At 45.8% G+C, this 139,677-nt stretch overlaps 8 protein-coding genes across 32 annotated transcripts in view; 5 read left to right on the top strand and 3 right to left on the bottom strand.

The window, feature by feature from the left end:
- Nucleotides 1-579: 579 nt before the first annotated feature.
- Nucleotides 580-3,040, bottom strand: IL25 (interleukin 25). The gene is made up of 3 exons (XM_029237127.1): nt 3,032-3,040; nt 2,597-2,916; nt 580-607 (listed from the first exon to the last, which is right to left on the bottom strand). The coding sequence occupies exons 1-3, from the start codon at nt 3,038-3,040 to the stop codon at nt 580-582; spliced, it is 357 nt and encodes a 118-aa protein (XP_029092960.1).
- Nucleotides 3,041-11,156: 8,116 nt separating this feature from the next.
- On the top strand, nt 11,157-24,853 carry EFS (embryonal Fyn-associated substrate). Of its 7 annotated transcripts, XR_003796051.1 has the most exons (8): nt 11,157-11,955; nt 16,734-17,411; nt 17,530-18,252; nt 18,633-18,722; nt 20,141-20,932; nt 21,309-21,349; nt 22,236-22,312; nt 24,825-24,853. XR_003796051.1 is itself a non-coding variant. In XM_029239191.1 (6 exons), the coding sequence occupies exons 1-6, from the start codon at nt 11,938-11,940 to the stop codon at nt 20,573-20,575; spliced, it is 1,686 nt and encodes a 561-aa protein (XP_029095024.1). In that variant the 5' UTR covers nt 11,157-11,937; the 3' UTR covers nt 20,576-21,168. The 7 variants fall into 7 exon arrangements, 2 of the variants coding, with proteins under 2 accessions (XP_029095024.1, XP_029095023.1); XR_003796050.1 differs by having other exon boundaries at nt 20,141-21,349; XR_003796049.1 differs by having other exon boundaries at nt 21,309-22,312; nt 24,825-24,846.
- SLC22A17 (solute carrier family 22 member 17) lies at nt 23,433-35,934 on the top strand. Of its 8 annotated transcripts, none has more exons than XR_003796052.1 (11): nt 23,433-25,205; nt 25,407-25,916; nt 26,009-26,112; nt 28,240-28,394; nt 28,989-29,154; nt 29,357-29,502; nt 29,667-29,772; nt 29,933-30,204; nt 30,438-30,549; nt 31,916-32,084; nt 35,553-35,934. XR_003796052.1 is itself a non-coding variant. In XM_029239196.1 (10 exons), the coding sequence occupies exons 2-10, from the start codon at nt 25,509-25,511 to the stop codon at nt 31,917-31,919; spliced, it is 1,473 nt and encodes a 490-aa protein (XP_029095029.1). In that variant the 5' UTR covers nt 23,433-25,205; nt 25,407-25,508; the 3' UTR covers nt 31,920-32,372. The 8 variants fall into 8 exon arrangements, 5 of the variants coding, with proteins under 5 accessions (XP_029095029.1, XP_029095026.1, XP_029095025.1 ...); XR_003796053.1 differs by lacking the exon at nt 35,553-35,934 and adding an exon at nt 32,406-32,973; XR_003796054.1 differs by having other exon boundaries at nt 23,444-25,205; nt 29,933-30,150.
- A 6,096-nt stretch (nt 35,935-42,030) lies between these two features.
- On the bottom strand, nt 42,031-57,653 carry LOC114904117 (bcl-2-like protein 2). Of its 5 annotated transcripts, none has more exons than XM_029237588.1 (7): nt 45,575-46,106; nt 45,107-45,221; nt 44,336-44,403; nt 43,926-44,032; nt 43,339-43,426; nt 43,101-43,252; nt 42,031-42,165 (listed from the first exon to the last, which is right to left on the bottom strand). In XM_029237588.1, exons 1-7 carry the CDS (start codon nt 45,923-45,925, stop codon nt 42,126-42,128), a joined length of 921 nt encoding a protein of 306 aa, XP_029093421.1. In that variant the 5' UTR covers nt 45,926-46,106; the 3' UTR covers nt 42,031-42,125. The 5 variants fall into 5 exon arrangements, with proteins under 5 accessions (XP_029093421.1, XP_029093425.1, XP_029093422.1 ...); XM_029237592.1 differs by lacking the exon at nt 45,575-46,106 and adding an exon at nt 45,371-45,466 and having other exon boundaries at nt 42,033-42,165; XM_029237589.1 differs by lacking the exons at nt 42,031-42,165; nt 43,101-43,252; nt 43,339-43,426; ... (2 more) ...; nt 45,107-45,221; nt 45,575-46,106 and adding exons at nt 52,497-55,591; nt 56,219-56,658; nt 57,136-57,223; nt 57,522-57,653.
- Nucleotides 57,654-57,691: 38 nt separating this feature from the next.
- On the top strand, nt 57,692-67,045 carry PPP1R3E (protein phosphatase 1 regulatory subunit 3E). 8 transcript variants are annotated; one of them, XM_029238197.1, is made up of 7 exons: nt 57,692-57,867; nt 58,034-58,120; nt 58,401-58,534; nt 60,895-62,021; nt 62,338-64,611; nt 65,491-65,650; nt 66,688-67,045. In XM_029238197.1, exons 4-5 carry the CDS (start codon nt 61,605-61,607, stop codon nt 62,758-62,760), a joined length of 840 nt encoding a protein of 279 aa, XP_029094030.1. In that variant the 5' UTR covers nt 57,692-57,867; nt 58,034-58,120; nt 58,401-58,534; nt 60,895-61,604; the 3' UTR covers nt 62,761-64,611; nt 65,491-65,650; nt 66,688-67,045. The 8 variants fall into 8 exon arrangements, with proteins under 8 accessions (XP_029094030.1, XP_029094029.1, XP_029094031.1 ...); XM_029238196.1 differs by having other exon boundaries at nt 66,665-67,045; XM_029238198.1 differs by having other exon boundaries at nt 65,427-65,650; nt 66,688-66,782.
- Nucleotides 67,046-71,528: 4,483 nt separating this feature from the next.
- Nucleotides 71,529-80,644, top strand: HOMEZ (homeobox and leucine zipper encoding). Its single transcript, XM_029238188.1, has 2 exons — nt 71,529-71,674; nt 77,354-80,644. Exons 1-2 carry the CDS (start codon nt 71,635-71,637, stop codon nt 78,949-78,951), a joined length of 1,638 nt encoding a protein of 545 aa, XP_029094021.1. The 5' UTR covers nt 71,529-71,634; the 3' UTR covers nt 78,952-80,644.
- Nucleotides 79,583-101,213, bottom strand: RNF212B (ring finger protein 212B). The gene is made up of 14 exons (XM_029238189.1): nt 101,111-101,213; nt 99,201-99,253; nt 98,620-98,694; nt 93,907-94,022; nt 92,810-92,870; nt 92,061-92,089; nt 90,900-90,946; nt 90,636-90,678; nt 90,417-90,477; nt 89,760-89,808; nt 84,146-84,185; nt 83,749-83,849; nt 82,987-83,048; nt 79,583-81,239 (listed from the first exon to the last, which is right to left on the bottom strand). Exons 1-14 carry the CDS (start codon nt 101,208-101,210, stop codon nt 81,174-81,176), a joined length of 903 nt encoding a protein of 300 aa, XP_029094022.1. The 5' UTR covers nt 101,211-101,213; the 3' UTR covers nt 79,583-81,173.
- Nucleotides 101,214-135,432: 34,219 nt separating this feature from the next.
- SLC7A8 (solute carrier family 7 member 8) overlaps nt 135,433-139,677 on the top strand; it is a 56,128-nt gene continuing 51,883 nt past the window's right edge. The window contains exon 1 of the mRNA XM_029239211.1: nt 135,433-136,350. Coding sequence (XP_029095044.1) covers nt 136,200-136,350 — 151 coding nt within the window. The 5' untranslated portion in view covers nt 135,433-136,199. The remainder of the gene's footprint in view (nt 136,351-139,677) is intronic.

Genomic DNA, 139,677 nt, shown 5'->3' with positions numbered 1-139,677 from the left:
TGCCAGGAGGGCGGCCTGACCCCCACCCCAGTGTTTAGGGCTGAGCCAGGGAGCCAGGGAAGGGGAGGGATGGGGGGCCACAGCGGAAACTCTGGACGGCAGAGGGAGAAGGCAGTAGGTGAGGGCTGACAGTGGGGAGGAAGAGGGACCAGGCTGGGGACCACAAGATGCTCAGGCACCAGGGATGCCAAAGACAAATTAGGCCATTTTATTTTTTTATTTATTTATTTATCTATCTTTTAACATCTTTATTGGCATATAATTGCTTTACAATGGTGTGTTAGTTTCTGCTTTATAACAAAGTGAATCAGCTATACATATACATATATATCCCACATTTCTTCCCTCTTGCTTCTCCCTCCCACCCTCCCTAACCCACCCCTCTAGATGGTCACAAACCACCGAGCTGATATCCCTGTGCTATGCGGCTGCTTCCCACTAGCTATCTATTTTACGTTTGGTAGTGTATATATGTCCATGCCACTCTCTCACTTTGTCACAGCTTACCCTCCCCCCTCCCCATATCCTCAAGTCCATGCTCTAGTAGGTCTGTGTCTTTATTCCCATCTTGCAGGCCACTTACAGCCAGTTCAAGTCTCTGTCCAACCTGCAGGGGCGGCAAGCGTCAGGTCCTGGGGGTAAGGCTGGCTGGCAAACAGGGGACCGGTCAGGAGCAGCGAGGGCCCAGGGTGGAAATGCCAGGACTGTCGGGGGCTTGGCTTCTTATTCCAGCTCTGGTACCCGCGTGTCAGGTGGCTTTGAACAAGTCACCCCCTCTTCCCTGGGATTTATTTCCCCCAACTGTCAGTGAGGGTCGGGCATAGAAGAATGACTTTCCAACTGGTCCCAGAGCCCTAAGGGAGGCGGGGCAGGTGAGCAGCTCCACCAGAGCCTCCACCAGACCAGCCCTGGTTCCATCTGATACATACACTGGGCTCTAGCCTGAGGTTCCTTTTTGTAATTGTTATCATTTTTTAGGGTTTTTTAAAAGCTTAAAGTAAAAACTGCTCTTATATCCAAGTATAAGAAAATATCAAGTGAAGGCTGACAGTCTGTCTCCCCGTCCCCCTCCCCAGAGGAAGCCACCATCTGCCATATCCTGCCCGTCCTCCAGACACAGGCTGGGCATGTATTATAAGCACACATAAGAGTGTGTGGTAAGGCTTAGTGACTTATTCTAAAAGGATTTCATGGTCCCTAAAAGGCATGAAAAGTAGGTGCTCCAAAGGTCTGGGACCCCAGAAGCCCAGAGGGAAACAGCCCCTAGGTTGTAAAACCATCCTCCAAACAGACAGGACTTCGCAAACTGGGGCTCAGCAAGTGTGGCATTTCCCAGAGTGGCATTCCCCAATAAACACGCTGCAGCAGAAGGGGTCTGTGGCCAAATGAGTCTGGGAAGCGCTGAGTTTAATGATTTCTTCTCTGTGGACTTCTTGCCATGAAGGTGCTGGGCACACTGGGAACCTCCAAGGAGTGGGGCCCGCAGCAGCTTTTCCCCCACTTACTTGACGTCATCATTTCTTTTTCTTTCTGAGGAACAGCTTGTGGGACAAGAGTTGCAAAGAACACGCTTTTGGGGGAGGACAGCAGAGTGGTTATCAGGGGTTCACGGCCTCCCAACCAGGGGTCTAGATCCCAGCCGAGTCAGCCATCTGGTACCCGGCCTCCCCAAAGGGGCTCCCACCTCTTTAGATTTAGCCCAGAACCCAGCCAGCCTTCTGAGACCACTTCAAAGCAAAGTGACCTACAGTCTCCACCCTGGACCTAGTCTCAATCAGAGCTGACCCTTCCCTACCCACTGACCTACTCCATCCATCCTCAAAGCCAAGGCTAAGCCAGAACTAGACTTACAGAGAGTAGAAACACAGACACCCCGTGAGGACTCAAGACTGCAAGAGAAATATGTTCGGGATCCCTAAGGCACTAATTTTTAATATTTTTATTAATTGTCCCAATTTCAGGGCTTCCTAATATTTTATTTTACACCATGACACAAATAGAGGATTATGTGTGTGGCACACAGCAAAAGAATAAGACTGCTCATGATCACAGGTAACCAGCCTGGGGCTCCAACCACCCAGCTGCGCCCCCCAGAGCAGAGGGAGGGTATAATTATAACCCATTCATGGCTCAGGGCAGTAGCATTTGGTATTGGGCTTCTTCGTGCCTGTATTGTACATTATTCTCTGATATTTTAGTTAGAAAAACACAGCCATTGTAGGGGAAGAAGAAGGAGAAGAAGGAAGAGGAGGCAGGGAAGAAGTAGAGGAAGAAGAAGAAAGGAAGAAACCAACATTTTCTGTACTAAGTACAGATTTTTCATATCTTATTTCCTATGATCTGCACCATTAGCCTATGGACTATTATTTCATTTTACAGATGAAAAAAACTAAGCTTTGAACACTTGAGTGATTGGCCCAAGGTCACCCAATAAGAGTCAGAGCTAGGCCTTGTCTAACACCCAAACTTGATAACCTCCCTGAGGTAAAAGGGGGCAGGCAGGCTGGAATTGTCTGGAACTCCCCTGGTCCCTCGCACACACACTGACCAGCACGTGAGCAGGTGTTCGGGAGGGGACAGGGGCCAGCAGACTCACTTGTATCTCCAGGGGGCGATGGACCGGCTGTTGAGGGGTCTGTCTTCACTGGCCTTGCAGGATTCCGGGTGGTGGGCAAGGCTGGTGGTCTCTGGGGGAGGCATGAGCACAGTGTTGCACTTCAGCCACTCCTCAGTGGGGTTCTGTCCTTTGCTGGGGCAGCAGCTGGGCCAGTGGGTACAGCCCTTCTGGGGCCGCAAATGGAGGGTGTGGGCTCCCAAGACCATTGCCAAAAATGCAACCATCTGTAGGAAAAGGCCAGTGAGAAAACTGCTCCCACTTAGTCCGGGTGCCCCCTCCCCCAGCTGTTCCCTGAGCTCCTGGATTCATGCCGCATCTGGTCCCCAGCCCCAAACCTGAGAGCTTCCTCCACCCTAGCCACATCTCTGCTCCTGCCCTGCTCAGCATGTCCCAGCCAGGCCCCTGCGCACTCACTTGGTACATGCCGGATGCTGCTCCCCCAGCCTGGGTGCCGCGCTGGCTGACAGCAGGGCCTTGTGGAAGCAGGTTGACTGGAGCAGTTTAGGAGTCCTGGTTTTATCTGCAGCAAACCTGTTTTGTTTATTCAAATTTTTTCCCACTACCTTTTGGAGTGTGTGACCTGAGATTAAAAAACAAAACAAGGGCTTCCCTGGTGGCGCAGTGGTTGGGAGTCCGCCTGCCGATGCAGGGGACACGGGTTCGTGCCCCGGTCCGGGAGGATCCCACATGCCGCGGAGCGGCTGGGCCCGTGAGCCATGGCCGCTGAGCCTGCGCGTCCAGAGCCTGTGCTCCGCAACGGGAGAGGCCACAACAGTGAGAGGCCCGCGTACCACAAAAAAAAAACAAAAAAAATAAAACCGAAAACCCCAAAAAACTTGCAAGTGTTTTCAAAAGCTGATTTAAATGCTAGACTCACGGAAGTTGTGATTAACATCATTGTAAGCCCGATAACCTATTGGGTAAACTTTGTTCTTTATGCTTTTCCAGGCATGGGTCAAAGCAATAGTATCCTGCTATTCTATGCCTTTGAGAACAGGCATTATTGGAATTTCCCTGGTTCGCTTGGTACCCAAAATTAGGGAACACCATCCTGGTCTCTCTCCAAGAGGCCTCGTTTCTACGATCCCTGATGCTCCCACCCATGGTCTTGTCTCTTCTCTTCCCTTTCTTCTCAGGTGTCCTCCTGATCACCGACCTTAGTGAACATTTCCCTCTATCTCCTTGTTCTCTGACCCCTTCTGTTCTCTGGCCGCTTCCTCATCTTCGATGACTCCAACTTCTATGACCACAATCATCTATGACTTCTCCTCATTTTCCGTTACCCTCTCCCTAACTTCTACCCACCCTCCCCGGGGGCCACCCCGCCCCCCATCCCTGCGCGTTCCTTGACCTGCTTCGGGCTAGGGATACAGGCCTAACCCCACAGGCTGCCGGGAAGGCCTGCAGCCATCAGTTTGCCGGCTGGATGTGCAGGGCCTGTCGGAAGAAGCGGTGGGTGACTGTTCCCATCGCATGAATGAGAAGGCAGAGCCAGGAAGAGGAGGGGAAAGGTGACAGCCTCATCTAAGAGGCAACAGGAACACCCAGCTCCCAGATCAGCCGGCCCCCACCCCTACTCACTGGGCCTCGGGCATGAGGACCACGGCAGGGGGAGCTGCCACTCTCAGGCCAGGGGGTGAGCCCATTCAGTCTCAGCTCCATGGACCACTGTTGGCCAGGAGGGGGTATGTGTGCCCTGGAAAGGCTCCAACTGGGCCTGGCCCCAAAGACTCAGGTCAGCCAGGGGCCACCCCATCTGGGGGCTCTTTGCCTCCTTCCCTCCCACCTTTTTCTCTTCATCCTTGTCCATCAACCCCCTTCATTCCACACACCCACAACGCCACCCCGCCCCACGCCAACACACTCATACACAGACATTGTCTCTAGAATGATGTTTCCTGATTTGCATGTGTTTTCCCTTAGAAAATACCCCACTGGTAACCAAGGACTCAGGAAATAAACAAAGGGAACCAGGAATAACTTAAACGGCAGAGTGAGAAGGAATCCTTCGAATGCTTTAGGGCAAAGCAGAGGAGTGCTGAGGTCGGGGGCATTCTGAAGTGGGAGAAGCTGCTCTGGTGAGTTTTCAGGGGTCTGGAAGTAGAGGTGGGGTGAGGGCTTAGGGGAAACAGGTGGTGGCCGAGACAGCAGGGGCACTTAGGAAGAGCACTGAGGCCAGGAATACATCATCCCACTCGCACTGGCCCACTTTCTGCCCCCGTGCTCCCAGGCACGCTCTCACTTCCATCCGCCCCTCAGCTCCTGAGCATCGTGTGCCAGGACGGTGCCAAGCCCTGCACAGGCATCAGCTCATTTCACCCTTATAATAAATCTATGAGATGGAAACTATTGTCTCCATATTAAGATGAAGAACTGAGACCCAAAGAAATTGAGTAACCTTATCTAGGTCACACAGTTAGGAAGAAGCAGGGCTCGCTTCCCACCCCAGCCCCGATCAACTCCAAATCTAAGCTCCTGGCATGGAGATGCCACACTGTACTGACCCCTGGTTGGCTGCAGATGGAAGGGAAGCCCCCCTGTAAGGGTCTCACCTGACCCTGCCCCAGGCCACAGGGCATTCCTTCCCGCTCAGGCATTCAGCCCTGCTGGCTGGGATCCGCGCCTCCGGCTTCCTCTTCCCCAGCCTTAGGTCTGGCACGTGGACCCCAGGGTGGCTTTTGGTGTTCCCGAGCAACCCCCAACCGCAGAAAAGGTTTTGAGGGGGCCTTCCAGAAGAGCTGGATCCCTTGGGTCTCTCCCAGACCAATCAGAACCTCAGAGGCTGACACGGGCCCGGACCTCTTGATCTTGGCCCCTATCCAGGACAGCGTGCTTGAAAGAGCCAGAAGTGATCCAAGCTACTTGTTTCACTTGTTGATGCCGCGAAGGACCCACGTTGGTTACGTGGGACATTTCCTCCAGGAGAGGCCTTTGGGGTGTCCCCTGCCTCTGTACCAGGACCTCCTCTAAGGAAACCCCTGAAGGGCAGTCTCCCCTGCCTGACCAGGCCTGATGTAGAACTTGCGCTCTGAGCCACATGTCCCCACTCACCTCTTCCCATTTGCTCAGTCTCCACCCTTATCTCAGGAGCAGCTGTGGGTCTCCTCAGGATGACTCCCTGCCATGAGAAACATGTTCCAGAGGGTTCTCCTGTTGGGGTGACTAAGAATCCCTGAGTCATTTCAGCTTCCAGGGAATCACTAGGGGTGTGGAGAGATGGGGGTGGCAATGGGGAGAATGTAGAGGCAGAAGCAAAGGAAAGTTCACCCAGTACCCAATATCATGGGTGCTTCCCCATGTGTCCTCACCTGCCTGGGCCTGACCTGGCAGCCACGGGGGACCAGCTGAGAGTCCCACCCCCGAGCCTCTGGGAAGAGATCAGCCCCTATCAGGAAAGAGCAGGGAGGATGTGACAGGAAGTACCCCACCTCGGCCAAGAAAGCTTGCAAAACGCTGCGATGGCTGTCCTGCCCTTCCTCAGAAAGTCACCCGAGTTCTCACCCTTCCCCTGCCTCTGATCAGCTCTTCGCCTAGGGACCTCTCTTCTCTTGTAGAAATGTGCGTGTTTGGTGCGGCTTGGGCGGTGGGCTGGGGGTAACCTGGGTGACCACAAAAGTGCCAACCAGCCTAGCAGCCCCTGCAACAGTGCTGAAACCAGCGCTCCGCAGGGCCTACTGAAGCTCATCTGCACTCACCTGAGGTGAGGCAGGGGCACTGGTGGTTAAAATGCTGAAATATTACTTCTGTCCCGGCTGGTAAATAGATACTGTCCTCAGGGCTGGAGCACGTCCACACTACAACCTCCCTGTGATCCTGCAACTAAAGGGAGACCGCCTGGCCCAGACGGAGGCCTCCAGAACAGGCTCCCGTGTCCTGATGGGGATGCCACGATGGTACCGGTTGCTAATTATTTGTAGTATCACCTTTACTTACATGGTGCCTGGAGCCTGCCTTCAAAGAGAACCCAGTCTGGTCTGGGAGACACGCAGAGAATCAGAGTGAACAGGACAAAAAGCCTAGCAACTCCCTCCCCCAGCCCAGACCTGGTGCCTCCCCCATGGTGGGCCTTTGGCTTACTTAACTCTGTCCTACAGTCATGGCTGGCCTGTTCATTCGCCCATTTGCCAAATATTTATTGAGCACTTATTATATGCCAGGCACCATTCTAAATGCTAGGAATGCAGAGGAGGACAAGCCAGATAAGGTCCCTGCCTCAAGAAGCTTACGTTTTAGAAGGAGACAGATGGTAAATAAAGAAACAAGATAATCTCTGATAATAATAAGTGCTATGAAGAAAATGAAACAGTGTTAAGAAATAGAGAATTACTGGGAGGTGGGGGGTGGGTGGAGGGAGGGGCAACTTAACTTTAAAAAGCCAGGGAAGGCAACTTCCCTGGTGGTCCAGCAGTTAAGACTTCGCCTTCCAATGCAGGAGGTGCAGGTTTGATCCCTGGTCAGAGCTAAGATCCCACATGCCTCGCAGCCAAAAAACCAAAACATAAAACAGAAGCAATATTGTAACAAATTCAATAAAGACTTTAAAAGTGGTCCACATCAAAAAAAATCTTAAAAAAAAAAAAAGCCAGGGAAGGCCTTTCTGAAGATGTGGAATTTGACAAGATGATGGAAAGAGTTTGGGAAAGAGTGGTCCAGGCAGAGGGAACAGGACATGCAGAGTCCTAGAGGTGAAAGAGCTTGACATGTTTCAGAAACAGAACGGACAGTGTGGGTAGAAAACAAAGGTTAAGGGAAAGGGTGGGATGAAATGAGGTGAAGAGGTGGGCAGGGACCAGCTCACATAGGATCTTAAAGCCTGTGGTGGAACGTTTGTTTTTTAATTTATATATATATTTTATTTTTGGCTGCATTGGGTCTTCGTTGGCTGTGTGCGGGCTTTCTCTGGTTGCGGCGAGCAGGGGCTACTTTTTGTTGGGGTGCATGGGCTTCTCATTGCAGTGGCTTCTCTTGTTGCGGAGCACAGGCTCCAGGCGTACGAGCTTCAGTAATTGTGGCGCATGGGCTCAGTAGTTGTGGCTCGTGGGCTCTAGAGCGCAGGTTCAGTAGCTGTGGCACACGGGCTTAGTTGCTCTGCGGCATGTGAGATCTTCCCGGACCAGGGCTCGAACCCACTGGCAGGCAGATTCTTAACCACTGCACCACCAGGGAAGTCCGGAGCATTTGGATTTTATGCCAGGTTCAGTGGGAAGGTATCAACTGTATTCAAGCATGATCTACATGATGTGCGTTTCTTGAAGGCAAGTTCCGTGTCCTTGACATTCTGCTGCCCCACAGAACTGGCATCAGATAACAATAGTAACAGTTGCTTTGAGCCAACATTTACACATCATGGACCAGGCACTGTTCTCAGGCTTCTTCTTTTTTTTTTTTTTTAATGAATGAATCTTTTTTTAAAAAATTAATTAATTTATTTATTTTTGGCTGCATTGGGTCTTCGTTGCTGCACGTGGGCTTCTACTCTTTGTTGCTGTGTGCTGGCTTCCCACTGCGGTGGCTTCTCTTGTGGTGCACAGGCTCTAAGCGCACGGGCTTCAGTAGTTGTGGCGCACAGGCTTAGTTGCTCCGTGGCATGTGGGATCTTCTCCGACCAGGGCTCGAACCCGTGTCCCCTGCACTGGCAGGCCGATTCTTAACCACTGCGCCACCAGGGAATTCCAGTTCTCAGGATTCTCTCAATCCTCAGTTCCATTATTATCCCATTTGACAGACGAGGAACCAGAGGCTCCCAGAGGTCACATAGCTTGCCAAGGTTGGAGTCGGCTAGTGTCGGAGCCAGGATTAGAATGCAGCCAACCTGGATGCTGTGGGGTCCAAAGAGAGGAGAACTGGAAGAATCCACGAGCACCCGAGAAGTTCTGAGTAGAATAGGTCACGGGGTGGGATGAGGAGGAGATCAGCCGATCGGCCCTGCTGGGAAAGGACAAGAGTGGGAGAGAAGACTGGGACCCAGAAAGCCTGATGGAGGGGTTCCTGCCTTTCTACCCCCTGAGTAGTGGCAAACGCAGGCCCCGAAGCTGAGGGGCCCCCTGCCTGAGGCTGCCGCCCACCCAGGGTCTTAGCCTACCATCCAGCCTGGGCTTTCTCCAACCTAACCTGGAGCCCAGAACTCTCCCTGACCAAGTTAGAATCACCTGAAACCTCAGTTTGCGAAGGAGAGGGCAGAGATGAGGCATAAGGACGGGAAGAAGGCTCCTCCTGCCCTCAACAAAGAAGCACTTTGAACTTTCATGAAGGTACAAGCTGGGGGTGCAGGGGGAGTTGTGGGGAGCCAAGGTGAAGAGGAAAGGTCATTGTGCTACGCACTTTACATATATTTACTCCTCACCAAAGCCACTGTTCCAGATGAGGAACTGAACTTCAGAGATGTTCCAGAACTTGACCAAGGTCACAGAGCTGACAAACCAGGATTCACTCCCGAGTCTGACCGGCTCCATTTCCTGCCTGGGCGATCCAGAAGCACAGACTCGTGTTCCTGCAGGTGTGCGCTCTAACCCCCTCACCTAGCTCCAGGCACTAGCTAGGCACTGCTCAGCTACAATGAGGGCAGTGAGGCTCACTGCCCTCCTCCCAAACCACCATTTTGCCGGGTCCCAGCACTTCCTTCCTGCTTAGTCTTTTCCGGCCTCCATCTGTTTCCCCTGTGCCAATCAGGGCACTCATCTCTGGAACAGCGTTTCCTGCCCACCTCCATCTTGAGCCCCAATTTGTCTTGGCAGTCCCCTGGGCAGAGATCATATACCAAGTCACTCCCCAGAAGCTGAATATCTGTGTTCCAGGCAGCCAGCCCCCCCCCCCCCCAGGGCTGGGGTCTGGGAGAAGTTGGACCAGGCTGGAACTGGAATGGGGGAGCTCTCCCTTGAGATGCATCTGGAAATGTTAAAGTTCCTCTCCCATCCTAAAGGAGTCTGAGTTTGTTCACAGGTGCCCAAGCAACAGGGAGAGGAAGGAGCTGGGTCAGGTGCTTCCCCCTCCCCTGCTGGCAAATGCCTGGAAGAGTGGGCCTGTGGAATGCGAAGGTGGAGGGGGATGGGAGGGGAGGGGGGAGCCTCTCTGTATCCCCGGCCTCAGGTTCACAAAGGGCCTTAAATTAGACTTCTGATGTTATCTCCAAATGACGCTATACATACATAGAGCCATTGTCTATGTGTTTGAAGTGTTAATGTGTTAAATGTAAATATTGAAAACATGCTACAGTTTTTCAATCCAGTTTGGCATCTAACTTTTTAAATTCCAGGAACCTCAAAAACGGAAGAAGGAAGGCTTCTCTGGAGCCTCTGAGAGGCCTCGATGTGTTCTTTCCCAAAGGAAGAACGCGGGGTGGGCGGGGAGGGGGCGGGCAACTGGAGGGAGGCAGCGCACGGGAAGGAGCAGTAACAGGGCAGGAGAGGTGCGGGGCACCCGAGCCGCGTCCTTCCAGCCGAAGCTTGGGGGCAATCCCAGCTCCTCTGAAAGAGTCCTGCCCTTTTGTGCCCGAAGTCCCCACTTTTGCTCCTCAGGAGCGAGCCAGAGTGAGGCAGCGGACAGGTCTAGACTGGCAGAGAAGCATTAAGAGGCGGCACAACCGGCCTGCCCGCGGCTCCGGGACCAGATGCTCAGGCATCACGTTTTCTCGCCAGGGCTAGAATCCGTGTACAGCCCCAGACCCCTGCGGAGGCCCTGCCAAGGGAGTAGACAGGCTCCGCGGAGGACCCCAGAAAGGCGGAAGGAGCGTGCTGCCTCCCAAGGGAAAGACAGATGTGGGGCTAATGAAAGGGATGCAGAGAGGCGCGGGGTTGGCGGGGGAGATCGGGGGCGTGACGGGGAGAGGAAATCTCCCGGGAGGGAGCGAACCAGACCACCTGGAGGTTCGCCGCGACGCCGGGCTGCAGCCGACGGGGAAGAGGAGCCGGGAGGGGGCGTGCAATTTGGCCCGAGGGTCCTGAGCTGAAACTCAACACCCGCCTTTGGAGGGATCGTCCTTCTTTCTCCTCCGCCCCTTCCCTTCCCCTCCCTTTTCCCCTCCCTCCTTTCTCTTAATCCCCGGGACTGAGCCCCGCGCCGGAGCGGAGAGGGCCCGAGGGGAGGAGAAAGGAGCCGCACAGAAAGGGCGCCGGGAGCCCGGGAAGGGGAGGGGAGGGGAGCCGCGAGCCGCGAGCGGGGGGTGAGCCTGAAGGCCGCGCGCGACCCCCGGAGCCTTCCCAGCGCTCTCAGTGTCCCCCCCCCCAGCCCCACCTCCAGGCGAGTCCGCAGGACCCTGGCCTCTGCTCCGCCTTCGCCTTCTCTTTGCTCCTTCTTTTGCTTTGTGGCCTTTCTCTCGGTTGCCAGGGACACCCGGGCTGCCCCGAGCCCTGGGGCGCGCGGAGAGGGCCCGCCAAGGGTGCGTGTAAGCGGGACGGCGGGGCCAGCGCCGAGGGCCGGGGGCCGAGGGTGGGAGCGGGAGCGCCGGCGTCGAGGGCTGGAGGGGGGCGTGTGGGGAACGCCGTCCCGCCCCTTCGAGCCGGGCCCGCGTGCGGGTAGCGAGGCGTCGTCGCGGCGCCCCCAGACCCCCAGGCGCGCTGCGAGCTAGTGTGCGTGTTTGGGAACTCGCTTCCTCGCCGGGGCTGCGAGAGTCTGGGCAGAAGGCAACCACTCGGGCCGCCCAGCCCAGCCGCCGCGCTCTCCGAGACATTCGGCGCCAGCCTGGCCTCGGTTCGCCAAGTCGGGCGAGTTTGAAGAGGGACGAACGTCTCAGTTTTCACTGCCCCCCCACCCCTCCCTCGCAGCGGGGCTACCGCAGAGCCCCCGACGCCCCTCAGCCTCGGGAGCACCGCTCTCCGGCGCGGCAGCCGGGTGGGGAGGCTTGGCCCCTAAACTCGCTCGTCCAGCCCGACCGCCCCGGCGGCTTCTCCCTGCCCTCGGGGCCGTCCTGATCGGCCCGGAGAGGCGTCGAGCGCAGCCCCAGCTCCCGCCTCCTCGCCCGCCCTGGCACTGGAAGGGAGCTTTGGGCCCGTGCGGATCCGGGGTGCCCCCTCGGCCTAGGACAGGCAGCTCCGGGGGCCTGGTCCACCCGGCAGCCCCCGGGAGGCCGCGGGGACGGGGCAGAGCGCGCGCCCTTGGATGAGGTCCCGCAGCGACGCCCCGGCCCGCCCCGCTCCTCCTCCTGCCCGGCCAAGCTGCCTCCCATTTGGGGAGTTTCGTGGCTTTTCTTTCTCCTCCTCCAACCTCTGCGGAGGCCACGACTCAGGCGCCGCAGCAGGGGGCCGCCTCCATGGTGCGGGGCAGCCGCTGCTGAAGTCAGCGAAACCGAGCCTGGCCTGGAGCTGGCCGCGCGGAAGGCCAAGGCCATGGCCATAGCCACGTCGGTGAGTCCACCAGAGAGAGGAGGCTGCCGGGCAGAGACGTCCACAGCCTGTCCTGCACTGCTGTCACTTTTATTTCTGCCTTCTCTTTGTCTCGCTCCTTGGTCCCTTGCTTCTTTGGGAGACTGTGTCCCCCTTCTGGCACTTTTGTTTCCCTTTCCCCCTCTCACTCCTCATCCCTAGCTCCTACTGGATCTGGCCTCCCCCTTCTCTCCTCCCGCTCCCCATTCTCCCCTTTTTCTTTCCAGAGGCTGCTCCTGGAAGGAGGGGAGGGGGCAAGCCTGAGTCCTATCTGCTCCTTTATGGGCGGGAACAGATGGCCACTGGATGTTGGCAGGGGCTTGTGACTGGGAGGCTAGTAAAAGGTTGGGAGGGGGCTGAAAGAACGGAGGTGGCTTCAGGGAAATAGGAGAGGGCAAAGGGCCCAAGGGGGCCCTTCTCTAGGGGAGGGATGGCAGAAAGGTGGGAAATAAAGTAAAAGAGGGAGATCGGGCAGGGAGCAAGAGAAAATAGAGGGAGGAGGGGAGGTGATGTCAGCCAGCCTCTGGCCACTTTCCTAGGACTGGGGACAAAGGGAGGAGACAGCTGGCGTGATGGGCCAGTGGGAGGAGGCCTCCCAGTGAGTGTGTAGCCCACGGCCACCCCCCTTTAAGACAGCCACTCCCTCACAAGTCAGCTGGGCCCCTGAGGAGGGGGTAGAGCTGGGGTGGCCACACCCATCATCAATCAGTCTATCGGGGACTCTGGCCTGGGTTCCCGCAATTGCAAGGCCCAGAGGTTTGGTCCCATTGGACAGAATTCAAACCTGACACAGGGAGGAACTCTTCACAGCCCCGCCCCTGCTTTCTGTCCTCTACTGCCTGTAGTCTGAATCCAAGCAACTCTGTCCCCTTTCCACCCTTCCCTAGGCCTTAGGATTCCCAGGGAAAGCGAGGCTGCCACCTGCTTTCTGGCCCCTTCTGAAGGGGCATCCTGCGAAGGAGGATTGTGAGGCTGGGAAGAGAAGCATGGCTTCTGACATCCTCCCACACCCCCCCCCCGAGGATGAGTTAGATTTTCATTCCTTCTCAGACCAAACTCCTCTTAGCTCCTCAATCTGTATGATGGTGAGCAGACCCTAGTTCGGAGCCAGAAGAGGGGGAGGTCCTGAACCTAGTGGGGTACTCTGACATAAAGATGCCTTCTCAGGAGCCAACTGGTCAGCTGGTCAACTTTGTAGTCCCAGGAGGTAGATCTTTCTTTTGCCTGGGGGAGCGAGGGGTGTTGGTATTTATGCTTATGAAACTCACAGGATCCTAATAACAGCTAATATTTATTGAGTATTTACTGGCCCTAAGCTGGCCCTGAGCTTTGTCTGGGTTTGTCCTGGCTCTTTGATGCATTATCTCGCCCACTCCTCACAACAGCCCTGTGAGGCTAGTACTGTTATTATCTGAAAGTGGATATTCAGCTATGGATATGGAATTCTATAAAGGAGGAAACTGAAGCTTGGAGAGGTTAAACAAACTGCCCAAAGTCACCCAGCTCGAAAGTGGCAGGGCCAGGACTCAAACTCAGGTCTGTCTGCCTCAGAAACCGTGCTTTTAACCCCCTGGCTAGATCCAAAAGGCCAATTTCTAATTTACAGTTAGAAAGAAAAAGGCCAGGCTAACCAGGAATTTGTGTCATCTGGCTAGCGTATTGGCTTACTGTGGGACAACATCCTTTAGAAGCCAAAATATAATCAGAAGAGGGTTTGATCATTTGGAATCAGGCAAGAGAAGTCAGCTTATTGTTAAAATCACCCAGCCATAAAGGGCTGGACAACCTCTCCACCTGAGGGAAACACCGGCCACGGGGAACATGCACTCATGCTGGCTGAGCCAGACACCCTTCCCCCAGGGCCTGGTGGCCAATTGCAGCCTGCCAGAGATTTGGAGCTTGAGATGTTTCACTGAGTTAGCCAGCCCACGTGGATTACCTGTTCAGTAATGCCTAACTACCTGCTTTCTACCACTGCCTGGGGTCCTGCCAGCAGGCTCGGGTCACTTAGGAAACATAACTGAAGTGGAATATATTTTGACATTGTGAGTGGCTTAAGCTTGATTCTACCAAATAACTTGGTGGAACCAGAGCCCAGTGAAGAGAGACTAGCAAAGGGAACTTGGGCATCATGAAGACTTCCTATGAACTTGAGTCATGTTTGAGCCATGGGTCCTCTTTTTGTTTTGTTTTTTAGGTCTTTTTGTTATCTTTTTATTTTATTTTTTGATTTTTATTATTTAATTCTGTTTTGTTTTGTTTTTTTTGCGGTACGCGGTCCTCTCACTGCTGTGGCCTCTCCCGTTGCGGAGCACAGGCTCCGGACACGCAGGCTCAGCGGCCATGGCTCACGGGCCCAGCCGCTCCGCGGCATGTGGGATCTTCCCGGACCGGGGCACGAACCCGCGTCCCCTGCATCGGCAGGCGGACTCTCAACCACTGTGCCACCAGGGAAGCCCTATTTAATTCTGTTTTATTTTTGGCCGTCTTGGGTCTTCGTTGCTGCGCACAGGCTTTCTCTGGTTGCGGCGAGCAGGGACTACTTTTGGTTGTGGTAAGCGGGCTTCTTATTACAGTGGCTTCTCTTGTTGCGGAGCGTGGGCTCTAGGCGTGTGGGCTTCAGTAGTTGCACGCAGTAGTTGTGGCCCACGGGCTTAGTTGCTCCGCGTCATGTGGGATCTTCGTGGACCAGGGCTCACACCCGTGCCCCCTGCATTAGCAGGTGGATTCTTAACTACTGCGCCACCAGGGAAGTCCCTTTTTTTTTTTTTTTAATTGAAGTATAGTTGATTTACAATGTTGTGTTACTGCTGTACGGCAGAGTGATTCAGTTATACATATATATGTACATCCTTTTTTATATTCTTTTCCACTATGGTTTATCATAGGATATTGAATATAGTTCTCTGTGCTATACCGTAGGACCCTGTTGTTTATCCCTTCTATATATAATAGCTCACATCTGCTAACCCCAACCTCCCACTCCATCCCTCCCCCAGTCCCCTCCCCCTTGGCAACCACCAGTATGTTCTCTATGTCCATGATTCTGTTTCTGTTTCATAGATAGGTTCATTTGTGCCATACTTTAGATTCCACATATAAGTGATATCATATGGCGTTTGTCTTTCTCTTTCTGACTTACTTCACTTAGTATGATAATCTCTAGTTGCATCCATGTTGGTGTAAATGGCATTATTTCATTCTTTTTTATGGGTGAGTCATATTCCATTGTATATATGTACCACATCTTCTTTATCTATTCATCTGTCAACGGACATTTATGTTGTTTCCATGTCTTGGCTGTCGTGAATAGTGCTGCTGTGAACGTAGGGGTGTGTGTTTCTTTCTGAATTATAGTTTTGTCTGGATATATGTCATGGGCCCTCTTGACTTAACTACTGTTACTTATATAAGAAGAAAAAAGTGGATCCTTTTTTGCGGGGGGGGGTGGTGGTGGTGCGCTGCACGGCTTGTGGGATCTCAGTTCTGTGACCAGGGATTGAACCTGGGCCACGGCAGTGAAAGCCTGGAATCCTAACCACTAGGCCACCAGGGAACTCCCAAAAAGTAGATCCTTATGCTTATGGTTGTGAAGAGGCAGCAGAGAGGAGTGAGTGAGAGGCTCTGGAATCCCACAGCCTGGAGTTCAAATCATGCTGCACCAGCTGTATGTCGTTGGGCAAAGTACCAACCTCTCTGTTCCAATTTCCTTTCCAAGTGGGGATAATGATGGCTCCTCCCTCATCAGGTTGTTGTGAGGATTAAATGAGATGAGGTGATTAGTGCAAACACTCGCTCAGTGTCTGGCTATATAATTTGCACTTGATGTCTGTGGCTTACCTGAGCCTGTAGCTCTCAAAGGAAAAAGCTTAGATGTCCCCACCAGACAGGACTGGAAACAGGCTGATAAATGTTTGCTCTTGGTTGGTCCACCGGCCCCCTTGCATACACACACACACACACACACACACACACAAAAACACACACACACACACACAAACACACACGAGCGTATACACTTTTCTCCATGATAACCTCAGCTTCTGCTGGTAGAGCCTTACTTGCTCAGACTGAGAACAAAACAATTGCTTTGGTTTCTGTTTTCTTCCTTATTATGTCGAGGCTGTGTCTGGGCTGGGCTTCTCCCACCCCTTCTCGGAATACGGGGTCTCTGCAGCTGCTTCATCTAACCTGCTTGTAGGGGATGCTGACTGGGAAACAGGGAAGGTAAAGGAGATCCTATGGGAGACCTTTTCAGGACTTCCTCATGTAATTCATCCAACATATGTTCCTGGAGGACTGATTCCAGGTTAGGCCTATTGCAGAGGCTAGGAATATAGAAATCCCTTTTCTCACAGGGCTGACGGTACAAGGGAAGAAATTGATTTTTTAAAGTAAATAGACAAATAGTATAAAGTACTGTGAAGGAAACAATGGGTGGAGACAGACACAGAATGGGGTGGGGAGAAGAGTGAGAAGAAGACATTTAAGAAGAACTGAAGGATGAAAAATGGCCAGTCAAATGAATAGTCAGGGGACAGGTAAAGGGACTGCAAAGGCCCTGAGGTGGGAAAGAGCTTGTCTAGATCAAGGAATAGAGAGGGAGAATGCAAGGGATGAAGCTGGAGACAGGCAGGGCTGAGTCAGGAGGTCAGATTTTTAGCTTGAGGGAAGTGGGGAGCTCTATGTTTTGAGCAGGGGGTGACATGACCTGATATGTGTGTGAAGAGCCCTCTCCCTACTCCCACCTCACCCATCAGGCCCAGCTGGCCCGGGCACTGTACGACAACACCGCCGAGTCCCCCCAGGAACTGTCCTTCCGCCGAGGGGACGTTCTACGGGTGCTGCAGAGGGAAGGCGCTGGTGGGCTGGACGGCTGGTGCCTCTGCTCCCTGCACGGCCAGCAGGGCATTGTGCCTGCCAACAGAGTGAAGCTCCTTCCCAATGGCCCGGCACCCAAGCCTGGCCTCTCCCAGGTGCCGCCAGCCCAGCCTGGCTCACCACATCCAGCCCCAGAGCACAGCAATGAGGACCAGGAGGTGAGAGCTGGAGCCCCCCAAAACCCCAAGCCAGGACATTCCCATCCGCCGGTGCCTGCACGTGGAGGAGGGAGAGCCCTGAGACGGCAGCTCTGCACCGACTCTGCTGTACTAATCGTGGTGGCCAACCCTTTCCGGGCTCTTTCCCCACTGGTACAGGGAGGGGGTTGGAAGATGTCTAAGCTCCTCCCGGGCACACATTATCTGATCCCCTGGTCCCCACACCACCTGACCCACCCGCCTGTGTTGATCCCCCAGGTGTATGTGGTGCCACCCCCAGCTCGGCCCTGTCCTACCTCGGGACCTCTGGCTGCACCCTGTCCGCCCTCCCCTGATCCCATCTACAAGGTCCCCAGAGGCAGTGGGACCCAACAGGCTGCCCCTGGAGATGCCCTGGAGGTGAGGGCTAGAGGTTTGTGTGTATGTTGGGCAGGGAACAGACGGCTCTCGGGGGTAGGGGTTAGCAGAGTGGGGGCCCACTGCTGAGACTAAGAGTAACCAACTGCTTCCTCTCCAGGTCTATGACGTACCCCCCACTGCCCTCCGAGTTCCCTCCAATGGCCCCTATGACTCCCCGGCCTCCTTCTCCCGCCCTCTGGCCTGGGTTGTCCCCCAGTCCCTTGGAGAAGATGAAGCTCCCTATGACGTGCCTCTGGCCCCGAAGCCACAGTCAGACCTGGAGCCAGATCTGGACTGGGAGGGGGGCCGAGAGCCAGGGCCCCCCCTCTACGCTGCCCCCTCCAACCTGAAACGAGCATCCGCCCTGCTCAATCTGTATGAAGCACCGGAGGAACTGCTGGCAGACGGGGAAAGCGGGGGCACTGACGAGGGCATCTACGACGTCCCCCTGCTGGGGCCGGAGACATCGCCTTCTCCAGAGCCCCTGGCAGCCTCGGCTTCCAATGACCTGGACGCCATGGCCCTGCTTCTGGCCAGAAGCCCCCCACCCGCACACAGGCCCCGCTTGCCCTCAGCTGAGAGCCTGTCCCGCCGCCCTCTGCCGGCCCTGCCTGTCCCGGAGGCCCCCAGCCCTTCCCCGGCTCCCTCTCCTGCTCCAGGCCGGAAGGGCAGCATCCAGGACCGGCCTCTGCCCCCACCCCCACCCCGCCTGCCGGGCTACGGGGGCCCCAAGGTCGAGGGGGATCCAGAGATCGGGGAGGTGGAGGGCCATCAAGAAGGACACCACAATGAGTATGAGGGCATCCCGATGGCCGAGGAGTATGACTACGTCCACCTGAAGGTGAGCTCGCCTCCAGCCAGCCCCACCAGAAATGGCTCCAGGAGAGCCAGCAAGGAGGGCTAAGGCCCCAGATGCAGACCCCCGCTTCCTCCCTTCCCTTCTTCCGCATCCATGGCCCTGTACCCTATGGCCTGGGCCCCAGTACTTGGCCACATCACTTGTATCGGTGCCACATTCCTCCCCCTAAACCCAGCCTGGGGTCTCTGAGACCTCTGACCTGCCACCAGAGCTCTCGCGGACCTAGAGTCAAGGGGTTGCAGATCTGATGGCAGGAGAGACCTTCGGGAGGACGTGGGAGTGGGGAGGTGCAGGAAGACCACGGAGGCTAGACCCCAGCCTGCTCCCCCACCCCTGCACTGAGACCCTCTCCCCCACTGCAGGGCATGGATAAAGCTCAGGGAGCCAGGCCCCGGGATAAGGCCTCCCCAGGGGATCCTGAACTGCTGGAGAGGGGGCCACCAGAGCAGCAGGTAACCCCATGGGGGTGGTGCTAGAGAAGGGGCACTAGGGGCGGGGAGGAGCAGGAACTTGGAGGAAGGGCTGTTCTCAACTCGAGCATCTAGGGAAATCGATTTAGGATGGGGGTAAGAGTTCAGTGAAACGGGACAGTTAGAGTAGAGAGGAGTTAGAATTCAGGAAGGAGCTGGAACTTAGAAAAGGATATCAGGGGGCTTCCCTGGTGGCGCAGTGGTTGAGAGTCCGCCTGCCGATGCAGGGGACACGGGTTCGTGCCCCGGTCCAGGAGGATCCCACATGCCGCGGAGCGGCTGGGCCCGTGAGCCATGGCCGCTGAGCCTGCGTGTCCGGAGCCTGTGCTCCGCAACAGGAGAGGCCACAACAGTGAGAGGCCCGCGTACCACAAAAAAAAAAAAAGGATATCAGGGATTCGGAAAGAATGTGTTGGAGAAGAGTCAGAGAAGCGAGCAGTCAGGGGAGCAGAAGAGTTGCTGGGCCGGGTGACTTCTGAGGCCCCTTCCAACTGTGAATTCCTGGGTTCCTAAGAGACCTGGCTCCTAATCCCAGCTCCACCACTAAGAAGCCGGGGGCTCTGAAGCCGCCAGTTAATCTCTCTGGGCCTCGGGAAAGTGAGATGGTCTCCTCGACCTGATCTAGAATGGTCCCAATCACAATAGCTACCATTTGTCAGGTTTGTACCAAGTGCCACACCCTGTGCTCAGCACGTCGCGTGCGTCAGCACTGATCGCAGCCATAGTTAGGACTCACATAGTGCTTACAGTGTGCAATGCTCTGTTCTCAGCCCTTTCTGTACATCGTATCAGCTAATCTTCACTGCAGCCTTAGGAGGCAGAGACGAGAGCTGCACTCTCCAGTCTGGTAGCCACCAGCCACATGTGGCTACCGATCCCTCCAAATGTGACCGGTCCAAACTGAAATGTACTGTAAATGAAAAGTGCACACCAGATTTTGCAGACTTAGTATGAAAAACAATCTCAATAATTTTCCTATTGATTACAGTGTTGAAATTACAACATTTTTAATATATGGAGTTAGAAAATATGTACCAATTTCTTTGGACTTTTCTTAATGTGGCTACTAGAAAATTTGAAATTACATGGGTGGTTCGCCTTACGTTTACACTGGACAGTGCAGTCCTAGGCTCCCAATTTTAGAGACAAGGAAACAATGAAGCTCAGAGACTTGTTTTTGAGGTTGTTTGTATCCAGATTTATCTGACATCAATTCTGGGTACCTTCCTGCCACTCGCTATGAGAATCTAAATTGTCTGATGGGCAGAGGTATGATCTAAAGGAATTGAGCTCAGGGAGAAAGGAAGGAATGAGGAACAAAGGGAGGGAAGGAGAAAGGAAATGAAAACAAAAGCGGCAGTAGTGAGAGCAATCCCACTGACCACTCTTGTCGCCCGCAGGAGGCCCCGTCCCCAGGGGAGCCACTGGTTCTTCCCGCCGGAGATCTACAGCTCCTGCACTTCTACGCCGGGCAGTGCCAGGGCCACTACTCAACACTGCAGGCAGCCGTGGCGGCCCTGATGTCCAGCACCCGGGCCAACCAGCCCCCGCGCCTCTTCGTGCCCCACGGCAAGCAGGTGCTGGTGGCTGCTCACCGCCTGGTGTTTGTTGGGGACACCCTGGGCCGCCTGGCAGCCTCCACCCCTCTGCGAGCACAGGTCGGAGCTGCAGGCACAGCGCTGGGCCAGGCATTGCGGGCCACGGTGCTGGCCGTCAAGGGGGCCGCCCTGGGCTACCCATCCGGCCCTGCGGCCCAAGAGATGGTGCAGTGTGTGGCGGAGCTGGCAGGGCGGGCCCTGCAATTTACCACCCTGCTCACCAGCCTGGCCCGCTGAGCCCCTTGGCCCTGCTCTGCCCTCGCCTGCCTGCCAGAGCCCCCTCAAGGCCTTGGGCAGCTGGAGGGCTCTGTTTTAGGGACTAGGAGAGGTGGAGGCATCTCTCCCCCTCCCCGCCTCTTCCAGTCATCTCAGCCTCTCACGGAGGCACCTCCTTCCCTACCCCGCAGCTTTTTGTACGAGCCATTTTGTATAAGTTATTTATATTTAATATTATTCCCTGCTTTGTCAGGGGCAGGCGCCAGGCCCTCCAGGGCAAGGAGGAACTGGACCTTCCTCCTCCCTCAGCCGGACGCAGAGGTTCTTGGGCACCGCGTGGCCGCCCGCCTCTGGGATTTCGGCCCCACGGAGGTTCAGGTAGCTGAAATCTGAATCATTTTCAGATTCTGGGGGAAGGGGCCACCCGGAGCCCCTTTCCTGTCCTGTGTCTTGGCTCTAGAACATCAGTGCCTCGCTGTTGGCTGAGCGTGAGGGCAGGACGTTGGCCACCCAGAATGGGAAGGCCTGGGAGAGGCCAGAGGGCTCCTCCCCACAGGAGGCAGGAGAGCTGGGCCTTGGGCGCTGGTGCATCTCAATAAACCAGGCTGTCTGGTTCCCTGACTCTGCTTCTTGGGAGCCTGGGGAGCGGGCCTGGCACCCTTGGCCAAGACGATGAGACGCACGCTGTGGGCAGGCTGCCTTTAGGGTTTGGGGGAAAATTTTGCTGCTTCTTCAACAACTATTCATCTGGCAGGTTCTCCGCTCCCATGTGATGTGCCAGGCGCTGTTCTGAAGGTACATCATGGGGGTGGGCTGGATATAAACGAGTCAGCTAAAAGAAGTAAGTAAAGAAAGAAACCTGCCACAAAGTTGACAGTTGCTGGTAATGGAAATAAACAGGGTGATATGCCAGACCACCTAGATGAGGAGAGAGGCCACTGGAGACTTTAGACAGAATTGTTGGGGAGGTGAGGTGGTATCTGTGCTGAGACTCGGAGGATGAGAGAACCAAGAAGAGTCTGCGACGCGGCATACCAGGAAGGCAGGCCCTGATTTGTGACCAAGGCCTCTCCTCCAAGACCTCCAAGACCAATGTCAAGTGATGTCATTAGAGAGGTGCACATGTGGAGAGGGTGGCCACAAGAGAGCCTTCATGGTGCCATGCTGGAGAGGTCACCCCAGCTGTCGTGCTGCTGGCCTGGGCGCCCTCTCCCTTCAGTTAACTCAAGAAGGTCTAGCCCCTTAAACTCTCCTTTCCAGGAGGCTTCCTGACTGTCCTTCTGGACACACCATCTTTTAGAGGAGCTGAGGGGCCAGTGAATTTAATGCGTTGGAAGTTCATAGTCCACGGGGCTTTGGTGAAATTAATGGGCCATGGCTTAGATAGGGGATCACTCCAGCCGTTTACCACAAGGGAAGTAGTCCAAGCCACAGATCCATTGCTTCAGTTCTGCTTTCCCAAGATGCTACTCTGGCACAGTGACTGGGTTGGAGGCACCCCAAAATTCAATCACACTCTTAGTCCCTTGGCCCCTTTCCCCATGCGTTTGCCTCCTCCATTTTGGGTTCTTTGTTCTCATTTCACTCTCAAAAGGAAACTCATTTTCAGATTCTGAGGCCACCAAAATTTACCCCAGGTGTTGAAGACTTGTAACAGGGGCCATCCTCCATCACCTTCCAGAAAGAATTTCAAGAGATCAGCCTGGAATTAGAGTCAGAGGTCTCTGTGCAAGTTTCCATGTACCTATATGTCTGCAGGTAAATCCCGTCAGTCCCTCCAAGTCCTGGTTTCATCTTTAATATGAGGATGAACATAATGGTCTCGCAGGCTTATTGTGAGGCCCTAACAAGACAATGCATGTAAACAGCCCAGCACCACAGAAAGTTAAAGGGATTATAATTCCAGGACAGACACAAGGACACAAACAAACCCCCAAGGAATGTTGGCTGTGACAGCACCAAAAGTAAATCCCGAAGAGATGCTCAAATGAGTTGGGGGAGGGAAAGTGGTGTGAGGCTGCTTATTGCATTAGAATAGTTTCCCATATTTAGAAAATTTCTGAACAGAGGAGGCAAATTATAAGTGTGGTTCAGTGGAGACAAGAGGGAATGGATTTCCCGGCTGAGACTGATAGGACATGCCTTTTCAGCCCTTCCCTGGAATTAGAGAATAAAGTACCTATTAGATATCAAGTTTCTTAGAGGAGTGTATCTCAAACTTTAATGTACATACACCTAGGGATCTGGTTAAAATGCAGATTATGACTCAAAGGGCTGCGATTCTGCATTTCTAACAAGCTCCCAGGTTACACAGCTGCTGGTAGTCTGTAAATCACACTCTGAGTAGGGGGAGGAGAAGCCTTCTAGGTGTAAAGACCAGCTTAATGCAAGGGACCCGTGGCACTGGAAAACCTGAAAGAACGTCAGTGTGACTGGAGCGCAGAGAGTTTGGGGAGAGATGTGAGGTGGAGCTGCAGAGAGCACAGGGTCACGTTTGACATATCTAGAAAATTAGTATTTACCTTGACAGTGAGAAGACATTGAAGGCTGTTAAGTAGGAAAGGGACATGAACAGATACACTTTTTTTTTTGGCTACGTGGGGTCTTTGTTGCTGCGCGCAGGCTTTCTCTAGTTGCAGCAAGGGGGGGGGTACTCTTCTTTGTGGTGCGCAGGCTTCTTGCAGTGGCTTCTCTTGTTGCGGAGCACGGGCTCTAGGCGCACAGGCTTCAGTAGTTGTGGCACGGGGGCTCAGTAGTTGTGGCTCACGGGCTCTAGAGCACAGGCTCAGTAGTTGTGGCACACGGGCTTAGTTGCTCCGGCATGTGGGATCTTCCTGGACCAGGGATCGAACCCATGTCCCCTGCACTGGGTGGCAGATTCTTAACCACTGTGCCACCAGGGAAGTCCCAGATCTGCATTTTGAAAAGATCACTCTGTCTGCACTATGAACAACAGATGGGGAAAAGGGATGGAAACAAAGCAGATGCAGAACACTGGTTAAGAATTGAGGCTAGGGGCTTCCCTGGTGGCACAGTGGTTGAGAGTCCGCCTGCCGATGCAGGGGACGCGGGTTCTCGCCCTGGTCCGGGAAGATCCCACATGCCGCGGAGCGGCTGGGCCCGTGAGCCATGGCCGCTGAGCCTGCGCGTCCGGAGCCTGTGCTCCGCAATGGGAGAAGCCCAGGTACAGAAAAAAAAAAAAAAGAATTGAGGCTAAAGCAGTCTGTACAACAGGTAGCTTGACTAGTGGTGGTAGAGTTGGAGAGAAGCAGAATATCTGAGAACTATGTAGGAAGTAAAACGGACAGGATTTTGTAAAGGATCTGACATGGGGGTAAGGAAGAGGGCGCTCCAAGGGCTGTCAACTGAGCATCTGGCCACAATTGGATGATGAGGGTGCCATTCAGTGAGGAAAGAAGCACTAGAAGACAACCAGGGTGGTGGGGGGTTGGGGGGAAACATGAGTTTGGTCTTGGATGTATTGAGTTTGAGATTCCTGTGAGTCATCCAAGGTAAGAAGTCAAATAAGAGGTGGCTTCATGGGTCTGGGGCTCAGAAGAGAGGTGGGAACTGGAAATGTAGATCTGGGGATCAAGTTTGTATTGGCTCGGATTGTTTATACTGGGGGTGATCGAAGCCGTGGGCACAGGTGAGATTCCCGAGGTGGAAAGAACAGTGTGAGATGAGAGAAGGACCTAGAACCAAGCCTCTGAAGATCACAGACACTGAATGATGGCAAGGAGGAGGAGGAGAAGCCTGCAGTAGAGAAAAGAGGAGCAAGAGAAAGAAAACCAGGAGAGTGTGGGACTTAGCAGCCAAGGAAAAAAGTGGTTAGAGGAAGGGGTGGCCAACAGTGCCAAATGCTGTTGAGAAAGGATGGAGACTCAGCCAGGGAGGGGGTGGTGAAACCAGAGAGGTGGTCTTGTAGAGGACTAAGGCCAAGGCTGAGCACAGTGCCCAGCCCAGTCCACCATATGCGTGCCCCGTATCATCATTTCCAGTATAGCCGTCTGTCTCAGTAAGCTACTCCAAGGTCGGTCTTGTCCATCCTGTTATCCCCAAAGCCCAGCACAAGGCCAGAACATAGCAGACACTTAATAAATTTTACTGATGAATGAGTGGATGGATGGATGGATGGGTGGGTAGGTGGATGGATGGGTAGAAGGAAGAACTGGAAGCAAAGGAGGAATTGCTGGCATCTGCCTGGGATCTACTATCCTTCAGGGTCTTTTTTTTTTCCCCCCCCCCTTTATACCGCAATGGTCCGCAGACCCAGGGAACGGAGACAGAGCCCCATCCTCTCCCTCTGCTGGGCCCTGGCCCCCCTTCCTCTCTCTGACGAAGAGTCTGGACCGAAGGTTCTGCTGACGTGGGAAGGGGAGGAGAGTCTGGAGGAAGGGGAGGGGAAAGCAGCGCAGAGATCGCAGAGACGAAGGAGGCGCCCGCGGCTGCAGAGCTGCAGAGCAGGGTCTCTCCGGCTTCTGTGTCCGGGCACCGGGCGCGCCACTGGGCCAGAGGGCAGTGCATCCTTTCGGTGCGGGCCGCCAGGGCCCCTGCGGTCGGCAAGCTGGCTCCCCGGGTGGCCACCGGCACCCCCGAGCCCAATGGCGGGGGCGGCAGCAAAATCGACAGCACCCCCAGCCCCAATGGAGTAAGTGCCCGCGCCCTGGGGGCTACGCCATCATCTCCCAGCACCCCCGCCAAGCGCCCGGCCTTTTCCTCCTGCGCCCCCTCCTCCGCCGCCCGCCTTCCTCCCGCTGGTCCCGGCCTCTTCCCTTACTCCGCGGTTTTCTCCGCTTCACCCTTCTCCTGCCATCACCCCACACACCCCTTACCTCACCCCCCCACACAGCAGGTCGGGACCCTCGGAGATGCGGTGCCCACGGAGCAGCTGCAGGGTGAGCGGGAGCGCGAACGCGAGCGGGATGGGGAGGGCGACGCGGGTGGCGACGGGATGGGCAGCAGCCTGTCGCTGGCCGTGCCCCCCGGCCCCCTCAGCTTCGAGGCGCTGCTCGCCCAGGTGGGGGCGCTGGGCGGCGGCCAGCAGCTGCAGCTCGGCCTCTGCTGCCTGCCCGTGCTCTTTGTGGCGCTGGGCATGGCCTCGGACCCCATCTTCACGCTGGCGCCCCCGCTGCATTGCCACTACGGGGCCTTTGCCCCCAACGCCTCTGGCTGGGAGCAGCCCCCCAACGCCAGCGGCGTCAGCGTCGCCAGCGCCGCCCTAGCAGCCAGCGCCGCCAGCCGCATCGCCACCAGTACGGACCCCTCGTGCAGCGGCTTCGCCCCGCCGGACTTCAACCACTGCCTCAAGGACTGGGACTATAACGGCCTCCCCGTGCTCACCACCAACGCCATCGGCCAGGTGAGGCAGCCTGGTGGGCCGCGGGTTTGGGGGCGGGCCGAGAGAGACCAGCGAGGGGCCTCACACCCACTCCATCCCTCTCACGTCTCTAGTGGGATCTGGTGTGCGACCTGGGCTGGCAGGTGATCCTGGAGCAGATCCTCTTCATCCTGGGCTTTGCCTCTGGCTACCTGTTCCTGGGCTACCCGGCAGACAGGTGAGGGCTGGGCAAGTAGAGAGGAGGGGGTGCTAGGGAGGCTGGCCCAGGCAGCTTGCCTTGGCAAGAGGCTGAAGGGGACTCGGTGGACTCTGCAGTGTTCTCTGGACTTCTTCTGCTCAATGATATGCAGCCCCACCCCTGTCTCAGCTTCACTCCCCATCAAGAGATACTCCTCCCATACCTCTTCCACACAGGGGATAGCTCTTCCTTCCTTGCCAATCCCTAGATCCATGGATCAGTGGCCTCATCTCAAAAGACAATAGCCCCATCCCTACTGACCAAAACCCCTATATCCACAGATCGAAAATCCTAACTTCTCCTCTATCATCCCTATCACCACCAAGCACCTCCCTCACCATCATCATGGATTGATAGACTCATCCTTGCTAACAGCCCTACCCACCTGGACTGTTAACTCCATCTCAAAGGCCTCATTCCTAAAGCTCATTATGTTAATTTCTAAATATCAACAGCTCCATTCACACTGACCAATAGCTCAACTCTATAAACAAATGACTACCCTCATGGGGGTCAATAGTTCAACCCCCATGGATCAGTGACCACAATAGCACCCCTCCCCCAAGACTAACAGCCCCATCCTCATGGATCTTCAGTGCTCTCAGGTCCTCTCAGATCAAAAGCCCCATTTCCAGGAATCAGTGGCCTCATCTCAAAGATCAACAACCCATCCCCACCAACCAATAGCTCTTCCCAGGGGTCAAAACTCCCATCTCCTCTGATCCTCGACACCATCACCACTGACCAGGTACTCCATCTCCACTGACCATCCCTGTGGATTATTAAACTCATCTCCACTGGTCTACAGTCTCATCCAAATGGATTTATAGTTCAACTCCCATGGATCAAAGGCAACCCAACACTGAATAATCCAGTTCCCTAAAATCAATGCCTATCCTCACCGCCCAATAGTCACACACCCCTGTGGGCAAATGATCCTAAACCCATAGGTCAATAGCCCCTCCTTATGCATCAGTGGCCTCATACCCACAGACCAGTAGCATCATTCCTGTGGAATAATAACCTCATCCTCAGAGACCAATAATTCAGTCTCCTAAATTCAGTAACCTTAGCCAATAAGCTTAGCCCCATGGAAAAATGGCTCCACCCTATTGGGTCAGTAGCTTCACCCTCAGGCTATCGGTGCCCCCTTCCCAATGACCAGTGACCCCAGTCTATATCCCCATAGATCAGTGGTCTTATCCCCCAAAGTCAATAGCCCAACTCAGTAGCCCTGTCCTCACTGACTTATAGTCAGTGACCATCATCATTGACCAATTGTCTCATCTCCTCTGGTCTGTGACCCCATCCTTACTGATTATTCCTATGGATTAATAGATTCATCCCTACTGGCCAACTGTCGCATCCACATGGACTGAGATCCCTATCCCATGAATCAATAGCTCCATCCTCAAAGATCAACGGTCCAATCTTCAAAGATTAGTGATCATCCCTGCTGATCAATGGTACTATCCCATAGATTAAGAGCTCCATTCCCATGGATCAGTGGCTCCATCTTCTGGTCAGTGGCCCCATCCCCACTGACCACCCCTATGGATTAGTAGACCCATGCCCCAACCCCACGGAAAAATGGCCTCATCCCCCAAAATCAATTACTCAGTCCCCTAAGATCAAGAGCTCCACTTTCACTGACCAATATTATCCCCATGGACAAGTGGCCAATGGCCTACCTCCATAGATCAATAGCTCCAACCCCATATATCAATGACCCCATCTCCTCTGACCAGTCTGAGAAAGACAAGCTCCATCCCCACTGACCAATAGCTCTCTGCCCAAGGACCAATGGTTCCAAGTCCCCTAAGCAATATCCCATCCATTCTGATGGTTGGTCTCACTTCCATGAAGAAATGCCCTCATCTCTGACCAATAGCCCCATCCCAAGAGTCAATGGTCCTACCCCCACAGAACCGTAGCCTCGCCCCAGTGCCCAGTAGCCAACCATGGTCCCCATCCTCTCCCATCTTCTCTAGCCTCACTCCAGGGCCTCATCCTCATACCTCCAGCTTTGAAGTGGGCAGCTGGGCCCCACCCAGCAACTCCTCCCCCAGGGAGTCTGGGTGATCAGAGGCTCTCCCTACTTTCCAGGTTTGGCCGTCGTGGGATTGTGTTGCTGACCTTGGGACTGGTGGGCCCCTGTGGAGTGGGAGGGGCTGCTGCAGGCTCCTCCACAGGTGTCATGGCACTCCGATTCCTCCTGGGCTTTCTGCTTGCCGGCGTTGACCTTGGTGTCTACCTGATGCGTGAGTGGCATCCCCCCAGAGCTCCTTCCCTAGGGACTCATGCCTGCCTGTCTGTATCCCCAGGCCATTCCTACTGCTCCCTAAGATCCCCTCAGTCCCTTCTTCAGCCCCAGATTTCAGCTGTCCGGAATCTCAGCTGTCTTTCTGCCCAGGCCTTTGAAGGATCCAGGGGTCTTCCTTCTCTCCACACCCCTCTCTTCCCATGATCTTTAAGGCTTTCCTTGCTCTGGACTTAACTGCTGTCAGGGAATGAGCCTTATTTTAAAAATGAAATCCTGAGTGCTGTATGACCTTGAACAAGGGTTAATGTGAAAGTCAAGTAAGAGGTCTGGTGTGAAAGGGCCCATAGTTTGGGAATGCTGAAAACCCACCAGGGACTCTGACCCTCGAGCCCTCCCAGGTTTGAGTGGGGGAGGAGAGAGAACTGAACAACTCTCCACTCTCTGCCTTAGCGGTTGGCCTGTGGGAGGCGATGGCTGCAGCCTCCACTCAGGGGCTGACCTTGCTCTCTGTCCTCCTCCCTCCCTCTCCGCTCTTCTCCCCCTCGCCTCCTTCCTCCCTGGCCTCTCTTCCCTGTCCCTGCTGTATCTCCAGGCCTGGAGCTGTGCGACCCAACCCAGAGGCTTCGGGTGGCCCTGGCAGGGGAGTTGGTGGGGGTAGGGGGGCACTTCCTGTTCCTGGGCCTGGCCCTTGTCTCTAAGGACTGGCGATTTCTGCAGCGAATGATCACCGCTCCCTGCATCCTCTTCCTGTTTTATGGGTCAGTATCACCCTCCACCTGTTGTCTGGCCGTTCCCATCTCTACCTCCAGCCTAGCTCTAGCCTGGAGACCCCTCCTCTTCTCCACTGCCCCTTGTCCAGGCCTGCTCCAGCCCCAGCCCCAGCCCCTCAGAGGTGGGAGTTTTCCGTCCCTGGGTCAGGATTCAGGAGGCCTCACAGTGTACCCCCCACCCCACCCCCAGCTGGCCTGGTCTGTTTCTGGAGTCTGCGCGGTGGCTGATAGTGAAGCGACAGATTGAGGAGGCCCAGTCTGTGCTGAGGATACTGGCTGAGCGGAACCGGCCCCATGGGCAGATGCTGGGAGAGGAGGCCCAGGAGGCCCTGCAGGGTAAGAGACAGGGGTCCCTACAGGTGATAACCTCAGTGTGCACACATGATGGTGCCCTCTGTTGTAGCTGTACCACCTTCTCCCAGGGTCCCTACCACCCATGTGGGAGGACCCTGGGTTCTCAGCCGTTCCTTCTAACAGACAGCTCCTCTCTCTCTCCCAAGACCTGGAGAACACCTGCCCTCTCCCTGCAACATCCTCCTTTTCCTTCGCTTCCCTCCTCAACTACCGCAACATCTGGAAAAATCTACTTATCCTGGGATTCACCAAGTGAGCCTGGGTGTCTGAGCCAAGGGCCAGGCCAGTAGCTGGGATGGGGGCTGGCCGGGTGGGGAAAGCCTGAGGACCCCTACAGAGGCCAGCCAGAGCTGTGAAAGGCTGCAGATGGAGATTCAGACACCTCTCTTCGCCTCCCCACCCTGTCTCACAGCTTTATTGCCCACGCCATTCGTCACTGCTACCAGCCTGTGGGAGGAGGAGGGAGCCCATCGGACTTCTACCTGTGCTCCTTGCTGGCCAGCGGCACAGCTGCCCTGGCCTGCGTCTTCCTGGGGGTCACCGTGGACCGATTTGGCCGCCGGGGCATCCTGCTTCTCTCGATGACCCTCACTGGCATTGCGTCCCTGGTCCTGCTGGGCCTGTGGGATTGTGAGCATCCTCCCTTCCCCACGGTGTGGGCTCAGCAAAGGAACCCCAGCAGAGGTGCCTCAGACGGGCTCAGCCACTGCTTCTGGCACAGGCCTCCCCAAACCAGACCAGACCCTGCCCAGATCTTCCACAGTTCTCCCCCTGGCCGCACAGTCCTGTCTGTTCTCTCAACCGATGAGTGAATGCCCAGACCCACCCGGCTAGGGATCAGAGGGGATGATGGCAGGGACTAGGCCAAGCACGGTCTCCCCACCTCTGTTCACACGCTCCATCTCTTGGTCCTCCAGATCTGAACGAGGCTGCCGTCACCACCTTCTCCGTCCTTGGCCTCTTCTCCGCCCAAGCTGCTGGCACCCTCAGCACCCTCCTTGCTGCTGAAGTCATCCCCACCGCTGTCCGGTGAGGGCAGGGCTGCTGCCAGGGGAGCCTCCAGCTGAGGGCAGGGCCTGAGGGATGAACAAGGGGAGGCTGCTGGAGAAGAGCTGGGGTGAGGCCCACAGCTGCAGGCTCAGTGCCTTGTCCGTCTCTCCCAGGGGCCGAGGCCTGGGCCTGATCACGGCACTGGGGGCACTTGGCGGGCTGAGTGGCCCAGCCCAGCGCCTCCACATGGGCCACGGAGCTTTCCTGCAGCACGTGGTGCTGGCGGCCTGTGCTCTCCTCTGCATCCTCAGCATCATGCTTCTGCCGGAGACCAAACGCAAGCTCCTGCCCGAGGTGCTCCGGGACGGGGAGCTGTGCCGCCGGCCTTCCCTGCTGCGGCAGCCGCCCCCTAACCGCTGTGACCACGTTCCACTGCTTGCCACCCCCAACCCTGCCCTCTGAGCGACCTTCGAGCGCCCTGGCAGAAGGCTGGCCCATACAGAAAGGTGGCACAAGGCCCTGGCAAGGAAAGCGGGAGGACTGAGTGAGGAAGGCAGGGCTGCCCTGAAGCCTCAGAGGCATCTCACGCCAGTCACCATGGAGAGCTCAGAGGGCTGCCCTCAACCCCATCTCCTCCTTGCTGCTTTGTGCTCACTTCCTTGGCAAGAGTCAGGGGACAGGGAGGGAGCTCCACACTGTATCCATCAGGTCTGGGCTCCATCCTATGCCCAAAGACATCCTCCCAGACCTCATTCTTTCTTGCTCTATCATGCTGTTTCAATAAAGACATTTTGAATAAATGAGCATACCATAGCCTGGACTTCCCTCCCTTCTGTTGTCCTTCTCACTGTCTCTTGGGGGAAGGTTTCTCTCAGTGGAACCCAAACCAGTAAAAATCTCCCTCCCCCTCCCTGCACCTGCCCCCTCTTCTCACTCCCCCACCATGTTAACTTACAGACAACTACCACCACCCCTTACTCACTGCTTGCTATGCTGCTAGGACTGGGCTAGGCACTTTACAAACTTCGTTTAATCATTTAAGCCTTACAACATTGCAAGGTAGGTGTTTGGATCAATTAAAGTTTCTTGTTTTTGCAAGCAATAATAACTGACTGACTCTAATGAACTTAAACGCAAAGGCAATTTATTAAAGGGATCTGGTGGGGCAGGTTGTGGTGCGGAGCCCACAGAGTAGAAGGAAAAGCAGAACTAGTCGTAAAAGGCCAGGAGCCAGAAAAGGCAAAAGAGCAAGTGACTGGCTAGCTTGTGTATCACACCACCCCACCCCTATTACTGACAACTGGGGAGGGGAAAGCAGTACCTGAGTGCTGCTGGCAGAAGTAGGACTGGAGTTGTGCAGGTAAACACAATGGATGCCCAGGACAGTATTCTTCTTCTTTTACAGATGACGAAACTGACACTCAGAGACTCAGTAACTTGCCCAAGGTTACAAAGTTAACGAGTGACAGCTGGGATATAACTGGATCCTGGAACTGGAGCTCTCTAGGGATGCACACCGTGGCCAGCTTCCCAACTCCTTCCAATCTTTGCCGTGCTACCCTTGGAAGTGAGGAGTGAGTCTCTAGGCCCCCCTGGGAGGGGGCTGTAGGAGACTAGGCCTTCCACCTCAGTGCCAGGGCCTGCCTTTGACTAGCCCTGGCCTGGCTTTGGGCAAGTCTCTTAACCTCCAGCTTCCTTCAAGGGTTGCTATGAGGATTAAACAAGAGAGTACATTGTAAGTGCCTCTTAAATTATCCCACTAGATGGTAAGCCCCTTGAGGACAGGAACTTTGTCTTACGCAACTTTGAAACACCAACACGTGACCCACGATAGGTGTTTAAAAAGTTGTATTTGTTAATTCTTTAAACAAATGTTTCCTGTGCCTGGTTTACAGACCAGTTCCATCCTGGATGTTTAGGGCGTGGGCCATCCTTCAAGGAGCTTAAAATCCATCTAACACTGGTAATATTAATGAGGAGGAAGAGAGACCAGTGGTTTGGAGCATCAAAAGGCTGCCTCCTGAAAGAGGTGAGACTCAGAGAGGCAGAAAGACCTTAGGCAAGGGCCCAGGAGACAGGTACATAGCTCTCAATTCAAAGGACATAGGGAGAGCAAAGGCCTGGAGGTAGGAAAGGGTGAGGAGGTCCTGGAGAGAGGAATTCTTAAGAAAAGCATGTCTTGAGGCCAGCCTCTTCCAGAGAAGGGGGGCCCTGTTACCCACAGATCCCTGCAACACCGGTGTTCCTATCTCCTTCCCCTCTGCCAGTCCATGCCCCAGGCCCAAAGCTCTAGGAACTAAGCCATGCTTCTGGGCTCTCGATAATAATCACTGGAGATATCATAAGAACCCTTCTCATTTAATCTTCATAGCCCCCTGTAATAGGTATCAGTAGTTTTATCCTATCTAACTACTGAGGAAATGGAAATGAGAGAAATGGAAGGAACTGCCATGAAGAGGCAGAGCGAGGACTTAAACCCAGGCCTTCTGCATCACACATTCTGTAGAACAGTGTCTGTGTAGTCCAAACTGACTCCAATGTTGACTTTTTAGCTTTGGGTTGCCAATGATAACACTCATTGAGAGATTATACTCATTGCTGTCTCCAGAGTTTCTGTAAGAACCAACAGGATGGTAGATAAGTACTTTTTGGAAGAGCCCAGGTAAAGCCAAGGAGTTACTTATATGCTAATGACACTGTCCAAAGCACACTGTGAGGAATGGTGTCAAAGAGGCATTTCAAAGAACCCATTCTCTGCATACCGCTGGAAAAAGGTCCAGGGAAAGAAAATAAAAACACTCAGGAAGCTAGAGCAACTCCTGTAGGAGGGTAGGTGAAACACAGCAAGTCTCTCTGACTTCAACCAAAGAGGTAAAGGCAAAGAGAATGATAGCATACAAGAAGCATCAAGGAAGCACGAAGATACAGTCCCTCATCCCCAAGCAATTCCTGGTCTAGGTGGACAGGACAAATGTGTGTAGCTACAACTGGCATCTTGTCAGTTGCTCTAAAATTCACCAACCACATGATCTCACTGGATCGTCATCAATAACCCCATGAAAAATGGTTATTATTTCTTAGGCTTTTACAGATGGGGAGACTGAGGTTTGGAGAGGTAACTTTTGAGGTGACTGGTAATTAGAGTAGCCAGATCTTGAAAACTGAGAGCCTGCAATCTTCGTACCGCATACCAGATAGAAAATAATTCTAAACACCATGAAAGAAAGTATTACTTATCCTGTAATATTAAGTTTAGAAGGTACCCCAGGAACTTGGAGATCATTTACGGGCAAACAAGGAAATGACTACTTTCTTTGGAGAGGTTGTACTGACGAAGCATGAACAGTTCTTAGAAATGTTTTAGTTGGATTCACAAGTAAAAGCCATTATGGATTATTGAGGAGAAAATTAAAAGGATATACGGGGTACATTTCTAACCTAAAAAAAGTTACATGAAGTGATATGAAAGCCACTCCCATTCCTCATTCAGTCAACCTAGCCCGGCTACCGTGCAACCGATTTTTACTGATTATCCACTACTGTCTTGTGCTGCCTCAGGTCTGGGGGGGGCATGGTCCTTGCCTGCAAGAGCTCAGAACACTGGGAGATAAATAATTACAATCCTATATAGAAAATGCAGAAAAATATAAAAAGTGCTGTAGCAGCTCTAAGGAGGACAGGATATACTCTATTGGAGGCAGTCAAGGAAAGATTCTCAGATATTTGGATTGGACCCTACAGGGTAAGTCTTGAGTTTGCCAGGAACAGAAAGGAAGAAGAAAGAGTGCAAAGCCTAGAGACACGACAGAACATGGTATACATGGAGAAGAGCAGTGTTTACCTTAAACTTCCACGGAATAAAAGGCAGCTATGAAAACCCACAGCTAACATCATATTTATCAGTGAAAGTCTGAAAGCTTTACCCCCAAGATCAGGAACAAGACAAAGATGTCTGCACTCATCACTTCTATTCTACATTGTACTGGAGGTTCTAGCCAGGGAAATGAGGCAAGCAAATGAAATACAGGCATACCTCAGAGATACTGAGGGCTCAGTTCCAGACCACTGCAACAAAGCAAGTTACACAAATGTTTTGGTTTCCCAGTGCATATAAAAGTTATGTTTACACTGTACTGTAGTCTATTAAGTGTGCAACAGCATTATATCTATAAAAGACAATGTACATACTTTAATTTAAAAATACTTTATTGCTACAAAATGCTAAACATCATCTTAGCCTTCAGTGAGTCGTAATCTTTTTGTTGGTTTAGGGTTTGAAATATTGTGAGAATTACCGAAACGTGACACAGAGACATGAAGTGAGCAAATGCTGTTGGAAACTGGCACCAAGAGTCTTATTCAATGCAGGGTTGCCACCAACCTTCAATTTGTAAAAAATGTAATCTCTACCAAGTGCAATAAAGCAAAACCCAATACAATGAGATATGCCTGTAAAAAGCACCAAGAATGGAAAAGACAATGTAAAACTATATTTGCAGGTGACATGACCTTGTATACAGAGAATTCTAAAGAGTCCACCAAAAAGCTATAAGAACTAAATAAACAAGTTCAGCAAGGTTACTTAACTAGTGATTGAATGTGGAGGATACAAGATCAATATACAAAATCAATTGTTTTTTGGCTGCACCACGCAGCTTGCAGGATTTTAGTTCCCTGAGCAGGGATTGAACCGAGGCCCCCGGGAGTGAAACACCAAATCCTAACCACTGGACCACCAGGGAATTCCCAAAATCAGCTGTATTTTTATACAACTGCAATGAACAATCTGAAAATAAAATTAAGAATTCCATTTAAAATAGCAAAACCTCAAATACTTAGGAATAAATTTAATAAAAGAAGTGCAAGACCTGTACACTGAAAACTACAAAACGTTGTTTAAAGAAATTAAAGATCTAAATAAATGGAAAGACATACTGTGTTCATAGATTGGAAGATTTAATATTGTTAAGATGCAATCTTCTATAAACTGATCTACAGATTCAGTGTAATCCCTGTTAAAATCTTTGCCATCTTTTTTGCAGAAATTGACAAGCTGATTCTAAAATTCATATGGAAATGTCAAAGACCCAGAATAGCTACGCAATCTTGGGAAAAAAGCAAAATTGGAAGACTCACACTTTCCACTTTCAAAACTTATTACAAAACTACAGTAATGAAAACTGTACTACTGGCATAAGGATGGACACACAGATTGATGGAACAGAATCGAGAGTCCAGAAATAAACCTGTGGACTTACAGTCAACTGATTTCAACAAGGGTGTTAAGACCATTCAATGGGGAAAGAATAGGCTTTTTAACAAATGGGGTTGGGACAAATGCATTATTTGCATGCAAAAGAATGAAGCTGGGCTTCTACCTCACACCATACACAAAATTAATTCAAAATGCATCAAGGACTTAAATATAAGAGCTAAAACTATAAAACTCTTAGGAAAAAACATAGGCGTAAACCTTCGTAACTTTTGTGCTTCAAAGGACACTATCAAGAAAGTGAAAACCGGGACTTCCCTGGTGGTGCAGTGGTTAAGAATCCTCCTGCCAATGCAGGGACATAGGTTCGAGCCCTGGTCTGGGAATATCCCACAGGTCACAGAGCAACTAAGCCTGTGCACCACAACTACTGAGCCTGCGCTCTAGAGCCCGCAAGCCACAGCTACTGAGCCCGCATGCCACAACTACTGAAGTCTGTGTGCCTAGAGCCCATGCTCCGCAACGAGAAGCCACCGCAATGAGAAGCCCGCTCGCTGCAACTAGAGAAAGCCTGCGTGCAGCAACGAAGACCCAACTCAGCCAAAAATAAAATGAAAGTGAAAACCTACAAAATGGGAGAAAATATATTTGTAAATCATATATATCTGATAAAGGTCTAGTATTCAGAATATATCAAGAACTCTTGCAACTCAACAATAAAGACAAATAACCCAGTTAAAAAGTGGGCAAAGGATCTGCTAGACATTTCTTCAGAGAATATATACAAAGGGCCAGTAAGCACATGAAAAGATATACCCCAGAGAAATGAAAAGGTATGGTCACACAGAAACTTGTACACAGATGTTTGTAGCACACTATTCCTAACAGTCAAAAAATGGGACTATCCCAAATATCCACCGACTGATGACTGGATAAACAAAATGTGGTATATCTATACAGTTGATCCTTGAACTTGGGGGTTAGGAGCGTCGACCCTCTATGCAGTTCAAAATCCTCAAAAACTTTACAGTCTACCCTCCATGTCGTAGTTCTGCATCCATGGGTTCAACCAACCATGGACCAGGTAGCACTATAGTACGTATTTACTGAAAACACCCCACGTTTAAGTGGGCCCATGCAGTTCAAACCCATGTTGTTCAAGGGTCAACTGTACAATGAAATATTATTCAGCCATAAAAAGGAATGAAGTATTGATAAATGCTACAACGTGGATGAATCTTGAAAACATGCTAAATGAAAGAAGCCAGACAGAAAAGGCCACATATTGTACGATCTCATTTATATGAAATATCCAGAAAAGGCATACCCATAGATATAGAAAGTATAATTAGTAGTTGCTAGGGACTGCGAGGGAGGGGAAAATTGGGAATGCTTGTTAATGGGTACAGGGTTTCTGTTTGCCATGATGAAAATGCTCTAAAATTAGGTAGTGGTGATGGTTACTATATAGGTATGTACATATATATGTATAAATAATATGGTTACTATAAATATATCTACTAAATATCACTGAATTTTAAGTACACTTAAAAGGCAAATTTATGGTATGTGAATTATATCTAAAAAAATCCATAGAGCTTTTTGGTGGGATGCAAGTCAGAAATATTGCAAGCTTTCTTCAGCAAATAAAATTAAAGTTCCTTTACTTAGTGACCCCTTTTTCTGTAACAAATTCTAGCACTTAGAACAGTGCCCAGCACTTAGTAAGGACTCAGTAAATGTCTGTTTGTTGAATGAATGATTGCCATAGGCATAAAGGAGAAAGAGGCATTAGCTGGGTTGACATTTTTAAATTAGATGATTTGAGAAATCAAATCTATTCATCTAACCATATAAAAGTGAGGAAAGCTATTACATTACTGAAAAAACCCAGCCACCGCTTTTTTCTGTTGCTGGTGTCAGGTTGGGCAAATTCTGAGAAAGCACTGGGCTGTCCTCATTCATTTTGTATCACCCACGGTCCCTCAAAGGATCTCTGACTCAGACTCACTCCAGAGAAATCTTATAGACAGGCTTCCCCAATATCTCCTCCTCAAGGACACTTCCTTCCCACAGAATCCAAATGAGACCAGACTCATTGCTGTCCCTTGATTAAGAGAGAGCTTATTAAGAATGACTGACAGAAAAGTAACCAATCTTTCTCAAAGAAAGCAACTTGCTTTCTAAGCTACTTCCTCTAAAATCACTGAGGATGATACAGGAAAAATGAAGAGACCAGGTAAAGCAGGAAATCTAATTCCTATTAAGAATAGGAATCAACAGGGACTTCCCTGGGGGCGTAGTGGTTAAGAATCTGCCTGCCAATGCAGGGGTCACAGGTTTGAGCCCTGGTCTGGGAATATCCCACATGCCGCACAGCAACAAAGCCTGTGCACCACAACTACTGAGCCTGCGTGCCACAACTACTGAAGCCCACGCGCCCTAGAGCCCACACGCTGCAACTACTGAAGCCCGCATGCCTAGACCCCGTGCTCTGCAACGAGAAGCCACCGCAATGAGAAGCCCGCGCACCACAACGAAGAGTAGCCCCTGATCGCCACAACTAGAGAAAGCCCGCGCACAGCAACAAAGACCCAACGCACCCAAAAATAAATAAATAAATTTATTTACTTAAAAAAAGAATAGGAATCAGCAGGCCCGGGATAAAGGGACCCTCCAAGGTGAATTAACACCTTCTGAACACCTAAGTGGCAGGTGCTGTGAGCCATACAAAGGCACAATCCATGCCCTTAAGGGAAAACACGGATGTAATTATTTTAATTATGAAAGCATGAAGTGCCAAATAGAGATAGGAGCAATTTGCCGAGTGCAGGAGTGATTCATCCTGACTAGGAAATCAAAATAAGTTTCCTGGCTGCGTTACTTGGCTTATACACCTTGGCTTCTATCTTATGATTATGACGGAGTAGATGTGATGGGCATAGCAGGCTGGAGGAACAGCATGAGCAATACATGAAAATAAAGTAAAACTCAACTGGAGTGCACAGTACATCAGATGTAGGGAAGAATGTGGCAGGAAAAATCAATCTGGATCAAATTGGGAAAAACCTTAGTTCCACGCTTGGCAGCATAGGGGCCTTTTTGGAAATACGAAGAGTTTGGAGCCAGATTATTGCCAGGAGTCCACTACAATCAAGGTGGGGAGTTGCTCAAGCAGTTAAAGTAGGATAGAGGACAGACAGGATATTGAGAACGGACTGAACACAGAAAATTAAAACAAAGAAGAGTCAAAAATGCAATTCATCCTCCAAAATCCAACAGGCTACAGGGATTTTTTTAGATAGCCACTTACTGCCACCTGGCGGATAGACAAGACTTTCCCAGCATTAGCAGTATCAAGCCACTTAAGATGTTGCACATTTTTCTAATAAAAAGTTAATACTGAACACTTTATCCAGCCTCTTGCTAATCAGCCTCTAAAGTTTCCGTACTCAGCTTACGAGACACTGTTCTAGTTGAATCTAGTTAGAGAAGACTCCCAAATGCCTAACAAATGACACAATAGGAGGTAGGTGATCAAATATTAAATTATGGGATGGTCGATACCTGAAATTTCAGAATACAAAACCATTTGGAAATAAAAAACAAAAAACATTTGGGAGGTTGGCTGAGGCTCCATGGATATGGAGAGCCATTTCTTTAACCTAAGATTATCGTAGAGAGCATCTCGGTCAGAGGCAATCATGAACAAAAATCCTAGGAACAGAAGTGAACGGCGCAATAGAACATACAGAGGTTTAAATATTTACAAACTCTGTAAGTAATGGAGGGTCTACAAAAAGGGGTGTGTGTGTGATATAGTACCAAAGGCTTTTAAGACCAATCTAACATTAGAATATAAAATGGAAAAATTAGGTCATTAACTCGACCAAGTAACTCAACTACTAAACTTAAGGATACTCAAACAACGAAAGCCACTTGTCCTAATTAATGGAACAATCCAAAATAAGTTAGCTAGGACTTCCCTGCCGCAGTGGTTAAGAATCTGCCTGCCAACACAGCGGAAAGAGGTTCGAGCCCTGGGTCTGGGAATCCCACATGCTGTGGAGCAACTAAGCCCATGCACCACAACTACTGAAGCCTGCGTGCCTAGAGCCCGTGCTCCGCAATTAAGAGTAGGCCCCGCTCGCCGCAACTAGAGAAAGCTCGCATGCAGCAACAAAGACCCAACGCAGCCATAAATAAAAATAAATTTACAAAAAAAGAAAAGTTAGCTGAACGTATTAAGTGGCCACTGAACTGCTAAACATAAGCTTTGCAATTATCTTTAAATGTTAACTTTTATTAATAAATAATTTCTTTTATTTCTGGCTGTGTTGGGTCTTTGTTGCTGCACACAGGCTTTCTCTAGTTGCAGCGAGCAGGGTCTACTCTTCATTGCAGTGCACAGGCTTCATTGCAGTGGCTTCTCGTTGCAAAGCACAGGCTCTAGGTATGCGGGCTTCAGTAGCTGTGGCACATGGGCTCAATAGTTGTAGCTCGCGGGTTCCAGAGCACAGGCTCAGTAGTTGTGGCGCACGGGCTTAGTTGCTCTGGGGCATGTGGGATGTTCCTGGACCAGGGCTTGAAACCGTGTCCATTGCATTGGCAGGCGGATTCTTTTTTTTTTTGCGGTATGAGGGCCTCTCACTGTTGTGGCCTCTCCCGTTGTGGAGCACAGGCTCCGGACGCGCAGGCTCACTGGCCATGGCTCACGGGCCTAGCCACCCTGTGGCATGTGGGATCTTCCCAGACCGGGACACGAACCCGTGTCCCCTGCATCGGCAGGCGGACTCTCAACCACTGCGCCACCAGGGAAGCCCCAGCAGGCAGATTCTTAACCACTGAGTCACCAGGGAAACCCTAATTTTTTTTTTAAAATTTATTTTGGCTACATTGGGTCTTCATTGCTCTGCACAGGCTTCTCATTATGGTGGCCTCACCCATTGTGGAGCACAGGCTCTAGGAATGCGGGCCTCAGTAACTGCAGCACAGGGGCCCAGGTGCTCCGCGGCATGTGGGATCCTCCAAGACCAGGGCCCGAACCCATGTCCCCCGCATTGGCAGGCGGACTCTCAACCACTGCGCCACCAGGGAAGTCCCCCTAATTATTTTTTTCCCTCGTTTTTTGAGCCTACCTTGGGATAGAGAAGACAAAAAAGGCCACCCAGACGCCAACATAAGAATCTAGTGCTGTTGACGTGGATAATTCATTTGCACACAAATTTTATCAAGAGGACACACTAAAGTGCTATTAGAGCACTCTAATCTGGCCATTCCTTTATATTCCCAGGCTCATTTAATGTACCTCTCAAATGCCAATCAGGGCTACATGCTTTCCAGAAAACCCCATCAAGCTCAGCTAAACGCACAATGTTCCTGCTAGTTGTACTTCTGACTCCTACTCCTTAGGTGGGAACTTCCCCTCCACAACACCAGCATTTCCAGAAAGGAGAATTAACAGCCATCTGGGATTTAAGAGACAACAGGAAGATAAATAATCCATACACCCAAAAGGCCAAACATTTTTTATTTTCAAAAACAACTTTATTCATGACACATATTAAAAAAAAAACTCCCACCCCCTGGAAATGAGCTAAAAAAATAAACAAAATCCACCTCCCACCTCCCTGTCCCCACTTCCTCCCATTCCCTCCAAACAAAAGGGAAAAAAAGGCAAAGGAAAACAAAACAAAACAAAAAACTGAAAAACAAAAAACACCCCAAAACCCCCCAAAACAAGGTAGTGCATTTCCCCAGGGGAAAGGGGAATTTACACTGGAGCCGCTGGGAGCGGATCGGAGATCTTCCGGCTACAGAAACCTGCAAAGAAAGACACTCAAAACAGAAAAAGAAACACAAAAGGAAACAAAATAGATCACCAGGCAATCTGGAGGGGCAGGGAGCCAGAAAAGAGGGGTGGGGTGGGTGGTAGACCTGGCAGGACAGGAACAGGCAGGAGGGGACTGAGAAAGCTAGGGAGAAGATGGAGGGAAGGTAACAAGCAGAACAGTTTGGTGTCCTTCCAGAGCCCTGGGTAAAAAAAAACCCTCCTACCACCCATGCCCACCTACCCTTGAGCAGCCCACAAGGGGGCAAAGGGGCACAGGGCAACAGGGGGAGCAGCTTGCGCAGTTGAGACGTGTCCATGGCGAATCCCCAGAGTGAATGAGCAGCCCCCTGCCCCACTCCCTGGGCCTTCCCTTACTCCCCAAAGCAGGTCCCTCCTCAGCAGTTAGTTATGGGATTCTCCCCCCTTCCACAGTATATCTTTTTTTTTTTAAAAATATTTTTTTCCATCAAGGTCATCTTCTGTTTTTCTTTTTTTTTTTTTTTTTTAATTCTTTTTTTTTTTCCTTCTTTCCTCTTTTTTTCCTCTCTCTCCTCCTAATACACACTTTTTTTAGTAAGGGGAATACCATGATGTCGCTCTAGCCCGGCCCCTGGAAGAAAGAAGGAGAGTTAGGTGTTAACATGATCACTAAATAGTTCAGTACAAGCCCCTCCCCGTGGGCCCTCGCCCCAGTTATTGAGAAGGGAAGAGGGGAAAGAAGTTTCCCAAGTCCTAAAACTGACCCCCACAATCCCAGAAATAGTGACACACCTGGCAAATGGGAGTGGGGAATTAACTGTTATTACCTCGCCAAACAGTGGCAATAAAGAAATGCATCTGAGACATAGGGGCAAGAAAAAGGACTCATTGTTTATCCAGATTCCAGTTCTCCACAGCTCTTAAAAGCGAGGCTCTCACCAACAGATCCTCCCTAACTCCTGGGAGCTGACAGGTAAATCTTATGAAAAGCCAAGGTCTATATGCCTAAACTGTCTATTTAAATGTAAAGAAACGGAAATAAAGTGAAGCAACAACATGGGTGCCACACTAGGCCCAGCGAGTTGCAAAAGTTGCAAAAGACTGGCTAAAGAGTAAATATCTCGATATCCTCCCACATGGCTGTTGAGGAGGATCAACTAGCCTCTGGTTTTCTTCCAAGGGAGGTTCAAACTTCAGCCCCTCCCTAACTCTGAGAAAAGTAGCAAAGGTCCAAACAGTGCTTTCACTGCTCTGAGGCCCTGTTCTTCCCGGGAGTTCTGTGTAAACACCTTCACTGCCATCAACTCTCAAGGAAAAAAAGGCTGGGTGGAGAAGCATCTCTCAGAACAGGGTGGAGAGATCCAGCCCTTATCACCAATTCCTGCTCCAGAAAAAGATGAGACTGGCCTCCTGGCCTGCAACTACCTTCCTCACCCTGCACAGGCAGGAGACCAAGTCCCCGGAACCAAGGGGAGGGTAAAGGAGGGAAGTTCCTCAGATGAGGAGAGAAGGAAGCATACAGGGCTCATGGGAGGCGGGGGAGAGGAGCAGCCCATCTATCCTGACCTGTAGACGCGACCCCGGGGCCTGCTGTTAAAACCACTGTAGAATCGAGAACGGGAACTGTTGTAGTTGGTGGTCCGGGCACGGTATCGGGCTCTCGGGAAACCCCGGTCTGTTGTGCTGATGCCTGGTCTGTTGGTTCGTTTTGGGATCACCTGAGAATGACACGTACAACACAATGCCTTAGAGCCAACCTGGAGAACTTACAGAGAACCAGAACAGCAAAGGGCACAGGGCTTACCTTGATTTGTCTTCCTCTAAACAGGGACTCATCTAAGGCCAAGGAAGTCCTCACTGACTCTTTGTCTGAGAACTCTATATATGCAAACCTGAAAAGGGTAATTTTCTGAGGATAAATATAACTTTTAGGTATATTTTAAAGGTAACTTTATCTGAGGATACAAATAGCAGCTCACAGGTCAAACCCAACTTGCAAGCATGCTTTGAGTACAGTGTGTTCATATCTTTAATTATCTGTCCAAAAAATTCTTAATGGAAGATTTTAATCAAAATTTGCAGCTACTCTTGGAAAATTATAAGATAGGATACAGAGGGCCTGGTTTTCCGCAAGGCAGAAAACGGTGGGGGCCATGCAGAAGGCGCCCCCCCTTATAGTTCATGATCCCCCCCACACCCAGCCTCCATCTCTGTTATCTGTTGGGCCCCTGAAGGCAATTTTATGTGCAATCCTTGATATGTATCAACATTAACACCTATCTTAAAAGATGGAGTACTTACTTTAACATCTAGGTAACTTACTGCTCAATATAAAATATAATTTATTTATTTTTTAACTGTGACTAAAACGACCTCAACTTCCCCACTTACCCTTTGGGATGGCCACTAAATTTGTCACATAGTATAGTAACACGGTTGACTGAACCACAGCCATGAAAGTGAGCTTCCAGCTCTTCTGCTGTTGCACCATAGTCCACCTGTGGGGGGGTACATTTCACAGGTAACAGGGCAAACTCCCATCTCCACAGGTACTCTGCCTAGCCTCTGCGCTGGGCCGTCCATACACACCAAAGCACATCAATATCTAGCTCTCTAAGGAACTAACCTCTTTTCCTTCCAACCCCAGAGCCTCTGCTAATCACCATTACCTTTCACCTCATTCCAACCCTCCCTCCACCCCTTAAATCCACCACCTACCCTGGAAATGGTTCAAGACTCCTAATAAATAATCCCCCAAACTAAGAGCTTTCCCCAACCCTAGTCAAGGCTCTGGTACATACATTGCCAACATAGATGGAACGGGCATCAGCCTCCATCTTCTCCTCAATGGACATGATCACTGGGCCAGCTTTGAAGAAAAAAGGATCAGGAAAAAAACGCTTGTTTTCTACTTGGCCAATCTATGCACCACTACCACCACCACAAGCAGCAACAAAGGTAAAGATTTTGGTCTGTTCTGTTCCCTGCTGTACCCATTACCTAGAAAAGTCTAGCATGCAGTAGGTGCTCACCAAATACTTGAAAAATTAAGGAATAGATTAATACAGTCTTAAAAAGAAAACAATACAGGGATTCCCTCCTACCCCCAAATCAAGTACCTATTGAGTAGCTTCGGTTAAAATGATTTGAAAAGTGAACAAAATTAAGTCGGCTGAGGCTGGACATTTCTAGATTAGAGGAGAAGCCCCCTGAAGCTGAGCAGTTTATCTTAGGACTCCTAACTAAAGATCTCCAACTGAAAGAAAAACTATTGGACTTGAAGGTCAAATACCAGCTGGCAACCTCCAAAAAGGGCAGTGGAAGACTAAGAACAAAGAGCAACACATTTGTAACAGGGACAAAGGGAGGCACAAGACTACCATCACCAAAACATAGGCCCCGTCTCACAAAGGTCAGAAAAACACACAATGGACTATGACTGCAGCAACTGCCCAGTAATTGCTCAGACAAGCAGCTCCAAGGTTCCGAGCATCTAATTCCATATAAACCGTGCTCCGATAACCCTTCCAATCTCAGGACCCGGGTTCCGCGTGCAACCGCCAGTTACTCACCATTGCCTGGAGGTGGACTCATATTCATCTGCTTCTCTACCTCGTTCTGTAGCTCCTTTAGCTTCTCAGCTTCTTCCTCCATCTCCCTGACTCGAGCTTTGATCGCTTCCAGCTCCTACAATGAGTGGGGAGGGTATGGAGAACAGCTTAAGAGGAACCAACGCAGGGGCTCTACCCTGCTCTCCTTCCGCGCGCGGCCCCAGCCATGCGCGGCCATTTCTCTCGCCCCACGCGAGGGTCGTAATGAAAAGAAAACCAAGCTACCTTCTCTAGAACAACACTAGGCACCCATGACGCCCGAATCAACCCGGCTGGGCCCCTTCTGGCGGTCGAGGCTGCCTCCCCAGCCCGGCCCCAGCCACGTTATTCCCCGCCCACCCCCATCCCCCGCCCGCCTCCCGCTCGCCTGAGCTCTGGGCCTCCCGTGACACGGCCGGCCGGCCTGCTCGCTCGCCCTCCTTCCCTCACCGGGTCCTCAATGGCGCCGTCCCCCGGGTCACCCTCGACCAGTCCCGGCTCCTCCTCCTCCTCCTGGCTGCCGGGGGCTCCCGAGCCAGGCCCAGGGCCCGGAGCTCCCGGGGGGGCACGGGGCCGGGGCGGCTCCTCTTCGGGCTCGGGCTCCGGCTCGGGCTCCAGCAGCAGCTCCTCAGGCTCCAGTTCCTCAGACTCCAAGCCGTTCCCGTAGTCCCCTGCGCCCCCCGGGGCCCCCTCCCCGGCCTCCCCACCGGCCCCGGGCACAAGATGGCGCCGCCGCCCCGGCCCGGAGCCCCGACCGCCCGCAGCCCCCGCTGCTGCTGCCGCCGCCGCCGCCGCCGCCATCGCCGCTCAGACTGGGGCCAGCCGCCCAGCGATTGGAGAGCTGCGCCGGCCACGCCGAGGATTCATTAGTCAAGCAGCCTGCCCGTTACCACGAGCTAGGACTCCATTGGGGAATATTACTAGGCAATCAAACAAGACCCCATCCCTAAGGCGGGGGATTGCGCCAAATCTTTAAATCCCGGTAGGAGAAATCGGTCTGTCAATCAACACTCGTCCCACCTCCTCTCAAGTCCTTAAGTAACAATACCGCCTAGCTGTGACGACATTCCTGCTTCTCCCCCGCCTAAGGGCGGGTCCGCGAAGTATGACGGTCGGTGATTGGCCGCTGGCAAGGCGAGTGGAAAGGACCAATCTTCCGATCGCCTCGCCGAAGTGGCCCAGCCTCAGATGCCGATTGGCTCGCGAGATTCGAAGGGCTGACACCCGTTTCGTGACAGGTGAACCTTGCCCCCGAACGGACTGCCGGGCTCCCAGTGAAAGCCGAGGTCACATGACTGGTCTTTAGGAGGTGGCCATCTTGATGCTGCTGGTTGCCAACTAGTGAGTTCTTGGAAGGCAGAGCCCGGAAATACTGCGGCCGTTTCTGGAAACTGGGCTTCTACCAGGAATGCACCAGTAGATGGGATGTTGCTGGAAATGGAGGGTTCTGAATGGCGCTCTCTGGGAAGGAGCTTATCTTTCCCACCCAGGTTACTGGCACCACCATCCACCAGGTCTCCCCAAACCAGAAAGCAGGGAGGAATCCTCACTCCAGTACTAGTCATGAGCCCTGTATGTGCTGTCTTCCTGCACAGGCATACTTTCCAAGCATTCTTCTCATGCCCCAGTTTCATTTCTTCTTTTGCTTGGACTGTTTGCTGCAGCCGCTTAATGGGTCAGCTTCCAGTGGGTCACCACTCCAATCCACACTGGCCAGGTTAACTCTCAGAACTCCTTACTGAGGCCTTGGAGACCTCCAGACCAGGCTACCAAGTGAATGTTGTTTCCACACTCTTCATTCCAGTGGGTGTATCTGCACCCAGGTCTGTGCCTCTGTACATGCAGTCCTTCTTCAGCCAGACCACTGCAAACCCCATCATCACCTCCTCTGTGAAGCCTTCCACTAACTGGCCTCCCCTCCTCTCCCATGACAAGCGGGCCTACCTCCACCGTGCACTTAATCATTTTGTGCTTCCTTTCTTAACTAGAGCTTGTGAGAGCTTGGAGATGAGAGGCTGGATTCTATCTACATTTGCATCTCCACCGTGGAGCAATATGCCTGGCACATAGTATCCAAATAAATGTTTGTTGACCAAAGGATACATAGACTGGGGATCTGGGTGCCACCCTTCATCTACAGCGCTTTCTCAGACCCTCCTTCAGACCCCAGAGGAATTCCACCTCATCGTTGCACTCTGAGATACCAATGAGACCTAGCCCTGGAAAGCAGGGTTGCCATAGTTTAGTGGTGATCCTACACATTTATTAAAAAGGAAGGAACGGCAGTGCTAAGTTTGCAAGAGGGATAGCTGCAGCCAGACCAAGCTATGGTTTGAGAGCCAGATTCACATGAGCCCAACCAAATAGTTATTCAAATAACCTGGAGAGGATGTACATGACTTGGTAGAGGGATTTGAACAAGAGGAGATTCCTACTAGCAAACCAAAAGTCAAAAGCTTCACAGTATACCCCACTCTTCCCCTCACCCTCATTTTTTCACACAAATCCTTACCTCAGGAACAGGAGAACTTGGAGCAGAGTCACAGTTGCTTAAAATTTCACTGAAAATTACTTCATCAGCCATCTCAGCTTCAGTGGTCTGGGAGAACTAAGTTGAGCACCGCAGACAAGCTCTAAAAGATTGTGAGTTTGCTGGAAGAAAAATCTTTTCTACTGATTTTAACCAAATCAAGACTTGGATGTTTATTGATACCTAATTTAAACTAAGAAAGCCAGTTAAGGGAAATGTGATTTTTAAAATAATGCCTTTGAACCACAGTTTTGTTGAGCACTGGATTTTGTAACAGGCAGCATCCTAGACTCATTGTTATGTTATCTCATTGAACTCTCATAACATTATGAAGCAAATAGTCCCCAAACCATAACCTTTTTTAGGGATGAGGAAAGAATGAAGTAACTCCCCCAAGTCATAACTAATTAGAAGTGAGCAGGGAATCCAAAACCAGATTTTAAAGCTCAGATCAAAATTTCTGTAAGGTCTGTTTTAATACACAAAGATAACATCACGTACAATGCTGAAGCTGGAAAAAGACTAAATTCCAATAAGAGATAAATGTTTAGGCAAACTATAATTACATCACAAGATTATTATGCACCTATTTTTATTTTTTTATGCGCCTATTTTTTTACAAAAAGGTTTACACGTAGTGTGTGATAACTTATAAAAATAATTTTTGTTAGGCCAAAGAAGTAGGATGTAAAATTGTATATAAAGTATGATTAAAATTATGTATATCTGATTTTTTAAAAAAACAACTTGGGCATTGGAGAAAAAAAGGAATGAGAACCAGTACAATCTGTTCTTTGGCAATATGCAACAAAAGTTTTTAAAATGTTGAGATTCTTAACACAGTAATTGTATTTCTTATAATCTGTTCTAAAGAAATAATCTAAAACATAGGTAAACATCTGAGAGTAAAGGTGTTCATCAAAGTGAAAAAAAATGTAAACAACTTGATTGTCCAAGTGGGCACTTTTCAGGAAAATTGTTATACACACATATATGTAATTTTATATAGTCATTATGTCTTCAAAACATTTTTAATGACAAGGAAAATGCTTGCAATATAATGGTAAGCAGAATTGCAGTGTACAAAATTGTATATACAAAAAAAAATTGTATATACAGTATGATCATAAAATATAAGCACAGACAACTGATGGAAAAGAAATATACCAAAATGTTAATAGTGATTCTCTCTGGGTAGTAGGCTTATTATGATTGATCTTCTTTATAATTTTCTATGTTCTATGATTTTTCCCACAATATCATATATTATTTTTATTTAAAATTAAAAAAAACGCTCCAGCTTCCAAACTTACTCTAATAAGCATGATTACTTTTACAAACACATTTTAAAAAGATATTTGAATGGTGATCTGTAATATAAGTTCCCTATTAGACTGAAAGTGTAAAAGGCAGGGACACCTTCTTAATTATATTTGTATTGCCATTGGCTATCACTGTGTGCTCAATAAATGTTAACTGAATGAATGATCTTCTGTCATAAATTTATATCCTGCCTGTTGTTGATGCATAGAGAACATCAAAGAGGTAAGTTTTCCTCTGAGAATGAATTTTTTTTTAATTGGTATGTAATGATGTAAGATTCACCCATTATAAGTATACTTTTCCTTCAGTAATAACCTATCAATAGAGGGCCATGGAGTTTCGGAAAAACTGAAACTCAGTGATGTTTTGCCCTAGAAGAAGGAAAAGTGTGTTAACAAAAGTGAATGATCTGTTGAGTTGAGAAAAGGAGAATTAAATCAGTAAAAATGGATGAGGGCATGTCCAGTTCTGTCCAGAAGGGAAAAGTTTTCTCACCAAACATATAAATACTTGGCTTCCTAATAGTTTCATCCCCATTTTTAACTCCTGTTTTGAAAATTTTACCTTTACTGGCTGCAATAATTCCCTCTAATCTAGAAGTACATTGTTTAATATGGTAGCCACTCGTCACACGTGGCTACTGAGCACTTGAAATGTGAATGGTGCTCTGAATTGAGATGCGCTGGAAGTGTCAGATATACACTGAGTTTCAAAGACTCAGGATGAAAAAGATACTTATGTAAAATAATAATTGTTCAGTATTAATTACAGATTGAAATTATAGTAGTCTTTATATACTAGGTTTAAAAAAATACTATTAAAATTAGTTTTACCTGTTTCTTTTTGGTTTTTTTAATGAGGCTACTAAAAAACGTAAAACTACATATGTGGCTTGCATTATATTTCTTTTTTTTTTTTTTGACTTTTTAAAAATTTTGATTGGAGTATAGTTGCTTTACATGACTTGCACTATATTTCTATTGGACAATGTTGACACAGAACCTTGGAGCCTTGATCATTTACTTACCTCTGTTTTGGAGCCAACTCCAATTACTTTCTAATGCAAAGTCTGGCCCGACCTACCTTAACACCCTAGGTCCAACCTTGCATGGAAGTGGGGTGGCCATTTAAGTGAGAAGGAGCCTCTCTTGGGCTGCTTAATTTCCATTCTGCTTGGTTAACTTTTAGAAGACTTTGTACCTGAAAAACTTCTTTTTTATATGTTCCTTATAAAAAAATCCTAAAATACTGATAGCAAAAAGAAAAAATAAAATCACCCATAAAATCCACCACCCAGAGATAATCACTAATGATATTTTGGCATATACCCTTCCTGAAACTTTCAATACACAAATACATATAGAGGTATATATATGTGTGTGTATATACATATTTTTTTTAGCACAATGGGATCATACCATATATTCTGTTTTCTAATCTATTTTTTTTACCTAATAAGATAACAGAAATATTTTTCCATGTCAATAAAAATATTTTTCCAATTTCATTTTTCATGACTTTACTCAGAAGTTACCTTAGAAATGAGGCCTTCCCCATTCACTCTATTTAACATTGAAACCTATACATACACCTTCCCAATCCTACCCTAATGAATTATTTTTCTCCATAGCATTTGGCACCTAACATGAAATGTTACGTTAATGAACGTCGTGAAATTTATTTATGTAGGTAGGTAGTTATTTAGCTTTTGTTTGTTTCCATTACTAGAATGAAAGTAACATGAAAGCAGAAATTTGTGCCTGTTTGTTCACTTCTCTACCTCAGTGCCTAGAATTGTCCTCAGCACACCTAAGATGCTTGAATATTTGCTGAATGAATGAATGACTGAATGAATAAAAAACTAGATAGCATTCCATTATATTATGTTTTCTGGTTGATTTTTTTTTTTTTTCTGGTTGATTTTTAAAATATTGTTAATTTATTTGTATCTCACCTGTATCCACATTTAAGGCAGCTTTTAAAGTTTTCAAAGGATCTGCTCTCAACTAAAAACACAGAATATTTATAATCCATCCATTTGCTAGAAAGTGTAACTAAATGTTGCCCAATTTTTATCAAAAGTATGATTTGGAGAAATAACATTCACAGAGAACTGTCTGAAGAATAAACAATCCATCTGTCCATTTAGATAGTCTGAAATTTAGCCCTATTTTAAACTATGGCATCATAGAGCATATTTGAGCTAAACTGTGACGATCCTGATAGAACAAGCTTAGGACCTGCTGAATCCCCATTTGGTATTTCTGCAAGAAACGGTAGTGTAAAACTCAACATCATATTTGCTATCAGGTGTTATAGAGGGTGGTGTCCACTATATCATTCAGTGTCTTCTCAGAAGAGCCACAAAACTTTTTGCCTACCTTGAGGAACTGAAAGGTTTTACAAATCCTAGGAGGGATGTGAATCTCATTGTGTTTTCCAATTTTCTTTAGCTGCCAAGAAGCTCAGAGTTGAATTCATAGCCTACCTTTAGTATTTGGGAATACTGCTTATAGAATCCTTTTCTGTGTTCGTTTTCCTTTTTGCTGTCATTTTATTATAATATTTCAATTTTCCCTTTACCCTTACTTTAAAAATCTATATTTTCCTATTGTTTTGTCTTTTGTGTATTATAGTAAGATGCTGCAAATGCTTTTTGGAATTAGGCAAACTATAAACCAGTCAAACTACAGTAGGGATAAATACACTAGCTATCATAGCCTGATGATATTAACTATTAAGAGCATCTAATTCCCTTTTCCCTAGAGCCATGTTCACCAAGCCACTCTCTGATTTTAACATGGCTTGTCCCGTAGATTTTTCTATATAAAGAGAATAGAAATACAACACTGGATTCCTCTAAGCAGTGTATTTCTCACTACAATTTAACACATAAACCCAAATACCATTATATTGCATTGGATTATAGAAAGACTAGAAACTCCCACTTGTAAATTAAAATTAAGATCACTACTCCTGTCAGACATGATTTTGATGTGGTCCTAGACTAGAAGTACAGAGGGATGGGCTGAACAATTCCTGTAGATCCCATCCAGTTTAGCAGTTTGCATTACAATGGCTGAAACCAAATGTCTCAGGGGAGCAGGAAAGTAAGCAAGGGCTCCATTTTTGCCAGACTTATTTTAAGTCTGAAGTAGGCAGCAGGATATTGAGGAGAAATGCTCATTATCACATACTTCTGATTTAGCAGCTGAACCACAACAGGGGACTTGATTACATCATAAAGATTTTTGGTAGGTTTTGTTTGTTTTGTTTTGGGTTTTGTTGTGGCCATCCCAAAGTACCATATACACACACCCTCTCAATGCTTGGTTTGGCACAGATGGAGTTCTTGGCTTTGGGCATTTGGCTAGGATGGGGGGATGGGAGAACAACTCTGATTTTCTTTTTTCTTTTTCTTTTTTGGCTGCATGGCGCAGCTTGTGGGATCTTAGTTCCCTGACCAGGGATCGAAACCGGGCCCTCGGCAGTGAAAGCGCAGAGTCCTAACCACTAGACCGCTGGGGAATTCCCTCCTTTTTTTTTTTTTTTTTTTAATTTTTTTATCTCAATACTTTCCCAAATCCCTATTAATCTAATTCTTGGCCTTAACAAGGTCATGATGAGATGCTTAGATCAAGAAATGTCCTGACCCCAGGCTATACAGTATAGAAGTCACAAACCCTGCTCAGTCCTTCTCATTAAACTTCTGGGTTTTATTTATTTTTTTAATACGACCATTACATATTACACAAAAATAAAAGTCAAATGAACTTGGTATTTATAAATTATTAAATAAAAATACAGGAATATATATTTATATTTATAGAGCTTTTTCTTTTCTTCTAAACTAACCAAATCTGTTCTCCCGCCGCTTTATGATTTTAAAAAAGTAAAATAGTGTATGCCCTAGAATAAGTGGGGAGTGGGATTAATAAGTGCAGGACCTAGTTGCCCTACCTCTGCTCCTTCCTTGGCCTAAGCAAAGTCCCTATTTGTCCCTTTGGGCTCTGGAGAGCAAGAAACACCCTCTCCACCTATTTAATCTCTGAAAAATGGCAATAAGATTTATTTCCCTTATTTTAAAAAAAATGAAATGGATTTAAAAATTGGGAGCCATACTCAGCCTTCTTGGCCAAGAGCTAATCCCAAGGAACTATATGGCTCTAGAAGAGAGTCGCTAGTTTTCCCTGACAGAAGAGTCTCTGGGGTTTCCGTTCCCCCTCAAGCTCAGAAGGGCAGGACAGGTCAAAACTGCCCTCTGTGGTCCCATCCAAGCTATGCTTCCGGGAATCCAGACCAAGCCCTTTTACCCTTTCAGAAAACAGCCTCTCCTTCCACCCAGGTGTGAAGGCCTCAGAGCCGGGCTTTTTGGTAACCTGACCACAGTCCCTGCTACCTCTGTTTGCTAAAGGTCCCCAGGAAAGCTACCAGGGCTAGGCGTCCTGTGGTAGAGGGTAGGGGGAAGAGTCTGACCCAAACCTGGGGGAGCACAGGCTCCAATTTGGAGCTGACGGTCTAGTCAGTGGTTTTCCAACTTTGTTTTTCAGCAGCAAACCCCTTAATGCAAATAAAATCTTACCCTGAACCCCGATATGTAAGACAGCTACAGGGGAGCTGTTCTGTTTGAGGGCAAGTCACCTGGCCTGCTCAGTGCCCCCGCCTCATCTCCCCCAAGGACTCCTGAGGCAACCCTAGGAAACTTTGGGGCTCTGCCAAGCAGTTGGAAAACCACTGGCCTAGTTTGTCCTGAGCAAGTCAGAGACCCCCCCACCCCAACTGCCTGCCACAGACTGGCTCTGAGTGCCTGGTACCAGCATACTCACAACAGACCAAGTGGCCCATGCAGTCCACCACCTCCCCTATAAATACCGTTAAAAAGTGCAGCCCTCTCTCAAAAGCAAACACCTGAGGCCAATTTTGGTCCCACATTCTTGTGAGTACAACTATGTTGCCACATTCTGGGACCAAGTGAAAATCTCCAAGAGTCAACCATGGTCTAGCTAAGCTGGTCAGTGCTCAGGATCAAGGGCAGGGTTCTAGAGCACTGTGTCAGAAGAAGTCAGCATTGGAGAGCAGCAATTTTAGCACCTAGGAAAGTGCAGCAGTGAGGTCTGGCTCAGGGCATACATCTGGAGTGAAATCATGTCTTTCTCAAAAGAAAAAGCTGTCATCTGAATCTGTTATAGAGGACAGGGAGCTCTAAAGTTAACATCCTCAGACTCTGAGGTACAGACAAGTAAAACCCATGCAAACAGCGTGGCTTCCAAGAAAATATCAATGTTTCTAGGTCCTGGGAGGTACTGTGGAACCCAGACACCTGGCCCTTAATAAAGCAGCACCAAAGCCGACCACATGGAATAGGCCAGTCACGGAGTACACGTCACCCTCACATTCATGGGGTTCAGAGCTGGAATGTTCCTCTCAAGACATCAACAGTCTCTCCGAGACACAGTGCAGGACCCAGACTGTATTCCAGATCTGCATTTACGTCCACACACTCAAAAGGAAAATTAGTAAGAGCCCCAATTTAGAGTTTAAGTTTGGGTACAAAAGGTCCCAGAGATAGGGAACACTTTAGGCACCAGTGTGCCCCAGTGGGAGAGGAGGGCAGCAGGCAGCTCCAGCTCCCGAAGCCTCCACCCCCCGCAGGCTCCGCAGCCCTGCCTTTCTGTCAGAGCCCAGGAGGCAGCAGCAAGTGCGTGATGCACAAGGAAGGGGGACAATGAAGGAAGAAGGCCAGCTACAGAAGTGCTCTTCTCTCCAAAGCCCTGCTGACGACTTTCTGCAGAAAAGTTGCCAGAGCCCTCAGTCTGGATACAGTGTTTCTCCCTCAGCCTTGAGGCAGCAGAACAAGGGGAGAGGGGAGGGGACGTTGGGAGGAGGGACAGAGAGCTGCCCCTCGTTCTCACCACTGCAAGAGGGAATGTTTTCTCCTCGAGGAATCCCACTGCCACCAGACTAGACAAGCAGCCCAGCATGCACACGAGCACCCGTGCACATGCACACGCATGTCCCAGCAGCCCATGGTCACAGCCACCTCTCCCTATCCCCTGAGAACCCCAAGCTCCCATTCCAAAGGGATGTTCCTTCTGTGTTTGCCCCAAATCTCACTCACTCAAAGGAGACGCCAACCCCTTATGCAAGTCCACCTTCCTCGGGGCTGCAAATCAAGCTCTAGGTAGAGTTTCATGTGCCTACACCTATAGGCATGATCCCTCCCACCTCCCCCCAACCCTGGAATGAATCCATCTCCTGACTTTCCCAATACATTCTGCAATAGCTCCAGTTCACTCTTTCAACCGCCTGCCTGGCACACTCAGCTCTCTTGCACGCTACCTTGCCCCTTCCCATCCCCGTTCCACGCCCATCCTTTCCCCCACTTCTTCCAAGGGCATTCCTCTGCTCTGTTCCTGCTCTCCTGTCCCCCAGCCACACCTCGCCCCACCTGGCCCTGGACTTTCTCACTTGCTAGCAAAAAAGGCCCCTACAGTTACCAGGGCCCCCAGTGCCACGGCCCCCGTCAGCACTGTCCTCACTGAGGCCCAGTTCCCCTCCCGCAGACGCCGCGCCTCCTCCAGGGCCCCGTCCCCGTATAGAGCTGTGAACTCCGCCTGTGGGAGAGAAGGGAAGTAGGAGAGAAAGAAGGAGAAAGGGATATCAGGAGAGGAAAGAGTGGAGAAAAGAGGAGAGGGAGAGTTCCAGTTCCATCCACTGCAAGCACTACCCCACCCCCAGCTCCTCTCTGGCCCAAGCTCCTGGCCGCCAGCCCCTCTGATCCCCCCTGAGCGCCTGGCTCATTTGCCCTTCTCTACGTCAACTGAATCCCATCCTTTCCCTGGCCAAAAATTCTGCTCAGAACTGGCATCCTTTGCCAAGGCTTGCCTTGACCACCACCCATCCCTGATCCCTGACATGACACCCCCATGCCATGTACTCTGGTGTAAAAAATTCCCGATGGCTGGATGCCATTTCTCTGCAGGCACTACACTGTCTATTGTGTATTCTGTCCTCTGCTTTGGACCACGAGCCCACCCAGTGATGACTGCATGGCAGCCCTGGAGTGCAGAGTCCGGTGATACCCGTAGTGAGGGCATCTGATTCCACCCAAACAGGGAGACTCAGCCCCCGCGCCTCATTCCCAGCACAGCCGCCCCCAGCTCCAGCCAGAGCCCCCGTCTTCCCCCTGGAGACCAGCTTTTCAGAGGGATGTTCAGGGCAGCAATGGAGAAGTTTCTTACCCAGCCCCCGCTGCTGTGGATCCAGTCGGCCAGCCGCGTCTCCAGGTAGGCCACCATCCACTCCTGCACTTGTCCCACAAGTGGCTCCATCTCCTTGTTGACACTCTCAGCACACAGCGCGGCTCCAAAGACAAAGAAAGCCACAAGGCGGCCCCAGTTGGGCCCCCCTTGGAAGAGTTCATCAGAGACCTGGGTGAAGCGTTGCTGGGCCGAGCCCGGGGTCACATGCAGCTGAGCTGCCAGATCCGAGAAGGTGCGCCGGAAGCGGGTCTCGAACTCATCTCCAGCTGCCCGCATGGCTTGGTGCAGCGGGTCAGCTGCTGGGCCCTCCCCGGGGCCAGCTCCACAAACATAACCCTTCTGCCTCAGCTTATAGCCTACAAAGTCTGCCACTAGAGCCCGTGTGTCTGGGGCCGAGGCTGGGGTCGCCATCCGGGCAGCTGCAGGAGTCAAACACAAAAGACTGGCATGAATATATGGTCAGAGACCCAGAAGGAGGCATTTCAGGTTTGGCCAGCCCATGAGACAGGGAGGGAGGTGAGGGGAAATCTCAGAAACCACTGGGCCGGGACGAGTAAGAACAAGGAGATTAGGCCATGGTGCGGGGCCAGGGCATGAGGGGCTGGCCCTCAAATTCATAATATGCCAAAATAAATGTAAAACAAGTAAATTTCACCTAAAATACTTTAGATTCTTTTCATAACAAGACAACAGCAGCTCTATGACACCTCTATACCTCCCCCACCAACCCCGCCACAGTACACACCTTTTTGGCTAGAGGAAGGGGCTTAGGACCTCCCCAGAGGCAAGATGTGAAGATGCTGGCAGAGGCACAAGATGGGCGAGGAGACAGGGGCTGAAGGGAAAGGGGGAGAAGCAAAGGGTTGCCCGGGACAGAGAAGGAAGGGGACACTCACCCAGCCTGGATGGCAGCTCTTAGGACCCAGCGCTGGTGGCAAGGAGCCCCCAGCTGGGGCCTTTCATCCTCCTGCCCAGCGTGGAGCCCTGGGAAGGGGAGGGGGAGATCAGAGCTAGGTGGGGAAGACCAGGGATTAGGGTCTGGGCTGAGAAGGGCTGGGGTTGCAGCTCCCGGGACTAGGCCCCTGCCCCCAACGCTCTACCAGCTGTGTGGCCGAATCCATGTTTAATGACTGTCCTCCCGGGAAACCCAGGGCCAAGGGCTTCCTGCCGACACCATCTCTACTCCCGCCCCCCCCAGTGCAGCCCAAAGGCCCAGCTCCTCCCTCACCCCCACCCTCAGCCGGTCTCCAACCCCGCCTGCCTGCCAGGTTAGGGATCTCACGGGTCAGGCCGCTGCCAGGATCTGGCTGTTTCCTGGTGCAGGAGCTGGGAGGGAGGGAGAGAGGGAGGAAGGGAGGGAAGGAAGGAGGGAGGAGAAAGGGGGGGCGGGAGGGAGGGCCCGGCGCCGGGTGATGATGGGGCCCAGAGATGCGTCCAGAGAGAGGGGCGGGGCTGGGACGCAGGCTTGGGAAGGGCCACAACTCAGGAAGAGAGAGGGCCGCTGGAGGCCAGGAAGAGCAGGGCTAGGAGGACATGGAGAGCCGGACGGGGCTCCTGACCCTGGAGGCTACCCAGAGAAGCCGGCTGAGGCTCAGGAAACCTCAGAGCAAATTCAGCATTTCCAAAAGGTCTCTGATGTTCCATGCACTTGTTGAACTTTTCCAGCCCTGGAATGGGTGCCCAGAAAAGAGGAGCAGTTCCCATTCCGGTGGGAACTGCCTGCCAGGTGCCTCATCCTGTGGGACTAGCAGACGTGACACAGACACCAAACACTTCACTTCCTCTTTTCTCCAGGACCTTTAACCCAGTGGTCTCTACGTGAGCTGGGGCTTTAGCCAAGCATCAGGGAGTCAGGACTTGGATCGCAAGCAGTTTCTGCAGGTAACTTTATCTTCTTTTTTTTTGTAATTAGATTGGTTTCTTTTTTAGTTCTTTCTAGCCAACACGTGAACTTATTCTCATTATGAAAAAGTCAAATAATATGGAAGTGTAGAGAAAGAAAATACAAGTCATCAATCCCCCTCCCTCTGCTCTTCCCCCAATTCCACCTCCCTTCCTGGAGGTTGCCAATGTCAAGGTTGATGTTTATCCTTTCAGATTACGTATATATATGCAAATACATGAATGTCTATCATTTATACAAGGCAGTATGTTTACACAGCGTGTGAAGCCATCTGACTACAGCTGATCCACACGAGGGCACCCTCAGGCATTCTGATTGGGGCCCACCAGCTCTTGCAGCTGGCACTACCTTCAGCTCCATTTGGAGGGCTCTCCAACCAAAGGCCGAAAGAGGTAACCCAATTTTCCTTCCCTGCTGGTTCCCTTTGCTTCTACCTCCAGTCCAAGCCTTGGTATTCCCATCTGCCTCTATGGTAACTAGAGAAGAAAGGTCTTTTCTGTAAAGATGGTGATGACTAACACATTTTGAAGACTTATTAGGTACTAAGTGCTTTCTTTACACACTTGATATTTTATCTTCACGCTAATCCTTATGTTGTGTTATCTTCATTCTATGGATGAGGAAAGTGAGGCTTGGAGAGGTTATGTAATTTGCCCAAAGCCACATACTGAGAAGATGGGCCTCAACCTAATTCTGATTTGAAAGTTTGTCTTAACTTTAACACTGTATTGTTTCAAGGTCCCTCTTTGCTTCAGGTAATCAATGCTGTTATCATGCCATTTACAAGGCCAAACTGAATCCACATCATTTGCAAACCCAAACTCAGTTCTCCCCAATATTCTGAACATACCACCGATTCTACTCCTTTATGACTGTATCCTTTCAACCATCCTCATTTCTTCTTTGTCCTTGGGCTGATCATTCCAGCTGCCACCAGCAAGATTGCCTTCTTCTTCTTTTTTTTCTTTAATGTAATTTTATTTATTTATTTATTTATTTTATTTTTTTGGCTGCGTCGGGTCTTAGTTGAGGCACACAGGATCTTTCCTTGTGCCGTGGGCTCTTCATTGCGGTGCACGGGCTTCTCTCTAGTTGTGGCGTGCGGGTTTTCTCTCTCTAGTTGTGGCGTGCGGGTTTTTTCTCTCTCTAGTTGTGCCGTGCGGCCTCCGGGGCACGTGGGCACGTGGGCTCTGTAGTTTGCGGCACGCGGGCTCTTTCATTGAGGTGCGTGAGCTCAGTAGTTGTGGTGCGCAGGCTCAGTTGCCCCGCGGCAGGTGGGATCTTAGTTCCTCAACCAGGGATCGAACCCACGTCCCCTGCATTGGATGGCGGATTCTTTAGCACTGGACCACCAGGGAAGTCCCAAGTTTGCCTTCTTTCTTATAAAATAATCTAGCCTAGGCCTTCATTTGCAGTCCTGATTTCTTCTAAGAATTTACTTGAAATAAAAACACTTTTGTCACAGGATCCGAATAGATTTCTGTCTGCCCACCCATTTATTTATAAGCTTGGTGAGAGCAGGCACTGAATTTTATTCACTTTTATGTCCTCATAGCCTAATAGACCCTCAGTAAATGTTGACTGAAGAAATCACTCGATGCCTCTGGCCAGTTATTGAGTAGGCGCAGTCAGATGTTTGAAGATCACTGCAGTGGCTGTTTAAGAAACAAAGACTGCTGGACCAACACAAATTACACCAGGTCCAAAGCTGTGTACCTCAAGGATCTTCTCAGGCCAACACTACAGAGCCAAGGAATGGCAGCTCAAACTGTAGACAAGGCAACAGAGCTTTTCCCAGAAAACCTCGAGCCATTTAGGCTGACGTGGAACCTTACCTATTCTGTCAATAACATATTTTAGCAGAGCAAGGAAGACAGTTTTTAACTGCTTGACTGTAACACAGATTACTGTAGCATTATTTTATACCCTAAAATATGAAAAGAGTGTGTCCATGGATTATATACGTATGTGTAAAATAAGAAAATAAAACTCAATATCACTTTAAAAATGAGTCCTGGCTAAACAGCATTGCTATGGTTAGTACTGGAATTAAAATGTAAGCAGGAATAAAGTGTATAATAATAAGATAGCATATGTCTCACTATTTATTTCCAACTTAGTCACTTGTGATTTTACGGTTAAACACTCCTGTTCCTTTAAATTTAGAGATTCCATTTCCACTCTAAGATTCCCCGTTTCAATGCTTTGAGAATGTTAACTATTACCATGAAATGTTTTAATCCACTTATAACTAAGTGGATAAAAGAGTAGACTCTAGAGTGGGACTGCTGACTTCTAATTCCAGCTATCCAAATATTAATTTATGTGACCCTGGGCAAGAGTCCTATCCTGTCTCTCTCCCTCAATCTTCTCATCCATAAAATAGGCATAATACTCCCTAGTCCTATGATGACTGTATTATATGAGTTAGTATTTGTAAAACAACTGTACTTAGCACACTGTAAGTGCTACACAAGATCAGGAGGAAGTTAGAAAAAAACTAAACTTCACATTTTTTCCCCCACTAATATAGAAAATAATGAAGGAGTAAAAAGCAGCTCTGTGCCCTTCTTGGAGCTCCCACTGGAACTAGAACCCCGCAGCCCCAGCTCCAAGAGATATATGTGATGATTCATTCAATAATTTGAGGGCCTACTATGTGCTGAAACTGACCATGAATCAGACACAGCCTCTGCCGTCAAAGAGCGTGCAGTCAGGTTAGAGATCAGAACTCTAATCCACTTTTTTACAGATGAGAAAACTGAGGTCCAGAGAAGTTGTGCCTTCTTCAAGGTCACGCAGCTAAATAGCACCAGAGGTGAGACCAGAAACTTTGTCTTTCCACAACTCTCAGCTCAGAACTCTTTCAAATGGGCCACCCACCCTTTTGAGTACCACATCTCAGCTTCTGTTTGAGACTCTAACTAGCTTTCGTGACCTTCCCATGTTTTCGCCCATCATCCTCCCAAACCTGGAGCCTAGGGTTTGGGAAAGAAGACGTTGAGCCCTGAAGAGAAAGTTACAGGCTGGGCCTTTTGAAACTTCCCCGAAAAGGAAAGGAAAGGTTACTCTCTACTCCCTGCGTTAACTCTTCCCGAGCCGAAAGGCTGAGGCCGTTAAGAAAAAAAAAAGAAAAAAAGGCAGAGTGGTCTCACTCAGGACCTGTAGGCTGGAGTGCCCACCTCCTGCTGGATGGGGAGCCACCTGTCAGAGGGCTGTGGGCGACGGCCGCGGGACCGGAGGGTGAGCGCCGCTGAGCGCAGGCTCAGAGCAGAGAGACGCAGGAGGTGATGGTCAAATACCCTGGGAGCTGAGGTGGAGGATTCTGGAGGTGACAGCAAGGAGAGTACGCAACTGCGAAGGGTGCCTGAAGCTTCTGCGCCAACACCAGGCGGGTGGGAGACAGGAAAGGAAGGCAGCGCGGCGGCGCTGCGGGAGGGCTCCGCCGGGGCGGGGGGTGCCATGTCTCGCGAGCGGTCCCCCCGCACCGACATTCCCCGCAACCTGAGCTTCATCGCCGCGCTGACAGAGCGCGCCTACTACCGCAGCCAGCGGCCCAGCCTCGAGGAGGAGCCGGAGGAGGTGCCAGGCGAAGGCGGGACGCGCCTTGGGGCCCGATCCCGAGCTCCTGCTCTGAGTCGGGAGCGCAGGGCTCGCTCTGCGCCCGCCGGAGGCAGCGGTACCCGGGTGCCCCACAGCCGCAGCCCCGACACCCGTAAGAGAGTGCGTTTCGCCGACGCGCTTGGGCTGGAGCTGGCCGCGGTGCGCCGCTTCCGCCCGGGAGAGCTGCCCCGGGTACCCCGCCACGTGCAGGTCCAGCTGCAGAGGGACGCCCTTCGCCACTTCGCGCCGTGCCAGTCCCGCGCCCGAGGTCTCCAGGTAGGCGGCAGAGGTACGCCCCTTCCCCGTGACCTCCCCAACTTGGCCTCGGCGGGTTTATGGGAGTGGATTTATCTAGGAGCACCCATCTCCACCCCGAACCCTGGGCTTGCCCTCGCTCATCCCTTTTGGTGTCCCCATTGGCAGGTGGCTCTAGGCCACTCTCCCAGCTGGGCTCCCCTCTGACTGCCCGGACGCCGGGGTCGGCCTCCGATTGGTCCCGTGCCTCGCCCTGACCCCGCCCCCTCTCTCTCCCCTTCCCTCCCTTCTCCTGGGCTCCCTCCTCCCCTTTCCTCCTTTCCCCCTTTCCCAGCAGGAGGCGCGCGCTGCCCTGGAGCCGGCCAGCGAGCCTGGCTTCGCGGCCCGCTTGCGGGCGCAGCGAATCTGCCTGGAACGCGCCGAGGCGGGCCCGCTGGGCGTGGCCGGGAGCGCGCGCGTGCTGGACCTGGCCTACGAGAAGCGCGTGAGCGTGCGCTGGAGCGCCGACGGCTGGCGGACCCAACGCGAGGAGCCCGCCGCCTACGCCGGTCCGGCCCCGCCCCCGCCGCGCGCCGACCGCTTCGCCTTCCGCCTGCCGGCGCCACCCATTGGTGGCGCCCTGCTTTTCGCCTTGCGCTACCGCGTTAGCGGCCACGAGTTCTGGGACAACAACGGCGGCCGTGACTATACTCTACGTGGGCCCGAGCACCCGGGCAGTGGTGGAGCCCCGGAGCTACAGGGCTGGATCCACTTTATCTGAGACGCCTGCGGCCGACGGCGGAAAAAAATCAAAGGCACCGGGGGGCTGGGGGATCCCGAAGATTCGGTGGGGAGGAATGGGAGAAACCGAGATTGGCGGGGAGCTGCCTTAGAGAGTCAAGCCCGGGAGGGCGAGGAGGATGGGGGAAACCAAAGGGGTGTGGGGTGTGGGTAGAATCAACGAAAGTTGGGGAGGTTGGGGTGGATGTGAGTGGAGAAACCCAAGTCATAGAAGGAGGGAGACGGAAAGGGTGCTGGAAGTTTAGAAAAGAAGCAAAAGGACGATAGTGACGTTCTCTTCCGTGAGTGGGCATTGGGAGAAAGTGAGTAGGTCCGTCCGGCCTAGGCAGCCAAAGGTTGAGGGTAACTCTTTGGGACCGAGGACATATTTTGTGTGAACTAGGAGCCCACCACAGTTGAAATCATTTAGATTGCTGGCTTATTCCCTCTTCTTACTGGCCTTAGCCACCGCAGGTTCCCCAGCCCTGCCCATCGTAGCTTTAACTCACCCATAATTGCCTTGCTTAAGTCCCAGGAACTTGGCCATTGCTCCCCAGCCCCTGACATTATGACAGGATTTGCTTGTCACCCCAGCCCCTAGCTTCAGTCTTCACTGACTGGCTGGGGAGTGATGGCAGGTAGCATCAGAGCTTCTTCCTCCAGCCTCCAGGCAGCCCTGGGGATGAAAATGAAAGTAAAACCAACTCCAGGCTTGTCCTTGTAGCCAAATAATGCGGTGCCTAAGGTGTTGGTGCACTCAGGGGCTTCCAGAAAAATGCCAGCCTTACCTTTCTGGGTGCCTTCTAATGACCTCTAAGCACTTTATGGACTGTATTTGTCAAGAGACAGGTGAATCACAGGATTCCTTCTGCCACAAAAGAAAAGCAAGTCACTGACTAGCTGGATAACTTTGGGCAAGTTGCTTCACCTCTCTGGGCCAGAGTTTCCTCCTTGAGAAACTGCATTTGGATTAGGTGATCTCTTAGGCCCCTTCTTGCTCTGACATTTTATGATCTGTGAGGGGCAGAGTGTGGATTAGAAGCCACATTCTCCAGCCTACGTTTGGAGTGCTTACAGTTCAGAACACACAGCACCCCAAGCGTGTGGTCGGGCCTGAGAATGGCTCTCCAGTTTTTGACACATGTTCCAGAGCCCAGAAAGCATCCAGTCTGCAGCAACCAGCCTGCAGCCTCAGGGTATTCCAGGGCCTCTTTCAAACCACAGCTCATCCTGTGCCCCTTACTTTTGCTCTTGACCCAACAGACTTCCAGCCTGGGTGCTGTGGGACAGCTTTGGGGAGGTGCCTCTCTAGGGGAAAATGATGCTTGGGAGCCCCCAAAATGAAACAACGTTGGGGACTTTCTTGAGTATAAAGGATTATAGGTATAAGAAACTGAAAACATTTCAAACCAAGAATCAGAGCACCTTGAAAATTAAATGGTACCAGAAGATGGCAGTCTGCTCCATACCTTGAGCAAGTGAAATGGGAAAGCTGGACTCTTCTCCCCATTCACATTTATGCCTCATGTCGCTCCTGGTTAACCTCAGCTGGTTGTTTGTTTTTCCTCTCCTCTCACCCTATGTCTAAGCTCTTTGCTTTTCTCTTTCCTTGTCCCCTTCTCATCACTTTCATTTTTCTTTTAGCATATACGGTATTTACCTTCACTTTCTCTATTTCCATCTGCCTCCCTCTTCATCCTTGTTGAAGATGAAGGAGTGGAGAACCTACTTCCTTTTCTCCAAGACCATGGTTGATCCACCTTCCTCCCTCAGGCTCCGTCTTGACAGTCTTCTAGAAGGGAGAAGAGGGAAAAGCAGTTCCTGATGCTGCAGATGAACAAGGAGCTCCCAGGTAACCAGCTCCCCACACCCGTTTCTATCTGTTACTGATTTCTCAAAATTTTCTGGATTCCCCTTTTATCTCTTAGTGAGCGAGGGTACACGCACACGTGCCCATACATGCATTCAGAATAGAGTATGGGGCTTATTACCATGCCCCTCCTCTCCAAATCTTTAATCCTTTGAAGAAAAATGGCTGAAAGAGAGAAACCCTGGGTCATTCCTCAGACAAATGCCCATTTAAGCATCATCTTCACCTGGTGGAAAAAACAAAGAATTTCATGCATCTTGTGGATCACCCTCAGGTCAAAGTTCCAGCAGAGTGATGAGAGAAAGTGTACTGAAAGCCACCAGCAATATACTTTTTAGTCACCAATGAAGAGCCCAAGGGAGGATAATGGAGCGGGAGAGTGGGTCAAGGCTCAGTGTGTGATCATCTCTTGCGTAATGTGTATGCATTACTGTTATGTGTATCAGCAGTCGCAAGAGCTCACATTGACTTACGTAGCCACTAAAATCTGGTGTCTTGCATGCTTTATAATCCGCAAAACAACCCTATGAGTTGAGTAATGTTATTCCTGTTTTAGAGAGAAAACAATTCAGAAAAGCTCGGTAATTTGTGCAAGATCACACAGCTAGTAAATGGCTGAGCTAGGATTGTGAACCCAGGAAATCTCCAGAGCCTCAGTGCATAACCATGATGTCATAATATTATTCTTTAAAAACAAAATTAAAACCTTGCCATTAAAAAAAAACCTTGGCACATACCATCTCTTATTAGGAAAAGACCACAGTTTCTAATTGTGCTCTGCCTTCCCATCCTCCCAGCCTCCCCAACTGGCTTGGAGAAGGCAAAGCACCAAGGGTCCCAAGCTTCATCTGCTATTTCCAGGAGCTTGCTGCTGCTTCCTGTGCCAGTGTCCCGGCTCTGCAGGATCAGCAAGGAACCACTGCGCCTGCGCCTGCTGGAGAACTTGGGAACCCATTTGAACTCCAGCCTTGCCATACATTGGGATTCTCTCCTGGCCTTAGCCAGTCCTCCACACTTGTTGGTATGCTGTGCCCCTTCCTACTACCCCAACTAGCCTTGAGCAGGCCAATTCCCTAAAGTTTCCACTAGAAGGGTCCCTGACTAGGACAATTGCTGGATGGTCTGTGCTTGGGCCCTCTCTGGGAACCTGAGTATTACTAAGCAGATAAATGCAAATGGTTGGGGGCAGGGAACAAAGAAGAGTTCATTGTTCCTGAGCTTTTTCTCTAAGAAGTACCCTGGCTCACCCATGCCCCTATTCTCAGCTTTACAGAGCCAAGACATGAGTCTTCTGGTTCTTCCCATACAGAGCTGCCCCAGGGCCTGGGGGTAAGCTGCTAGTCTAATCTGACATGGGAAACACTAGGAATTTGGCAGAAACTTCAGAGATTTGTCATGTGTTAGGCGTTGTGGTGGGGACTTTCCTCTAAAGCCTGATGACTATACGAATGGGGGCAATTTAGGGTATAACCTGTTAGCCATGGACTGGGAAGGGCCATAAGAGAAACCATTGCCATGGTCAGGGGCTCGGGTCCTTGAAGCAACACAGCAGGAACACTCTTGCCCTTTCCTCTCATCCAGACCTCAGATGTCTTCCTAAGTATTCTTCCTGTTCCTTTGTTTTCTTTTATGAATACATTATTTCTTTTATGAATATATCATTTCTCTTCACAATAAGCCCTAACTCAACTTGCCAATCTAATCCCACATTCCCTTGCTTCTAACTCCTGTGTTTCTCTGGAGCCCCTCTGGATCCTTGCAATGCGCAGGTCATAGAATCCAGAGACCTGAAAAGGCTTGTCTTTAGAGATCACTGTGTCCAGACTCCTCTAGAGATGAGGACACAGGTCCAGAGATGAGAAGGGACCCCAGCAGGGTCAGAGAATTTGTTAGTGCAACTCCAGATGGGACTTAAACCCAGGCCTCCTGACCACCTCCCATTCCCAGGCTATGAAACAGGCCTCTCTCCACAGGGTCAGACCCACGATTTTTCATGGCAAGGGACACGTGAGAAATTTTCATTTTCTGCTTCTAGTTTCCATTCCCTTCCCCGTCCAGGCAGAAAGAGAAACAAAAGGGACTGGTATGTCCCCAGCCTTGGCACTTCTTTCAGTGATATCGCTGAAGAACAGTGAAGTTGCTAAAACAAACAACAACAACAAAACAACAACTGAATAATCTACCCATTGAATAGCTAACCTGGAGAGGAAATGAAAGTTTGCTATTTGAATCCCCCTCAAACCACCGTTCTCATCAGACCCTTCCCGAGCCTCCCCACCCTCTTCACAGTGCAGCTCTGTACACTGGGCCCCAGACCCACTCGTATTGTGCCTCACTTCAGCCTCCTCATGCAACTGCTCTCCTTTCTGGATAAAAGACCTCGTATTTGAAATAAAGTTGAAATATGAAAAGAAAGTATAAGCTACTGAGAAGTATTGTTTGTTTGGGGCTGAGGGTGGCAAGAGACCCAGAGGCACCCTGCATTTCTTGGCCATCTCATCTCTTGCAAGTCCTATTCCCTGTCTGCTGGAGTCCTCTGGCTATGCAAAAGGTGGATGGGAAGGAGATGTGGAGGAGTTGGGCGGCCCTGGTATGAGACACCCCTATAGTATCACGGCACCCTTTTGGGTAGTGGTAGGGAAAGTTACCAGGCCCAGCTCATAGCTCCCTTGCACCCAGCACCAGCTGCTGTTGCAGTTAAAGCGAATAGCTCAGGTGAAGGCCCCGTGTTTCCCCTTGGTGGGGTGCTTTTCTTAAGGAGGCCATTTAAATTACATTCTGCTCCTTAGGCACTGGAAGGAAAAGCAAAGCCCCTTTTGTCTATCAAGGGCAATCCTAAAACAAAGGACAAGAAATATGATGGAGAGGAAAAGCGAGGACCTCTCTGTCTATTTGAAAAAGATCAAGTTCTAACGTAGTATTGACTCCCACATCACCTGAATGATGAAAGAGTCCAATTATCCACCAAGTAATGAGACTGTTCCTTATAGGGAAGCCCTAGCCCGAGAATAATCAGATGCGTCATCATTACATCATAATGGCCAAGTTGTGATGTCACTGCAGAGCACCCACTCTTTAGTACACGCATTGTAATTGAAACCGGATATGCTGAAGGGTAGAGTCAGCATGAGGAGCAGATCCCCAAGAAGAGGTAAGTGGGGGCTTTCCATGGGTTCCCTCCATGGCTTATCACCTAGGGTCTCTCTGTGGCCCTAATGTCTTTCCAGACTTCTCATATCTTAGTTTGGTGGTAGGTTTGTCTGAAATCTCTCTTCTGCAAACTCCATTGCAGCTTTTGCTATCCCAAATCCTCAATACTTGCAGTTGTGACGACTGGTCAGCCCTCACGTCTGTTTTTTAGGACAGAGCGCAGAACACTGGAGCAGGGTTTCCCTAACTGGGGCAGAAACTCACCATATCTGTTTCGTTAGTCCCAGGGATAGATCCAAGTTTTCGGTTGTCTGAAGCATACAACTTTTGGGGCCTTTTTCAAGTAAAATAAATATTTCAGAATGAGAAAAGATATTTTAAAAATTATAACTTTAAAAAAGCTGACAAATATCACAATATCACAAAATCAAGAAAAATAACATTTTTAAAATTACCTATGTGGCAAACCTAAATATTTTTCCCCACAATTTTGTTTTTGGCTGCATGCTCTTTGATAGTCTTTTTATATGATGATTATAGATAATTTTTCCGTAAAGAGATAATTCCATCTCCATGATCACTTTAAAAAAATTCTTGATAATTAAAAAAAATTTCACCTTCACACCTTGTAAGTAATAGTGTCACATAATTTGGGGGGACTTTTGTCAAACTTGGAAAAACACTACCAAATGTCTTTAGTATATGTGGTGTAAGATTTTGGAGCATTTTCAAATTTGCAATAATGAATAACATAAACTCTGAATTTTTGACATTGGGAGTATTCCTGGAAGCTGTATGTATTAAGTTTGTTAGAGCTGCCATAACAAAATACTTAGACCGGGTGGCTTAAACAGTGGAAATTCTCTCACGGTTTTGAGGCTAGAAACCTGAGATCCAGGTGTTGGCAGGGTTGATTTCACTCTGACGTTCCTCTCTCTTGGCTTGTGGATAGCCATCTTCTCCCTATATCTTCACATGGTCCTACCTGCATGTCTGCCTCCAAATTTCCTCTTATTGTAAGGACAGCAGTTATACTGAATTAGGACTCACCCTAAAGACCTCATTATAATTTAATTACCTCTGCATAGACCTTATCTCTAAATATGGTTACATTCTGAGGTACTGGGAGTTAGGACTTTAACATATGAAGTTTAGCAGGACACAGTTCAGCCCATAACACTGTAATTACTATTTATTCACAGAAGTAACTGCAAATCACAGATGTGTAACTCCTACACCCAAACTAAATGTATTCCCAGCTCAACTTCGTTAGTCAATCCCCAAATGCCCGTGGCCTCTTCATTGCCACTGGACAAAAGGAGAAGTGTGATGGAGGAGGAGTCAGAAAGGAAAGAAACATCAGTCTTGACCAACTGCAGTTTAAATTTTTTTTCTCAAATTCTACAAAAACCTATGATCATATTAACACATTGCTGGGACTCCTCCCATGCTTTGGAAGAGTTCTGTGCAAGAGAGGGCCCTTCCTCCAACTTCCTTAGCTATTAGGTCATTGTGTGTCTGGTCAGTCCTGCTGTATTTCTGAGCCATGCAAAGGGAGAGGGAGTTTTCACCAAAGATTAAGGATGATGTGGTAAATCCACATTCTTCAGCACTAGTCCCTGGAAGAGCTGGGATGATTACTGTCTTGCTGAAGGTGGGACCCTCCCTTCTCTGATAATGTCAAGTCTGGACCTCTTCCTCTCTTCCACTCCCCCACCCCAGTCCACTCTATCTTCTAAATTGTTAGGGTGATAGCTGATTCATTTTGCTGTACAGCAGAAACTAACACAACATTGTAAAGCAACTATACTCCAATAAAAATTAATAAAACACAAAAAATAAAGTGTTAGGGTGAAACCCACATAAAGGAGGGAGGCTTCAGCCTGTTATCCAGAACTGGGGCAGAGGAGTTTTTTCTTTCCTTGGATTCTTCCTCCCTTAAATTTGTCTTTGATTATTTCTCCCTACACCTGAATTGGGAGTGAGTATCCTTCTGAGACAAGAAATGTGACTGAGTTGTCTACCTTTCATAATTCCCAGCCCATGATCTGTGATGCCCAGAGTGACTGACTGAACCCTCCAGGGGCAGCCACTAAATTTTCACAGTTCCTGCCTGGCTTTCCAGCCAAATAAGCGTGAGTTCTTCCGGGTCAATCCAGTTTCATTGTTTGGATTATAAAACAATAAGCTCTCCATCGACAACTGAGGGCTGCCTGCTGCCTACAGTGTTTCACTTTTCCCTTCCTTCGTTACATACAAACCATTGGCGTATTGTAATAAGTCATGATTTAGGAGAACTTCTGTATGTACCACCAGCCCTGGCTTAAACCCTCAGGGATCAAAAGTTTCTAATTCTAAAGCTGAGAATATTCTTTCTGTTGCTTACTCCTATCATGTTTTTGCAGGATACTAGTTTGAAGGGCATGGCTCTTAGGAGTTGAGATTGTTACTAAATGTATTGAGGGAGAGAGGGGAGGAAGGGGCAAATGCAGGGCCAGCAACAGAAAATGGGGCTTCAAGCTGAATTAGAGATATATTTCTCATGCTTGGCAACCTTGAAAGAGCTCTTGACCTTAGACTGGAGCAATGAAGAATCAGAAGTAGCGATTATGGTGGTTGACTTTTAGGGGGTACAGGGGGAGTGGCGAGATCTGTGGAATACAGGGCAAAGTCTGAAATTGTTTTATAAGTTATTGTCGGTATATAAGCTATTGTGACCTAAATAATACAAGAGGAGACTAGCATGAGAACAGAAGACTCACTTCAGAAAGTATCGTTCCCAAGTTTTAGTCAGAAGACTGAGAATCCTAACTATACAAACCTTTGGCCCAGAATTTCGGTGTGGAATACTGTTTCGGTGGAAAGACCATTTTATCGCACTCCCTTTCTTTACAACAAAAACCAAGGTCCCCAAATATGAGGCACATTTCCAGGTCCTCTTTACTAGGGCGGAGGGGGTGGGTAAGTCCGAACGAGGTGACCTCCTCTAGCACTTCGTCTTTGAGAACACCTGTCTGGTGACAGCTGGACCCGGGAAGTGGCCGAAGGTGCCGGGCTGCTAGGATCCTCGTCTTTAAGGGTGTCCAAGACATTTGATCCATCTCGAGAACAAGTTCCCGGTTGCTCTAGGCGCTTCGTTTACAGTGACGCTGCTGACAGCGGCTGGGCCCTCGTCTGGGAACGCGCGTCTCCTGTGTGAGACTGGCAAAGGGGTACTGAAAAAGTCTTCCTTCCGAAGGAAACAAATGGGGAGTAGTTGTAGGCGGTCTGGACAGTTCAGCAAACTGCTGTGAATTTCTTGGGGAATTCCAGGAGGAACACTGCCCAGTGGACCCCGAAGATCCGGCGCCCACAAGGCGAGGGTTGGGAGGGGGTACCATTCACTGCATCCTAGCCCGGGGGGACATCTTCTCTGCCCCATGCAGCCAATAGCCACCCCGGCTGAGGCCCACGGAGCCAATAGCCGACTTCAACCGAGGCCCACGCAGCCAATGGCCGGCCCAGTCTGTTCCGCCGGGGCCCGCCCACCTGCGTTCACCAATCAGGACTCGGACCACCTTGGCACCGCCCCTGGAGCCCGCCCCACCCATCCGCCCCGCCTCCAACTCGCTGAAGCAGGGCTGGGCTAGACGGGCGCGCTTTCGGGGGCGGGGGGGGGGGGGGCGGCCCCGGCCCCCCCCCCCCCCGGGGGGGGGGGGGGGGGGGGCGGGCGCGGGTTGGGGGGGGGGGGGGGGGGGGGGGGCAGTCCCGGTCCCAGCCCTCCGCGCGGGTGGGCTCGGAGCAGGCCGCACCGGGCAGCAACCCCACTCTCACCCCGGAGGCCCCCTGCCCTTTCTCCCCCTTTCCCCCCGGCCCATGGTGCGAGGCTGGGAGCCGCCGCCCGGGCCGGACTGCGGTGAGTGATCCCCAGCCCCTTCGACTTCCCCTCCCAGCCCCTGTACGATCTCCGACCCCCGGAGCCCCATCCCCGCGCTGGGGGGAGGAGAATTCTAGGTTCGAAGTCGCCTGGTTCTCTCTCCTTTCTCCTCTGGACTTTTCGGTTCCCTGTTGTAACTGGGGGAGGGTGAGTGGGTGTGTAGGGAGGAGGGGAAGGCTGGGTAGGGACGCCCTTGGCGAGGGGAGGGTTTGAGATTCTCCTGCTTCCTGGGGCTCATCGCCCCAAGTGCAGGAACTTTTTGTTCTCTGACCCAGTTTGGAGCCTTCTAGACTGCCTGTGAAATGGAGGATAGGAGAAACGTTTCCTTCCCAGGCCTCCTCTCCTCCCCTCCATGACTACCTCCTAGCGACCTCAACACATGTACAGAAACCTGGCCTTATTCCTGGGGAGCAGTTGCCTTTGGGAATGAAAGGTTTAAGAGAAATTGCCCCCTCTGACCCCTACCCAGACATACTCAGAAAACCAACTAGGAAAGTGAGAACCTGAGTCCTCAGAGGTTCCTGGTGTTGCGTCCTAATCTGAGACTTCTAAACTGAAAGAAGACTCAAGCTGAGACCTATTTGGTAATGAGGGCCCAGATGTGATATTTTATCATATGAACCCCCTTCTCACCATACATTTGAAGCGCTTTTTATGATTAGGATAAGTAGGTGGCAGTGATTGAAAAAAAAAAGAAAAAAACAAAAACAAAAAAGCCAGTTAAAGTTGGGAATTTTTTAAATGATGCATACATATCTTAAGAACTGTCATTAAAAGTACGTTCATTTCACCAATCTCTTCGGTTAGTGTCCAGGCGTTTTCTTTATGTAAGTATGCTGATTGGCAGTCCCAATTGTCTTTCTAGGATAAACTACATAAGTGAATCTCAAATCTGGCTGCACCCTGAGAACTTTTTAAAAACTACTTATGCCTGAGCCCCAGTCCAGGCTAATTAAGTCAGAATGAGGAGGTTGATGCCCTGGTTTAAGTTTCCCAGGTAGTTCTAATGTGCAGCCTGAGCCTGGAGCCACTGCCTCTCATCATCTGTGATTTCCACGTTTGGTTTCTTTAAAGTGGAGTGAGCATTTAAACACTTTTGAAGCAATCTGAGTGCAGAATACTTCTGAGTTTTTTAAATCCCCAGCCCCTCCAGTCTTTTACAGTTTTCTTGCCTACTCCCAACTCAAAAAAAACTTTTAATATACACTCCTTTGTATTATGTCTTTCCAAAGCATTTGACTTTGCTTTCATAGAAACAGTTTTTTATTTTGGCCGCTCTGTGCTGCTTGTGAGATCTTACTTCCCCAACCAGGGATTGAACCCGGGCCCTCAGCAGTGAAAGCACGGAGTCCTAACTACTGGACTGTCAGGGAATTCCCAGAAACAATTCTTAATGCACTCATTTCCCATAGATTTATGTGATGTTTAATTATTATATACAGAAAAACAATGAGCCTAAGCAGGTTTGGAATTACACACAACTGGCCTAAGCACATAGGGCAGCTGAAGGAAGCAGCTGACTTTGCCATACTAGAGTAGCCTACCAGTCTCTAGTTTCCAGTGCACTATGGGTATTGATAATGTAATCCAGTAGGGGTCAGTTAAGCCAGGCTTTTGGCCCAGTTGAACACCCCTCACTTCCACTCTCTTCAACTAATATCACCAATGCCTAGTCGCTTCTAGACTAATTCAGATTCTCTTGAGTCTTCCAACCATTCTTTCCATTCATTCATAAACTGTTTCTCTTTAAGCATTACCACCATTGCTTTTATTAAGTTGGGAGGATAAGGCAGAGTTTATTAACCAGGACTTCTGGGCAATCAGCAAACCTCCGGAGATTATACTTTATGTAATGTGTAAGTGTGAATGTTTATGGGGGGGGCAGTAAGTCATAACTTTCTGAGAGTTTATAACTTCTGATTTTCAAAGAGGTTCATGATCCAAAAAGTTGAGAAGCACATGAATTGAATATCACTAAAAGTCCTTTAAGGCCCTTGAAAACTATCACCAAAACACATTTCATTCAGAAACATACCTCAGTTCTCTGAATAAAGATTTAGGGAATTTAGCAGGCTCATATCTGGTCTCGCACTTGAACTGTTTCCTGCTTTTAACCATAAGCCTAGGCTCGAGGGTTTTTTGGCACCGTGCAGCATGCGGGATTAGTTCCCCCACCAGGGATCAAACCCGTGTCCCTTGCAGTCCTGCAGTGGAAGTGCGGAATCCTAACCACTGGATCACCAGGGAATTCCCAGCCTAGGTTCAAGTTCTGAAGACCTCTTTTTCCTAGGATTGTGTGAACACCTACACTGGAAGTTTAAGGCAGCCCATTCTTTTCTGCCTTTTGTCCAGGGGTATGGAAAGCCCAAAGGGAAATAAGGGTGTTACCCTGACTGTATTTTTTATTAGTGATTTTAAGTAGCAGTGGGGCATATCTGACATGGATACAAGTTTAGTAATAATTCAGAATTGATAATACCACTACCACCACCTCTGCCCAGAGGAGTCCTTATTTCTCCAGCTTTCCTTCCCTTTTTCTCCCATCTCCAAATGAGGTACAAGGACGTAAGACACTATAGTGTCTTCTCTGTGGTTTTTATTACTGTAGGGTCTACCCTCTTTGTTATAGTTCTCATGAGCCACTCCCTGGATAGTTTTCTCCTATATCAAAGCCATATTCTTCCAGGGAGGTATCAGCTCTACATCTGTGCCCTGATCTAAGCCACCATTCTGTATCAGGAAGTCTTCCACAACTTGTGTTTTGTGTCACTGGGAAACTGTAGATACATACAGTACACCAGATATGACCTTTCCATTACTGTATGTTATACTGAAATATCAAGCTGATATGGGAATCTGACGATAGCAAACCACATGAATGAAAGTAAAATGCTTCCTGGTGGGCTTATAGCTGTGCCTGCCTTATTTCCTGTCTGGCAGTCTTCATCCTCACACTGGACTGCTTTATTCCTTACGCTACCTTTTCCTCGTATCTGAACTGTTACTGTGTCCTTAAAAAACAGGACACAGATAAGGTTAAGTGGATGTCAAGTGCTGGAACATCAAGTATTCTCCAGCTTAGATTTGGTGGTATTCCTGGTGGGCCACAATTTCCAAATGGTAGTTTAGTGCCTGGCTGTGCAAGCACTTCCTCACAGCCCCTCAGCTGTGTCTGGGATGGACCTGGAGGGTAAAGGTAGAGCTACCACACTGGCAATTCACCTAGTAATCAAAAAGAACTTATATCCAAATTATGGATTCAATTCTAAAGCAGTGATTTTGCTACTTTTTAAAAGTTGCAAAATCCTTTCTGGAATTATATCCAACTCCCCAAATATAAAAAGTACAAAATCAAGACACCCTGGTTTCCTCCACTGCTCATTAGGATTAAGACTGCAATAACAGACTGAAACAGTCATTTTAAAGGATTCAGTCTTTGCCTCACTTCCCCTGTTGTCTAAGAGGAGCATTACCTTATATCAGAATCAGCCCGTGAGGCTGAAGCAATGATAAAAGCTCTAATTTATTGAGCCTTTACTTTGGTCTAGGCATGACGTCAGTTGCATTTTTTTTTTTTTTTTGCGGTACGCGGGCCTCTCACTGTTGTGGCCTCTCCCGTTGCGGAGCACAGGCTCTGGACGCGCAGGCCCAGCGGCCAGGTCTCACGGGCCCAGCCGCTCCGCGGCACGTGGGATCCTCCCGGACCGGGGCACAAACCCGCGTCCCCTGCATCGGCAGGCGGACTCTCAACCACTGCGCCACCAGGGAAGCCCATCAGTTGCATTTTTTGATTTAGTCATAAACTTGCAAGGTAGACGCTGTTATGACCTCCTTTTATCCTGATGGGAAAATAAAGCTTAGCGAGCACTCTAGGGAGTGGAGAAGCTGCGATTCACCTCAAATCTGCCTCACCCCAGACCTCCACCTCTAACAGCTCTAGGCCCCGCCTACACATGACATCTAGCACACAGTAGGTGCTCTGTAAAAATATATGTAACTTTACATACATTCAACATTGTCTCCATTTTCTACACATGAGGAAACTGAGGCTCCTATAAGTTCAGTAGCTTTTGCCCAAGATCACATGGCTGGTGGCAGAATTGGGATTCAAACTGCAGGCTGGCCTTAATCATATTTTAACCCACTATGCCATGCTGCCTTCATTTACCCTCTTAAGGTTCTCTTCAAGTTGTACTGCCTCTAGGGTCTGCATGGCCTTCAGTTTGTCAAGATTTGCTTGTTAAAAGGGAACGGTGACACCCATTAGAATGCTTCCGAAGTTTTCTGCTCATCATATAAAATCCCCGATATTACACTGCACTATGTGTAACTTTCTGGACTTGAGATTTTTCTCAATTCATCATGTAGCATTTATATCAGAATCCTGTCCTATCCATAACATATCAGAAGTAATATTTATAAACTCAGATGAGATTCCTCTAAGAGTAAAGGATGACAGATGTTTTAAAGTCTCTAATGCCCACACAGGGAGCCGAGTTAAAATTTGGTCAACGGGGAACTCCCTGGCGGTCCAGTGGTTAGGACTCTGTGCTTCCACGTGCCTCCCTGGTTGGGGAACTAAGATCCCAAAAGCCCCAGGCATGGCCAAAAAAAAAAAAAAAAAGATTGGTCAACAGAATTATTCTGGGAAATAGCTTGAGCAGGTTTCCAAGAATGAAGCGTAGTCAGAGGATTTCCCTGCCGTCCCCACAGCCACGATGACCCTGGGAGCCCTGGTGCTGCTGGGTAGCTTGCAGGACCCAGTTACAGTTTATAATGAGCGAGCCCACCTGGTTCTGAGAAGAAAGCTGGACTGAAAAGATAAGAGCTGAGGGCCTCCCGTCTTGTGTGGAGGGGCTGCTAAGGTCTGAGGGAGCTCTCTAGGCTCCCTGGAGAGAGACTCAGCAGTTGGAAGAGACAAAGGCTGGGGGGAGGGGAATAACCTTTGTTCTGAGGATGACAGGGGTAGGAAACGTTCCCCTCCCTCTACCCTAACCAGACCAAAACCGAGGGGGAGCGAGCCCCATTTATCCCAGATAGCTGACCTATTAGAAAAAAAACCCATCAATCCCCTCCCCCTAACACTCGCCCACCAAGAAGGGAAAGAAAAGGGGGCTGGGCAGAGGGACTGTGCTATTCTACCTTCTAGATTTTCACACGTTGTATTCTTAACCTTTCCATATTCTAGAGATAATCTAGAGATAACTCTAGAGATAATCTGTTAGGAGCTAAAGTTTTCTGGGATTACACCTCTTCTTGTTTTCTTGGTGAGTCTTAGTTTTGTCATTCTTGTTCCATTAACTTAGAGGGTGAAGTGAATTTGAATGGGAAAGATAAAGGCTATAAGGATGTTTTCCCTTTTAACCTCGGAAGTCAGATTTCGTTTTTTGGTGACAACACTCACTAGTCTTGTGACTTGGGATAATTTAACCTCTATGGACTTTGGCTTTTTCATACTTACAAGGGAATTATAGCAGGCTCTGATGATTCACAAGGTTATGAAAATTAAATGAGAAATTGTTATGCACTTTAAAAGCAATCCAGCACAGTACACGTAGAAGTTGATTGTTTTGGAGTCCAACGTTTTGTTTGGTAGAAATTGAACAATGGGTTGAAAGAGGAGCCCCAGTGATCGAGCTGTTTCTCTTCTTATTACAGCTATCTCTGAAGGGCACAAATCAGAAAGCACCATGCCTCCTAATAAAGAGGCCAGCGGTCTTAATAGCTCCCCTGCGGGGCTCATCTGTCTCCCTCCAATCTCTGAGGAGCTACAACTTGTGTGGACCCAAGCAGCCCAGACTAGTGAGCTGGATGGCAATGAACACTTGCTACAAACCTTCAGCTACTTTCCATATCCCAGTTTAGCAGACATTGCCCTTCTCTGCCTACGCTATGGGCTGCAGATGGAGAAAGTCAAGACTTGGTTCATGGCCCAGCGCCTCCGCTGTGGCATTAGCTGGTCATCCGAAGAAATTGAAGAGACTCGAGCCCGAGTAGTCTACCATCGGGACCAACTCCATTTCAAATCCCTTCTCTCTTTTACTCATCATGCAGGGCGGCCCCCAGAGGAGGTGCCTCCTTCTCCAGTGCCACCTCCAGAACAAGTTGGTCTTGGAATAGTTCCCCTGACTCTTAGCGAGCCCACCCAGATGAAAGGATTGAAGGTAGAGCCCTCAGAACCCTCAGAGCCACTCAGTCACCAGAAAGCAAAGGAGCCCCTGATGGCACCTGGCAGTGGGGCATTCCCCCACCAATCACAATTTTGGCAGGATCTTCAAAGCAGTGGCTTCTCTAAGGAGCAGGCAGGCAAGGGTCCCGACCAGTCACACGGCCTAGGTACTGCTTCCTGGAACCACTCCACAGCTGTCCACCAGCCCCGTGCTCGGGATAAGCCCCCACCTGTCTCATTACTTGCCAGTAGTTGTAAGAAGGAGTCAGCATCTAATGTGACTCCTCCTTCCTCTACCTCTTCTTCCTCTTTCCAGATACTGGCTAATGGAGCTACTGCCACCTCTAAACCCCTCCAGCCACTGGGCTGTATCCCACAGCCACTGTCACCCAATGAACAGGCACTACGCCCACAGTTGGAGCCAGCCTGGCCCCAGGGGCTAAGGCATAACTCAGCACCTGGTAGGGTTGGCCCTGCAGAGTACCTTTCCCCAGATATGCAACGCCAGCGAAAGACCAAGCGCAAAACCAAAGAGCAGCTGGCTATCCTCAAATCGTTTTTTTTACAGTGCCAGTGGGCACGGCGTGAGGATTACCATAAATTAGAGCAGATCACTGGCTTACCTCGGCCTGAGATTATTCAGTGGTTTGGTGACACACGCTATGCCTTGAAGCATGGGCAACTAAAATGGTTTCGGGACAACGCAGTACCTGGTGCCCCTAGTTTCCAGGATCCAGCAATTCCCACACCACCACCTTCAACCCGCTCCTTGAATGAATGGGCTGAGACACCACCTCTGCCGATCCCCCCACCCCCACCAGATATACGACCCTTGGAAAGGTACTGGGCAACCCACCAACAGCTACGGGAAAGTGATATCCCTCAACTGAGTCAGGCATCAAGGCTTAGCACCCAGCAGGTACTGGATTGGTTTGACTCTCGATTACCTGAGCCAGCTGAAGTGGTGGTTTGTCTAGATGAAGAGCAGGAAGAGGAGGAGGAAGAACTGCCAGAAGATGATGAGGATGAAGAGGAGGAGGAGGAAGAAGACGACGACGACGATGATGATGTGATCATCCAGGACTGAGGGGGCACTGGGGGAGGGGAGGTCTGTTACTAAAAGACGAACCAACTTAGTAACTGTTTAAACAAAGAAACCACATTTTTTTACTTACCTTGTGGCAAAGAACTGAAAAGCTTTGTGTTTTTGAGGGTGGGGGACAGCGGGATGTAGTAAGGGTGGACTAGGGAGGATGATCATGGAGGACAAAGCAAGGTGGGGATTGGATGGACAGAAATCCAGGCCTCCAGCCTCAATGAGAAGAGTGCTATGGGTCTGGTCCAAACTATGGGGCCGGGAAAAGGCTCTTGCTCTCCTCGTATCGCCTGTTCTTTCCCCTTAGTGTACTACGGCCTACATCTATGGAGGACTAGAAAGGAGGTGTAAAGATTCCAGTACATCCCCCAGTCCCACCCCACCATTTTCCTTGGAATATAAGGCTGCCTTGCACCCCTTCTTTTCTCTCTGAGCACAAGTCCACACACAATGCAGCCAAGAATCTCAGTATGTCCCAGTCAATCACAAATATTTCCTCTTCCTTATACCAGCTTGACTTTATATGTTTTCCTGCTGCTTTATTGAGTCACACAGGGAGCAGAATGTTTTCGTTTCTAATACTGGACCACTATGCCTTGTACCTTTTTATCTTTCCCAAACCCCCATTCTGTTCACTATTTGTCTCAGGGTAAATCTTCCCCCCGGAGCTTGTGAAAAAGTTTAGTAATTGGGTGGAGAATAATTTAGACTGGATATTTATTGGAGGTGGGGATTAGGGGAGATGTCCTTTAAAAAAAAAAGTAGAATTAGAATTATAGAGGGGTAGAGAGGAGAGGGAATGGTTTCTACTGTTCGGAAGGACAGTGCAGGTAGGTTCCAGGTTTGGTTTTACAAACCTGACAGTCCCTCCTGCCTAGCTTGACAGAGACTGATTTTTTTTTTTCAGAGACTGATTTTTTTATCTTTTTGGTGTTGGTTTAATGTGTCCAGAAAAGAGACTTTTCCCTCACTTTATACGATCTGTCTTGGAGACAGAGGGACCATGGTCCTTAACTGAATTAATTGATGTTTTAGAATGGTTTTCATCAGTTGGGGTCAGATATAAAGGTATCAGTGGGTTAACCATCTAGAAATAAAAAAGTGGAAAGCCCCAAATTGCTAGAATAATAATAAAAAGGCCAAAAATAAAATTGTTTCTCTCACCTCCACTTTGCCACTTCTATGGTTTAGAGATTAATGGAGCCAAATCCATTAACTTTCTGATTTAGTATACTTTTCATTTATTTTTGAAGCGGCAGGATATACTGAGGTAAAGTAAAAGAACAAAAACTTGAAAAGTTAGTAGATCAGTATCTATCACTAGGCAGACTTTTTTCTGCACCTGCTACAGCACAGGCTCTTGCTCAGAAGAGAGGGAGTTTAGAAATGCCTTTAAAATAAATTCAGTTTCAGAAAGGGTAGTGGGATCCTATTCAGCTACAAGGTCATTCCCAAGACCAAATTTATTTCTGGCAGATGCTATCTTTACATTTTTCCAATATTTTTGCTTAAGGTATGCCTGCCAGTGGCCTACCCATTTAATCCCTCATTTCTACCCCTTAGTACCCAAAGAAGAATAAATGTTTGATCTCAGTGGTAGTGTTCTTTGCCCATTCCACCATTTGAGAGCTTGTAACACCAATAGAGTTGCAGTAGCAATAAAAGGACATCCTCTTTATTTCATTATCTGTGTACTTTAGTAAGCCTGTGTCTCCAACTGTTACCAAACAGAAAGGAAAATCAACATATTTAATAGTAACTAGGCACAGAGGAAACAATAGGCAAATAGAAAAAGTATAATAAATTAGGGCAAGGAACAGTGTTGTGGCTTGTTAACATCGGCAGTGGGAGAATATATCCAAAGCTAAAAAGTGAAATCCAGAAATAAAACATGGTTAATAAGTATATCACCCCACCCCCCACCCCCAATGATGCCAAGAATTGTTTTTATAACCTTGTTTCAAGTTGCAGGAAATAAGGGAGCTATCTGTATCTTGTGGGAGAGATATAAACATCTTCCTGAAGCTCTGACCTGACCATTTTCATAGGAAGTAATACAGGGTGTATAGGGTTAAGATTGAGAGAGAGAAGGTACAGAGTGAAACCAGGAAACAAGGTAGGGGTACATTTTCCAAGGCCATCACACCTAAATGAGTATGAGATGCTACCGTCCGTCCTTCAGCAGTATGTATAGATCAGATCTTGAAAATGGTCTATCTGGGAGTGTTCCATGCTTCTCTCCCCCTGGCTAATCCCATCTGCCTCTGTTGGTAGAGATTCTGCAGCACAGGACAGGAAGGCAGTTAAGGGTGTTTGTTTGTAACAAAAAGGGCGAGTAAGGCCCTCTCAAGTCATTATATGAAGTTTATTGTGACAGTAAACCACTGCTGTTGCTTCCCCATAGTTTTCTCCATTTCATGAAAACTAACTTTTCCAAACTAAGATTTGATACATCTAATGTGACAAAGGCTTTGTTGCTACTTGAAACTGGAGCATTTCCGTGGTTTATGGTGATAAAGCCGAATATTTGAAAATCAAACAGTTTTGGGAAGCCTGGAACATGACTACCATACCCAGAGATGATTACCAGGGAGGCAGAGTTCTTAGGCCTCTGGGGAAGTGGTACTTTCTTCAATAACTCTTTTTCTAACTTTATTATGGAAATTTTCAAAAAATACAAAAACAGTAGTATAATGCACTCACATGTACTCATCACCCAACTTCAACAATTAACTCATGGCCAATTTTCTTTCATTTCTACTTTCTCACACTGCCCCTTTCCACTAGATTAAGCTAAAGCAAAATTCAGACAATCATTTAATTTTCTATCCATAAGTATTTTAGTATGCATCTCTAAAAGATAAAGACTATTTTTAAAAACATAACCACAATAGCATCATGCCTACAAAAAAAACACTATTAACAATTCCTTAATATAAAATGTCCACTAAGTATTCAATTTTCCTCAACTGTCTCATAAATGGTTTTTACAGTTTGTTCCAATCAAGATCCAACTGGAGGCCATTTATTTGCAGATGGTTTATATGTGTCTTAAGTCTTTTTTTCACCTGTAGATTAATCCCTCGATTTACGAGGGTCTTAGAGGGATGTTATTTCCCCAGCGTTGTCTGTTAAGGCTTAGACCCTAATTCCTTGCTGATGAAAATAAAGGGAATTTTGGAACATGAGAGCAAAATATTTACCTACCTTAGTAGGTCACCAGGAGCTTGGCCTAAATATCCTCAAAACCCAAGGTGTAAATGTGAACTTAAAAGGCAAGACTGGACTTTTCATTTAATAGAGCTCCTTACAAACCTCTCTTCTCGTTCCCATGCCCTTTTCCTCTTGTTTTCTGGATCAGAATAATAGTCTCATAAATTTACAAAACATTATTCTGCTGTTGCTCTTTGGAGAAATGAAAATGGTTTTTCCTAGTTCAAGCAGTACCTCTATCCAAAATATATATTCCATTGAAAACCCCTTCCTGTGAAACTCTTGGGAATGTCATTTGTGTCCACATCCTTAGTTCACCCTGGCCAAGACCTCTCAGTTTAAAACCTTTCATTACTATGTGACCTAATTTTTTTTTTTTTTTTTTTTTTTTGCTGTACGCGGGCCTCTCACCGTTGTGGCCTCTCCCGCTGTGGAGTACAGGCTCCAGACACGCAGGCTCAGCGGCCATGACTCACGGGCACAGCCGCTCCGTGGCATGTGGGATCCTCCCGGACCGGGGCACGAACCCATGTCCCCTGCATCGGCAGGCGGACTCTCAACCACTGCGCCACCAGGGAAGCCCTGTGACCTAATTTTTAAACCCCAAACCAGGAAGGTAATCTAACAGTCATATTATCAGAGTGACACCACTCTGGAAAACTGTGTACCTGTGGTTACCACACTTGAAACCACGTCATTCTCCACTGGTTACATTCTATCACCTTAACAAGAGACCAGAATGAGGCATTAAGTGTGCAGGCCTAACTGTGTGAGGTTTTCATGAGCAGACCAGTTAGACTGGCCAGGGCTCACCTGTAGGGCTGGTGGCTGGAAACCAGGAAGACCCTCTAGTGTGGTTCTGCTCTCCCTCTGACCTGGAGGATGGAATTAAATAGTGAAAGATAACTACCTGGGGCAGTTTCTCAGTATTGTTATTTATGCATCAGGATAAATAAGTGGTTCTTAATCTGCAGTACACTACTCAGAAGGGAAAAGACTGTTAGCTCAGCAATTCAAGAGGTGGGTTATAATATAAAGTCCATTCTTTTACTGTGAGGATGGGGTGGTGGCACAGAGGTCTGAGATTTGAGTTTAACTATGAGTAGAAAGATGTAGAGACAATACAAAGATTTTGGTGAGCTATGAAAGATGACAGCCCCTTATCACAAGGACTGGTAGCAGAGGTACCTTTTGGGAAAACATGAGGAGAAAAAAGGATGCTGGTTTTATCATTCTCATTCAGCACTAAGCTCCCAGCAATGCTGCAACATAGGGATCTCAAAAGAAACAAACAAAAAGCCAGTTTAATTCTACAGGCCAACCTTCTGGCTAAAGAGCAGAACTCTACTCCAGGTGACAGGATGAGTGATATTTAGGCGCAAGCCAAAGCCTGCCTTAACTGTGAAGGAAATGGGGTTAACTCTTAAAGAATATTAAGGAGTCAAACTTGAGACAGTGCTTTTTTCAGGGGCTGGGGTGTAAAAATCCCAACTTCTTTGCACCTTGAAAATCTTCATTTTAGTGTATATGTCAATGGTTGAAGCTCCACCCCTTTGGGAATGTTATTTAACTTACCTGAATTATTGGGGGTGAGGACTCCTATTTGACCTGAATCCCCACCACTTAGGGATGGTCTGAAAGAAAAAATCCCCTGTCCGGAGGAGGCAGGTGAAGGTCTAAGGAAGGGAAATAAAAGCATCAGCAGAGAAAAGGAAAGGTTGAAGTAAAAACCATGTGTAAAGGAAGAGCCTATACAGTTAAACCAGAGAGGAAATGAATCCCCTGCTTGCAACTCAGAATACAATTAAGTAATTCAGATGTATATTAGACACAGTACTGTTCAACCTTCTCTTTTCTTTACAAGGTAGATTATAAACTTCAGTGGTATAGGCCAGTGGAGAAGTAACCACAGGGCTGCTGGCAGACTGTCAGTGGGAACAGATCTCAAGTGAAAGGAAGCAGTATTACTTACCTATAAGATAGGCTGTGAGTGGAAGCTGGTGAAGGGGTTTCTGAAAAGCATAAAAATGAGCCTATGAGATAATTCATGAACCAAGAAGAGATCCAGGTATTCTGGGGGCCAGGGCAAAGGAACAGGGGATCAAAGATTTTGTTATATATGTTAGACTTGGGGGCTAATGGCAAGTGAAAAAGCCCACAAGTCACCTAGCAGTGGATCATAAAGGTGCTTTCCTCGTCCTTTCATGAGTTTATGGGCAAGGATCCATCACTGCCTTGATGCGTTCTAATGTATCTGTGCCTTGGTTTCCCCTCTAAGGTGAAGATTATCAGAAAGGATGGCTAAAGACAAAGGGTCATTAAATTGGCTGGGAGTGACAGCAGTAAAAATGTAGAGTAAGGACCTCCACAGATTCTCTCCATAAAAGGAATGAGAAAACTGGCAAAAATTGTCAGAATCAACTTCTTCAGAATTCTGGAAATTAACAAAGGGCTCTTAGCAATCTGGGGAATGTTTATTCCAGAAAAATAGCTGAATGTGAGTAAGAACAGTGAGCTTTGTGACATTTTAACTTGCCCTATTCCCATTTCTCCCTCTCCAGCTCCGTGGTAGCCTTGAAAATCAACAGTTTGGCAGTCATCATAGGGGATGGAATGGGGCTGGAGCTCTTTCAAAACCTCATTCCCAGAGAATTGTCATACTTGACCTGCCTAGTTGTTCACTGGAAGACTTCACTTGCAAGGCTGCCTTTATTTGACCTGACTTGGAGCCAAACTTACCAGGACTTGGAGCTTAAGAGTTCACCAAGTGTGAAAAGCTTTTTCCCCAGGAGTGTTTGTTGCAAATAATTAGAGGCACTTGTTTAGCCTGCCTGAGGAGGTGAATATCAGTTGGGGCAAACAATAGGCTAACCAAAAAGCATAAAAGGAAAAGCTGCGGAATGACCTGTCCACCGGGATTTTGAAAAGGAACAACAAGTTCTTGGGAATCTAGGCCATGTGCATGCACAGGGCTGTGTGCATGCTCAGTAAAGATTGAAAAGGCTCTAAGCTCTCACCTTGGGACTACCTTGAGGTCATACAAGCAGAAAGTGAAGGCTGAGGCACAGTCGTCAGCTGCATGTTGAAGGTGCACCCCAACGCACAGTCCCTCAGCAAACACTGAGGGATTTATTGGTACTAGGTGTTTAAGGAAAGCTCTGTCCAATCATTAGCTGAACACTAAGCTAACCAAATAGAGACTTCGGTGGCCACACGAGAAAGAATACAGATTTTACAGAATCAGTTTTAGAAAGTCACTAAACAAACAATGACAAACAGCAACAACAACAAACCTTGGGAAGGGAGGAAGTATCTGATTCTTAGAGTTGCCATGCTATATTATTTAGCTGTCCGGTTTTCAACAAAAAATTATGAAGCATGAAAGAAACAAGAAAGTATGATCTATGTAAAGGAAAAAAGCACAAGCAATAGAAACTGTCCTTGAGGAAGCTCAGATACATTGGATTTTAAAGACAAAGACTTTAAACCAGCGGTTCTTTTTTTTTTTTTTTGGCCACGTTGACAGACATGCGGGATCCTAGTTCCCCGAACAGGGATCGAACCCATATCCCCTGCAGTGGAAGCACAGTCTTAACCACTGGACTGCCAAGGAAGTCCCTAAATCAGCTATTTTAAACATGTTCAGTTAGCTAAAGGAAACCATGTCTAAAGCACTAAACAACAGTATGAGAATGGTCTCATCAAATAGAGAACACTAATAAAGAAATATTATATTAAAAAGAAGCAAATATAAGTTCTGGAATTGAAAAGTACAATAACTAAAATGTAAACTTCACTAGAGATATGAGCAGTCAGAAAAAAGAATCAGCAAATTTGAAGATAAATCAATTGAGATTATCCAGTATGAAGAAGAGAAAGAAAAAGGAATGAAGAAAAATGAACAAAGCCTCAAAGACCTTGGTGGAATACCATCAAGCACACCAGCATGTGCAAAATGGGAGTTCCAGAAGGAGAACAGAGAGGACCAAGGGCAGAAAGAATTATCTGAAGAAATAATGGCTGACAACTTCCCAAATTAGATGAAAACATTAATCTATACATCCAAGAAGCTCAACAAATCCCAAAGAGGATAAATCAAAGAGATCCGCACCTAGACTCATCATAAACTGTTGAAAGCTAAAGGCAAAAAAAGAAACTTGAAAGCAGCAAGAGAGAAGCCATTCATCACATGAAAGGGATTCTCAATAAAATTGGCACTGATTTCTCCTCAGAAACCTCAGAATATAGAAGGATAACGTATTCAAAATGCTGAAAGACTGTCAATCAAAAATTTTAAATCCAGCAAAACTATCCTTCAAAAATGAAGGAGAAATTAAGACACTCCCAGATGAGTGTCAAAATTAAGAGAATTCATCACTACCAAACCTGCTTTACAAGAAATACTAAAGAGAGTCCTTCAAGCTTAAGTGATAGGACACGAGACAGTAACTCAAATCTACATGAAGAAATAATAAAGGTCACTGGTAAAGATAACTACATTGATAAACATAAAAGTATAAGTGTATTTTTGTAACTTCCTCCTATCTGATTTAAAAGACAACTGCATAAAACATAATTATAAATTTATGTTGATGAGAACACAATTTTTAAAGATATAATCTATATAATAACAGCACAATGGAATGGAGAGGGGAATGGAACTATATAGGAGAAAAGCTTTTGTACACTGTTGAAATTAAGTTTGGTATAATCTGAACTAAATTGTTATAAATTATGATGTTAATTATGATGTTAATCCCTAAGAAAATAACAAAAAATATAGTGAAAGAAACAAGAAAGAAAGTAAAATGGTACACTAGAAAATAGCTGTTTAACACAAAAGACAGCAAAAATGGAGGAAGTGAGGAACAAAACATACATAAGACAAATAGAAAACAGGGACTTCCCTGGTGGTCCAGTGGTTAAGAATCCACGCTTCCACTGTAGGGGGCACAGGTTCAATCCCTGGTCGGGGAACTAAAATCCCACATGCTGTGTGGTGTGGAAAAAAAAAAAAAAAAAGACACATAGAAAACAAATAGCAAAATGGCAGAAGCAGTCTTTCCTTATTAATAATTACATTAAATGTAAATGTATTAAACTCTCCAATTAAAAGGCAGAAACTGGCCAAATGGTGAAAAAAGATCCAACTATACATCGTCTATGAAAGACTCACTGTAAATTCAAAGACACATATAGGTTTAAAGTAAAAGGATGGAAAAAGATATTCCACACAACAGTAAACAAAAGAGAGCTGGAATGGGTAATATCAGATAAATGCACTTTAAGACAACATTGTTACTAGAGACAAAGGTCAAAATGATAAAAGGGTCAACCCATCAAGAAGATATAACACTTATATATGCACTTAACAACAAAGTCCTAAAATACATGAAGCAAAAACTGACAGAATTGAAGAGAAAAGTAGACAATTCAACAATAATAGAGCTTTCAATACCCCACTTTCAATAATGGATAAAACAGCAAGACAGAAGATCAGCAAGAAAACAGAAGATTTAAATGGCACTATATACCAACTAAATCTAACAGATATCTATAGAACACTCCACCCAACAACAGCAGAATACACATTCTTTTCAAGTGTACAGGGAACTTTCCCCAGGATAGACAATGTTTTAGGCTATAAATTTAAAAGGATCTAAACCATACAAAGTATGTTGTTCAACAACAATGAAATGAAATTAAAATCAATTAACAGGAGGAAATTTGGGAAATTAACAATTATGTGGATAATCAACACTGCTAAGTAACTAATGGGTCAAAGAAAAGAAAATCACAGAAGTTAGAAAATACTTTGAGATGAATGAAAACAAAAACACAACATACTAAAACTTAAAAGGATGCAGTGAAAGCAGTGCTCAGAATGAAATTTATAACTGTAAAAGTCTATATTAAAAAAGCAGATCTCAAGTCAATAATGCTACCGTCCACTTTAAGAAACGAGGAGAACTAAACCCAAAAGCAGACGGAAAGAAAATGATTAGGGCAGAAATAAATGAAATAGAGAATAGAAAAATAATAGAGAAAAATCAAGAAAACTAAAAGTTGGTTCTTTGAAATGATAAACAAAATTGACTAATCCTGTGGGGTGAGGGGCAGGATAAATCTGGAGGCTGGGATTAACACATACATACTACTATATATAAAATAGATAACCCTGGTGGTGCAGTGGTTAAGAATCCGCCTGCCAGTGCAGTGGACAGGGGTTCGAGCCCTGGTCTGGGAAGATCCCACGTGCCGCAGAGCAACTAAGCCCGCACACCACAGCTACTGAGCCTGCACTCTACAGCCTGCAAGCCACAACTACTGAGCCCACGTGCCACAACTACTGAAGCCTGCGCACCTGGAGCCCGTGCTCCACAACAAGAAAAGCTACCGCAATGAGAGCACCACAACGAAGAGTAGCCCCTGCTCACTACAACCAGAGAAAGCCCACGCGCAGCAACGAAGACCTAGTGCAGCCAAAAATAAATAAATAAATAAATTAATTAAAAAAAAAAACAGATAACCAACAAGGACCTACTGTATAGCACAGGAAACTATACTCAATATTATATAATAACTTATAAGGGAAAAGAATCTTAAAAAATATATGTATATATAGATTCAGTTATATAAATATACATACATATGTATGTATATGTCTGTATTGGGTTGGCCAAAAAGTTCATTCGATTTTTTTCTGGAAGATGGTACGGATATATATATATATATCTCAATTGCTGTGCCGTACACCTGAAACTTAGATGATATTGTAAATCAACTATACTTTAATTTAAAAATTTTTTTAAAATAAACTTCCTTTTTAGAACTGTTAAAAAAATGGACTAATCTTTAGCCAGGCTGTCCAAGAAAAAAGAAGAAAGCCCCAAATAACTAAAATCAGAAATAAAAGAGAGTATTACTACTAACCTGACAGAAATAAATTGGCTAGAGCACCTACGTTTTTCAAAGGGGTGAATATGAAAGAACTGGAGGGAGGCTATTTGGTGAATTTCAAAAATGGTTATCCAGGAAGAGATCTGTGAATTTCAAAACTGCCTCTTGGGAAAGAAAGGGAAATCCTCTCCAAGTATACTCTATGGACTGACTAATGCCTTGAAAAACAGTAATAACAGTAATAGTTCTAAGGGGAAAGAGACAAGAAATTAAGTAGGTGGAACCAAAGTATTTCTTCACTGGAATATTTTTGTGTTTGATACACAGTGAAGAAGCCAGATACCCTTCAGGCTAACATAATTGGCATCTAGTTAATCTTTCTTTTAGATCTAACTTCTACTGCCATCTTGTGGCAATTAAAATCCAGGTCAATTATTTTAAAAGTTACTCTCCAGTCTCCTGACCAGAGGGTTTCAATGACTTTCTAATACTCAAGTTTCAATTTTCCCCTTATCAGTTTGAGAACAGAAATATCATTACTTGAAAAGTTGTATCTGGATACCTGGAACCACCTTCTGGAGAAAAAGTAAAATGGCATTATATTATGCACAGAAAACCAGAAATCTGCTGGTATCTGCTCAGAATGTGTTGGCTTCTGACTCCTTCCCCTACACTGCCCCTCTCACCAGTAAAAGAGTCTCTTGGAGTGCTCCTTCCCTGCAGCGCTCTGGCTCCCTGAGGGACAAATAATAAACATTAATAAATATATCCCGGGGCTTCCCTGGTGGCGCAGTGGTTGAGAGTCCGCCTGCCGATGCAGGGGACACGGGTTCCTGCCCCGGTCCGGGAGGATCCCACATGCCACGGAGCGACTAGGCCCGTGAACCATGACCGCTGAGCCTGCCCGTCTGGAGCCTGTGCTCCGCAACAGGAGAGGCCACAACAGTGAGAGGCCCGCGTACCGCCAAAAAAATAATAATAATAAAATAAATAAATATATCCCGATTCTCTGGCTTCCATATTTCATGCTATGGCTATACACTGAAGCATATGTTTTTCTCCCAGAGTGGGTACGTGACTCCAGGAAGGATCCACACTTTATTCCTTCCAAAATGAACATGATGGACACTGTTAATGCAGTCCACTATTTTCACCCCTATTCATTCCGAGTCATGAATTAGGTCAGCTTCTAACATCAGGTCTGAATTGCTGAAAGAGAGTCCAGGCATGGCATCAGATAATTCATGCCAAAATCAATATAAGTTTAATATTCTTGCTTTAATCTTGGCTTTCATTTAGCATTAGAAGTCTCAATCTGAAAAGATAATGTGAATATTTCTTACCTGTCCCAAGTTACTAAAGCCAGCCCCTCTATAAAGGATAGATTCCACTGAGGAGGACCGACTGTACAAGGCAAAACAAAAAGGAAAAAACAAACCTGGTATTAAACTTTTACACAGACATAAAGTCTCCTCAGTCCCTGTCTCAGCCGTATCTAGGCATTTCTTTCATCTTGATCTTTTGCCAACAGTTCTAATGCTGCTGTGTAGCTTTCTACTCACCTGACCACTTGGCTGCTATGCTGAGAACTGGGTCGTGGAGTAACTGAAAGGGAATAAAATGCAGAATGAAAAGTTGCCACCAATGGCGCGCCCTGCCTTGCCTAGCCTACATGTTGCAAGTGAGTGTCCAGGAGTATGGCCTTTTCATATCATACATAAGATTCAGAAAATCACATTATACTTTCTGAGAGGAAACCATCTTCCATATGGGAAAAGGATATTTACTCATCTCACACAGATATTAGGGCAAAACATGGTCTCTACCTGACTGTGATGGAGAAGTAATGCCCACTGGTCGAGGTGTGGTTGACCTGCAAGGAAAAAAAAAAAAAAAAGAAAGGCAGCTCTATTTTCTCTAAGAAGAACTTAGTGCCACCTTAGAGGATCAATCAGGTCATTATTTACAGAAATAACAGCCTTCTCTCTGAGCACAGATTGCTTACTAATCATGTATTACAGGTATTAGCCCAAAATACAGAGGCAAGCTTTCCATATGGGACTCCTTGGCTCTCCAATTTCCTAAACAAAATCTTCTCCACTTCTCTATTGCCCATAATAGAAGTTCTGAAGTCCTTCTTTCTTCCTTCCCATAGTGCCTTACCAGGTGCTCTCAACTTTACATATATCTATCCATCTGTCCATCCATTCATACATCTGCCATTCCCTCACTCCCTCCATCCCCTCTTCCATCTACCCACAGACATTTATTTAGTGCTCATAAGTCTTAGATCCTGAACTTACAAAGATAACTAGAATATGGTTCCTATTTTTGAGAGGCTCACAGGCTAGTGGGAGAGACAAAAAGAAAAAGAGCAACGTAAGTGTTATAATGGGTATGTCAGAAGTATGGAAGTATGATAGAACACTAGATTTTAGCTTCTGTGAGTCAGGGGCCATGTCTTTTTAATCCACCAATGCAGAGCTGATATTAAAAATATATAATAACTGGTAGGGTACAGACATTTACAATTAGAATAATCGGTGATGTACACCCAACACCTAACACAGTGCTTCACAAACAGTAAGTACTTAATGAATATTTATTGAATAAATGAATAATAGAACATCTAACTCTGCCTAATAAAGTGCTGACAGAGGAAATGACACATGAGTTCAATTTTGAGGGGTGAGTAGGATTTCATAAGGTGACGGTCAAGGGTGAGCATTCATCCAAGATTTTAGTTCAGCACTTTTCAGTGAGGAGCTCTTTTTTGGAGAAGTGAAAAATGAATTCATAAACCATTCCCTCCACCGCAGAGCCGACACAGGAGCTACAGCCAAGTGCCAAGAAAGGATAGAATTCACTTTGCTGTACAGCAGAAACTAACACAACATTGTAAAGCAACTATACTCCAATTTAAAAAAAAAAAAAAGAAAGGATAGAAATTTTCAAAGAGGGATGGTATGGGGCCTGATAAAACTGACCTGCTTCCTTGGTACCAACTTGGAGATTCCTGTAGGTGAAAAAAATGGGAGTGAAGGAAGCTGTAGCTCAATGGTCCCAATCAATGGATCTTACTTGTCAGATAGCTAAGCTGCAATGTCCTCTAGTTGTGGTTACTAAGATGCCCAATAGAAGAAAAAACAGCAACAGTGAGTGTTTCCTCAGAAAATTATTAGCTTTGGGGAGAGAAAATTTTAGTTCCTCTTCACAAAAACACATTGGGAATCCTGTAGACTGATACATGTGGGGAAATATAGAGAGTCTATGGGGAGAGCAAGGAAAATGACAGGATTACAATGTGCTAGAAGAGTTACAAGAGTAAGATCAAAAGGAACATTATATAAACACAAAGGACAATCTTGGGAAGAGACAAATGTCCAGGAAATAGAGTTTGAGGGACAGGAAAGGTCCTGAGGTGCCTTGGGATTCTTGAAGACAAATTTTAAGTTACCACAGATATCTCTTCTATAAGAGAGCTTCCCATGTGTTATGCCATGGACTCACTGATATTCGAGAATAGGTTACCACTGTGCTAGATTTTGTCCTTTCATCCCTCCAAGGTCTTCTGTGGCCTCGTCCATTTACTACAGTGTGCTTGCTGTACAAATATTATCAATTATTACCAGCCATAATGTGAAAAAGGTTAGGAAACACTAATTCTATTCAGTCAGCTAGATAGATGGGCCTAGTAAGAGAGAAAATAATAGTATGGAAAATCTATTTCATTCACCTTTAGGATGGCTAGCAATTTCTTCAGTTCTCCATTCTCTTTCCTTAAGACTGACAGCTCTCTAGGCAAAAGATGGAAAAAGAAACAATCAGCTCCAGCAGGTCAGTGGGATAAAAAACCTGATTTTTATTATCAACATCTAGTTAATGCTTCCGGAGAGATACTTGCCACTATACAAGGTATTTCTGTCAGAGATCTGGTGATTCAGGGGGGCAATGGCAGGGTTTTGGTGGTGAGAAGAATCAGGTGGACAAAATAAACAGTCACTTGGTATGATTTCAGAAGTTTACACAGAACTGCATTTCCTCTCCACACATTTTCCCCTGGCCTGCTGCTGTCTGAAAATTTCCATCAGGGATTCCATCTTTTAGCTTAAGATTTCCAAAAGAACATGGACTTCCCTGGTGGCGCAGTGGTTAAGAATCTGCCTGCCAATGCAGGGGACACGGGTTCAATCCCTGGTCTGGGAAGATCCCACATGCTGTGGAGAAACTAAGCCCGTGCGCCACAACTACTGAACCTGCACTCTAGAACCCATGAGCCACAACTACTGAGCCTGTGTGCCACAACTACTGAGCCCATGCGCCACAGCTACTGAAGCCCGTGCGCTCTAGGGCCCACGTGCTGCAACTACTGAAGCCTGCGCACCTAGAGCCCATGCCCAGCAACAAAAGAAGCCACCGCAATGAGAAGCCCCAACACCACAATGAAGAGTAGCCCCTGCTTGCTGCAACTAGAGAAAGCCTGCGTACAGCAACAAAGACCCAACGCAGCCAAAAAAAACACACCCTCCTAGAGGTAACATTTTAAATCTTCCATCATTATTACTGTGAAAAAGTCATGTCTGATTTCTCTGAAGAAGTAGTTTTCGACAGATGGAAGTAAAAGGGGAAAGCTATAAAGTAGGGAAGGCCCCTTGAGGGAAGAAAGAGAAAAATAAAATGGAGATTGAGAGACCAAAAATTCTGTACCTGACTTAACCAAGACAAACATAAACACACATGGAGCAATTTTTAGGCTTTGGAACCGTAAGGAAATAAGGGCTACAGCTTCTATGAGAAGAAAAAGGCTCTCTGGTGATTTCATTCATCACTTACTTGTCCTGGTTAGTCAGTGTTTGCTGTGCCTCCTGCGTGGCTGCTTCTAACTTGGTAATTCTATGCTTATAAAAGGCGATGAGGAGATCTGTTTGCTTCTTCTGGAAACTCCACACCTACTAGGGAAAAACAGACTTTTGACATACGACCCCCATAACTCCTTTCCCCTTACTTGTAGCAACAAATAGAAACCCATCAATTCATACTCTATTACTGATCATTTTCTTCTGGAGCATCTGACCTAATTCATGATTCCCCAAAACTAGGGAAAGCCAAAGGTTTTCATTTCCAGAAAAGTGCCTTCCTAATATCTTAATGAGAACATTCTGACATAGAATGACCCTTTAAAAATATAACCATTCATCTTGAGCAAGAAGTGACAACCAAAAAAATGTTTCCAAGCTTAGAACTGGTTCTGACCTTACTTTTTTACTATTAGCTTGGACTCAGCTTCCACATTCCTAGCTCTACAGAGCACTGGTAACCAATTTACTTTCCCTAAGATACTCACACATAGACACTTGTAGGCTGTTTATGTTGCTACAGTAAAGGGCAAAGAGGCACAGAAGGAGATTTACCTATTCCTGAATTTTATTTCTGGCCATGGGTAAATAATTTTATCTTTTGCTTTAATTTACCATTTGATATACTGATGTGCCTATCATGGGATTACTGAATCAGATCAAAAGTTAATATGTGGAAAGTATTTTAGCTTTGTCAGGTTCTACTTTTGAATACACAGCAGTATTCAGGTCTCATTTGTTTCCTCCCTACTCACACCGTAAACCTTTTTTCTTAGGTCCTTCCTAGATCTGGTACTTTTGTCATAAACTTTTTGTTCTCATTTAATTTGCAAGTTGCTTTTGCCACCTTACTAAAGAATTCTACTTCCGAATTTATATAGTCTCTACACTCTTTCCTTTCTACTCAAAAGCAAACTAAACTAATTCTACGCAGATAAGAATTCACTGTAATCTATTTTTTTAAATTTGTTCTTGTTTTCAATAAAAGTAAAACATATTCATTTTAGAAAATTTGAACAATGCAGAAGCAGAAAAAAGGCACTCAATCCTGGGAGTTATCTAAAATGGCAAAGGGTTGGCGAGCAATAGATACTACGGATAGATACAATATATAGCCAAGAGACCTACTAACCTACGTGCCAAAACTACTTTGGTGCTCAAAGAGATTTGAGCAAAAAAGAATCCTAAAAATGCTTCCTTATCAAAAGCAAGGGGACTTCCCTGGTGGTCCAGTGGTTAAGACTCCACGCTTCCACTGCACGGGGCACAGGTTCGATCCCTAGTCGGGGAACTAAGATCCTACAAGCCACGTGGCACAGCCAGGGAGTTAAGTTTTGGGTTGCACAGTTTGTGATCAAAGCCTCTCACACTGGGGCTTAAGGTTCCTCGACCTGCTCAGCAGTGATAAAGAACTCAACTACACTGTTTCAGAAGTCTTAAAAACTGACAGATAAACTTTTTCTTTTCGGGTAAAATAATCTTCAACTAAATAAAACCTTTCTTCAAAGGCACCATTGATTATCTCAGCTGTTCAGTCTTTAAATTCAAGTGAGGGATGGGAAACTGCTCTGATCTATTTATGAGATCAGGTCTTGACCTGATTTTATTCAAACGATTTATATGGTAGTTATTTAAGTATGTTAGCAAAACATATGACTTCCAAGTCAGCCAACTAATGATCAGGGCCAGCTGCCTGTATTTGTAAGTAAAGTTTTACTGGAATACAGTCATACCCATTTGTTTACAGATTGCCTGTGGCTGTTGTTCTGTGCTACAACAGCAGAGTTGAGTAGCTGCAACAGAGGTTGCATAGCCTGCAAAACCTAAAATATTTACTAACCTTTCAAGAAAAAGTTTGTCAGTCCCAACACTAAATTTATGAAAGTCTTTCTTGGGCTTCCCTGGTGACACAGTGGTTAAAAATCAGCCTGTCAATGCAGGGGACACAGGTTCGAGCCCTGGTTGGGGAAGATCCCCCATGCCGCGGAGCAACTAAGTCTGTGTGCCACAACTACTGAGCCTGCGCTCTACAGCCCGAGAGCCACAACTACTGAAGCCCACGTGCCTAGAGCTCGTGTTCCACAACAAGAGAAGCCACTGCAATGAGAAGCCCGCACACCACAACCAAGAGTAGCCCCTGTTCACCACAACTAGAGAAAGCCCGCGTGCAGCAACGAAGACCCAATGCAGCCCAAAATAAATAAATAAATTCATTTAAAAAAAAAGTCTTTCTCTGTATTTTCATTTATCTTTTTTTTTTTTGGCCGCGCCGTATGGCATGTGGGATCTTCGTTCCCCAAGCAGGGATCAAACCCATGCCCCCTGTACTGGGAGCGCAGAGTCTTAACCACTGGCCCACAAGGGAAGTCTCTCTGTATTTTCATTTGCGCCTTTTGCTCTGAATTTGTCTTTCTTTGTGAACCTATATCTTTCCCTCTCTTTCTCTCAACCTCTTCTCTCTCTTTATTTCCTACTCTATTTGATGCTCGATGTTGTCTGTTCTTCCTATTTGTATTTACTTAATGGACATTTATGTTACTTCTTCTTAATTTTAAAGTGGATGGGCCCAACAAAATGGGAGAAAATGTTTGCAAATCACATATGTGGTGAAGGACTTGTACCTAGAATATATAAAAAACTCTTACAACTAATAATAAAAAGGCAATCTGACTTAAAAATGGGCAAAGGATCTGAATAGATATTACTTTAAAGATGACAAACAGCCAATAAGCACATGAGAAGATGCTCAACATCATTAATCATCAGAGAAATGAAAATCAAAACCACACCGAGATAGCACTTCACACCACTAGGATGATTATTATAAAAAAAGACAGATAAAACAGGTATGGGTGAGGATATGGAGAAATCAAAACCCTCATACACTGCTGGTAAAAATGTAAAATGTGCAAGCACTTGGGAAAACAGTCTGGCAGTTCCAAAAGTTAAACATAGAGTTACCATTTGATCCAGTGATCTAATTCCTATGTATATATCCAAGAGAAATGAATATATGTCCACATAAAAACTTGTATACAAATATTCACAGCAGCATTATTCATAATAGCCAAAAAGTGGAAATAACCTAAATGTCCCTCAATGGATGAATGAATACGTGAAACGTATATCCAGCTATATAATGGATTATTATTTGGTCATAAAAAGCAATAAAGTACTAATGAAGTTCTAATACATTCTACAACATGGATAAACCTTGAACACATTATGCTAAGGGAAAGCAGTGCAGGATTCAGACAATAAATAAATTATATAATGTTAGAGATAAGACCTATGATGAAAAATAAAGCAGGGTAAGAAGTAGACTTGGGGCTGCTATTTGAGATATGAGAGTCAGTAAAGGTCTGACTGAGGAAGAAAAATATGAGCAGAAGCCTGAATGAGACAATCTAGACAGTACTTGGATCAGTTATTCAACTTCACAGATTGGGAAAACACATTTTCAGACATTGCTGACTTCACCAAACGGGCACTTCACTACAGTGATGATTAACTGACCCTTTTCATGTATTTTATCTTGATTACTTGACCATGTGTATTTGGTCCCATGATTAGGCAGGGTAGAATTTAGACTACATATAATTTCTCTCCTGATCATTAACTAACCCCTGGTTTAGTTATTAACCAAAGCTCTGCTCTTTCTCTTGTTCATGTGACCTTGTTTACATTTCTCCTTGAGTCTCAGCTGGATTTTATCTCCCCATAATGTTAAATAGTATCTCAGATATGATGGTTCACCCAAGCAGCTAAAAGCAGGATGCAGTGAAAGCCTTAATTTCCCTTCCTCTATCTCCAGAGTCAGGATTGAGGGGGAGACACCAAAGAAAAATTAAACCTACTGTCTTCAGCCAAACATGACAAAGGACCATCTTCACGTTTAATAAAAAAATATTCTCGTAAGAACGAGAAGAGTAGAGAAGAAAAATAGTGATAAAATCTCAAGAAATGTGCCCAGATAGCAATCCCATGAGGCTATGAAATGATCTTGGTGGAGAACTGGAGAGTGGAAGGGAAAAACCAAAGTTTTTAGAATTTGGGAACTTTCTCAAATGGTTGTCCTGTCTCCTCTTCACTTCCTTCCACAATTCTATTGCTCCTGACCAAGTCAATGGCATGACAACATATCACGCATCAGGAAAAGAAAAATATCTTCCAAAATCCAGGGAACCTATTATAAATACTAACTGAAGAATTAAATATATATGTGTTGCTAAGAGAGGTTATTGAAAAATAAGAGTGGAGAACAAGAAATCCGTTTTTGAACTTAGGTCTATAAGCAAAAGCTTGAAAGTTTGGCTACTAAATCCATTGTTTGCAGGGTCAGGCCTGTATATTCAAAGCAATTTTTAGAAGATTCATTAAATGTGTGAAGAAAGAAGACAAAGCTCTCTAGAACCTTTTTTATCCTCAAAAATTACTAAATAGAACTAGGAACCACAAGGCAAGATGTCAGCTACATAGAAGTTTTTACAGCCTATCACAGATTCTGGGTGAGTAAAAAGTTAACTGTTGAGATATTTATCATCAGGGAAGAAAGCAAACAGGGCAGCCAATTTCTCCCCATTGTATACAAATATACGAATGCAGTTCAAAGAGAACCTCTGGAAAAGAAATAAGATGCATTTATAACTTGCCTGGAAAATCAGATTTTCTTCACTTTTATTTCTCATACCTGAGAGATGTGACTAAAATACTGCAAAGCTGTCTCCATAGGGCTTTTGAAGTACATCTTCTCCTGAGGTTTCAGCTATGAAGAGAGTAAGACACATCCACAATGGAATGAAATAAAATACAGGCAAATATGGTTAAAGACATAGCACCCTTTCTAAAGCACCAGGTATTATTTCACTGTGCTAAAAGGGCGATCACTATTGCGCTAGGAAATGTAGACTACATATCCTAATCCTTCTTACCTCATGCTTCTGTGACAGTAGTCACAAATCCACAAATAATTTTTTTATCTCTAGTTTACCTCCTTTTTTTTTCAATTGCTATCTACACGTTTTGTTTGTTCCTTTTTTTAAAAAAAAAATTGCAGTTTTTTTTTTTTTGGCCATGCCACGTGGCTTGCAGGATCTTAGTTCCCTGACCAGGGATTGAACCCAGGCCCCCACGGTGAAAGCCCCAAGTCCTAACCACTGGACCACCAGGGAATTCCCCCAAAATTTCAGTTCTTAGCCACTGTATTCTTTGTATAGTTCCTACGCACCAGGAATGAGATAAGATTGTTTGTGACGGGGAGGAAAAACTTACATTATCAGAAAGAGCCAGATACTTGCAGGCAGTTCCACAAACAGCACATTTTTCTAGTGGGGAAAGGGGGAAAAAATGTTTGGTTCTTATGGGCATGAGGTAAGATTTTCCTAAAGTACATGATAACAGTCAAGTAGGCTAGCTAATGAAAAGAGGGTTCTTACTGAATTCAAAATGTCATTGTGCTATAAAAGGACATCGACTTGAGCTCCATTCTCGAAATCAGTGTTTCCAAACTTGTATGTTGATGAGAAGTAAGGCTTTCACACTGTACCTCTACCCATCTTCCTTTTTATAAATTCCCAGTTTTCTTCTGCAGGTGAGGGACAGTAGCCTCCCAGCAGGAGTACAGGAGTGTACATTTACTAGAGTCTGGGAAGAGTACCAAAGATCTCAACTTTAAGTTATTGTTTTTTATTCTATCTACATGACAGTAGGCACACATTAGGCACCATAAGAAACTCTCCAATTATTCCTGCCTTGTTCTCACCTTGCTAATATTCCTGGATATTGTTTTGAAGCTCTCCTACTCTCATTCTCTAATTAACCCAATCTGAAAGATGTGGAAATTAAAATTCCTCATCTTCCTGTGAAGTTAAAATTTTAGTAGTGGTGCTGGTTATTGATTAAGATAAATGCCATGTCCGGAGAAAACATCACATGACCTATGCTTCACCGAGACAAACTGCTCCAAAGTGAGCTGCTGTTACCATAGTAATAGCTTTGTTACATTAGCAGATAACTTTAAAGGGTCATGAGATTCACATAGAGGAAAAGCTTCTCCAGAGGCTACCTAACCTGACTCTTCTTTCCTTGGGGATGAAGTTTTTCCCCATCTTCCTTCCATATTATTATCAGAGTGAGCTAGCAAGTGCAAATCATTCTTCTATTTAAGAAAAAGACAAGACAAAGAAACTTCCACAGCTCTCCATCACCTGCAGGATAAAGTTCAGGTTCTTTAGCCTGGTATATAGAGCCTTCCATCATATGGCCACTACCTACCACTCTAGCCTCATCTCTCACCATTTCTTACTTTATCCTTTTATGCTCTACCAACCCCAACCACATATACTTCCCTGTACTAAGTTTAATGATGTTGTATTCCTTTACACATGCTGTTCTCTTAAACCAGAATGATCTTCCCTGCCTAATTCACTTGGCAGACTCCAGTTTATTACTCAAAACTCTATTGAAACAACACTTCTTCTATGAAATTTTCCCTGATCAAAACATCTTAAGTCCCTCTTCTGGACCTACTACCCAGAATACATACCTACAGAATATAATACGTACCTTGTAAGTATTTTAGCATTAAGAAAAAAAAGACACACCTTAAATTTGTCTCTTCTAAGACTTAACAGCTGCAAGAACTTGGTCAATTCGCCTATTTGAACCAGCTCCTCATTTGTAAAATGAGTCTACTAATAATTACCTCCTGGGATTGTGGTGAGGATACATAAAACTGGTACACATGAAAATACTTTTTAAACCACAAAGGTATCACCCACCACTATCACCATCGTCAACATTTCTAATTAAATTGATTTCACAGGTTTTACTACTTCCCATTAGAAATGGCTCTTGTTATCTAACACTTTCCCAATTTCTATTCATTATTTTTATTTTTTCTCTTTCCTCTAATCAGTCTGATAACCTTGTGGCTTTCCCTGCCACAGGCTTCAGAACACTGACAAGCACCTTTTGATGTTCAAGTAATAGATAGTCCATTTGCTAAATCATTCCTTTTAATGGATTCCTCCAATTTTCATAATCAACAGTTTCCTATTATACCCACACCACCTTCGGCCTACTAAGTGATTTTTATTCCAAGTTACACAGAGAAATGGTTAATCATTATTTCTAGGTTAAAAACATTTTTGCCTGAATCTGAAAACAGTTAAATCACTCACCCAGAGTCAAACACTTTTTACAGAAAATATGGCCACAGCTGGTGACAAAGAAATGGGCCCCATCTTTTCGGAAACACAGGTTGCAGTGAAACCAATCCATTCTGCAGCAGAGAAAGAGAATAACCTGGGGCATAACATAATTGTAGCTGTTCCAAAATCTACTTAACAATGTTTACTTAGTTTCTGCTAACTTATTGGGATGGGGGCATATTACTGTGGGTATTCCAATTGGATGTGAGGAAGTACATATACCTCTGAAGTAAAAAAAGCAGACTGCAGACTATGCTATGCCATTTTCTAAAGAGAAAAATTATACATATTTAGAAGAGTAATAGGACAATGATGACTTTTTTTTGAATGGTGAGATCATGTGTATGTGTGTGTGTGTGTGTGTGTGTTGCCTTTACACTTTTTTTGTTTTCTAAATTTTCTGGATTAATTCAGGCACTAATTTGTAATTAGAAAAAACAATCCTAAAAAAAAATCTATTTCTTTCCTAATAGTTTCCTGTGATACAGCAAGATGGAGCAACGAGAAGGTAGTGGACCAAATATACAAGATCACATATTAGCCACTTGGGACACATTTTATCTAATGGAAACATTATTTATGCATGATGTCTCAGCTTTTCACATTTCCTTCTACTCCATAGAAACTCAGAATCATAGATCTGGAAGCGATCTTGAAAATCATTTAACATTTTTTCCAATCCCATCATTTTTCAAAAGATGTATCTGATATTCACTGAAATGTAAGGTTTTAAATGAAGAAACTGACATAAAAAATACAGAGCTGAGGGCTTCCCTGGTGGCGCAGTGGTTGAGAGTCCGCCTGCCCACGCAGGGGACACGGGTTCGTGCCCCGGTCCGGGAAGATCCCACATGCCGCGGAGCGACTGGTCCCGTGAGCCATGGCCGCTGAGCCTGCGCGTCCGGAGCCTGTGCTCCGCAACGGGAGAGGCCACAACAGTGAGAGGCCCGCGTACCGCAAAAAAAAAAAGAAAAAATACAGAGCTGATACATAGAGCTGTAATTAGTTCACACATTTAATAGATTTACGCTTAATTTCATGAATATACTACAAGAATGTAATATATATTAGTTTAATTTCATTTAAAATTAAATGGTAAAATTTTTCCCCACTGAAGTCTTTTTTTTTTTTTAAGTCTTTTCTTTAAAAAAGTTTTAAAGTAGTTTATGGAGACATTTGCTCAAAGAATATTGGTTGGTTTGTGCCACACTGTAATATTTTTGTCACATAAGGGCAAGATTCACGATAAAAACTTACTGAATAAACGTTTCAATGCAAAGGCATTACACAGAGGCACGAGCTTCAGATACCTATTTGTTGCTCACAGATACACTAACTTCTACCAGAAAGTGAGTCTAAAGAACTACTGAAAAGGTCACAGTAATATATGCCCTGGTTTGTTTAGGGGAAGCAAGAACGATTTTAATCAAATGCGTTGACCAAATGAACCCTTTAGAAGAAGGGCCGTTAACAGGATTTGTGAGGGCAAGACTCGTCTGATTTCTAGGGGTGATGGAGATTAAGCAGAGTCTCAGATTTACCAGTAACTCTTTTTTTTTTTTTTTGCGGTACGTGGGCCTCTCACTGCTGTGGCCTCTCCCGTTGTGGATCACAGGCTCTGGACGCACAGGCTCAGCGGCCATGGCTCACGGGCCTAGCCGCTCCGCGGCATGTGGGATCTTCCCGGACCGGGGCACAAACCCATGTCCCCTGCATCGGCAGGCGGACTGTCAACCACTGCGCCACCAGGGAAGCCCGCAGTAGCTCTTTTTTAACTACATGCCCTACCTGTTTGGCCGCAGTGATCCCAAAAGGCCTCGGATCTCACCGAAATCAATCAGTTCTCAAGAAAAGCTGGAAATGGCGGGAAAATATACAGCACGCCTGGCACCGGCGAGAGGCAAGAGGCTGGGCGTGGCCCGCGACGCTGTGTGAGAGGCCTGGGCGGGGCCCAGGTGTGGGCGGGGTCCAGAGCATGCGCGAGGCGTGGGCGGGGCCGAGAGGCAAGAGTGCGTTTTCTTAATAGTCCAGGAAAATCTACCTCATTTAAGATTGGGAACAAATAAGAAATATGATCTAATCTCATACATGCTATGGAAACAAGGTGAAAATAAACCTAATAATGTTCAAGCAGACAGTAACACACTAGAAAAATGTGGTCACAAAGCAGATGAAAACTTTAACTTAGTATTTTTTCTTCTCTCTTTTTTTAACCTAATATTTTTAAGGGAAATAAAATAATAGATGATTTGAAAGAAAAGCATAAATCAGAAATAGAAAAGCTAAAAAGTGATACGGGTAGAGAACAGTCGCATATTAAATGAGAACTAACCAGTCTCAGGAAAAAATTTTTTTTAACTTTTTTCAGAAATAAAAAAAGCACATTTAAGGGCTGAAAGGAGAATGGTTTTTCTAAAAAGAAAGATAAAAGTTTTCAAGAGAAAGTGATAGATATAGAGAACAAGCACACACATTTATCCTCACAAGGAAAACCAGAGCAATGTATCAGAACAAATATTTAAAACAAAATTTTGAGAAAATTTTCCTGAAATAAGACTTAAGTCTACATATTGCAAAGGCCTACAGTGTATAGGACAAAACTGACCCAGAACAGTTTAAACCAAAACATTTTCTAGTAAAACTATTAACTTAGTCTTTAAAGATAAGGAAAAACCCCTTTGAGCATCCAGACAAAAAGTCCTAGTCATTTATAAGGAAAAGGAAATTCGACTGGCATCAGACTTCTTTACAGCATCATTTTATGCTAGAAACAATGAAATTGCATTTTCAAGATTCTCAAAAAGAAAATATGATCCAAGAATTTTATATCCCCTTATCCTGTGTTCAGGTGTAAAGGCTGCTGACAAAAAAATCTGAACATGAGCTTTTCCTGAGGAAGCTGCTAAGTAATGGTTCTCAAGCGTCTTGGTCTCAGAACTCCTTTATCTTTTAAAAAGTATTGAAGTATTGAATTCCCTGGCGGTCCAGCGGTTAGGACTGTGTGCTTCCATGGCCGGCACACAGGTTCCATCCCTGGTCAGGGAAATAAGATCCCCTATCCCTGGATGCTGTGTGACACAGCCAAAAAAAAAAGTATTGAAGACACCCTTCCCTACAGAGCTTTGGTTTCTGTGGATTGTATTATATCTATCAATGTTCACCATATTAGCAATTAAGATTGAAAATTTTTTTAATATTTTTTATTCATTTGAAAACAACAATAAAAATAAACCCATTAAATGTTAACATAACCTATGGGAAATAACTATATTTTCCCAAATAAATACAATTTAGTGAGAAGAGGGGTATTGTTTTTGTTTTACAGTTTTATAATTTCTTACTATCTGACCTAATAGAAAGCAGCTGGATTCACACATCTGCAATCACTCTGTTACAGTGTACTGTTTTGGTTGAAGTGTGTGAAGATCTGGACTCACTCAAATACGTAGTTGGAAAAGGGAGTAGTATTTTAATAGCCTATTTAGATACTTGTGAACATTTTTCTTTGATACTAAACCAAAATTCAAGTGGGAGTTTGTTAAAAGCTAGCTGCAACGTGGGATCTGACACCATATCAATGAATGTGTAACATTTTGCATTTAGACCAAATTGGTCATTTGGAAAATATTGGTTCACTGAGTTAAACACATTGACACATTTCATGATATAATGTTAAATACTGACACACTTCATTATACAATATTTAAAAATCACTTTTATTTGTATCAACACCTATCTCACCAGAAAAGTCTTTGAGTATTGGGAACTTGTCAGGTTCCCAGCTGCAGATACAAGTTTCCCAAAATTCTAATTTTCATCTGAAAATTTGAGTTTTATCATTGTCAATAAATACTAAGTCACTTGTTTTCCTTGAAGTGACAAGCTCATTTTGTGTATTTTTGAGAAAATGTCTACCAAATGCCCAAATCTGAATAAGTATAGTTTGTTTGTTACTTGTTCTTTCAGGTTAAAAAGGTGTTCCATTAAAAAGTGATTAGTTCAGCCCACAACTCAAACCATTGCATAGTTTTCCTAAATATAATCTTAATTCTACTTAAGCATTCTGGGTCATAGAAAAAGAAGAAAACTTACAAAAACATTTTATGAGATGAGCTTAGCAAAAAAAAAATGATAAAGATTGCACACATACACACAAGAAAACTACAGAACAATCTCACTTGTGAATATTGGTGCAAAAATCTTAAATAAGATAGAAAATAGAATAGAATCCAACAACATATTTTAAAAAGTATACATTATGACTAAGTGATGTTCACTACAAAAACGAAAGGATTGGGCTTCCCTGGTGGCGCAGTGGTTGAGAGTCTGCCTGCGGATGCAGGGGACACAGGTTCGTGCCCAGGTCCGGGAAGATCCCACATGCCGCGGAGCGGCTAGGCCCGTGAGCCATGGCCGCTGAGCCTGCGCGTCCAGAGCCTGTGCTCCACAACGGGAGAGGCCACAACAGTGAGAGGCCCGCATACTGCAAAAAAAAAAAAAAAAAAAAAAAAAACAACGAAAGGATTGTTCAATATTAGGAAATCTATTAATGTAACTTATTACATTAAATAATATTTCTAAGAAGAAATATCATACGCTAATCTCCACAGTTGCCAATAAAGCATTTGTCATAATTTATATCCATTTTTGATTTAAAATTTCAATGAAGTAGGAATCAATGGATATTCCCTTAATATGATTAAAAGATGTCTGTGTATGTGTATGCAAAATCCAGCATGTTTTTTATTTTTATTTTATTTACTTATTATTTATTTATTTTGGCTTTGCCAGGTCTTAGTTGTGGCACGCAGGATCTTTGTTGCATCATGTGGGATCTTTTAGTTGCGGCATGCGGACTCCTTAGTTGCAGCATGTGGACTCTTAGTTGTGGCATGCATGCAGGATCTAGTCCCCTGACTAGGGATCGAACCCGGGCCCCCTGCATTGGGAGCACAAAGTCTTACCCACTGGACTACCAGGGAAGTCCCCCGCATGTTTTTTACATGAGGGAACTTTAGAGTCATTCTTGCTAGTCAAGAATGAGACAAGACTACCACTACCACTTAACATGGTATGGGAACACTAATTTAAAAGGATAAGATAAAAACACTTCTTTTAGCAGATTATATCATTGTATGTTGAAAAATCGGAGAGAATCAATCGAGAAACTACTGTAAATAATAAGAAAATCTAGTAAAGTAACAAGTTATAAACTTAACAGAAAGAAATACAGTAACCTTTCCATATTCAAATAATAATCAGGTAGAAGATGTAAGAGGACAGAAGACTATTTAAAATAAAAATAAAGATAAAATACTTAGGCAATAACTTAACGAAATATATATGAAGAAAACTTTAAACCATTATTGAAAGAGACAAAAGTCAACATAAATAAAATAACAAGTCAACATCATAATGTTGGATAGGAAGAGTCAACATCCCAATGATGTCAATTCTTCCTAAGTTAATTTATAAATTTAACTTGATCCAAAACAAACAAAAAACACAGGTTGCCTTTCTAGAATTAAACAAATTGATTATAAATTTCATATGGAAAATATCCAAACAAACAAGAGTATCCAGGAAAACCCTGAAAATCTTTTAGTGTCATGTGGGGTGGGAAGCTAGCCACACCCAATATTAAAACATATTATAAAGTCTCTATAATTTAAAAAGTGTGCTATTGGTGCATGGGTAAACATACAGACCAGTAAAATAGAATAGAAAGTCCAGAAATAGAAACATGTACAGTTGAAATTATTAATTTGTGATAGAGGTGAGGAATTCAGTGGGGGCGGGGTGGGATTGAGGTTTTTTGTTTTTTGTTTTCGTTTTGGCCTCACTGCAAAGCCAGTGGGATGCGGGCTGACCAGGGATGGAACCTGAGCCCCTGGCGGTAGAAGCACGGAGTCCTAAACACTGGACTGCCAGGGAATTCCCAGGATTGAGTTTTTTAATAAAGAGTTGAGAAAACTGGATAGCCATTTGGAAAAATATAACATTGGGTCTGTATCTCACACTGTTCACCAAGATAAATTTCAAGTGGATCGGAAATCTAAATGTAAAATGAAACATACAAGTACTGGAAGAAAACATGGATGAACACCTTTACAACTGAGGATTAGGGGAACTCTTCCTATGATCCAAAAGTCTAGAAGCAATAAAAGAAAAGACTGATAAACTTGACTACATAGAAATAAAAGAAGATCTTTTAGATGTCCAAACTCTCTCTCTCTCTCTCACACACACACACACACACACACACACAGAGAGAGAGAGAGAGAGAGAAAAGCCCACTACAGATGAAATAAAAAAACAGTGACAAATTGGGGAATAACATCCTCAACTTAAATCACAAAGGGCTAATAGCTTTACTATACAAAGAACTTCTAAAAAGAGAAAGCCAATGACAATAGAAATTTGAGCAAAAGACATAAACAGTTCACAGAAAAAAAAAATTTTAATGGCCCTTGAACATATTAAAAGATATTCAACCTCACTTTTAGTGGGATAAGCAAACAGAAACTCCATCAAAGTACTACTTTCCATCTCTCAGACTGGCAGATCCAAGTATTTCATAACATACTGTGTTGGCAAGTTTAGGGAGCCACAGACACTCATATATTGCTGGTGAGAATGCCAGATAGTGTAACCACTCTGTAGTGAACATGGCCCTGTCTAGGAAAGTTACATATGTATTTATCTTTAACCCAGCAATCCCACTTCGAGGAATCTGTCTCAAAGATGCACTGGCAAAAATATGAGATCACTTATGAACAAGGTTATTCTTCGCAGTAGTATTTATAATAGCAAATGATTGATAACTGTTTATCAGTGACAAATCACAGTTGAGTATTATGCACATATAAAAAGAAATGAGAAAGATCTTCATACACTAATATGAGGCAAATTTATTGTTAAATGAAAATAAAAGGTGTAGAAGGTTACATAATGTGCAATTCTTTGTTTGAGAAAGGGGAAATATAGGGACTTCCCTGGCGGTCCAGTGGTTAAGAACCCGCGTTTCCACTGCAGGGGGCACAGGGTTGATCTAAGGGTTGATATATTAATAAATGCATATCAAAAAGAAACACTAGAGGATAAAACAGAAATTACAAAAAAAATTTACCTATGAAGATAGGAAGGGAACATTATAGAAGTAAAAATATGAAAGGAAGACTTCCCTGAATTTAACTTGTTATATAATTTTGTCTATAGAAATATAATTATTTTACATATTCAAAAATAGAATTGAAAAGCAACTCCTAAAAATTGAGGACTGAAACAAATGAAATTAACTGTACATCAGATTAGTAGCTTTTTAAACAATTTTATTGAGATAGAATTGACATACAATCCACTGTATATATTTAAAATGCAAATTTGGTAAGTTTTGACATATGTATAAAGCCTTGAAGCCATCACTACAATAAAGATAGTGAAGGGCTTCCCTGGTGGCGCAGTGGTTGAGAGTCCGCCTGCCGATGCAGGGGACACGGGTTCGTGCCCCAGTCCGGGAAGATCCCACATGCCGCGGAGCAGGTGGGCCCGTGAGCCATGGCCGCTGAGCCTGCGCGTCCGGAGCCTGTGCTCCGCAACGAGAGAGGCCACAACAATGAGAGGCCCGCATACCAAAAAAAAAAAAAAAAGATAGTGAAGATATCCATCATCCCCAAAAGTTTCTGCATGCTCCTTTGTAAACCATCCCTCCCAACCCTGCCCACACTTCTCTCCCCCGGTAACACAGGTACTTTCTATCACTAGAGATTAGTTTGCATTTTCTGGAGTTTTATATACAAGAATCACATAGACTTTTTTTGTCGGGCTTATTTCATTCAACATAATGATTTTGAGATCCATCCATGTTCTTGCATGTATCAATAATTCCTTCATTTTTGTTGCTGAGTGGTATTTTATCATATGTATATACCACAATTTGTCCATTCATCTGTTGATGGACATTTGAGTTGTTTCCAGTTTGGAGCTATAACAAATAAAGCTGCTATAAATGTTCCTGTACAAGTCTTTGTTTGGACATATGCCTTCTTTTCCCTTGGGGAAATACCTAGAAGCTGAATGGCTAGATCAAATAGTAGCTATGTGGGGTATATGTTTAACTTTTGAAGAAGCTGCCAAACTTTTCCAAAGTAACTGTACCGTTTTCCATTCCCACAAGCAAGGTATGAGATTTCCAGGTTCTCCACATTATTGTCAGCACAGAATGTTTAGTCTTTTTATTTTGATTAATTCTAATAGGTGTGTAGTGGTTCTCGTTGTGGTTTGTTGTTGTTGTTGTTTTAATTTATTTATTTTTGGCTGTGTTGGGTCTTTGTTTCTACAAGCAGGCTTTCTCTAGTTGTGCTGAGTGGGGGCTACTCTTCATTACGGTGCGTGGGCTTCTCATTGCAGTGGCTTCTCTTGTTGAGGAGCACGGACTCTAGGCGTGTGGGTTTCAGTAGTTGTGGAGCATGGGCTCTAGTAGTTGTGGCTATCGGGCTCTGGAGCGCAGGCTCAGTAGTTGTGGCACATGGGCTTTTTTGCTCCACAGCATATGGGATCTTCCGGGACCAGGGCTCGAACCTGTGTCCCCTGCATTGGCAGGTGGATTCTTAACCACTGTGCCACCAGGGAAGCCCCTTTCATTGTGGTTTAATTTGTATTTCCCTAATGACTAATGATGACGAACACATATTCGTGTGCTTATATATAAGCAAATGAATGTGCGTGAAGTGTCAAAATCGTTGGCCCATTTTTAACTAGGTTGGGTTTGGGTTTTTTTTTTTTCATATTTTGAATTTTGAGAGTTCTTCATATATTCTGAAGAAACTTCTCTATCAAATATATTCCCAGTCTTCGGCTTGTCTTTTCAGTCTTTTAATAGTGGTTATTGAAGAGCAGAGGTGTTTCTTTGTTCTGTTTTGTTTCTTTTCTTTTTTTTTTTTGGCCGCACCGTGTATCCCTGGCAGTGAAAGCACCAAATCCTAACCACTGGACCACCAGGGAATTCCCCTTGAAGAGCAGGTTTTTACTTTTGTTGAAGTCCCATTTATCAATTTGTCCTTTTTTTTTTTTTGCATCTTTATTGGAGTATAATTGCTTTACAATGGTGTGTTAGTTTCTGCTTTATAACAAAGTGAATCAGCTATACATATACATATATCCCCATATCTCCTCCCTCTTGCGCCTCCCTCCCTCCCACCCTCCCTATCCCACCACTCTAGGTGGTCACAAAGCACCGAGCTGATCTCCCTGTGCTATGCAACTGCTTCCCACTAGCTATCTACCTTACGTTTGGTAGTGTATATATGTCCATGCCACTCTCTCGCTTTGTCACACCTTACCCTTCCCCCTCCCCATATCCTCAAGTTCATTCTCTAGTAGGTCTGTGTCTTTATTCCCGTCTTACCCCTAGGTTCTTCATGACATTTTTTTTTCTTAAATTCCATATATATGTGTTAGCATACGGTATTTGTCTTTCTCTTTCTGACTTACTTCAGTCTGTATGACAGACTCTAGGTCTGTCCACCTCATTACAAATAGCTCAATTTCGTTTCTTTTTATGGCTGAGTAATATTCCATTGTATATATGTGCCACATCTTCTTTAACCATTCACCTGATGATGGACACTTAGGTTGTTTCCATCTCCTGGCTATTGTAAATAGAGCTGCAATGAACATTTTGGTACATGACTCTTTTTGAATTATGGTTTTCTCAGGGTATATGCCCAGTAGTGGGATTGCTGGGTCGTATGGTAGTTCTATTTGTAGTTTTTTAAGGAACCTCCATACTGTTCTCCACAGTGGCTGTATCAATTTACATTCCCACCAGCAGTGCAAGAGGGTTCCCTTTTCTCCACATCCTCTCCAGCATTTATTGTTTCTAGATTTTTTGATGATGGCCATTCTGACTGGTGTGAGATGATATCTCATTGTAGTTTTGATTTGCATTTCTCTAATTATTAATGATGTTGAGCATTCTTTCATGTGTTTGTTGGCGGTCTGTATATCTTCTTTGGAGAAATGTCTATTTAGGTCTTCTGCCCATTTTTGGATTGGGTTGTTTGGTTTTTTGTTATTGAGCTGCATGAGCTGCTTATATATTTTGGAGATTAATCCTTTGTCAGTTGCTTCATTTGCAAATACTTTCTCCCATTCTGAGGGTTGTCTTTTGGTCTTGTTTATGGTTTCCTTTACTGTGCAAAAGCTTTTAAGTTTCATTAGGTCCCATTTGTTTCTTTTTGTTTTTATTTCCATTTCTCTAGAAGGTGGGTCAAAAAGGATCTTGCTGTGATTTATGTCATAGAGTGTTCTGCCTATGTTTTCCTCTAAGAGTTTGATAGTTTCTGGCCTTACATTTAGGTCTTTAATCCATTTTGAGCTTATTTTTGTGTATGGTGTTAGGGAGTGATCTAATCTCATACTTTTACATGTACCTGTCCAGTTTTCCCAGCACCACTTATTGAAGAGGCTGTCCTTTCTCCACTGTACATTCCTGCCTCCTTTATCAAAGATAAGGTGACCATATTTGCATGGGTTTATCTCTGGGCTTTCTATCCTGTTCCATTGATCTTTCTGTTTTTGTGCCAGTACCATACTGTCTTGATTTCTGTAGCTTTGTAGTATAGTCTGAAGTCAGGGAGCCTGATTCCTCCAGCTCCGTTTTTTGTTCTCAAGATTGCTTTGGCTATTCGGGGTCTTTTGTGTTTCCATACAAATTGTGAAAGTTTTTGTTCTAGTTCTGTGAAAAATGCCAGTGGTAGTTTGATAGGGATTGCATTGAATCTGTAGATTGCTTTGGGTAGTAGAGTCATTTTCACAATGTTGATTCTTCCAATCCAAGAACATGGTATATCTCTCCATTTATTTGTATCATCTTTAATTTCTTTCATCAGTGTCTTATAATTTTCTGCATACAGGTCTTTTGTCTCCTTAGGTAGGTTTATTCCTAGATATTTTATTCTTTTTGTTGCAATGGTAAATGGGAGTGTTTTCTTGAGTTCACTTTCAGATTTTTCATCATTAGTGTATAGGAATGCCAGAGATTTCTGTGCATTAATTTTGTATCCTGCTACTTTACCAAATTCATTGGTTAGCTCTAGGAGTTTTCTGGTAGCATCTTTAGGATTCTCTATGTATAGTATCATGTCATCTGCAAACAGTGACAGCTTTACTTCTTGTTTTCCGATTTGGATTTCTTTTATTTCCTTTTCTTCTCTGATTGCTGTGACTAAAACTTCCAAAACTATGTTGAATAAGAGTGGTGAGAGTGGGCAACCTTGTCTTGTTCCTGATCTTAGTGGAAATGCTTTCAGTTTTTCACCATTGAGGATGATGTTGGCTGTGGGTTTGTCATATATGGCCTTTATTATGTTGAGGAAAGTTCCCTCTATGCCTACTTTCTGCAGGGTTTTTATCATAAATTGTTGTTGAATTTTGTCGAAAGCTTTCTCTGCATCTATTGAGATGATCATATGGTTTTTCTCCTTCAATTTGTTAATATGGTGTATCACGTTGATTGATTTGCATATAATGAAGAATCCTTGCATTCCTGGAATAAACCTCACTTGATCATGGTGTATGATCCGTTTAATGTGCTGTTGGATTCTGTTTGCTAGTATTTTGTTGAGGATTTTTGCATCTATGTTCATCAGTGATATTGGCCTGCAGTTTTCTTTCTTTGTGACATCCTTGTCTGGTTCGGTATCAGGGTGATGGTGGCCTCGTAGAATGAGTTTGGGAGTGTTCCTCCCTCTGCTATATTTTGCAAGAGTTTGAGAAGGATAGGTGTTAGCTCTTCTGTAAATGTTTGATAGAATTCGCCTGTGAAGCCATCTGGTCCTGGACTTTTGTTTGTTGGAAGATTTTTAATCACAGTTTCAATTTCAGTGCTTGTGATTGGTCTGTTCATATTTTCTATTTCTTCCTGATTCAGTCTTGGCAAGTTGTGCATTTCTAAGAATTTGTCCATTTCTTCCAGGTTGTCCATTTTATTGGCATAGAGTTGCTTGTAGTAATCTCTCATGATCTTTTGTATATCTGCAGGGTCAGTTGTTACTTCTCCTTTTTCATTTCTAATTCTATTGATTTGAGTCTTCTCCCTCTTTTTCTTGATGAGTCTGGCTAATGGTTTATCAATTTTGTTTATCTTCTCAAAGAACCAGCTTTTAGTTTTATTGATCTTTGCTATCATTTCCTTCATTTCTTTTTCATTTGTTTCTGATCTGATTTTTATGATTTCTTTCCTTCTGCTAACTTTGGGGGGTTTTTTGTTCTTCTTTCTCTAATTGCTTTAGGTGCAAGGTTAGGTTGTTTATTTGAGATGTTTCCTGTTTTGTAAGGTAGGATTGTATTGCTATAAACTTCCCTCTTAGAACTGCTTTTGCTGCATCCCATAGATTTGCGTCATCGTGTCTCCATTGTCATTTGTTTCTAGGTATTTTTTTATTTCCTCTTTGATTTCTTCAGTGATCACTTCGTTATTAAGTAGTGTATTGTTTAGCCTCCATGTGTTTGTATTTTTTACAGAACTTTTCCTGTAATTGATATCTAGTCTCATAGCATTGTGGTCGGAAGAGATACTTGATACAATTTCAATTTTTTTTAATTTACCAAGGCTTGATTTGTGACCCAAGATATGATCTATCCTGGAGAATGTTCCATGAGCACTTGAGAAAAATGTGTATTCTGTTGTTTTTGGATGGAATGTCCTATAAATATCAATTAAGTCCATCTTCTTTAATGTATCATTTAAAGCTTGTGTTTCCTTATTTATTTTCATTTTGGGTGAGCTGTCCATTGGTGAAAGTGGGGTGTTAAAGTCCCCTACTATGAATGTGTTACTGTTGATTTCCCCTTTTATGGCTGTTAGTATTTGCCTTATGTATTGAGGTGCTCCTATGTTGGGTGAATATTTACAATTGTTATATCTTCTTCTTGGATCGACCCCTTGATCATTATGTAGTGTCCTTCTTTGTCTCTTCTAATAGTCTATTTTGTCTGATATGAGAATTGCTACTCCAGCTTTCTTTTGGTTTCCATTTGCATGAAATGTCTTTTTCCATCCCCTCACTTTCAGTCTGTATGTGTCTCTAGGTCTGAAGTGGGTCTCCTGTAGACAGCAAATATATGGGTCTTGTTTTTGTATCCATTCAGCCAATCTGTGTCTTTTGGTGGGAGCATTTAGTCCATTTACATTTAAGGTAATAATCGATATGTATGTTCCTATTCTCATTTTCTTAATTGTTTTGGGTTCGTTATTGTATGTCTTTTCCTTCTCTTGTGTTTCTTGCCTAGAGTAGTTCCTTTAGCAGTTGTCGTAAAGCTGGTTTGGTGGTGCTGAACTCTCTCAGCTTTTGCCTGTCTGTAAAGCTTTTAATTTCTCCATCAAATCTGAATGAGATCCTTGCTGGGTAAAGTAATCTTGGTTGCAGGTTTTTCTCCTTCAACACTTTAAATATGTCCTGCCAGTCCCTTCTGGCTTGCAGAGTTTCTGCTGAACGATCAGCTGTTAACCTTATGGGGATTCCCTTGTGTGTTATTTGTTGTTTTTCCCTTGCTGCTTTTAATATGTTTTCTTTGTGTTTAATTTTTGACAGTTTGATTAATATGTGTCTTGGAGTGTTTCTCCTTGGATTTATCCTGTAGGGGACTTTCTGTGCTTCCTGGACTTGATTAACTATTTCCTTTCCCATATTAGGGAAGTTTTCAACTATAATCTCTTCAAATATTTTCTCAGTCCCTTTCTTTTTCTCTTCTTCTTCTGGAACCCCTATAATTCGAATGTTGGTGCATTTGATGTTGTCCCACAGGTCTCTGACTCTCCTCAGTTCTTTTCATTCTTTTTTCTTTATTCTGCTCTGCAGTAGTTATTTCCACTATTTTATCATCCAGGTCACTTATCCGTTCTTCTGCTTCAGTTATTCTGCTATTGATCCCATCTAGAGTATTTTTAATTTCATTTATTGTGTTGTTCATCGTTGTTTGTTTCATCTTTAGTTCTTCTAGGTCCTTGTTAAATGTTTCTTGCATTTTGTCTATTCTATTTCCAAGATTTTGGATCATCTTTACTATCATTATTCTGAATTCTTTTTCAGGTAGACTGCCTATTTCCTCTTCATTTGCTAGGTCTGGTGGGTTTTTATCTTGCTCCTTTATCTGCTGTGTGTTTTTCTGTCTTCTCATTTTGCTTATCTTACTGTGTTTGGGGTCTCATTTTTGCAGGCTGCAGGTTTGTAGTTCCTGTTGTTTTTGGTGTCTGTCCCCAGTGGCTAAGGTTGGTTCAGTGGGTCGTGTAGGCTTCCTGGTGGAGGGGACTAGTGCCTATGTTCTGGTGGATAAGGCTGGATCTTGACTTTCTGGTGGGCAGGTCCACATCTGGTGGTGTGTTTTGGGGTGTCTGTGGACTTATTATGATTTTAGGCAGCCTCTCTGCTAATGGGTGGGGTTGTGTTCCTGTCTTCCTAGTTGTTTGGCATAGGATGTCCAGCACTGTAGCTTGCTGGTCGTTGAGTGAAGCTGGGTGCTGGTGTTGAGATGGAGATCTCTGGGAGATTTTCGCCGTTTGATATTATGTGGAGCTGGGAGGTCTCTTGAGGACCAGTGTCCTGAAGTTGGCTCTCTCTCCTCAGAGGCGCAGCACTGACTCCTGGCTGTTGCACCAAGAGCCTTTCATCCACACGGCTCAGAATAAAAGGGAGAAAAAGTAGAAAGAAAGAATTAGTAGAAGTAGAAAGAGAGAAAGAAAGAAAGAAAGAAAGGAGGGAGGGAGGGAGGGAGGAAGGAAGGAAGGAGGGAAGGAAGAAAAAAAAGGAGATAAAGTAAAATAAAATTAAGATAAAATATAATAAAGTTATTAAAATAAAAAATAATTATTAAGAGAAAAAGAAAAGAAAAAAAAATTTTTTTAACGGACGGATAGAACCCTAGGACATATGGTGGAAGCAAAGCTATACAGACAAAATCGCACACAGAAGCATACACATACACACTCACAAAAAGAGGAAAAGGGGAAAAAATCATAAATCTTGCTCTCAAAGTCCACCTCCTTAATTTGGGATGATTCGTTGTCTATTCATGTATTCCACAGACATCAAGTTGATTGTGGAGCTTTAATCCGCTGCTTCTGAGGCTGCTGGGAGAGATTTCCCTTTCTCTTCTTTGTTCTCACAGCTCCCAGGGGCTCAGCTTTGGATTTGGCCCCGCCTCTGCGTGTGGGTCGCTGGAGGGCTTCTGTTCTTCGCTCAGACAGGACGGGGTTAAAGGAGCCGCTGATTCGGGGGCTCTGGCTCATTCAGGCCGGAGGGGAGGGAGGGGCACGGAGTGCGGGGCGAGCCTGCAGCGGCAGAGGCCTGCGTGACGTTGCACCAGCCTGAGGCGCGCCGTGCGTTCTCCCGGAGGAGTTGACCCTGGATCCCGGGACCCTGGCAGTGGTGGGCTGCACAGGCTCCCCGGAAGGGGGGTGTGGGGAGTGACCTGTGCTCGCACACAGGCTTCTTGGTGGCGGCAGCAGCAGCCTTAGCGTCTCATGCCCATCTCTGGGGTCCGCGCTTTTAGCCGCGGCTCGCGCCCGTCTCTGGAGCTCCTTTAAGCAGCGCTCTTAATCCCCTCTCCTCGCGCACCAGGAAACAAAGAGGTAAGAAAAAGTCTCTCGCCTGTTCGGCAGCTCCAGACCTTTTCCCGGCCTCCTTCCCGGCTAGCCGTGGCGCACTAACCCCGTGCAGGCTGTGTTCTCGCCACCAACCCCAGTCCTCTCCCGGCGCCCTGACCGAAGCCTGAGCCTCAACTCCCAGCCCCGCCCGCGCCGGCGGGTGAGCAGACAAGCCTCTTGGCCTGGTGAGTGCCGGTCGGCCCTGATCCTCTGTGCGGGAATCTCTCCACTTTCCTCCTCGAACCCCTGTGGCTGCGCTCTCCTCCGCGGCTTCGAAGCCTTCCCCCTCCGCCACCCGCAGTCTCCGCCCGCGAAGGGGCTCCCTAGTGTGTGGAAGCCTTTCCTCCTTCACAGCTCCCTCCCATTGGTGCAGGTCCCGTCCCTATCCTTTGTCTCTGTTTATTCTTTTTTCTTTTGCTCTACCCAGGTACGTGGGGGGTTTCTTGCCTTTTGGGAGGTCTGAGGTCTTCTGCCAGCGCTCAGTACGTGTTCTGTAGGAGTTGTTCCGCGTGTAGATGTATTTCTGGTGTATTTGTGGGGAGGAACGTGATCTCCGCGTCTTACTCTTCCGCCATCTTCCTTATCAATTTGTCCTTTAATGAAGCATGCTTTTGGTGTCATATCTAAGAAATCTTTGCCAAACTCAAGGTCACAAGGATTTCCTCCCATATTTTCTTCTAAAATGCTAGAAATCTAGACCTACAGTTTTGTATTCACATTAGGAATATGATTCATTTTGAGTTAATTTTTCTATATGATTTGAGGTATGGATTAAAGTCCTTGTGTGTGTGTGTCTTTTGTTTTTGCTTTCTGCATATAGATATCCAATTGTTCAAGGACCATTAGTTGAAAAGATCTTTTTTCAACTAAATTGCCTTTGTCAAAAATCAGTCGTCTATGAGAAAACAATTCCATTTACAAAAGCATCAAAAAAGAATAAAATACTTAGAAATAAATTTAACCAAGGAGATGCAGGACTTGTGCATAGAAAACTACTTAATATTGTTGATAATATTACCCAAAGTGATATACAGATTCAATGCAATCCCTATCAAAATCCCAATGGTGTTTTTTGCATAAATTGAAAAACTCATCCTAAAATTTATATGGAATTTCAAGGGATCCAGAATAGCCAAAACAATCTTGAAAAAGAAGAATAAAGTTGGAGGACTCACAATTCCCAAATTTAAAACTTACTATACAAAGTTACCATTATCAAAACAGTGCAGTGCTGGCATAAGGATAGACATATAGACCAATGGAGTAGAATTAAGAATCCAGAAATAAACTCTCACATCTATGGTCAATTGATATTCAACAAGGATGCCAAGACCCTTCAATGGGGGGAAGAATAATCTCTTCAACAAACTGTGCAGGGAAAACTGGATATCCACGTGAAAAAGAATAAGGTTGGAACCTTACCTTACACTATATACAAAAATTAACTAAAAATGGTTAAAATATCTAAATGTAACAGCAAAAAAACATAAAATTCTTAGAAGAAAATTTAGGGGCAAGTCTTAATGACCTTGAATTTGGCCATGGTTCCTAACTATGACAAAAGCACAGACAATAAAAGAAAAAGTGGACAAATAGGACTTCATTAATATTAAAAACTTTTGTGTATCAAAAGACACTATCAAGAGAGCAAAATGACAGCACACAGAATGAGAGAAAATATTTGCAAATCATGTATCTCCTACAACTTAACAACAAAGACACAAACAACTCAGTTAAAAAATGGGCAAAGGACTTGATTAGACATTTCTTGATTAGACAGATGGCCAATAGACACATGAAAGGATGCTGAATATCATTACTCATGAAGGAAATGCAAATCAAAACCACAGTGAGTTACCATTTCACACCTATAAGGATAGCTATACTTTTTTTTAAAGAAAGCCACAGTGTTGGGGAGGATGCAGAGAAATTGGAACCCTTGTATATTGCTGGTGGGAATGTACAATGGTACCTTTGCTGTGGAAGACAGTTTGGTGGTTCCTCAAAAAGTTAAACATAGAACTACCCTACCATATGACCTAGCAATTCCATGCCTAGGTATATACCCCAAAGTATTGAGAACATGGATTTAAACAGGCACTTGTACATCAACGTTCACAATATTGATGCAGCATTATTCATGATAGCCAAAAGAAGGAAACAACCCAATTGTCCAACAATAGATAAATGGATAAACAATGTGGTATATACATACAATGGGATATTTTTCAGCAATAAAAAAGAATGAAGTTCTGATACACACCACACCATTAATGAACCTTGGAAACAATGGTAAATGAAATAAGGCAGACACAAAAGGACAAATATTGTATGATTCCATTTATGTGAAATATCTGGAATAGTCAAATTCATAGAGACAGAAAATAGATTAGAGGTTAACAGAGGCTGAGAGAAGGAGAGAATGGGAGTTGTTGCTTAATAGGTACAGAATTTCTGTTTGAGGTGATGAAAAATTATGGAACTAGAGGTGATGGTTGTACAACGTTGTGATGACATAATTTAAAAATGAATACTACTTGGTTAAGGTAGTGTTTCCCAGGTTTCCCCACTTTAAAGTTAATGTTTTCCCTTTCTATATTCTTTGGAAGCAAGACTGCAAGTCCAGCGCAGCCTCAAAACTAGAAAGAAGTGTTTAAGTACCACCTCTTATAAGGAAGAGTATCTCCATACATTACTTGGAATTCTTCTGTAAAGGTTTGCTTCTACTCCACCAGTTAGTTATGTATTCAGTCATTTATGTGTCTCAGTATGGACTCATGTACATTTATTTTATACTTTGGATTATAATCTAATACTACATTATTTTGTTGCTCAAATTATTCCATTTGGCCATTGGGAAAATCTTTCAGGTGGACTCCTACATCCTTTTAAAATTTTAAACACTTCCTTTTTGGTACTACAAGATGCTCCAGAATTATTTTGTATTTTCCTTGCCTCAGCTCTAAAATTAGACATTTCTCCAAGGATCTTTCGTTGCCTTTATTGGAGAATGTTATTTTGAAGCCAAAATTTGGACATAAGGTGTTCTCATCGCTATGGAGACGTCATTGTTTCTAGGCCCTCTCAGTGGACAGAGCTAGGTAATATATGTACGCATACTAACTTGTGGATACACACTTTCTCTCATTGTTTCTGTCTCTTTATCTCTACATATATTAAGCTAAACATGAGTTCATGCTGATGTCTCCAAATCTATTTCCAGTACCACAGGGTTCATTCCAGTCTTCCCTTCTTGCTTTCTCCCCGTCTTCTCTTTCTGACAGTGAGAACCCTAGCTCCCAACACCCATTATACATTTACTTATTTGATCAACCCCAGTATACATGTAAAGCAGTTTTTTAAAAAAATTGATATCAAAGAATTATCCTTAATTTTTAGGTGTGATAATAACCTTGTAGTTATGTAAGAAAATGTCTGTATTTTTAAGAGATGCTTGTTGAGATATGTTGGATAGAATGTCTGGAATTTTCTTGAAAATATGCTGCAAGGGAATTGCCTGGCGGTCCAGTGGCTAGGATGCGCTTTCACTGCCTGAGTTCCACCCCTAGTCAGGGAACTAAGATCCTTCAAGCCACGAGCGCAGCCAAAAATAAAAAAGTGATAGGGCTTCCCTGGTGGCACAGTGGTTGAGAGTCCGCCTGCCGATGCAGGTGACACGGGTTCGTGCCCCGGTCCGGGAAGATCCCACATGCGGCGGAGCGCCTGGGCCCGTGAGCCATGGCTTCTGAGCCTGCGCGTCCGGAGCCTGTGCTCTGCAACGGGAGAGGCCACAACAGTGAGAGGCCCGCGTACTGCAAAAAATAAATAAATAAATAAGAATCCACCTGCCAACGCCGGGGACATGGGTCCCATCCCTGGTCAGGGAAGATCCCACATGCCGCGGAGCAAGTGCGCCACAACTACTAAAGCCAGCACACCTAGAGCCGTGCTCCACAACAAGAGAAGCCAGTGCAATGAGAAGCCCGCACACCGCAAAGAAGAGTAGCCCCCACTCGTCGCAACCAGAGAAAGCCCGCGTGCAGCCAAAAATTAAATATATGCATATATATAATTTCAGACTTACAAAAAAGTGAAAATATAGAAGAATCCCTGTTTACTTTAATCCAGATTCCCCAAATGTTAACATTTTACCACATCTATTATTTTTTCTGTTCCGTTTGAGAATCCATTGCAGACATAAGGCCCAATTACTCCTAAATATTTCACTGTGAATTTCCCATAAACAAGGACATTCTCTCCCATAAAGTCAGTACCATTATCAAAATCAAAGAATTAATATTGATATGGTACTATTATCTAATCTAGAAACCTTATTCAAATTTCACCAATTCTTCCACAAATGTCCTTTATAGAAAGAGAAGAAATGTTTTTTTCTATCCAGGCTCACATGTTGCATTTAGTTTTGAAAAAAATGAAAACACAAGTTTATAAATTGGAAAATGAAAACCCATCACCCCTGACCCTATTCCCCAAAGACAAACATGGTTGACAGTCTTTATGTAAATCCTTCCAGAATTTCTTTCAATGCATATACCACCACACAATACACATATGTTATACACATTTAAACAAAAATGTGATATTATACACATAAGATCAAATTACAATTTGTTTTCAGTTAATATTTTTATTTTTATACATCATTCTTTTTTTTGTTTTTATTGGAGTATAAGTGCTTTACAATGTTGTGTTAGTTTCTTCTGTACAATGAAGTGAATCAGCTATGTGTATACCTATATCCCCTTCCTCTTGGACTCTCCTCCCACCCCACATCCCACTCGTCTAGGTCATCACAGAACATGGAGCTGAGCTTCCTGTGCTTTATAGCATGTTCCCGATAGCTATCTGTTTTATGCATGGTAGTATATATATGTCAACCCTAATCTCCATTTCATCCCACCCTCCCCCTCCTCCCATGTCCACACATCCATTCTCTACATCTGTGTCTCTAGTCCTACCCTGCAAATAGGTTCATCTGTACCATTTTTCTAGATTCCACATATATGCATTAATATACAATATTTGTTTTTTCTCTTTCTGGCTTACTTCACTTTGTATGACAGACTCTAGGTCCAGCCACATCTCTACAAATGACCCAGTTTCTACATCATTCTTTTTCAAGTTTGCATGCTTTGATTAGTAATAATTTAATTAATCTCACATTGATGGACATACAGTGTTTCCAGTTTTTAATTATTGCTAAAACATGATGTAATAAACATCTTTATATTCAGTTATCTTTAAGCACCCATGCAATTATTTCTGTAAGTCATTTTCTAGACATACAAGTGTTCATTGAGTATATATTTTATAAATATACCTTGAATCCATCATCTTTCTATTTTCATCACTCTTGCTTGGTTTCTCTTTATTCCTTATTTTGATTGCTCTAATCACCTCTTAACTGTTCTCTGCCTATAGATTTGCCCAATCCATTCCATCCTACCAAGCTGCCAGATCCAATCACTGTTCTGCTTAAAACTGCCCAACACTTTCAAGACAATTTACTGAGTATGGCACTAAAGCTCTTCATGATCTGCATTTTTTTTTTTTTTTTTTTTCATCTCTCAATGTTTGATCAAGAGCACGGTGCACTTCAGTCACAATGAATTTATTTATTTATTTATTTATTTTAATTAATTTATTAATTAATTTATTTATATTTTTGGCTGCGTTGGGTCTTCGTTGCTGCACGCGGGCTTTCTCTAGTTGCGGCGAGCAGGGGCTACTCTTCGTTGAGGTGCGCGGGCTTCTCATTGAGGTGGCTTCTCTTGTTGAGGAGCACGCGCTCTAGGCGCACGGGCTTCAGTAGTTGTGGCATGGTGGGCTCAGTAGTTGTGGCTCGCGGGCTGTAGAGCACAGGCTCAGTAGTTGTGGCGCACGGGCTTAGTTGCTCCGTGGCATGTGGGATCTTCCCAGACCAGGGCTTGAACCCGTGTCCCCTGCATTGGTAGGTGGATTCTTAACCACTGCACCACCAGGGAAGTCCTAGTCACACTGCATTTAAATCACACTCTCCTACTGGTGTGCCTTTTGGGCAAGCTGTTTCCTTTGTTTGGCATATTCTCCAGGTTAACTTCTACTCGTCCTTCCAGACTCAGCTCAGAGATCACTTTCTCCAGATGCCTATTCTGGCCTGCCCACTGAGGGGTGCTCCCAGAGCAGCCTTTGCATGTCACTATCATGACCCTTGTCCCATTGTGTTCACTTCCGTCTTTAACCAGACTGGGTCTATATTTTTACTTTGGGCTTACCAGTCCTTCCACAGTGTCTGATATGTGGTAGGTGCTCAGTAAATATTTGATAAACAATGGAATAGGAAAGGAAATTATCAGGGAGAATTTTACCTTGCTTCAAGACACACTTTAGCACACTCAAACAGGAATACATCTCAATGGGAGAAGAGAAATTTAGGAATAAAATGAAGATTAGTGGTTAGTACCACCAGGAACTATGGGAGAAGGATCTATCTGGTAATTATAATCATTCAGCCAACAAATATTTACTAAGCAAATGCCAGGGACCAAGCACTATTCTAGCCTCTGGGGATATGGCAAGGGAGAAGACAAAGTCATGGCTCTCTTGGAATCTGCATTCTCCTGGGATATTCATGGGGCAATTTTATCTAAGTTTCCACTCTATCCCAGGCACAGATCTAGGTGGGGATAGGGGTGTGGTACAAAGACATAAGAAATTTTATCTGTCTCTTCAAAAAGCCTATGGCTGAATAAGGAATCCAAATATATACAGATATAATTACACACACTACAAAACAGAATATATGATCATTTCAAAACCATTAATTAACCCAGTCAACAAATGTTATTGAGCATCTATATTATGTACCCTCTGTACATGGTAACAGATATGGCTCTTGCCTCCAAGTCACTTCCAGTATAGTAGGAGAGGAAGACATTTTCTTTAATCTCAATAATAGGTATATAACTATTAAGTACTTTAAGTACTGTCATATAAGACAAAGCACCAGTAACTATGGGAGCATACAGTCTGGGAAGGCTTCCCTGAGGAAGTAGGGAATGCTATGAGAACACAGAAAAAAAGAGAGATAAGGTCAATTTGGGCAGGTTTCCTAGAGGAACAGGCATTTGAATGAGCCTTAAAAAATGGGAAAGTTTTATCCTGCAGGTGGAGAGGAGGGGCATTCCAATCAGGGGAAAAGCATCAGTAAACACATTAGTATGGGAAAGTACAGTCTGGTCCAGTGTGGCTAAAGGGAAGAGTGAATGGGACACCAAAAGGATGATGAGGATAAGAAGTATTATGGGGAAGAAGCTAGAGAGATGGATTGATGCCTCCATCCAAGAGTTTAGACTTTATTTGTTAAGCTAGTGGTTCCCCCAACCATTAGGCAGATCCATCTTAATTAGAATCTCAGAGGGAATTTTGTGGGTAAAATGAAAGTCAGCCATTGCATGGAGTTGCCACCAGAGGGTACCATAGGAGAAGGTCTACCTGAGCACTTCCCTGTGGCCAGTATATTTTTTAATTTTAAAAGCTCCTTGGGTGATTTTGATGCTCGCTCAGCCAGCCTTAGGGACCACTGCTTTATACAATAGAGAACCATCAGAGGCTTTTAAGCAGGATAGAAACATGATCAACCCCGTGTTTTATGAAACATAACTCTGGGGACAGAATGAAGGGATGGAAGGTCACAGATGGGGGATTAAGTGGTAGGCTATTGCAATGGGACTGGATGAATAGTTCTGGAGTAGGGCAGCAGCTATGGGATAGTAAGACAGCTGTGAGACAATTTCAGAGGCAGAACCAACAGAACTTGGTGACCAATTGGATATGGGGTTAAAAAGGGAGAGGGAGGGAAAAAGATGAAGGCCTCAGGCCTGGGTGATTGAGATCATGATGCTATGATAACGTGATACTATGGCCATGACAAAATGAGGAACACAGGAGTTTGGTTTTGTCTGGGGAACTGAGAGGAGTTTGGTTTTGAACCCAGTAACTGGCATGACCTAATGGGGCTATTACCTGGCCTCAGAACTGGGTCCTATCTTCTCACTCTAATTCCCCTTTCTAAGTATAGTAATTGTAATTTTTTGGAAGTTTTCTTCTGCTTTTTTTTTTTTAAGGAATTCCTTTATTTTTATTTATTTATTTATTTATTCATGGCTGTGTTGGGTCTTTGCCTCTGTGTGTGGGCTTTCTCCAGCTGCAGCAAGTGGGGGCCACTCTTCATCGCAGTGCACGGGCCTCTCACTATCACGGCCTCTCCCGCTGCGGAGCACAGGCTCCAGACGCGCAGGCTCAGTAGTTGTGGCTCACGGGCCTAGTTACTCCGCGGCATGTGGGATCCTCCCAGACCAGGGCTCGAACCTGTGTCCCCTGCATTGGCAGGCAGACTCTCAACCACTGCGCCACCAGGGAAGCCCTTCTTCTGCTTCTTGCATCACCTATGTTTGTTATTGTCATGCTGGAGCTTTCCTCAAATGTCCAGTGATCCTTTGTTGGGGAGTCAAGATGTTGCAGGAAAATAGGGCATGAGAGGCTGGTCAGGTCCCAGGTCTCAGGTGAGTCCCTGGAATGGGCCACCAAGTGAGGGTCCTGGCTTTGCAGAGCAAAAATTCAAGAGTGAGCCACAGTAAAGTGAAAGCAGGTTTATTTAGAGAGGAATACACTATTCCATAGGCAGAATGCTGTCCGCCTCAGAAGGCGAGAGTGGCCCTGGGCTGCAGGGGTGGTTAGTTTTTATGGGCTGGGTAATTGCCTATGCTAAGTGGGAGGAATATTCTAACTGTTTTGGAGAAGGGGAAGCAGTTTTCAGGAATTGGGCCACCGCCCACTTTTTGGCCTAAAATGGTCAGCCTCCGAACTGTCGTCATGGCACCAGTGGGTGGCTGTCATTTAGCATGCTAATATATTACAATGAGCGTACAATGAGGTTCAAGGTCTATTGGAAGTTGAATTTTCCGCCATCTTGGGCCTAGTAGGTTCTAACCAGTTTTCGTTGTATCCTCAAGGGCTATGTCATTCTTTTAAAGGTTGTGTCCTGCCCTCTTCCCTCCTGTCTCATAGGAAACTAAGCTGCACCTGGACTTTAGGAGGAAAGAGAAAGATTTAAAGTGTTGGCATCTAAGGTCCTTGTATTAGTCAGGGTTCCCCAAAGAAACAGAATCAGTAGGAGATATATGTGTATATATATATGGGGGTAGGGAGAGAGAGAGATTTATTTATAACAAATTGGTTTACTCAATATGGAAGCTGGGAAGTCCCATGATCTTCTGTCTGCAGGCCAGAGGCTCAGGAAAGATGTTGGTGTAAGTCAGTCTGTGTCCAAAGGCCAGAGAATCAGGGGAGTCAATGGTTTAAATCCCAATCTGAGGGGTAGAGAAGGTGAGATGAGATGTCCCAACTCCAGCAGGCAGATAGGAAGCAAAAAGGGGTGAATTCCTCCGTCCTTTGCTTTTTCTCCTATTCAGGCCCTCAACAGATTTGATGATGCTCACTCACGTGAGGAAGGGCAATTTACTTTAATGGACCCGTCAATTCAAATGCTAATCTCATCCAGAAACACTCTTACGGACACACCCAGAAATAATGCGCACTCTGGGTACCCTGTGGCTAGTCAAGTTGACACCTAGAATCAATCATCACAGTCCTTGAGGTTCTTGAAGGCAGATGGTGTTTGTCCGCCATTATATTCCCTGTATCTATAGCACAGTAAACAGTTGATCAGTATTGGCTGAATATGCAAGTGAAATTAATTGAGCACATCCCCGTATATGTAATAAAATTTCTATTAGAATTTATTTCTCTATTAATCTGATTAATTGTGTAGTATTGAAGATTTCCTAAAAGACCACATTCTCTTACTATAGATTGTACGTTCTACATCAGTGATCTCCACACTATAGCCTTTTATTTTTTTATTTTTTCTTTTGGCTGCGTTGGGTCTTCATTGCTGCACGCGGGCTTTTCTCTAGCTGTGGCGAGCGGGGGCTACTCTTTGTTGCGGTGCACAGGTTTCTCATTGCAGTGGCTTCTCTTGTTGCGGAGCACGGACTCTAGGAGAGCAGGCTTCAGTAGTTGTGCTTCACGGGCTCTAGTTGCTCCGCAGCATGTGGGATCTTCCTGGAACAGGGCTCGCACCCGTGTCCCCTGCGTTGGCAGGCAGATTCTTAACCACTGTACCGCCAGGGAAGTCCACTATAGCCTTTTAGATTTTTGTATTTTCTTCCCAACTTTGCTTCACAATTTTAGTAGTATAGGAGATGACGGTTAATTATCATGATTTGGTGAGAAAGAGGTGAGAAATTAAGCCATATATATATAGTAAAGATCTTTATTGGAGTATAATTGCTTTACAATGGTGTGTTTTTTCTGCTTTATAACAAAGTGAATTAGTTATACATACACATATGACCCCATATCTTCTCCCCTCTTGCGTCTCCCTCCCTCCCACTCTCCCTATCCCACCCCTCCAGGCGGTCACAAAGCACCGAGCTGATCTCCCAGTTAAACTATATTTTTAAAAATTGCTCTTAAGTTTAGTTTTTGGCATCCCCACAATTAAGACATTCTTGGATGTGAAGCCTGGAAGGGAATACTCTTTATAAAATCTCCTTTGGAACTTAGAATTTAGATTTCAACAATTGGCAGTAAATGATTAACTTTTATCTTGAAAATATACCTTTACTCTCCTAACTGATTCGAAGTTCAATAACTATTAAATAAATATGTATTTATTGAATTCCTTCTATATGTCAAGTACTGCTCTGGACATTAGGGAGATGATAAAGAAATGACCAAAGATTGTGTTTGTTTTTATAGGAAAATGTAAACATATACAAAGCTAGAGAAGACAGTATAATGGACTCCTACCTACCCATCACCCAGCTTAAACAATATCAACTCACAGCCTTCTTTAATTGATAAACTACCGCTCTATCACTTCCCCTTATATTATTATTATTTTTATTTATTATTTTTTTTTTTTGCGGTACGTGGGCCTCTTACTGTTGTGGCCTCTCCCATTGCGGAGCACAGGCTCCGGACGCGCAGGCTCAGCGGCCATGGCTCACTGGCCCAGCCGCTCCGCGGCACGTGGGATTTTCCCGGACCGGGGCACGAACCCGTGTCTCCTGCATCGGCAAGTGGACTCTGAACCACTGCGCCACCAGGGAAGTCCCCCCTTATATTATTTTGAAGCAAATCCAAGACATCAAATTATTTCATCCATAAATATATTGGCATATATATCTAAAAGATAGGGACTTCCCTCGTGGCGTAGTGGTTAGGAATCCTCCTGCTAACGCAGGGGACACGGGTTCCATCCCTGGTCTGGGAGGATCCCACATGTCACGGAGCAACTAAGCCCGTGCTCCACAACTATCGAGCCTGCGCTCTACAGCCTGTGAGCCACAACTACTGAGCCCTCATGCCACAACTACTGGAGCCCACATGCCTAGAGCCCGTGCTCCGCAACAAGACAAGCCACCTCAATGAGAAGACTGCAACGAAGAGTAGCCCCTGCTCGCCACAACTAGAGAAAGCCCATGTGCAGCAACGAAGACCCAATGCATCCAAAAATAAATAAATAAATAAATAAAAGAAGACATCCTAAAAAAAAAAAAAAAAAGATAAAGACTCTTTACTTATAACTATAATATCATTTCCCTACTTACATTTTAACAGAGGAAACAAGGAACAAACAAGCAAACGAATAATGTTAGGTAATAATGACAAAAAAGAGGTCCAGGTGATGGAATAAAGACTGGTTTTCTATTGGGTGATCAGAGAAATCCTCTGCAAGGTGACATTTGATGAGAGGTAAGCCTAACACGAGGGAGCAGAGCATGTGACTGTCTAGAGGAAGAGTGTTCCTCACAGAAGCTCCAGCTAGTGTAAAGGCCTGAAGCAGAGCTCGGTGTTCACAAGAATAGGAAGGAGGCCTAGGAGTCTGGAAGGACTAAGTGGAAGGAAGATTATACGGATATGATTTTGGAGTGGTCACCAGAGGCCATGAGAAAGACGACTTCAGATTTGATTCTAATTAGGTGTGATGAGTAGCCGCTGGAGGATTTTGAGCAATGGAGAGATATGACCTGATTTACGATTTTTAAAAAATATTTATTTATTTGGTTTCACTGGGTCTTAGCTGTGGCTCGCCGGCTCCTTAGTTGTGGCAGGCGGGCTCCTTAGTTATGGCATGCATGTGGGATCTAGTTCCCTGACCAGGGATCGAACCCAGGCCCTCTGCAATGGGAGCTCGGAGTCTCATTCACTGCACCACCAGGGAAGTCCTTGACTTATGATTTTAAAGGATTATTCTGGTTGCTCTGTTGAGAATGATGTATAGGACGTTTTAGGACAACAGGTGTCGAAACAGGGAGCCCAGTGGAATAGTCCAGGTGAGAGCTGGTGAGGAGGTGGTAATGAACCAGGGTAGTAGCAGTGAAGATGGTAAGAAGTGAGTCATTTCTAAATAAGTTTAAATTAACAGCTAACAGGATTGGCTGATAAACCAAATGCTGAATAAAAGATAAGAGAAAAAGGTAAGTCAAGGTTAACTCCAATATATTTGGCGTGACCAAGGAGTGCCATTTACTAAAGTGGGGGATAGTGGAGGAAGAGCAGGTTTGAAGGGGCACGCAGGCACTGGGCTTTTTAAGTTTCATATACCTATTAAAAATCCAACAGAGACATCATGTAGACAGATAGCTAATTCTAGAATTTCTGGGAGAGATGAGGGCTGGATTTATAAATTTGGGAAATATCAGTGTGTAGATGCCACTGAAAGTCATAGGGCTGGATGAGATCACCCAGGTAGTGAGGGAGGATAGAGGAGAGGTTGGGAAGAGAAAAGGATCCAGCTGAGGAGCCTAAGAGGCCAGTGAGGTAGGGGAAAGCCAGAAGAGTGGATCCCAGGAGCCAAGGCTGCTGTGAGATCAGTAAGCCGAAGACTGAGAAACACTTGCTAGATTGGGCCCTGCGGTGGCTACTGGTGACCTTGACAGGAATGGCTTCATCATGGGGATAGGGACAAAAGCTTAAGACTAGTGGATTCAAGCATGAATGGAGGTGAAGAAGTGAAAACAGGGGAGCAGAGAAGTTGGGTGGCAGCTGAATAGGGAAGTAAAGTCAAGGGAGGTTCTGTTAGTTTTGTTTTTTTAAACAGAAGCTGTTACAGCATATTTGCATGCTGATAGGAATAATCCAGGAGAGAGTAAAAAACTGATAATGCAGGAAAGAAAGGAGTAATTGCAGGAGCAAAGTTCATGAGTAGGTAAGAAAGGACAGGGAATCTAGTGCACAAGTCAGGGAGATAGATACACAGGAGCGTGGACACCACATCTGTTTCTATGGGAGGGGAGGTCGAGTATGTGGGGAAAGATGTACAGATTTAGTGGTAGGAGGATGTGGATGTTTTCTTCTGCTTAGTTCTATTTTCTCACCATGAAACAATAGGCAAGGATGTCAACTGAAATTGAGGATTTGGGGGATGGTGTTGCTTTGCAGAGAGGAGGAGATAAGTGGAAGAGGCAATGACTACAGGACTGTGGTAGGAGCGCTGTGCAGGGTTGAGGGCCTGCTTGAGATCTGTGCTCTATAAGAAATGATCTTTAAGTCAAACCCTGGATGGTGTTTTTCCCCTCTTTCCACAATCCAGTCCCTCTCCAGGCACTGAGGACTACATCTTGCTACAATTAGTCGGCACATCAGTCCATCAGTTATTATGTAATTTATGCATTCATTATGCATTAATGCACATCACCATTCATTCATTCATTCATTCAATTATATATATTTTAAATTTTATTTATTTTATTTTTGGTTGCATTGGGTCTTTGTTGCTGTGCGCAGGCTCTTCTCTGGTTGCGAGGAGCGGGGGCTACTCTTCATTGTGGATCACGGGATCTAGGCACGCGGCCTTCAGTAGTTGTGGCATGCAGGCTCAGTAGTTGTGGCTCGCGGGCTCGAGAGCACGGGCTCAGTAGTTGGGGGACACGGGCTTAACTGCTCCACGGCATGTGGAATCTTCCCGGACCAGGGCTTGAACCTGTGTCTCCTGCACTGGCAGGTGGATTCTTAACCACTGTGCCACCAGGGAAGCCCCATTCAATTATATTGATTGAGTGCCAGGCACCACTTTAGGTACTGGGGTTACAGCAATGAACAAAACAAATCTCTGACCTCAGAGAACTTCTCTTCCACATCTTAAAAGACAGGACTTCCCTGGTGGCGCCGTGGTTAAGAATCCGCCTGCCGATGCATGGGACACAGGTTCGAGCCCTGGTCCGGGAAGATCCCACATGCCGTAGAGCAACTAAGCCCATGTGCCACAACTACTGAGCCCGTGTGCCACAACTACTAAGCCCACGTGCCACAACTACTGAAGCCCACCCACCTAGAGCCCGTGCTCTGCAACAAGAGAAGCCACCGCAATAAGAAGCCCACGCAATGCAACGAAGAGTAGCCCCTGCTCCCCGCAACTAGAGAAAGCCTGCGCGCAGCAATGAAGATCCAACACAGCTATAAATAGATAAATAAATAAATTTATTTAAAAAAAAAAAAAAGACAGGGGCTCTCATCTTTGGTAAACACAAATCTTCAGTGAAAACCAATGAGGAGGTGGAAGTTTCCATATTTAAGTACTCAGAACTGAAGTCACCTAAATCCTTAAAAAGAATACCAAGTCGCCATGACAGATGGGCCCAGTGAAGGAGTGAAGGACATGCAGCCTGCCTCAGGGAATGCATCTTTACTTCCTTCCCACTGGTGCTGGGCTGGCTCCATGGAATCTGGCCAAGTGCAGCAGACAGAACAGTAATCTGCTGGAATTTTTGTCTCTAGTGTCAGAGCAAGAATTCATCGTTATCTCCAGAAGAGCATGAACTAAAGGACCATCATAACAGAACAGGGTGTGCTCCATCCAAATTCTCAGGACTACATAAACCCTACAAGATACAACTCCCTTTGAATTTAGGAATATGTCCGAAAGGCAAACAGAGCATACCCTAAAAAGGGCTTATTAACTGAGGGCATCTCCTCATTTCATCTTCCTTTTTTTCTTACCTGTTTTGGCCTTTTCTTTCTTACTTCTTCTTTGCTCACTAATTTTCATCTGCTTTCCTTTTTTTTTGCTGGACGCGGGCCTCTCACTGTTGTGGCCTCTCCCGTTGCGGAGCACGGGCTCCAGACGCGCAGGCTCAGCGGCCATGGCTCACGGGCCCAGCCGCTCCACGGCATGTGGGATCTTCCCGGACCGGGGCACGAACCCGTGTCCCCTGCATTGGCAGGTGGACTTTCAACCACTGCGCCACCAGGGAAGCCCTGCTTTCCATTTTTAATTAAATAAAGTCTCTTAGAACCACTAGCTCAGGAAGCCACTGTTTGACTATAGGCAGCGGTCGCTGGAATTCTAAGAAGAAAGCTGGCTTTAATTGAAATCAGGGTTTCCTTCTGACTCTGGGCAGGTAGGTGCGAGAAGAAGAGTAGAGTGGGAGCATGGACTGTGAGTTCCCTCCTGGAAGAGATTTGGGAATTCTCTTAGTGACCTCAGACCTTATAGCTCTGCTACAAAGAACAAGAATAAAGTGCTTGTCTATTGGGTCCAGAAAAAAAAACGTCAAGGGAATTCCCTGGCGGTCCGGTGGTTAGGACTTGGCGCGTTCATTGCAGGGGCCTGGGTTCAAACCCTGGCTGGGGAACTAAGATCCTGCAAGCCGTGCGGCACGGCAGGGAAAAAAAAAAGTCAGGAATGAAGTGAATGTGCTTTGTGCATTAACTCTACCCCTTTGCATTAACAGATACTTCTTACCTGTTGTTTCAAAAAGGGAATATTGAAACATGACAGCGTTTCTGTTCAGCTACCATACAAGCAGCATGCCCCCATGCCATATCCCTCTTTGTGCAGTAGATGTCAGCCTCACACAGCCTTTCTCTTCCTAAGTACAGATTCCTAAGAAAACGACCCTCTTACCCACCCTTTCCCTGCGTAAAAAGATCAATTTCTTCCCATCTTCAGCATGAAAAACAACAGTAAACAGTGACTCAGATATTGGAAACAGAGTTGTACTAAAGTACTTGAAAACTGACCAAACCGAGGACTATGGGAAGGGGTGACAAATGGAGGGTGGGGGGCAGATTAAGACCTGTGGATCTCACTGAAAGGGTGTTAGGTGTGGCATCAAGGCGGGTCTCTAAAAGCACAGTTATGACACCAATTCAAGAAGCGTGGACATGGCCCTGATCAAAGGTCTTCTGTTTCCCTCAGAAGAAGCTGAGGCATCAGCAAGTAGCTGTAGTGTCCTGGGAAGATCTCATTGTAAACCATTGATATCCCACTTGTCCAAAGGTGTCTTATCTTTGTCCTCAGGTAAGACATTCTCTGAGCTTCAGCTTCCTAATCTTTAAAATAGGGAAAAATTACAGCCTTGTCTCCCCAAAGTATTTAATGAGGGGAAAAAAAAAAATCAAGATATTGTGCAGAAAACAGTTTGTAGATAATGTACTATTTAAATGTAGACAACAGACTTAAAATTATAAAGGCAAATGTAGAATCGAGTTATGAATAAAAAAGAATTCAGTGCTAAAAATTTAATAACCTTCAGTTAATTATTTCTATAGATTTTTCTCAACATATCTCGCGAAGACTTTTTTTCCTCTCCTGCGTTCAATGTCAACCATGTGGAATTTTGACACACTTAGGATTTATTCCACAAAAAGATCCAAACCTGAAGGAAGCCTTATAATATGAATAAATGGTCCTGTTTATTTAGGGGGTGGGGTGGGGAGATTCCTTTTCCACCCTTTACATTGTACCATTAATAGACAATCATAAGCCACTTATAAACTCCAAGTGCTAAAGAAATAGAAATATTAAATTTCAAAAACACTTTCTTTCCAATTGGGTGTGCTTAATACCATTGCATCCCAAAGTTGTATTTGATCCCACTCTCCCTTTAGCTTCTTAGTTCATAGGTTGAGATGGCTAAAGCTTACCATATTGTGATCAGTTAGCACCAGTTTTGTCAAGAGACCTCAAATTCATCACATTCCTGTTTTATCTCGTATTATATCTACACCATTTGAATTGAAACATTACTGAAGGAATTCATGTTTGAGAGCAGAAAGATTATTTGTTTTATAACTTGACATTGAAATTTGAGCAGAAGTCTTCAAACCAGATGGTTGATGCTTTCTGATATCATCAGGAAAGGCCAAAAGCAATTCAAAATTTTTTCATTTCCCATGACTCATCCCCTCCCATGGAGTTCTGTGCTATATATTCCCTGCTTTGTCTGTTCTTTTTGTTAAAAATCCTTTTTACATCACCACCCCCACTTTTTTTTTTGCTGAGGCTTTCAATTTGCTGTATCTTGAACTGCAGAAGGAGAAACTGTTGAACTCCTAACCTTTGAAACCTCTTAATACTTGCTGAGTGGTCAAGGGGCGAAGTGGAAAAGATTGCTGATTGGACTTTACCCCATGTGGAAAGCCCTTCTTACAATAGCTCAACAATCCCCATTTTAAGGAATTATTTACTTCCCTTAAAATCCAACATCTTTTGGAACATTCTGCAAAAAGTGAGGCCAATTTCTGTACTTAGTGGTCAGCTTGGGGAACTTTATTTTTTAGACCCACTTTAAAATCAAGTGCTTTTGCATAATGTATGTAATACAGATTAAAATAATTTCATTTTAGACTTACAGTGTTGTCTGCTATATTGCTTCTTGCTGTTTTTTTCAGAGTACTTTGCAATTATAAATAGATGTCATTGCTCTCACATAAGGCAGTAGTTTCTGGGTAAAATTCTTCACAGAAGCCAAGATACAGTATCAGTATGGAAATAAGTCATCTCTTAACATAAACAATCTGCTTCATGATCAGAGAGGTGCTTGTAACTCCCCACCCCCTCTCCAGTCTGCCTTTCTAATAATTTATAGATGCAAAAATATTAGAAGCTGTGAAAGGCCTCATTCCACCAGATTTTGTGTCATTCTTTCCTGGGACCAGAGTGGGGGTCTTCCCCCCCCCACCCTCGTTTCAGATAACACTAAATAAGAGGCTGCGAACGCTGAGGCTGCCACGTCTTCCGGGTAATTTTGTTTCCACGCTACTCTTCACAGCTGCTCACAATTATACTAAATGAACCTCTTTTCCATTATTCTTAATTCTTTCCATTCCCCTCTCCCACCCTGAATTTCCTCCTATTTTCAGATACTTGAAGATAATGTCCCTACAGCCTTCTCTCCTGTATCCTCAAATCTTCCAGACATAAATATTTTAATACATTCGCCAGTGTATTTCTGATGGTACTAAAGTGTCTGCACAACCGGTGCCTTATTTATAAAGCCCACATCTGCTGAAAGACCTGTAACGCTATACCAGCTCATGAAACTCTCCCGGAACGGTCGACATGGGAGGATTTTTAATACTTCCACTATCTACAAAGAGAAAGATGGAGAAAAGAGAGCCTATCGATTACAAAAGGAAATCTGTTAATCCATCTTCTCGGTGATCTTTGGCGGCTGTGTGCTGCTATTTACATTGAACAGAAAGGAGGAGACAGAGGATGGATAGGAACGGAGGAGGTGGGGGCGGAGCTAGCTCAGCACATAAAACCCCTCGCTAAAAGGGGAACACGTTCGTTTGTGCCAGAGCCACTCTCCTGTAACCACGGGAGATGGGGCAGTCTGTGCCGTGAGGACGGAGATCGGAAGAAGGAAAACAGGGACAAGAAAACAAGCGAGACCGAAGAGGACATCTGGAGAAAGCGGAAGGCAGGAGACGGGGAGGGGAAAGCAATCCTCGCCAGGTGGAAACAGGACCTAGGGCAAACCGGTCGGGTCCACGTTGTTTCTGGGAGAGAAGAGAGTACCGGAGGATTGCCTTTTTTCCTGTCAGTTAATGAAAACTACTTTTATCCTCATCATAAAAGAAAAGGGTAAGGGGAGGTAAAGACAATCTATTTTCTTAGGGGAAGAGCTGAGGGAAATCCGGACTACCTCTTTGAAGCATCTGAAATAAGCCACTGCCTGGTACACATTGCTGAAAGGTCCTAGTTTCTGAAGAGCTACATCCTTTTTCAGGAGAATTCCAGCCGGAGTAGCTGGCACAGTTCTATTTTTATATTTAAATATCTATGCCTCCCCCTTGCCGCCCCCAACAACACTTTCCTTGTTTGTAAGCACGAGTGACAAGAAAGTGTCAAGGCAGAGTAGGAATATTTTCATTTTTCTCTTTTATCTGCCTGGGTCTTTTTTTTTTTTTTTTTTTTTAAGAGGGTAGGAGCGGTCCTTATCACATCACGGAAAAGGACGTCTCCATTTGAAAGGCTTTCTCTCTAAATATATTTACATCCATATGCATTAGAAAGAGAGATACCTTTAGGAGGTTGAAATCCTACTGAGAAACATGGAAAAAGGAGCCAGGCACCGAAACAACACTGGAAAGAACCACCCAGGTGGGAGCGAGTCGGAGGCCAGCCCCGAGACTGGTTCTGGAGGGGGCGGAGTGGCCCTGAAGAAAGAGATTGGATTGGTCAGTGCTTGTGGTATCATTGTAGGTGAGTCCAGTTCCTTTCCCCACCGACCACTCCTCCCCGTCTGGAGGTCCTCTTGTAGAACCTTAACCCCTCATTCCCCCAACCCCCCGTAAAGCACTATTTCTACTTCCTGCTCCCTTAGAAAAGAGTTGTCATTCACCTGCGCTGTAACCTATTCCCACTGGTCAAGTTTGAGAGGTATAGGAAGTGCTGTATGTCATACATCTCTTCCTCCAAACCCGGCTGAGAAGTTCTGTCCAATGTTCACGGAATGGAGCAAATAGGGGCACACATCTGGCTGATGGTCATTGTTGCCTGGGAGCTTGTTGAAAATATAGGTCTCCGGGCTCCACACTTGAGGGTTCTGTTTCAGTTGACTTAAGGTAGGGCTGGGGAACCTAGATTTTTAACAGGCTTTCCTGCAGCCATCTCCTTAGCAGGCTGTGGACTGGCTTTTGAGACATACTTAGTCGCTGTTTCATTGTTTACATTATATGAGACTATGGGCCTAGGGGGTGTGTCATAATAAAAATAGCTACAAATAGCAGTATAAGAATGCTTTGCCTTTCTATAGCTTTTACACCTTATACAGCACTTTCTCTTGGCAAAGCACATGTGATAGGGCTGTTATTCCCATTTCACAGATGAGGAAATAAATTATGGAAGAAAAGAAGAGACAGATTTTGCTTTTCTGTAAATGTGTAGTTGGCAGTTTCTCTCGTTGCTTAATGGAGTCCATGTAACATCCACGTCTCTTAACATCCACGGAAGACCCTGTGAGGTTCTCAAAGGGAGATGGGAATAACTGGAATGGGGAGTCCGGCTGGGAGGCTTTGAAACTGGGGCAGCCTGAGTGTCCCCGAGAGTGCCAGTGCAGGCCACTCCAACCCCCTAACTGTACTCTACCGGGCAGGGGGTCCCAAATATGGCTCCATCTCGAGACAACACATATTCCTCTTTCCAGAGAGGCCCTAGAGATCGATGGGCAATGGGTCATTACTGTCCTCACTCCAGAGGGTGAGAGTTTCTTCTGCTGTCTTTTTCCCAGAGAAAGGGGCATGGGACAGTCAGGACAGATAGGTTTCTGTGCAGACTTCCTTTTGAAGGCATGTAGTGTCCTGGTGCCCACAGCACTTGGATAACCCCATGGTCCTCATGGTAGCACAGAGGCATTTTGGCACCTGAGCAATGGTGGCACTGGAGAACACCCTTGAAATCAAATCAAATCAGTACAATATTCAGATAGTCCTCTTCACCTCTACAGCCAGCCTTCATACATCATGTTATCTCCACTCTGCTTTCAAAGTGGAATCCCACTTTATCTAATTCTCTGACTCTGGGAGGTTTTCCAGGCATCTACAGTTTTAAGAAAGGTAATGTTATTTTAAACAATTATAGTCATGATTTGAATCTCTCATTACCTTTTCTGTCTCTCCCTTATTTCAATTGCTCTAAAAAATGAGATCAGCAAAGTACTCAATATGTATAGCACATGCCAATTTAAGGTCTGTAAATAGCCCAGAGCCTGTTACCTCTTTCACCCGTTTGACTGAGAGGATTAAGAATTTTCCCCCCTTTGGGAAGGTTCTGTTTTATCCACAGAGTGCACACCCACATACACACAAGCACAGTCAGATCTCCTTCCTGCCTCAGCCTTGTTCACCCACCCCTACATATGTGCAGGTATTCAAGGGTAGAGAATATTCTCCTATATACTGAGCTTGTTTTTGTCTCTTTCTTTATCGTATGTCTAAGACTATGAAGAAATAGGAGTGTCCAGGTATAAGAGATATAGTTTTAGTTGGGTGAATGCTACTACTGATTTGTCCACAGCCTCATGGATAGCACTTCACAGTAAGAATAGTCCCAATGCTCCCATTGGTATTATAGCAACCAGAATAATAACTCTGGTAGTCTATGGTGAAAAGAGATCCCAAATATGTGATTTCAGAGAAATCAGGATATTTTTCCAAAGTGCAAGAGTCCTTGTACAGTTAATAGTCACGATTGTATCTCCATTTAAGCTGAGACACACATTTCCCCTTTAGGGTGATGTGGAGATGAAATCCTTTCCATTTCCCCTCCTGTGTGGCTGTTGATTTACAAATGTGCTGAGTAGCTGCCCTGTCCTCTAGAGGGGTTTCCGAGTGGATGACAGTGATTCAAGTTTTTTCAAGACCAAATGCAAAAATAGAAATGGCATTTTTCACATGGAATTCAGTGATCTGGTGTGCGCTGCCAGCACTGTGGAAGGAAGAGAATTTGAAGGCAAAAAGAGAAAGGAAATTTCCTAAGGTCATGAGGTATGGGAAAGTAGCAACTGCCCCAAATCTATCTCATATCCAACTGACTTAGAGGGATAAGTTAAAGTATGTTTCATAAAACCTCATAAAATTTCACTCACAATCATCACTGATGATTTAAAGTAGGAATAACAAAATGGCAGGTGTTACAAGAATATAAAATGAACTAATAGAAGACTCATGCCCTAGAATTATTTATAATCCTACTGGGGAGATGAGATCTATATACATTAGACAGAGAACATTGAAAATTTATGATACGGTTGAGCTGTGTCAGGAGGACAAAGTTAGGTGAATGGTGAGAAACACAAAGAGAGAGAAGTTCTCACCCAGAACTAGATTAAGAAGCATCTTGAAGGACATGGAGGAAGATGGAGTAGAGAAGATAATTCTGGGAGATTTGGTAGGTAGACGGAAAATGACTAAACTGTGATTTCCTTGAGCAAAAAAATGTGTCGTATACGTCTCTGAATCTTCAGTGCTCAGCAGAGTCCCTGACATGAAACAGTTACTCAAATGATTGTTGAATTTAATTGAGCCTTGGACAAAACTCTGAAGACTGTAGTAATAAAAAGTATTTATCTGAAGGGCTCTTGGGAACCTGGCTTGAAAATCTTTAAGCCAGGAATAATTTCATCAACTTAGAAATGAGGTTGACCTGTTTTTAATTTTTTAACATCACCTCTGCCCTAATCTAACCAGGCTATTGCTCTCCACATACTTGGCCAAGGAAACCTGTTGGCAACAGGTGAACTTAGATTTCTCCATGAATGTGGAGTCTCCCCCAAATCTAAGAAGAGTATGAAGGAGCAGCAAAATTCATTAATTGATGCTATCAAAGCTACTGTTAATAGCTGTCATTATTAAACACTTATTATGTGCCAGACACTGTCCAGTTACCAAACATACATTGTCTTATTTATCCCTCACAATAATCCCGTGTGGTAAGCACTTCCTCGCCCTTCATCCAGATAAGAAAATAGAGGCTCAGAGGGACAAGCAACTTGTTGAAGGTCACACAGCTGACAAGTATTGAAGACTCAAA

Source organism: Monodon monoceros, unplaced genomic scaffold, assembly GCF_005190385.1.
Source record: "Monodon monoceros isolate NGI ecotype Baffin Bay Population unplaced genomic scaffold, NGI_Narwhal_1 Super_Scaffold_21, whole genome shotgun sequence".
Taxonomy (NCBI): domain Eukaryota; kingdom Metazoa; phylum Chordata; class Mammalia; order Artiodactyla; family Monodontidae; genus Monodon; species Monodon monoceros.
Note: the sequence above shows the minus strand (reverse complement) of the source record. Positions and strands in the feature narration are given on the sequence as shown.

Coding starts and splice junctions, on each gene's coding strand:
- LOC114904117 (XM_029237588.1), bottom strand. CDS start 45,925: ATGGCGGCGGCGGCGGCGGCGGCAGCAGCAGCGGGGGCTGCGGGCGGT. Junction 43,427..43,925: donor TTTAGTGGCCATCCCAAAGG/GTAAGTGGGGAA, acceptor TACCCTTTTCAG/GTTTGCATATATAGAGTTCT. Junction 42,166..43,100: donor CCCCGGGGTCGCGTCTACAG/GTCAGGATAGAT, acceptor TCTTTCTTCCAG/GGGCCGGGCTAGAGCGACAT.
- EFS (XM_029239190.1), top strand. Junction 17,412..17,529: donor CCCCTGGAGATGCCCTGGAG/GTGAGGGCTAGA, acceptor CTTCCTCTCCAG/GTCTATGACGTACCCCCCAC. Junction 18,253..18,632: donor ATGACTACGTCCACCTGAAG/GTGAGCTCGCCT, acceptor CCCCCACTGCAG/GGCATGGATAAAGCTCAGGG.
- SLC22A17 (XM_029239193.1), top strand. CDS start 25,509: ATGGGCAGCAGCCTGTCGCTGGCCGTGCCCCCCGGCCCCCTCAGCTTC. Junction 26,113..28,239: donor CTGGGCTACCCGGCAGACAG/GTGAGGGCTGGG, acceptor CCTACTTTCCAG/GTTTGGCCGTCGTGGGATTG. Junction 29,155..29,356: donor ATCCTCTTCCTGTTTTATGG/GTCAGTATCACC, acceptor CCCCACCCCCAG/CTGGCCTGGTCTGTTTCTGG.
- IL25 (XM_029237127.1), bottom strand. Junction 608..2,596: donor ATCGCCCCCTGGAGATACAA/GTGAGTCTGCTG, acceptor CCGCCCCTGCAG/GTTGGACAGAGACTTGAACT.
- HOMEZ (XM_029238188.1), top strand. CDS start 71,635: ATGGTGCGAGGCTGGGAGCCGCCGCCCGGGCCGGACTGCG. Junction 71,675..77,353: donor GCCGCCCGGGCCGGACTGCG/GTGAGTGATCCC, acceptor TTCTTATTACAG/CTATCTCTGAAGGGCACAAA.
- RNF212B (XM_029238189.1), bottom strand. CDS start 101,210: ATGGATTGGTTTCACTGCAACCTGTGTTTCCGAAAAGATGGGGCCCAT. Junction 92,871..93,906: donor ACACTGACTAACCAGGACAA/GTAAGTGATGAA, acceptor TCTTTTGCCTAG/AGAGCTGTCAGTCTTAAGGA. Junction 92,090..92,809: donor AATTGCTAGCCATCCTAAAG/GTGAATGAAATA, acceptor TTTCACCTACAG/GAATCTCCAAGTTGGTACCA.
- PPP1R3E (XM_029238197.1), top strand. CDS start 61,605: ATGTCTCGCGAGCGGTCCCCCCGCACCGACATTCCCCGCAACCTGAGC. Junction 62,022..62,337: donor CCCGCGCCCGAGGTCTCCAG/GTAGGCGGCAGA, acceptor CTTTCCCAGCAG/GAGGCGCGCGCTGCCCTGGA.